Source organism: Equus quagga, chromosome 15 (genome assembly GCF_021613505.1).
Source record: "Equus quagga isolate Etosha38 chromosome 15, UCLA_HA_Equagga_1.0, whole genome shotgun sequence".
Lineage (NCBI taxonomy): Eukaryota > Metazoa > Chordata > Mammalia > Perissodactyla > Equidae > Equus > Equus quagga.
Window position 1 is genome coordinate 52128416 of NC_060281.1, and position 144179 is coordinate 52272594.

A 144179-nucleotide genomic window follows, 5' to 3' on the forward strand; every position below is an offset into this window, starting at 1 on the left:
TAAATGTAAATGGTCTAAATACACCAATTAAAAGGCAGAGATTGACACAGTGGGTTAAAAAAAAAAAAACAGAACCCATCTATGCTGTTTATAAGAAACTCACTTTAATTTCAACAAAATAGGTAGATTGACAGTAAAAGAATTGTAAAATATATACCAAGTAAGCACTGATTTAAAAAATAAGGGATAGCAATATTAATATCAGATAAGGTAGACTTTGAGGAAAAAAAACTTACTAGAGACAGAGAGACATTACACAATGATAAAAAGATTAATCACAGGGCCAGCCCCGTGGCGTAGTGGCTAAGTTCAACGCACTCCACTTCGGTGGCCTAGATTTGGTTCCTGGGCACAGACTTACACCACTCATTTGTGGCCATGCTGTGGCAGTGACCCACATACAAAATAGAGGAAGATTGGTACAGATGTTAGCTCAGGGTGAATCTTCCTCAGCAAGGAAAATAAATGAAGAAGACTAATCACCAGGAAGATGTAGCAATCCTAAAGATGTATGTACCAAACAACAGAGTCTCAAATATATAAAGCAAAAACTGATAAAGTTGAAAGGAGAAATAGGCTAATCCATAATTATTGTTAGGGACTTCAACACTCCCCTTTCAGCAAATGATATAATTACTAGATAGAAAATCAGCAAATCAAAGTGTAGTTTATGTACATGAGTATATATGACTCATACATATTTCTATACAGACTGCTAAAAGAATATAACCAGAGCTTAACTGCTGATCTTGTGGTGAATTTCCTAGGAAAGCAGGGATTCACATGAGGATTTCAAAAGACTGAAACTGGAATGTGCTGATTGATCAACACTGAATGTGTTTCTTAACTTTGCTGATTAATTCAGGATATAAAAGTCTATCTGAAATATCTGAGTTCTCTTATGAGAAAACTTACGCATTTCTGATTAACATGGTGTTAGCAAAACATGTGAAATCTGACACAGAGTCTAAAAAAGGCATTCCTAGGTTGACAGTTTCTTTTTAATAACTTCGTCAGACCTCATATAATCAAGTGACACTCAAACTAATTCAAGCACGAGAAATTCAAATGAAAACTCTAGAACTTGGGTACAAAACAAAGCAATGTAAGAAACAGTGGAAACTCTCTGGCCTTATTGTTAAGAGACTTGTGTTCTGGTCATTGCTCCCTCATTAATAGCTGTGTGATTTTGGGCAAGTCCCTTAACCTCTCTGAGCTTCAATTTTCTCATCCGAAAGATGAAGAAGTTGAACCAACTGACCTCAAAGGGTTCTTTCCTGCTGTCAACTTTTAAAACAATGTGAGTCAATTTCATGCTTGTAAACAGGAAGAGTTCTTTGGCTTCCCAGCTGAAAATGCACCTTCAAAACTACCAACAGAGAACTCTGCTCCTCTGTGTGAGTCTGAGAAGATCAGCACAGCACACTGCATTCCACTGTGAAAGCAAAGCTGAAGATCAAAGGGTAAGACAGATCTGAATCAGATTTCCTGATGCAACAGGTAAAGTGGTGGGCCAGGAAAGTTCTCATAGACTAAAAAATATAGGTTCCAGTGCTTTTAGAGTTGGCTTGGTTTGGTGGCTGAAAATTCACACATGTTCTTACCCAGCAGACTTCAGATGGGGGCCTTCAATGAATGTTCTAGTTTTTAAAAAGCAAGGCAGCACAGTGACCTCTGAGAAAAACAAGTCCTCTTAGATGTGGTATAAATAACCCAATGGGTGAAATGCTTCATTCTAATTCAGTTCCAAGCCACGTGTACAGCAAAGGGATAAGGGCTCCTAGTGATGCAAAGTCCATTGGAAAGAAGATCCTAGTCTCCATGCACCTTGGCTTCGACTGGGTATCACACACACATTAATTATTTGCAGAATCACCAACACTTTATTGGGGAGAGGTTCTTTAGAAGACAGTGAGTGTGATAGCATTCAGAGGCAGCAGGGGTCCTAGGGAGATACAAACAGCACTGGGTGATGAGGATAGTACTAATCAGGAACCCAAGGGTTAGAGACCCCCTAGGTAGATATTAAGAACACCACAATATGGTAATTGGTCCTTGCAAACAAATCTTTATTAGCATCTAGAATTTACCTGCTACCATGAATAGTGTTGAGGGTCCAGATGTGTATCAGACATCTCTGGAGGAGCTCACAGGGTGAATGGCTGCATCATATAGAGTTTCAGCTGGAAAAGACAGCCCAGTCAGCTGGAAGATTAATGAGGGGACTATTTACCGAAGGGTAGACAATGCTAAGAGAGCCTAGAAGGGCTGTGGAGGTATCTATCAACTTTAAAGGCAATAAGCCATCTCAAAACGGCTCTGTGCAGGTTGACAGGGTAAGTGAAATTCAGATAAGTCAACATGTCTTGTCTTGAAGCTTAAAATGATCGGCAACTATTAGTTTGTTTAGCACCGGCAGCTAGAGGGGCCTTTTCTTTGTAAATGAAACTACACTCCCTCAGCCTTTTCACTATAACCTCAAGAATTCCGAGCTCTGCCATCCCTCTTTCCTTCTCACCACGTGCTACCTGCAGCCATCATTGTGGAGGGTCTTCCAACACTTTCCACTATGGTTAGCTCAATGTTACATGTGGGGGTGGGTGTGTATCTGTGTGGGCTCAGGGCTTCCTTTCAGTGTCTTCAGAGGGCAGTGCTGGTCAATTGCTCCTTTAGCCCATCAAATGTCCTGGCTTTAGGAAGCAAGACAGTCACCACTCCAGATTCCCTAGGCCCCATTTCACACTCTAGGGAGCTAACCCTAATGACGCTGATAGCTGACCAGCCCAAGGTCACTCAGTAGACTCAAGCCCAGCTTTGAGTCCCTGTTCTTTGTACTTCATCACTCTGTGACTGGCAAAAGGAATGAGTTATTATCTCTGCCAGGCAAAAGCGTTATCTCTGCTGGTGGCCATGACTACTTTGCTCAGAAAGATTACTTTAATCCTTATCTTCTCCTACATGATGTCTGGAGTTTCCCATGATTTACTCAATGCATTCATTTTTAACTCAATCTTCTGTATATTCAGAATGACAGAATAATGTGCAGGATAATTTAGGCTCCATTAGTATGTTACGCATACCCTATTATAGCACTTATCATATCGTGCTGTAATTTTTTGCTTACATATCTGTCTCTGCCACTGACTGTGGGTTCCTCCAGGGCTTAGGCTATGCCTTACTTATCTTAATATCCTACCTCCTCCCCATAACCCAGCAGCTGAAAAACATGAACATAGTAGGTTTTTAAAGAATGAGCTAGCTTTATAGTAAGGCTCAGTAGACACGTGCCTGGTATGCCCATATTTGTTTATCCAGCATACATTTATTAAGTTCTTACTGTGTGTCCAGCACTATGCCAAGCTCTAGGGACCCAAACACAGCATCTCTGAACCCTGGGAGATAATGGCTCATAAAAAAGATTAATTCCCGAAGTTGGCCCCATGGTGTAGTGGTTAAGTTCACGCACTCTGCTTTGGTTCACTGGTTCAGATCCCAGGCGTGGACCTACGCACTGTTTACTAAGCCATGCTGTGGCAGGCATCCCACATATAAAAGAGAGAGAGATGGGCACGGATGTTAGCTCAGGGCCAATCTTCCTCAAAAAAAAAAAAGATTAATTCCTGATTGCTATAGTCTAAATGTGTTTCACCAAAATTCATGTGTTGTAATCCTAATCCCCAAAGTGACGGTATTATGAGGTTGGGCCTTAGAGAAGTGATTAGATCATGAGGGCGGAGCTGTCATGAATGGGGTTAGTGCCCTTACAAAGGAGGTCTCACAGACACCGAGATCCCTTGCCACTTCCCACATGTGATGACACAGCAAGGAGACAAGTATCTCAGAAATGGGTTCTCACCAGACAGGAGGCTAGTGCCTTGGACTTCCCAGGCCTCGGGACTGTGAGAAATAAGTTTCTGTTGTTTATAAGCTACCCAGTCTATGGTATTTTCGTTATAGCACCCTGAATGGACTAAGACACTAGTCATGAATTTGCAGAGGCACAGGGTATTAAGGAAGACTAGAGGGGGCTATTTAGTATGCTTTGGCTAAGAAGAGGTTCAGGGAGGGGTTTCTAGAGAAGGAAACTGATAAACTGCATTTTAGAGGATGGTCATGAGATAACCAGTCACAGACATTTTGAGAGGAGGCCATCAGGGAGAGGAGACAATAGGAGTAAAGGCCCTGGACACGACATAGCCGAGTGGGGTTGGAAAAGTCTGCCAATTTGGTGTTGTTGGAGGAACATGAAGTATGAGGCTGGAGAGAGTACCAAAGCCATACGGAATGGGCAGTTTATTAAAAGTTATACAAGTTGGTGGCCAGCCGGGTGGCACAGTGGTTAAGTGCGCACATTCCACTTTGGCAGCCTGGGTTCGCCTGTCTTGATCCCTGGGGTGGACCTATGCACCACTCGTCAAGCCACGCTGTGGTAGGTGTCCCACATATAAAGTAGAGGAAGATGGGCACAGATGTTGGCTCAAGGCCAGTCTTCCTCAGAAAAAGGAGGAGGATTGGCAGCACATGTTAGCTCAGGGCTAATCTTCCTCAAAAAAAAAAAGTTCTGGGACTTGGATGTTATCCTATAGGTGATATTGACACAGTAAAGGGACTTAAGCCGGGGAGGGATGTAGTAAGACTGGCATTTTGGATAGAATCACTCCCTGACCTTCTGAAGAACAGAGTTGGGGGATAAGACTAAAATCAGAAAAACCAATTAGAAGGCAGTTGCTTTGGTAGTGGGAAGAGATGAGGACGACTTGAAGTAGGCCAGCTGTAGAAGGGATGGAAAGAAGAGAACTGATTTGAGCTTGATCTGAGAGATGCACTTGGCGAGATTTGGTGATTAATTGGATTTGGGGAGTAAGGGAGAGAGAAGAGACAAGGGGAGACTCCCAGGTGGGTGATAAGGCCATCCTCACAAGACAGAGGACGGAGAAGAAAGGTCAGGCTTCGGGGAAGGTGAGTTCACTTTAGACGTCTTGAGTTCGAGATGCATCTGACTCATCCAGGACATGTCCAAGAAGTTTTTGAAGATACGCTTGAGGCTTGATGGGGATGCAGAGAGGGCCAGGACTAGAGGTATACAATTTATGGTCATAAACTGGAAAGTAGTGCGGAAACCATGCTAGTGGGCAGAATAACTAGAGCGAGGATGTTGTGTGAGATGGGCACTTGCTTGGCCGGCTCCCTGAGACACACCAACACATAAGGAGCTGGCGGATGAAGAGGAGCTTACAAAAGAGACTGAAAGGGACATTCAGAGCACGTTGGAAGTGTTGGGAGGACCAGCCTTCCTCACACGTGGCTTCCTCAGGGCCAGCTTCCTGACCTCCTGACCACCGCAAGTCTTGTACTGTTATCCCCTGTAATAAGTCCTCTGTGCTTATCCTTCACAGAAGCTCCCATAATTATAAATTAACTACTGATTGTGTTATTAGTTAATGTCTGTATCCCCTGCTAGAACATAAGCTCCCCGAGGGCAGGGATTAGATCTCTCTTATTCCCCAGGGAATCCCCAGAGCCTAGCAAGGGCCTGGCAATTAGTAGCTGCTCAATAAGTATTTGTGAAATTAAAGAATGGTGTTCTAAACCCCCAAAGGGTAGAGAGTTTCAAGAAATGTCACTTTTAATAGTCAAATTACCTGTATAATGTCCAGTTCAAAGTGTAAAATATATTTATTTTATATTTTTACTATTTCCTACGTAAAAAATTTAAATTTCTGTCAGTTTTTTATTTTTAGTCAGTGAATAACCCTCTGTCACTTCTTCTGGATATGACATGAGGCCTCCAAATACTTGGAGAATAGAGAAAGACAGGCTAACAGCAGAAGTAGTATGTATAGTTTGCAACATTTTGTAGCTATGTGGTGACATTGTCACTGTTCCCCAAAGCTCTGTGTGATGTCAGAGCTCCTGGGAGACAGATGGCCAAAGTGCTCCATGAAAATTTCCTTGGCTATTCAAACAGGGATACAAATTATGATGTGAATATGATCTACAATGGACAGCTCCTTAAGCAATATTTTTGCAGAAAATTTTGTAAGAAAATATAATGAATTAAGAAATTGCATATTTTCTGTATACAAACCCTCATATACATATATCATGTTATCATTTATTAAAATGCTAACAAATTGGATTGCAATATCAAATGTTGAACCTCTTACAAATAAATTTAAGTAATTGTATCAATATTTATAAAAGGCCTCATCTGTGGGCATTGAGGCTAACACAGGCAAAAATAATCTAGGTATTAAAAGGCCAGTCTTCAGGTTCGGACACACAAACTTCAACGATTTGGGTCTTTGTCTTACTCTCCTTTTCCTTCTTGCCTTAAATCCTTACCCATCTGCAGACTTCTGCTTGAGATGTTTGTATAAAGGGATAAAACCCCTAAATCTACAATGATGTTTACCATGAACATGCCCTGGGAAAGATAGCACAATAACTCATATGTGCACCAACTTCCAAAACGTATCTGATCATTTCCTGAGAGAATTTTCCATGGGAGAGGGAGAGGAATAAAGGGGTTCAAAAGAGAGTGAAGAAATATTGTGAAGGGAGTCTGACAGGTGCAGAGTAAATGCTGTTTCTTTGAGGTCAGGCACACTGGTTAGAGTTCAGACTGCAGCTCTGCCTTTTATTAGTTTTTGAATCCTTCCTTTTAGCAGCCCAGGCTTCGTTTTCCTCATCTGGAAGTGAGGATCATAAGAATACTTACTTCATAGTGGTGTTTAGAGAATTAAGTGAATTAATACGTGTAAAGCACTTGAAACAATGCCTGTCACCTAGTAAGTACTGTGAGAGTATTAGCTGCTGTTTGTTATTTGCAGTTTTAACCTAGGCTGTGGAGTTGCATACAGATTTTTATGTCACCCGTTTCCTAGATCACCCTCTCTTTTGGGAATGGTTACAATGCAGACCCTTTATTGCTGGCTCAGGTTTGCTCTCCTCCCATCTACAGTTCCTAATATTTGGGATCCGCTGACTCTTAGAAGGTGAGTTTGTTTATGTTTCGTTTCCGTGTACAACCTGCAGTCCTTTCTCCCAGTCCTTGTAAGTCCTGGTTAAATCCTCAAATAACACCAACTACAGACTTACATAGCTGCATCAGGAGCATTTTCCTTAGGGAATTGCTCAGAACCCTCTGAGTCAGTTGCCCAGGGAAACAAGCTGGTGATGTCACAAGGTGTCACACTTCCAGTTTTCTCTTGGGTCCCTCTGCTGAGCCTGAGGCCACGCAGAGTTTCACAAACTCTGCCTAGCCTAAGCCTCCTCTCATCCTCCCTGAGGCAATGAAGACATCCTCACTCTGTCCCAGCAGTGTCTAAACTCAGGTATGTCGGGGTTGTGGCCTGTACATACTTCTTCCTATGCTTCTTTGACCAGAGACCTCTTGATATGTTTCTTCCCTCCCAGGGCATAGAAACACCTATGCAAATGGAGTATCTGGGACAGCCCTGGGTAACTTTCAGTTCTCCAGAGTATAGACACAAAACTGGAAAAATAAAACCCTTGGAGCTGCTTCCTGGAGGATCAAAAGTTGTTTCAGGTTTTATAGGGCCTCGGAGACCTTAGGAGCGAGACTACGACATGCTTTCCTTTCCCTTTCTCCTTATCTCCCCCCATGCCCTAAATGTGCCCGCAATCTCTCCCTCCTGGATTACCAACCTGCTTCTCATTCTCTCAAGAGACATTATTTCACTTCCTTGTTCTGCCCAAATGAAAGGAAAGAAAAGAGAGTATAGCCATGGTGGTATTTCGTTAGAGTTTATTGGTATTTTATAGTAAGTCACTTAACCATGCCCCTGCGCCAGAGGAATAGTGCAAAGTGGAGCTCTTGCATTACTCCCTGCTCTCTTCCAAGCCTAAGTAATACAATTATGTGAATCTGTAGATCAGCTGCTGTTACCTGAGGGAGAGCAACTGAAAACAAGCAACATTTTGTCTCCCACGCTTATTAGGAAACGACCTGTGAGAGAAGTAAACTTCAGCCCTGTTGAAACTCCCAATCCCAGAGGGGTGTGTTTTACAGCTCTCTGCCCTGCCAGAGGACTTCAGGCATGACCCGCAGAAGGATTCCAGAGAGACAGACTCTACTGAAGACATTCTGGCTCCCTGGTCAGAGCTAGCCATGGAGAGGACTTCTACGTGCATATACCACTTCCTTGTTTTGAGCTGGTATATTTTCCTCAGTTACTACATCTCACAAACAAGGAATCCACAAATATCCACAATCCTTGCAAATGGCGGACAGTGGAAGTACTTGACATTCCTTAATCTGGTAAGTCTATATGGCCATACCAAAAGCAACCTATTTGTCTATAATCTAGGTGCTTCTACACATATCACCTTTTGATTTTATTAAATACAAAACCCTATTATTTTTCTTCATTCCTTATTGTTTGTGAGTTTTGGCTTTCTCTTTTACATGACAATTTGCTCTGAGGAACCCCTTTTGGGAGTTCTCCTTAGCTACATTTCGTGCTGGCTAATTGTTAAACGCCCTTTTGAAAAGAATCGTATCTTGAATCTCTTCTCAGATGAGCCCATATAGGGGACTAGGTTAATGGTTTCACCATGGCATTGACTACAAATGCAGGAGGGATTCTGAACTTTGCCTGGGGAAGTCTGTGAGGGAACGCAGAGTGGCGTATGTTGTGTAGGAAGTGCGATTTCCAATGAAGGAATAATGCCATTTGACAGCACACACAGACTAACAGATTTAGCTAAGAAAAGCAAATACATTTTGCCATGTTCATATCCCACTTCAATTTGTTGTAGGCTCAGGCTCCATCTTAAAGGACAAATCACTCAACCAAACGGCAAATCCACATTTTCAACTATTTACAAACCAATCATGTGATTTGATCCCTTCTTGCCTTCCTAGCCTGGCTGACCACATTCTGATGAATGAAGTGTGAATGAATGGGAGGAAAACAGATTTTTTTTAAATGTTTTGGGAACGTGTAAAAATATTTTTAGAATTAAAAGTTAAAAATGGCACATCTTTTGGGGATGCTAATTACTGTTTGAGATTTTTAACTAAAATATAGGGTGCCATGTAAACATCTGATTTCAGAAACTGGACAATAACTCCAATCCTTTGGAATCACAATCCAAAGCAGAGGTTATGCATGGTTAGAAAAAGTGACACTCTGAAGTGCTAAGGAGAGGAGATTCAGAAAGTCCAAATCAAAGAGGCCTGGAGGTTCTATTTCCTCCTCTCTGCTCATCTGCTGGCCTTTGACTTGGGTGTGAAAGATTTGAGTCCTGAACACAGCTCTAGTATGCTTGAAAATATCAAGGTGACTGCTTGTTTCAAGCATAGAATTTTATGAAAAAAAAAAAAAACCCAGAAAACAATAACATAAAATGCATTTGTGGAACTAAAATAATACAGTAAAAATCTCAGCTCTGTGTATCTATTGGCTTTATATTAAAAATGGCCAACTAAAAGAGAGGGGTGTCTGTAGCCAGGATTGGTGGCCTAAGCGAATCCAGATTCCAGTATGGACGTCCCACCTCACACTAGGCATGGCTCTGAACAGACTTATCACCTACTCCCGCAGACCAGCTCTCTGATTTCTTAATTCCAGCTTGGTTACAGGCCTCAGAGCCCTCATAATTCCAAGAATGGAAAAAGACACTTAGCTTGTCAAAGAAACTATTATTTCCTGGTGATAATCCCCTTTTTGCTTCCCTGACTAATCAGCCACCAAATCCTACATTTTTCTTTTGCTAGGTTCATTCCTTCTTCCCTAGTCTTACTTCCCCCCTCATATGGGGTCTTATTAGTTTGTATGTGGATGGCTAGATCATCTCTTCATTGTCTCTCATTATCGATCCATCCATCTACCACTCAGATTGCAGATTAATCTTCTCAAAGCACTATTTTTGGTTTGGTTTTGTTTTAAACATCATGAGCCTGCTTGAGAAGTGTAGTCTGCTACTCCAGAAACTACAGCGGCCCTGTCCTACTTTACGGAACCGATTCCAAACTCTTGATCTAAGAACTCACTTGCCTACTCAGCCATCAGGTTCCCCTCTCCCCAGGAAGGCTGGTCTCTTCTCCAGGAAGGCCTGTGTCTTCTCCAGTGTTGGCCGCAAGGCTTCTTGCTGGCACTGCTCTACCCATATTCACATTCTCCTTGAATGAAAGGGCTACCTGCCTCTCCATAATTTTGCTGCTTTTGTAGATCTCCTGAAATCCCATCTTCTCCTTAAAACCTCTGCTGATCAACTCCAACCCAGATTTGTTTTTCCTTTCCTTGAGTTTTCACAGCATCTCTCAGTCTCTGCCTATTCATGGATAGTATTATTTTCTAATTTCCATCCACATGTGAGTCTTAACACTCCAATCAAATTATAAATGACTCCAAAACAGGAATTTTGTCCCCTAGGTCTTTGCCAGCCCTAACATTCTATGATTCTGCATTGTATTTGAGACCATGGCTGGCACAGAGCACTCATAGTGAAAATTGGGTGACTTGGTATGTTGACTGGACTTGACTTCAGGCTTTTCTGCATTTCTGAGCTATATAGCCTCTTCTGACATCTTCTGACCCTTGAAATGAGCAGAGAGGGGCCTACCTGTGGCTATTTCCTTTCTGTGCTCTGTTAGGTGTCATCTTGAAAATGTGACAATGCAGAGTTTTCCAGTTGGCTAAGATGAGTTGAATATGTTTCAGAGGATCAATTTAAAGATAGATTTCAAATATGTTACTTAAGGTGAAGTGTTGGGCCTTAAAATTTCTAGCTCTTGAGGTCTCGTGACCTGATTCATGGTTGTGCTTCCTAATGATTAGTTAATGTTAACTAATGATTAATTAGTTAATGGTTGTGCTTGTAAAGTCATAGAAGTCTCATAACTTGCTATAACACTCAAACTTGTTTTGTATAAGTTTGTTGAAGTCACTAGCCAATCCTGCTTTCCAGGAAATTTATACCTCTCCCCTTTAAACAGCCATAATTTCTACTTGGCTCAATATTAGTTACGCCACCTTTCAAGAGCAAAGTCCACCTTAGTGCAAGTCTGCATTCTGAGCATGCCCCATTGCTTCCTGAAGCTATCTCAGGGGGTTCAAAGGGAAGACACATAGGATTGGTGGTAGGGGGGTGGGGTAGGATGGGGTATAGTGGGGTACCATGAGAATCGGTCATGGTAACCAATCCCTGCCTAGTCCCTGAGGAGAGTAAAGGAAAGAGAGGGGAGATGTGCATTTCTGCCTGATGAGGGAGTAAACTGACCCCAGGGAAGATGCAGCCAATTGTCTGTGGGGAAGGAGAGGCAATATGGCCCTAGTGGTTACAAGCATGAGCTCTAGTGTCATGAGCTCTCTGCGGTGGTATCTCAGTTCCACCAGCTACTGGCTCTGTGACCCTGGGCTAAGTATTTCTTTGTGTCTTCCATTTCCAAATCTGTCAAATAGAAATAAAAATAGTGCATAACAGGGGCTGGCCCCGTGGCCGAGTGGTTAAGTTCGCGCGCTCCGCTGCAGGCGGCCCAGTGTTTCGTTGGTTCGAATCCTGGGCGCGGACATGGCACTGCTCATCAAACCACGCTGAGGCAGCGTCCCACATGCCACAACTAGAAGAACCCACAACGAAGAATATACAACTATGTACCGGGGGGCTTTGGGGAGAAAAAGGAAATAATAAAATCTTTAAAAAAAAAATAGTGCATAACAACAGAATGATCATGAGGGATAAATAACCTGACATGTGGGAAGCACTCAAAATGATATACACGGCGGACAATGGAAAGAGAAGATGAGAGACTCGTGGTGAGCTTCTCGTCATCTCATCTTTGACTAGAGGTGGTGCGGAGGGGAGGGTGATTTCATGGGACATCAGTCCCCTCACTAAGCACCACAGTTGGTGGGTCATGGATCCAGGCAAGAGTCACCCACCCATCTCATTGCTCAAGGATCTCCCTCCACAGACTGCATGCTCCAGCTTCCCAGCCAGAGAAGGGCCACTGTGGAGCTATTGCTTTCCCCACTATAGCTGCCCAGGTGGATGCCATTGGGCAGCCCTGGAGGTAGAGTGTGTGGGCTTAAGCAGAGGGCAGAGAGTCATGCTAAATGGGGAGATCCCCAAAGCTGGGCATTGAGACAAAGCAGTGCTGTGGATAGCTCAGGCTTCCAGTGCCTGGGTCCTCCAGAAATATTGTGTCCTCTCCTCTCCATCCACTCCACTTCCATCCAGGGACTGTCCCTGGCCCCAGGGAATGCAAGCTGGGGTGGGGGGGATGGAGGGGACTTTCAGCTACAATTTAGCTTGCAGAATTTATACGGTTTGCTGGGTTTTCCTGTTTTTAAAAATAAACTTCCTTCTGAAACATTGGTAGAGGTGGTGCCACATAACTGGGATCTCCAGGGGAGATTCTGGGTGGGCCCCTCCCTGTTTCCCCCACGCCACTTCAGCAGCAGAGGCATGACCTTTCCCTTCCCTCTTCACAAAGTTGCCCAAGCTTCAGGCAGCTCTGATCTCATTAGCCTCGAGCTCTTGCAATGACAACAGCAATTTCATTAGATAGGTCCTCAGAGATGGCAAAGCAGGGCAAGGGGAACAGAGATTCTAGAGGACGGTCCATTGGTCCAAACTCCAAGGCAGCCTGTGAACAGTGAGAAGGTAGGGATCCATCTATGTTACAGCACCCACTTCAATACTTGGGGCCAACCTTTCATTTCCATCACCAAATTAATATACTGATTTGTGGAACTCAAGCTCAACAGAGTCAGGAATACACTTGTCTATTCTACAAAAATGCCTAAGGAACTGTTTTTAGCTTTCAGATAGCTGACAGGATGAGGGTTCATAGAAGGGAATAGTCACCACCAGTGCCCCAAATAAAATAGCTGTAATTTATTGAGCAACCATAACAGCATTTTGGTAGGTTCTTTATACACAGTATAGAGATTAGTGATGGAAGGCCTAGCTTCTGGACCTAGCTTCTGCCTGAGTGTGAGTGCTGGCTCTGTTACTCACTCACTGTGTGATCTTGAGTGAGTTACTTAACTTCTCTATGCCTCAGTTTCCTCATATGTGGTGGATTCTGTGGTGTGGCACCCAGATACCCTCGCCTCCCCAGCATCGAGGTACTCCTTCCCCACCTCCTGGGAGAAGGAGTGTTGGTTGCTGATGACCCACAGCTGAGCTCCTGCCCCAGAACTGCCCTCAGCAGAAGAGAGCTGCCTAGACAAAGAGTTAGGTCCCTCCCTGGGGTTGCTGCAGCCAGTGACTGGTTGATTTGAGGTGCAAAGGCTGGGCTCCAGAACAACTCTGAAGGGCCAGCCCAGCTCCAGAGCTCCTTCAGGGATCAGCTGATTCCACGTAACTGTGTTGCCTTTCAGCTCTTCCTGCTCCCTGCCGCCTTCCCTCCCTCCCCCTCACAGGGGTTCCTCAATGAACACTCAGCAGGCAGAGCTCAGAGTCTCAGATTCTGTTTCCCAAGGAGCCTGACCTACATAATGTAAACTAGTAAATGTACAGAAAGGATTCCTCCTCCTCTTCCTTCTTCCTAATAAAGACATATTAACATAGCGCCTGCCCTGGCCTGTATTATGTCTAATACAATTTCTGGCACCTAACAGGCACGCTGTGAATAGGGAACCCCATCCTCCCTGCAAGACAGTCTACCCCACAGCCATCCTCCTGCTACACTGAAGCCGGCTGTCATCAGCTACACAACATTGGCCAAGCATTCTTATACATCTTCTTTCCAACCCGTCCCTCAGTGTTCTTGGCTTCTTCTCTTTTATTCTCATCATTCCAGCTGGTGTTCTTTCTGTCATTTCTTCTCCTGTGTCCTTTATCTCATTCTTTTATCTCAGTTTCTTGCTTAAGCGAAATGCACATGAATGATGGTAGAAATAGTATATTGCATATGAATACAGATATATTTGGCAATGGCTGCCTCTGCTTGCCACCGCCCTCGCCACCACGGTTATATAAAATACTCATCACAATTAGTCCCCACTTGCTGTTTTATTCTGGAATAGTCTCCCACTGTAAGTATTGCATCATTTTGGAGGCAAGACCTAAGAAAGTCCCAGGCTGTGTGAGTCAGGCCCTGAGCGATGAGCTGGGCACTGACTCATCAAATAAGAGTTGTAAGGTCTTGCTCAGGAAACTTGCGGAATCTCCCTCTTTGGAATTATTTCTTAAATAGAAGAAATTCTCATTTCCTGGGATAATTTAAGAGGGCTCTGGCTCGAACGCAAAGAAATACACTTGATGACTTAGAAAGGCTAAGTTTCCGTGCTTCCAGCATTTTTGTGAATTTTATGAAGACACACGAATGTAAAAGCTAAATGTCCTTTAACGATGGTTTCTTAAATTGCTCTAGTTATTAAAAAATGTAAATTCCACTCTCCCAGGTGGTAAGTTTGCCAGCTAGCAACAAAAATCGAAGATAGCTCACAAACTTAGATCAGCAGCATTTCAGAAAAAGGCGCAAAAGAACGAACAGAACTAAGGAAGAACTGGGAGAAAAGATAAACCAGAGAGTGGCAGCTCTGAAGTAAACCCTGACCAAGAAGATCTCATTAGCTCTGCTTTTCTGGGCTGCTAAAATAGTTGAGAAATGTAAACGACAGTAATTTTATTTTAAGTCTCTTAAAAGAAGGCCGGTTGTTGCTGTCTTATTTTAAGGCCACTGTATTGGTCTGCCATGGCTGCCATAACAAAGTGCCAAACACTGAGTGGCTTAAACAGCAGAATTTATTTCCTCACGGTTCTGGAGGCTAACAGCCTGAGATCAAGGTGTCGGCAGGGCTGGTTTCTCCTGAGGCCTCTCTCCTTGGCTTGTAGATGGCCATCTCCTCCCTGCGTCCTCACATGGTCTTCCCTCTGTGTGGGTCTATGTCCTGCTCTCCTCTTCTTGTAAGGACCCCAGTCTTATTGCCTTAGGGCCCAGCGTACCCTCTGACCTCATTTTAACTTAATTACTTCTTTAAAGACCCTCTCTCCAAATTAAGTCCCATTCTGCGGTCCTGAGGGTTATAACTTCAGCATATGAATTTGGGGGGGACACAATTCTGTCCATAGCAGCTACCATTGTCTCCCTTGACTGTTCTTTCTGCGTATGTTTTATAAACACTTCATTGTATTGTCTCTAGAGAACGAGCAGACTGTGGTGGGGTTTGGGGAGCTGACCCGAACCTGTCCGAGAGGCTCTCCAGGAAGTCTCCCCCTTGAGTGAGCTTGTGGCGCCTCCCTCTCCTTGCCCTCCAGCTCCGCTGCGTGCCTCCTCTATGCCCTAGTTCTTGCCTATTAATTTCTCTTGGCAACACCCTAGCGCCTCCCCCTTGAGCTCCTATGTGGACTCCATAAATATTCTTTGTTAATACAGAGGATAGCATGTCAATGTGGATTAAGATCTATGGAGACAAGGCTTCCTCGTGCCCACAGTGGGCACGTTTACAATGTGAAATATGTCTGTGAGATAACATGTGAGCTGAGTGCGGAGTGGGGAAGGCGATTGGTAAGTTTGTTGGGTGGAGCAAATTTTTATTGATGAAGGTGAAGCCACGGAGGCTCTGAGTAATGTGTTCTTTTCCCCAATCCAATTTCCACATTCTGTGACTGGGAAAGGCAAGAGAAAGTCAGGATGAGCTTGACTCATGATGACTCTAAGAAGCTCTCACTAAGGAAAGTGGTCACATGGACTTCACAGGCTGGGTGGAGGGGGCCTCTCCCCAAAGAGGGAAAACCTGGCAGACACTCACTTCTCAGTATGTGATTAATTGCTGTGTTGACAGAACAGTGTAGGCCTCCTCACCCAGGGCCCAGGCCCTGTGCCTGCCCTTCCTAGCAAAAGCAGCTGCCTGCTATGGGCTGAGCAGCTGGAAGTGAAACCAGGGGTGAGATGAGAGCTGCTGTGGGGGAGGGCGAAAGGGGGAGGAGGTTACTTCTTCTAACGTCATGTGCAAAAAGACGGCACTCCGAATGCTACAGCCCTTGGGGCTGAATGTCGAAAGCAGACGCCAAGCATTGGGGTGGCAACCTCTTCATGACATTTAAAACTGTTTCCCACGCCTCCCTGGAACCCCACTTCTGGCTCAAATCTTCCTCCTCCCTTCACGGACCAGGGGGTTCTTGCACATTCCCGGTTTTCTACCATCTGGTCAATCTTTGCTACTTTGCTGTCCCCTTTCCCCCTCCCATCTCTCCCCTCTCTCCTCTCTCTCTCTCCAGCATCTCCTCCCACAGGAAGGTTGGCTCCCTGGATCTCCACAGCCCCTCCTCTCTCTTGAGAAGCCCAGGTCTGATTTCCAAAAGGAACTTCCTCTAGGCAAGTGTTCTCAACCTTAGCTGCCCTGATTAGAATCAAGTGCGAGAGTGTTTAAAATCCTGAAACCTAGGCAGCACCCCCAGACCCATTAAATTGCAATCTCTGGGGGAGTGGAAATGACGCAGCAGTATTTTTGAAGTCATTTTTAATTCTCCCACCTGGAGATAATTGTCTCCCTTCTGACCTCCCATGGTGCTTTATCCGAACTATTCTTAGAAACTTGATGCTTTTTTTAAAAGTCTGGCTCAAGAACAAGACTCTGGGCTTCAAATCCTGGCCTAGATGTTTACTGACCATGAGACTTTTGGCGAGTTTGTTCATCATTCTGTGCCTCAGTTTATTCATCTGTAAAATGGGTTGGGAGTGAACACAATAATAGGCTGTACCTCCTAAGGTTGTTGTGAGAAATTAAAAGCCTAGATCAGTGCCTGGCATGTAACAAGAGATCAATAAAAGTCAGCTGTTATAGCTTTGAGTAGTCGGTAAGATTTTAAAGTGATAAATTTATGTCTAATCCATTGGTTCTAGAATTTTAGCATATATAAAGATCACCTGGAGAGTTTGTTAAAAAACAAGTTCCTGGACCCCATTCCCAGAGATTCTATTCCATAGTCTAATTCCATAGGAGTGGGGCCAAGGTCCTACATTTCTAGCAGGTTTTCTAAGGATGCTATGCTGCTGGTCTGGGGACCCAACTGGGAGTATTGCTGGCCTAACCCACATCTGTGTCCTCTCCCACCCACTCCTTCAGCCCAAATAATAGCATGGGGACGACTCTGCTAGGGCTTTCCTAGAGTTCAGACACCAGAGATATTCCCCAACACCAGACTTGATCATCATTAGTCCAGCACCCCAGGTTCCAGAACTTGCCTGACTCATTCTCTCAGAGCAGAGTCCAGACTGCCCCTTTTGTACCAATCCAGAACTTTCAAGGAATAGGATGGATTCTGATGCAAGCATAACTCAAAACCAACCCTAACTCTGTATTGTTGTGATCCACTAGGCCTTAAATTAGAAGCCACAGGTTTGTTCAAAACAGTGAAAATGGGCAAAGTCTGCTTTTGTTTGCTCTTACTTCCTTGAATAAGGCCCTGCTTCTCTTTGCCTGGCCTCGGGGACCTCATGGTACTTAGTGACACACTAGAACCCCTGACTTGCACTATCCCTGTGGATTTAAATCACTCCCTCAGCCAGATTTTCTTTGGCACTCCCTTTTAACGAGGGAAGAACACTGGCTTCTCCCTCAGATGAGCAAGACGCCATTTTGTGCATCTCGGGAGCACAGAGGTCCTTTCTTGGTGCTCTTGACCCCTATTCTGGCTTCTCTAATGAGATTTCAATTCTACGCATTTTTAAAATTTTTCTTCCTAGGAAGAGGCCGGAATACGTCCACCATTGTGTCTGGCTCTTTGCCTTTGTGCTGTTTATTTGGTTTTACCCACCTCTGTGCAGCCAGAGTATCTGTCTCATTACGTTCTCTTTTTAAGCTGACTCTTTATTTTGTTTCCATTTTAGCTCAAGTCCATTACACTAAATACTGTACACATTATTATCCCTTAAACGACTTTACTCAATCGGTTTTAGCGAGCAAGGTCAGGGCCCAGTGAGCTGGAAGACCAGCCCTTGAATTGGCTCTCAACCAAAACAGCCACCAGCCCCTCCTTTTCAAATCACTATTGCTCCAGAGGGATGGAGCTTTAAGTCAGTGAAGAATGTATTAATTAAAGCAAATGAAAATGCCCTCTTTTGTTGTAATGAATTTAGGTCTTGCAGCCCATTTTCTACGGGGTCGCCTTCCTGGAAGATGTGCTGAAAAGAATTAAAGAGAAAAAAGACGTTAAGTTCATAACTGCCTTCAAGTACCTGCTTTTCACCACACTGGCTTTTCCGGTATCCGCAGTAAGTTACAAAGATGTGTGTGTAATAGAATATATGTGTACATATGGACGAATACTTCTTCTGGGTAGCAAGGCTGTTTGGGAGCCATTATTGTAATCCAGAGCAACTGCAACTGCATAAATGTCCTGTCTGAGGACTGCACCACATGGCCAGGGGCTTCGGGAAATAGGGAGCATTCTGACCAGAATTATCACTAACTTTTGCATCTTTGTGAGTGTTTGATACAAGATCCTTATTGCTGTCAAATGGGCAAGTTTTAAAGGACCCTTTTTAATCAAAATACAACTTAGAAACCTTGGTTCCATCAGAGTGATGGGATTGGAGGGTGCTGGAGTGGGAGACGACTAATTTTCCTTTTTATACATCTTGTTTCACTTGCTACAATAAGCATATGTTACTTCTACAAGTGGGAACCATTAAAAAAAAAGGTATGAGAACCTTCAAAGTTAGCACATGGAAAAGACAATTGAGGAGAGAGAGACAGTCTGTCTAAAATACCTGTGTGGGGCACACAGTGAGCACCTCATCCATTACAGAGAATGAATGGACATTGGGAAGAAGTGAGACATGCAAGCAACAGTAAGCTTGTTTGCTGACAAGGTCTGCATTTCTATGACATTGTGCATGTTTTCATTCAGTAGTTAGAATGGAAGCAAACTGAGATCAAGCACACAGGCCACCCAGCAGGGCCTATAATTAGAAATGACTACCTCCTTCTACCTGTCATTGTCCTGCTTCCTTTAGTATTGAGACTTCAAACTGAAGTGCAAAATGAAACTCTGCAAACACTGATGAGTTCTCAGATAACAGAGCAAGTAGTGGCATTTCAGTTTTACTTTTCAGGACACCTCCTCATCCACCTCCATAGATCTAAGGGCCAAGATTTTTTTTAATAACAATGGAGTTTATTCTTTTTTTTTTAAGGCTTAGAAAAGGAACCTTTGGAATTTAAGATGAGAGGAAGATTGGAAGATTAATAGTTTTTTTTCCCATCTCAACATTGACTTTGTAAGGTAGAAGACAGACACTGAAAAGATAGCCAAGGGTATAAGAGGAGGAGGACCAACCCAAAGCTCTGAGCAATGGAGAGATCCAACTCTCAGTTAAGTAGCTTGTGGACTAACTCTCCTGGGAGCTTATCACTTCTCTTCCCCAGCGTTCCTGCTCCCATTGTCATGCTTAATTAGAGGGTGGGCAAGGAAAGTGTCAGACTCAAGCTACTCCTTGGGGCTGCTCTGGCGCACTCCTGGTGAAAGCTTAGAGAGAAGTCACTGGTTAGAACGAAATGACTTACTGGTCTATGAATCCCGTTTATCTATGTCCTCTCTGCCCACCACAATGACAAATAATTGATCTCTATCTCTCGAGAATCCCTAGAGAGAGTGGATATAGCAATTCAACAATAAGAAACTTTTTTCTTTATGTTAAATTTCTATAATGTATATGAAGATATCATTAAATTTGGTATCTGTTTTTATTTTGCTATGTTTCCTTGGTTATCTTAGAAAGCTCTGATTGAAAACAAACTTAAAAATGTTATTTTTGTGTTTTATTTTCCAGTTTGTATTTTTGTTGTTCTGGATCCTCTTTCTCTATAATCGAGAACTCATTTACCCTAAGTTCCTGGATGTTATCTTTCCAGCGTGGCTGAATCATGCGATGGTGAGTGAGGGGAAAATTCAGTAGATATAGAAAGGCAATAGCCTCTGTCCTGAGAACTCCAAGATGCCTCATTAGTGTTTCCAAACTTCTCAACCTCCAACATCCCGATCAGTCCCCCCTCTCCATCTTGTCACTATTTATTTAAAGAGCACAATGTGGATACGAAATGAACGAAAACTGGTATGGTAGTTGGAGTCACTGAGAGCAGAGGGGATGTCCAGGCAAGACTCTTTGCCAAGTTGTTTATGAAGTCATTGAAAAGACACGTAGCCATAAGGGCAGGCAACTTCTTGGTGGCTGCGGTCCTGAAAGAGAAGCAACTTCAGCAAATAACATGTAATAAAATTCTGATCTAGAGACGGGATCAAGCAAGCTTTAAAAAAATCCACACCAACATCCAAACAGCATCTTACAACTCAGCAGCAGTTTCTTAGCTAACACTTGGTAAGTACTATTCACCACAAACGCAATTGTTACTTATGTATTTCTATGAATACATTCCCCTTTGGTTTTTTTATTCATGCACTTCTTTTTGAGGGGCTGAACAGCAAACAGAACCTATTCTGAGATATTTAGGTCACTGGTATCTGAGTGCCAGTAACAGTGACCTGGACAAGTGGAGCTGGAGCAAGTCGTCCAGGTCTTGGATGGAGGAGGGGTTCTGAGTCATTGGCTCTGCACGCACAAAGTAATTGTTCAAAGTTCAGCTCAGTTTCTCAATACTTACAACTGCATTTCCGCATCACTCAGGAGTTCAGAAGGAGGTATCAGATTCTGTGAAGCAAATGGCATTAAAAAAAAACAGGGGGAAACTGGTTACCAGGGAAGGAGTAGCATATCAAGGCTCCCCAAGTTCACAGACTTTCTTCAGCTCCTAATCCTAACATTGTCTTAAAACTCACATGATTACCAATTTGGAAAAGCAACCCAGTCCATCAACTCTCGCCTTCACATGTTCCTCTCACCCCCCAAAAAAATGTACTTTCACTTTAAATATGTGCTCAGTGAGATACTGATCATGAACTGACTAGGATACACAAGTTCTGATCTAACTTAGAGTTCAGGACCAAAACTATGTATTAAATAAGTCTGCCTCTCAGGGACTCCTTCTACCACCTTCTTTTTTGTCAGAACACCTCCTCGTCTTCCCAATTTCCATTAACAGTAATTTGAGACACCCAAGTAGAGAACATTCCTGACATTTTATGGCACTTTACACTGTACTAAGGCTGTTCCTCAAATAAAATATGAACTCATTTAATTCACACAACTTTTTTTAGATAACAACTATAAACCTGATTTTTACAAGTTAAAAAAAGAAAACACTCAGAGAGGTTAAGTGATTTGCCCAGGGCCAACGAGCTCATAAGTGGGACAGCTGGATTCAAATACAAGGCTAATTCACTTTTGTTGATGTTTACTACAGTAGGTGCAGAACTTATGGTTTGATCTGATTTCTAGTTCACCAGGCAATGAAAAGGATGTCACTTTGCTTGATTAACATAGCAAAGTGAGAATTCTCACTTAAAAAAATAAAATCCAGAATCCCCATCTGGATGCTAAGAAGCCAAAACTCAACTTAAGAAAGTGAAGTGATTTGGGACAGCTCACTGAGCTAGACGTTACTAAAATAAAAAGGCAGAGTATTGAAAGTGTCTTTTATTTGGAGCCAAACACGTTATATCAAACACCTTTTCAAGGCTTTGTGAGCTCATCTAGTAGTTTTCCTATAATTATTACAAACTTCCTACCTCTTTGGGATTCCATTTTCCACATAGAAGTAAATTGAGTTTCTTCCAAATAGTTGTGCTGGTGATGCCAGCATTTGTGACCTTGCTAAACAGCCATATGGATTTTGGTTAATTTTGGAAGCAGATAGCTGGATAATGTACATCACATCCATGATCTAGTTAGTAAGGCAGATACTATCCAACAGAGATCCTAAATATTTTTGTGCCTTCACACTCTAGGGTTTCTGTTGATCCTGTTTCTTGTGCTTTGGTCAATCAAGCAACCTGAATCCCTTAGAGAGAAGGGGCTAGGATCAAAGAAGGTGGGACAATGATGACAAAGAGAGAAGAGAAGGATTTAACCTGCCTTGGGTCAGACACAGACTCTTCTGTGGTGCTATCAGCTTAATTGGAGGAACTCCCAACAGAGCCATTTCTAGGGAAAATGTTGGCATCCACAAAGCCAGCATTGGGTGTCCCTAATGTGATTACTCCCAAAACTCCCATGCTTCCTTTTGGTGTTTGCTCCAAATCCAGTGTCCTCATGACTACCTCTCATCCCTCTCTTCCAGACTGTGTCCCTCACTCTGGACATTTTCTGTCCTCGCTATTAAATCCTCCTGGTCGATTGCCTCAAGGAATGCTCCCTGATAACTTCTTAAATACTGGTGTAAATGAATATGGAAATAGCTGCTACCAGGTCAATTTGTTAACACTCACCATGTTTTAACAGTGTCCTTCCAGGACAACCCAAAAAAGTGAATATACCCCAAAACCATCACTTTGGCCTCCTGAGTGATGATGGACAGTCCTCACTAGTTGGCTCCCTGTGGGGCTGGCTCTAAAAGGAAGTCACTCCCTGTTCTGCTCCTTTTTCTTTTCCACAATATGAGAATTCTTGCTGTAACTAGCCAGTGTCATGCATTCCTGAAAGGTTCTTTCATTTCACAACAGTCCTTCTGTTTGCTATTCTAGTCTTAGCTTTGGAATATTTTCCCTGTGGTCATTTGTGAAGGTGCCCCGGGTTTTATGAGCAGTATTTGTCGAGTTAAGAAATATCACTCTCCCCTTTGACACAGTGTGGTTCTAAGACTTCATGATTCATCCAGCCTTTGGAATTCTCTCAGCCCAACCCTTCTAGCTCATTGTCATTGCCATAGGAACACTCAAAGCTGACTATCATCTCTAATAGATGTTTTTCTACCCTTGTTTTGTATCCAAACCGACTAGTAACGTCAATGAGATATTTACATCGACCATGGACAGGCTGTCGTTTGCTAGTGCCCTAGGAACTCCCATTTGAGCCAGGCTGCCTTATTTAAAGTAGATCAGCCCAACTGTTTTATTACTAAGCAGTTCTCCAGTCTTCATGAAAGAAGGGAAAAAAACAGCAAAGTATTCCTCCAGGTTTTGCAAGAAAAACATCAACTCCTCAGGTCTTATCTAAGTGATTACTAAAGATAGAACCAGAGCAGACAGGTTTAAATAGCAGGAAGAGGATTCAGTAACTGAGGAAACTATCACATCCTAACCTGTAGGGAGCTGGGGAAGTTATTTCTCTGGAAATCAACCTAAATCGTTTAGGTTACCCCAAAAGAGAGGTGAAATAGATCAGAGAACTCCCTCAGAGCCCCTCTACATTTGAAAACAGTACATGATTATCTAGAGAGTGCGTGTAAGCACTTTATAAACTATCAAGGACTGCATAAATATGCTATTATCATGTAAAACTCTAATGCGTGATCACAGGGTTTTAGAACTGAAAAGTCTTCGTTGATATTTATGGAGATTTTAGAACAATCTGCTCATAAGAGAGAGGCCTTATCTTGGCTCTTTACATTGGAGCAAACACCAAATACAGCTACTTAGTTACTTATTGTGTTGTCATTCATTCACTTGGAAAAATAATTATAAAGTACCATGAAGTACCTGCTACATGTGTAACACCATGATCGATATTTGAGAAGGGTTTTGACTTCTAGTGCTCTTAAATCCAATTTAGCCTAGTATATACACCCACATAGTTGAAATAATAAAATAACAGTTAATACTAATACAAGACATTGACATAGGTGGTGTCATGAAGTGGCGTGTGTCATTACTGCCAAATGAGCGACATGGATAAGAGGGCTTCTATGTCCTCTGTGTCCTGCTTTGGCTGTGACTGACATGTGGGTCATGACTGAACAACCTAGAAGGCCTTTGAGCCCTCTATGGTGCGCCGGGGAGTCAAAATGTCAAAGAAGTACAACTCTAAACCTTCCAGTTTCTTCCTCACTCATAGCATGCAAGATATTGGCTATCACTAAATTCAGACCCAAGCTCAGATTATTCTCTCCCACCCATAAGCTTGGTGTGAAATTGTTGGGCCGCTAAGTAGAGGTAGGTAAGTCCTGATGAGGAAGGAAGGCCAGCTGTGGGCACATCAGCACCAGATGGCTGCCCTTTGTCCTCAAACATTACACATCCCTCCCCCATGCCTTCCTGGTTCCTCACCCCACCCTTCCTCTGAGCAGAGGAGACCCACAATCTAGATAGCTCTGAATAGCTTAGTGGTTTTCAACCTTTAGGAAACAGGGCACTTTGTGAATCTGAGGAAACCTATGGATCTTTGCCCAAGGAGAACACAAATACCCACAAATTTTGTGTACAATGTTAGAAGGTTTATGGACCCTCAAAATTCCACTTATGGGCCTCAGGTTAAGATCTCCTGATATAACTGAGCATATACTTGAAAACAGGGCCCCAGGTGATTTTTCATGCTGACTTCAAATCAAAAGACAAAATCAAGCATTATTCATTTTTAAAAAGTTATTATTATGTGCTTAATGCTGTTTTATTCTCTATGGCATGACAAGAGAAATATGAGATATGGTTCCTAACATCAAGAAGCATAAATTATAGATACTATATATCTAATCTTTTATATATACAAAAAGATATATAGATCATATATGTATATCGTCATACATCGCTTAACGACAGGGATATGTTCTGAGGAGTGCGTCATTAGGCAATTTTGTCATTGTGTGAACATCATAGCCTGCACTTACACAAACCTAGAAGGTATAGCCTACTACACACCTAGGCTGTGTGACATTAATCTTATGGGACCACTGTTGTATATGCAGTTCACTGTTGACCAAAACATCACTATGTGGCACATAACTGCGTCTGTGTACATATATTTATATTGGTGTGTGTATGCATATACATACATCAGCCTTTTAACTTGCTAAAAGCAGAGGCTGTGTTCGGCAGCATCTTTGGGAGAACGTTTGTGACAGTTAAAAAACAAAAATAAAACCGCCTAATATTTTTCCCCAGAAAGTCTGTATCTGAAAAGAAAGAGGGACCTGGTCAGGGTTCCCATGGGGGCTCCGCCTCCCATCCACTTCTGCTTCCCCAGGATATAAGACATAAGCCAGAGTATGTTCTGCTGATCTAGTGCCCCAGCCCACACCTATAGGCTGGTAAGTGACAGCCTTTGGAGGGTACCCAAAGCACGGTCCACAGTTAACAGAAACCATGTAGCTCTGGGGCAGTGAGATGGCTAGAGAGCAATCCCCTCCAAAATGTCTCTGTAACCCACATGCTATTGACACCATTTTTGTAAACTATTGTCTCAGCATAGGGAGTCTGCTTTTTATTATATATATTTTTTCTATGCTATATAATCTTACATAATGTATAATATAGTCCAGCTAGTATATATAATAATAAGCAAGACATTTGGCTTTAACATAAGGAAGGGCTAAGAAGCATTGACAGAGTGCCTGCTATGTCCCAGGCCCTCTTCTAGGAGCTGAAGATGCAGAAGTAAACAAGACCACCAAAAAGATCTGTCCTTGTGGAGAACACATATATCTTGGTGGGGGAGACAAGAATAAATGTATACATGATAAATGAATAATACACTGCCAGGTAGTGAAAGTGCTAAAACTAAAAATAAAGTGGAGTAACGGGACAGAGTGAGGAGTGTGTCTGTGTTTGGGGTGTGTGCGAGTAGAGGTTGTAGGTTTAATAGGTGATAGGGCAGTCCGGGTGGGCAGGGACGCTCTACGATGAGCCAATATTTTAACGGAAATTTGGATAAAGTGAGACAGGCAGCCACAGGAAGTTTTGGCAGAATACGGGCTCCGGCAGACAGAGCAGCAAGTACAAAGCCCCTGAGAGGAAATGCTGGCATCTTTAGGAAGCAGCAAGAAGGCCAGTGTGGTTGGCTCAGAGTGAATGAAGAGGAGAATGACAGGACTGTGGCCAGGGTTTGGATTATGCCTCACACGATTTATAAGGAGTTAGGATTATATTCTGAGTATGATGGGCAAGGGCATCTTTTCAGGGAGGCCTTACCTGCTGGGGGAGCACTTTTAATGTTTAAACTATATAAATGATATAAAGGCTGAGGGACAGGCCTTACCTGTCCCTTCTCAACATACTACATGTTTTATATATACATATAAAATAGTCCTTAAGGATATATATATATGTATATCACTCTTTCTTCCTTAGCACTTATCTCTCTATCTCTATCACCTATATATCTAAGTTTCTATGTGTCTACATCTATCTATCATCTACCTATCTACATTGCATTTTACTTATCTTGCTCACATTTCAAGATGTGATGCACAGAAAATGAACTCTAAGGGTGGGCACAGTGGAGGTGTGATGGGAGAGCGGAGGCGTGCAGACCAGTTAGAAAGTGTTTGCCGAGTACAGCAGGAGATGATGGAGGCTGGGATGAGGCACGTGGCAGTGGAGTTGATGTGCGTGTCTTCAGTATAGATCATGAATGTAGAGCCATCAGGATTCACTGAATTATAGCAAAGAAGAAGAGAGAAGATTTCCAGCCTAAGACACCGGGAAGGGTATGGATAGAGCTGCTATGGAAGGTGCAAGGATTGCAGAGGAGGAAATTAATTGTTCTGTTTAGATATGTTAGAGATGCCTTTTAGACAGCAAAATTTAGACGCCAAGAGAGGCAGTTGGACAGATAAGCTGAGGGGAGATTTCTGGGTAGGTGACATAAATTTGGTTGTCTTCATTAAAGATCATTTTTAAAGTTAAATAAGAAAATCTAGGGAGTAAGTATGGTTGGGGAACTATCCCAGGACTAAGCCTTAGAACATTCCAACTTTCAATGCTTGGGAGGAAAAGCAGAAGAATTGAAGAAAGGAGGTTGAGAAGGAGGTGCCAGTGAGTTAGGAGGGAAGCCAATGCTGTTTAGTCTCCTGGAAGACAAGTATAAAAATGTTACAAGAAAGAGGAAGTATTTTGTGTCAAAAGCTGGTGGGAGGTCAAGTGAGATGACATGTAAGATGATGAGTTAGAATTTTCCATTGAATTTGGCAATATTGAATTCTCTGGTGACTTGTAGGAGAGCAGTTCGATGGGTGGTGGGGGGAGGTAGAGCCTTGGTAAGGCCGTATGTATCCATTTCCTGTTGCTTCTGTAACAAACTAGTACAAACTTAATGGCTTAAAGCAACACAAATTTATTATCTGATAGTTCTGAAGGTCAGAAGTTCAAAATGGGTATAATGGGATAAAATCAAGGTATCAGCAGAGCTGCATTCCTTCTGCAGGCTCTAGAGGAAAATCTGTTCCCTTGCCTTTTCCATCTACAACCTGCCTCCATTCCTTAGTTCATGGCCTCTTCCTCTTTCTTCAAATCTGTTGTACCGTTAAATTCTAAAATCTTCTCTGGAAATTTTCTACTCTAGATCTGGTGTCCACATTAGAAATAGAAAACATGACTTCCAACTATGACCGGAAAATGGTATTGAACAATAACTCATCCTGTGATTCTAGGAAAGGTAGAGATACACTAGTTAAGCCAATGAATAGATGTTACAATGGCGTACAGAGGGAAAGATCCTTTTTCAGAGCATTGTTCTAGAGCTCATGAGCAGGAATGAAAATGGAATCGTTTACCACACCCTGATATTTACTAGGATATTTTTTCAGGCTTAATCACTGCAGTGCTATTTGTGGATTGTCCTCTTGTTTTAAAATACTTTCTATCCATCCTTTTATTCATTCCATTCACTTCCCAGTCTAAGGTAGGGTAGACTCTCCAGTGGCATTCACCTGGGAAACACTGAGAAGTTAAACGAGTGCTTAAAGCTTGGCAGTGAAATCAGAAGCTAAACTGGGATTAGGAAGCAGAATTAGCTGAGTAAGGACAATAAAGCCATCTTGCCCCTCAGGAAGTCTTAAGGTAAACAGAGGAGATTCTGATAATGAACTGGCAAAGGATTACCAATCCCCTTAAGGTTTTATATAACCAAAACCAAGCAACCGTGGTGCCTGCTTTCTTCATCTCTTGCGAGCAGGAAGCAGATTGGCAAAAGTGTATCTTCTTTTATTTAAAATCCCAATTCTGGGAATTTCCAATGTGTTCTAAAGAGTAGCTTGCTTTCACAATTCCATTATCCAGTGATTTTCCATCAACAGGCTGCCTTTTGAATAGAAGAATACCAGTAGAAAATAGACCCCAATTTCAAAATCAAGGTCAAAGGTTTTTATTGACCAAAAAAATATACATGTTCTCTAATAAATTGCTAGGAATTTGAGTAATTGAAATCATTCTGTGCCCTTGAGGGTTTGCTAGTAGGTCTCCCCTCCTGTGTGCTGTAACCAATCCTCACTTCCATGGGAACCATGTGTAATTCTACCAACGGGAAGAGTGACTTTGTGCTGGAGAAAAACTAGAATGGAGAAACTCATAAGAGAAGATCCTAAACCCCTCTGAAATACCAAGAGAAAGAAATAAAATCTCAGTGAGTAGGAAAGAGCTAAAGTCCCATGATCTCAGAATAGAAGTGGAAATGCCTAAGAGCCTGGTGGGTGGGTGAGAGCCTTCTCTGTCAGATTCAAAAGGACACCCCTTCCTGATTAATGATCCTGCGCAGAAAAGGCCTTATCATGCTTCTAGTTGCTTCGTAACTCCACAGGCAGACACTCTGACAGCTGCTGAGTCCCATCCTTGCCTTGAACAGGTCGCTGCTGAAGGGCTTTCAGCCCCCATGTCTCTTTCCCTCGTCTCTTCCTCTTCTCTGCCTACAGAGCAGTCGCTGTACATGATTGGGAATTCAGGTTGGTCCAAGTCCTCTATCTCTGTCTCACCTCCAGGTCCTTGGTTTACCAGGCAGTAGAATATTTCTGCAGGCCGTTATCTAGTCTTCTTGATGGTGACTCCACTTGCCCACATATTACACACCCATCGTATGGCTTCCTAGCTCTCAGATGCTTTATGTCTTGAGTTTTAAACTCTCAGCCCTGCCCTTCATTCCTCTTTCCCAACCCAATGGGCACCTTCATTTACATGTAGGTACTTGCTTTGCCAACTCCTTCCTAAATCTCACCGATTCTTCCAATCTACCACCAGCCTTACTTACCAGCTTCATCTTCTTTCTGTCACCTTCACGTATTCACTAGATTCACCCATTTTCTCTAAAATTTTACACTAGAGCAAAGCTAAAGAGGACTGAGGACAGGGGGACAAGAGTGAGCTCTTTTTCTAGGGAGCTTGTGCATTAAGCTGTGTGAAATGGGGTGACTGCCAACTCTGGGAGTGTGAGTAGAAGATTTGCTCAACGTGGGGATCCTGTCTTTATGCTCAGTGGTTCTACAGGGGGCCGGGTACGTACTTGCAGTCTTGTAGCAGTGCTCTGATAACTGAAAGTGCCTGGATGCCATTAGAAAGCACCTCCATTAACACGAAGATCTACAGGCATGTTGGCACACTCTCTATCTAACCACTCAAAGAGTCAGCTATCTAATTGTGAATGTTTAAAAACAGAATGAAAACCTGATGCTAGATAACAGGCCTGCTGAGCAGGGGCAAGAGAGCGTGGCCATTGCTTGAAAATACTGTTTTTGCCATTTTCTTAGTGTATACGACTGTAATAGACAATAATATGGTGATTTCTCTCTTTTATTATCCATCTCATGCTTGACAATAAATATTCTTTTGTAGCAATGATTGGCATAGATACTAAAATACTTAATATATCAAGTAGTATTTAATAAAAGTCTTTTGTCTCCGATCGCGAGAGTTTAGTTTAATGCTTCTATGTGGGAACATTTTAATTAATATGCATACTTTTACTGACATATTTTTAAATACTTTGCTAACCTAATAATGTCAGAGTCAGTTGCATTAAAATATCATCATGATCACAGAAATTGTAAGCCTGGCAAAAAAGGTGCTTAAAAAATATTTGTCGAATGATATTTAACAACTGGAATATTGAGTTACACGTCCTCTGGGAGTGACACTTAATCTTAGTGGCTTTTGTTGAAGTGGTGACTTTGAGACATGGTACAGTTAATCCAAGACATCTCCAGGTACAGGTCATCAGGAAATCGACCATCTGGTAAATCATATTCTATCTTCACAAATGTCCTTTCACCTCTGAGTGTTTACTCGGGTTAAAAAGTTGAAAGGGATAAATTATTAGGAAGAAGGGTGCTTGTGCTTGATCCTTAAAAGTCAGATTGGGGTGAGAGGAAGCAAAATTTCTTAGCTCTGTGTCTAAATTGCAAAAAAGATTGACTTCGGATATTTTCTACAAGTTTATTTTTGATTTCATGAAAAGAATTGACTTTAGTACCAGAAAACTTTCATTCTGGCGCCATTTCTGCCATGTTCTTGCTGTGCAATTTTGGGAAAGTTAATAGACCTCTCTGGATATTGGGTTCCTTAAAATAGGCAAAGCATGTTTACTGTTCTTAATTCTCAGTGATGTTGTTAGAAACAAACAAAATAATATGTGTATAACATAAAGTGCTATAGATGATACATAACCTATGCCAAAGTGTTGTCAACTTGGAATCACCATCACCCCTTCTCCATTCTCCTCTGTGTAGCAGGGGATAAGCCTGGAACCACACACAGTTCCCAGAATCCCCTTCTCTGTGTGTTTCCGGGTGAGAGTCAGCCAGTGAGAGTCATTCTCATGAGATGTGGAAGAGATTCTCCAGTGGCCCTTGAGAACAGATGTGTGGGAAGACTGCAGAACTAGGTTAGCAGCAGCTCCTGGACGAGCACCTAGGAATCTCACACTTTATCCCACAAGCAGCTGAAATCAATGGTGGCCGCTCCCGGGGACTTTTTAGATTTACCACAGCTTCTTGGCCAGCTCCTTTGATCACCCGCATCCAGCAGAAGGATCCCTGACTTTCACTGCCTTACCCTTTCCAACAGCTGCCTAAACCTCTAAAACCTTTCTCCTGGAGTCTGTGGCTCTTGGCTTCTGTGCTCCTGATGGGACCCAATACATGACCATAAAATTTCCGCTTCCTTCCAAATCATGCCTTCAACCACCAAAGGTTATCCATCCAAAGGAAACAGGGTCCTGAGTGACTTCCCTTTCTGGATGTAGAATGGAACAGTAGCTTGAAACAAACAAACAAACATTATAAGACACCTTTAAAATGTTGAAAAAAATATTTTAAAAAATAGTTTTAAATGTTTGACTTATCGACAAAAAAGTGATGGAAATTTACCAAAGCCAAAAAAAGCAGAAGAGGAGCTAAGAAAGAGAGTGAGCACAGGCAATATTTGAAGAGAGAATCACTTATTATTTCCCAGAATTTACGAAAAATTAATACTCAGTTTCAGGAAGTGCCCAAAAATGCCACTTAGGACAGAGAGGAGACATCTAGCCAGTTGTATGACACCACAGACACCTTAGACAAGAAGATCCCAGAAGCAGCCAAAATAGTAGGATGGATTTCCCAAAAAAAGAAACTGCTGTTAGTCGGATAGCTGATTTCTCAAAAGCAACAAAAAAGCCAGGATATAGCAGAGTAATAGCATCCCAGTGTCAAATTTAAAAATTGTCAACCTATTTACTCACTGAAAGTATCTTCTAAAACAAGGGCAAAATAAAGACATTTTCAGACACACTAAAACAGACTTTATCTCCCAGAGACCCTCAGTAAAGGAAATGCTGAAGGATGTACTTCAGGAAAGGAGAATGAGCTCAGAAGGAAGGTTCAAGATACAAGAAGCAATGGCAAGCGATTTGTTCAACTTATGGTGATTTCAAAAAAGAGTGAACTGGGGCCAGCCCGGTGGCACAGCGGTTAAGTTCCCATGTTCTGCTCTGGCCACCCGGGGTTCGCCAGTTCGGATCCCGAGTGTGGACATGGCACCGCTTGGCATGCCATGCTGTGGTAGGCGTTCCACATAGAAAGTAGAGGAAGATGGGCACGGATGTTAGCTCAGGGCCAATCTTCCTCAGCAAAAAGAGAAGGATTGGTGGCAGATGTTAGCTCAGGGCTAATCTTCCTCAAAAAAAAAGAAAAAAACAGTGAACTAAAATACTGGAGGAAAATAGTGTATAATTTGGGAGAAGGATGATTGGAATTAAGGCCTTCTAAGGCCTCCTTGGATTGCTGATGAGGTCGGGGGACAGATGATGACTTCTATTGGCTGTTACCAAGTTAAACAAGCATGGTATAATGTCTAAAATAACCACCAAAATAAGAGAAATGGAGTGTATGACCTCCACATCCACAGAAGAGGAAAAACAAAATAGGAAAAAAATGAACTGATGAGAATTTGAATCCATGGTCAGAGGCTGTTCTAAGGTGTAGAAAAAAGCACAGAAACAGCACCTGCAGTGGGGTGCATTCAAACCCGTGAGGATGAGAAGTGGCGTCTGGTGGAAAGGCCTTTTGTGCAGACTTAGGTTACCTCCCGCTGGAAGCATTTCTACTATTCTTGAAGGCACAAATCTCTAAATTATGCAACTAACCCCTAACTGAGCTATTTCAGTTAATACTGGAGTCGGATATGGGGGGGTGGCGTATGGGAATGTCAGGGTACATTGGAGAGAGGAACATGCCAAGTTTCTAAAGTACTCATTTTAAAATGATAGATATAAGCAGAGAAAGAGAACCAATGATTAGTCCATTTTGTTCATACCTTTATTAGGGACAAGAGCCCTTTCCCTAAGGCTTATTCCGCAGGCTGCTCTTTAATAACACTAAATTGCGATTATAGATGAATTTGGTGGAGTGTTCTCCTTTCTAATCCTGGCAGCCGTCCCTGGAGGGGAGGCCCTTAGAGTTTTCTGGCAATTAAGAAAAGCCTCTTGATCATAAAGTGATCTCTCGAGGTGATCAAATTGCCTGCCTTCCATGCTAGGCAACGCAACAATTAAGCCCAAGTTTGTATTTCTTTCTATTCTGGTGCATGCTGCTTATTTAGTCTGTATATAATTAAAGTTTCAGGGTTGGGTTTTAACGTCCTCAGGATTGCTTGATTTACTTTCCTGTTGATGCCAGCATGGAGGCTCTGTACACAAACCTACAGAACAACTTAGGCCTACTCACCAGAGGGGAGGTGAACTGCAAGTCCTATGTGTTAACTGGGACTTACCCCATTGAGAGATGTAACCAGAAACCAAACTCTCAGCCCTCCTCCAAGCTGCCTAGTGCCCCAAGCTGGAGACTTTGCCAACACAGGTGCTGCCTCCCCGCCCCCACACCCATTTCCCAATCCTTTGTATTCTTGTAAATTAGGTTGGGCCATCTTGTCCCTTTAGCTTAAGGCCTCACCAGAAGCAGAATGGCAGCCTGCTGCTTGATCCTTTTCCTGAGACCCATTCTCTGGCGTCTAGTCTTTCCAACTGACCACTCTATAAAAAGATGAAAGGAAAGACATGGAAAAGAACATCCCTTCTTTCCGCCACCTGAAGCAGAGGTGAGTCTCAAGTTATAATTTCCTTGTCCTGAGCCCTGCCCTGATTCTCACTAGGATTTTGGGGAGTGGTTGTGGGCTAGGCTAATTAGGAGTTTCCTTTAGGGCAGACATTGCCCTTCAAGCCACTCGTATGCCTCTCTCAATGGAACAGAGCCCAAGAGCATTGCCCCAGACTCATACATACTATCTATATTTATGATGCTTATTCTCCTTATTCTGGGCACCAACTGTCTCCACATTGCCAAATCCAGGACTCGGATTTTTGCACCTATCTTACTCACCTCTAATCAGCATTGGGCATAGTAAACGTCTCTCTCCCTGAAACTCTTGCTTTTTTGGCTGTGTTTATACCATGCTAACTAGTTTTCCTTCTACCTCGGTCTCTGCTTGTGTCCTCTGAATGATGGTGTTCTTCCAGGCTCGCCCTGGGCCATCTTCTTTGCCAATACTCTTTGCCCTGTAACCCACCTCCATCTCCATGGCTTTAGTTCGGTCCACGTGTTGAGTCTCCTGCTCTGAGTTCCAGATTTGCATCGTTAACTGCCTACTTGACATCACTGTTATAGGCACAACCACAGGCATGTCGCAGACATCTCTGAGTCAATATGTCCAGAAGCGGACTTGTTATACTCACTGCCAAACCTCTCCTGGGCTCCTCCATCTCAAGAAATGGATCTACTATCCTCCCAATTGCTCGAGACAAAAAACCAGCATTGACTTTGCCGCCTCCCTGCATCCCACCATCCATAATAACTTATCTGTTGTCTAATCTTGTTCATTCTACCTCCAGAATACGTAACAAATCTCTTCACTTTCTAGCTCCACTGCCAATACCCTGGTGGGCATCTCCTCTAAGCCACCCACACAACACCTCCAAACTGGTTTTCCTGCTTCCGTTCTCAACCTTCTCCATACAGCAGCAGACTAGATTGGAAAATAATTTCCCCCTTCCTAATACTCTTCAGTGACTTTCCATTATACTTAGTGTAAAGCCCGTGCTCCTTCCTGTTGCCCACCAGGCCTGATGAACCTCCCCTGCTAATGCTCCTGAGTTAGGTTGAGCTTCTCCCCCCAACTAGTACGCTATGTGATAGTTGTTCTGGCCTCTGCTCTGTTCCTGTAACCCTTGGAGCTCTTTCTCACACCAGGACCTTTGCACATGCTGTCCTCCTTGCCTGGAATGTTCCCATCTGCTCTCCCATGGTTCTTTCTTATCCTTTAGGACCCAACTTAAACATAACCTCCTCAGAATGCGCTTCCTGACTACCTTACTTAAAGAACATCCCTCCATTTTTCCCCTGATGTGTAGATTCATGTTTGTTTCCTTCATAGCACAAATCATGATTGGTATTTATGTGATTTTCTACTTGTTTATAGAAAATCTTGTTGATTAATTAAACTGTAAGGTCTACAAGGGCAGGGACCATGTTTGTTTACCATTTAATCCCCAGCATCTCACACAGCCCTTGACATGGGGTAGGCACTTAATGAAGATTGCTGCATGAAAGAATGAATGACATCTTCACCTCTTACTCTGGTAGCTTCTCTGTGACCTTGACCAATCCCAGAATTCCTCCTTAGGGGCAGAGTGAGTGTACTGAGGCCAAGGGACATTGGAAGCATAAGAGGAAGCCTTTAGCAGCCATGACTTTAGAGTCTTTGGCTGACATTATATGCTTTGAAACTTTGAGGTGTTCTTTGGTATAGAAACTTGTAAGTGAGGAAAATTCTAGAGAGATTATTGGTACCTTGAAATATCTATGGGGCTTTTGGGTGTTATATCTGAGACCTATGATGTATTAGTGACTGATTTATGTTCAAAGAGATACACAGAGTCATGGTAATTACATATATTTTGTTAAAGGAGAGATGGCATTTCTTCTGACTTGGACTGTGGCTCAGAGATGGATACTTTCTGGCAGGACCATTTCCAGGCTTACACACTTTCTTCTGTTGCCACCATTCTTGGATGTTAATTAGGTAACTGAGTATTCATGTAGCCAGAGAGTTCAAAAAAGCCATTGAATCAAGGAGACGGGTAGGAGAGGAGAGGCTGAAATCAAGAGGAGGAATGAAGACATGACCACAGAGTTAACCAGATGAAAGAAAGATGGTCCAAGGAAAAAGGAGGAGAATCAGTTGAAAGAACAGCCTCTTTCTATCTCTGTAAAAGTGTATGGAAGACTAATTTCCCCCATCCTCTTTATTGCTGGGCTATCACTGGCCCTGAGAGTGATACATGATAATATTCAACCAAGGGTTCCTATTGATGGGCAAAGAGGCTAGCAATATGGGGTGCATTAGTCTGTCTATGTGAAAAGTGAATCCACGAATGTGGAACTCCACCAACAGAAAGAGAATAAGTTCTTTGGTGGCTGCCATGGAATGTAATAGTTTACCAATTCAATTGTAATCAAGAGTCTTCTTATTTTGAGGGCAGAATAAAAAAATAAGCCTCATAAAGGCAAGGGAGATTTCAGCATTTCACTTCCCTTCATAGAAACAGATTTTGCCAGAAAAATTCAGATTTGAAAGCTTAAAAAAAAAACCAAACCAAAATAAAACAAAAACCTTTGTGCCTTTCCCCCCTGAGTTTGGAAACCAAAACATACACCATCAGTTCAGAGGGATATTCTGAAGAGCTCTGCTAGTACGAACCAGCTGCGAATAAAAGCTAGTGTGTTTTTAGCATCTCTCTCCAAACTCATCCAGGAACTCATCAAAGCCACATTTTACTGTTCTGTGGTGAGAAGGAATTTTGTGACCTTTTGAGAAATTTTGTTTTGTTCTTCCTAAGAAGACCATGATAAGGAAGTGAGCCAAATTTCTTGGCAATGGGAATACTGTCTCTGTGCCCCAGGCTTGCACTCCCAGGAGTACAGAGGGCTCTGAGCAGGCAGACTTGTCATCAACCTGTCCTGCATATAGGTTGCCAAATTTTACACTTACAAACTTGTCCAGATTTCCACCCACCCTCAGGGTTTATGGAACAGATAGCAGTGGCAGCCATGGAGATAGTTCCATGCTAACCTTCTCCCAGCACCCGGGGATGCCAAAGTCCATGGGAATACTATGAACAAGAGGTTGAAACCCAGAGGTGCAGGAAACTGGACAAGGAACATGGAGGCAGCCTGCAAGGAAGAATGAGAAATTTGGGACACAAGGAGCAAGATCCTGAATGCTTATTACAGCCTTCTTGTTTCTAAAACCAGGGTCATCGATGCTCGTATCTGAATAGCTTTCCTTGACATTTGACCGTGTCTTTCTCCAAATCTTCTCTTTCCTTCTTTACCTTACCTCCAGACTTTCTGACCACTCCTTGTCAACTACCTTTGCAACATACTCTGCTTTTGCCTATCATGAAAATCAGGGATTCTCTACTGGGGTTGATTTGGCTCTCCAGGGGACACTTGGCGATATCCGGGAAAAATTTCAGTTGTCACAACTTGGGGTGGGTGGGTGCTCCTGGCGTCTAGACAGGAGAAGCCAAGGATGCTGCTAAACATCCTTCAATGCACAGGCAGCTCTCCACGACAAAGAATGATCTATTCTACAACATCAGAACTGCAACAGTTGAGAAACTCTGGCTTAACTATTGCTGTCGCACAATGTCTACTCCGAGATCCTTTATTCTTCTCAATCTTACACTGTCTTTGGGTCATCTCATTGACTGCCACTAAAAAAAATTATATTTATACTCTGATGGCTTCCAAATATCTATCTCCAGCTAAATTTCTCTTCTGAGCACCACACTCATGTATCTGCCATCCTACTGAACATCTTCAGTTTGACATCCTATAGTCACCTCTTTTGTTTTTTGATTCTCAACAAGAAACAAAAGTTCCTAATTGAAAAATTAGTCTGTGATATATAGTTATGTTTTTAATAAAAGGGAATTAAAATTAACTTTTATTTTGAAAGAACAAAACGCAACTTAGTGATACTCTCTAATATAATAAGACACAGTGTGAGATGCCAAAAAAGCTGTTGAAGAGAAACCTCTGTGTCTTTTAGGTCAGTAGGTCTTTGCATTCAACAAGGACTTGTTTTCTTTCATTGTGGACTCCAAGGGCTCGACCCAGTGCTGCCTTCTGTGGTCTGACATTTTCAGAGCCGCCTCTACATAATGCTTTAGAACTAGCCTAGTCCTAGCATGATACTGTCGAATTACAATCAGCATAAGTTGAAATTTATTAATACTTTTTTAAGTTCTAAGACCATATCTTATATACCTTTTAATTGCCTAGAGTGTAGAAACATAACTACTTCTCATGAGATATTTGCTGGATGTCCAGTGAGGGTATTTCCCAAGCAAACTTCTCTTTTTCTTTTACCTCTAGGCCCCACTCCCAGCCATCTCCTCTCCTACTGGTAAGACCCCCTGGGGAGCTCATGTGCCCCACCCCCACCATACAGTCTAACCGTAAATTAGGCAATACTTGAATTTGGGAAAATCACCAGAGAGCAACTGCCACTCTTGCGGAACTGCTGGTGATTCCCTTTAGGAATCCCCTGATGGGTCGGCAAGGGAATGCCAGAGGCAGGAAGGAGAAAGTGTGGAAAGTGATCTATCATAGGATCAGTCACGTGGGGAGTTTGGAACTTTGCCCCAGAGCTTGTGCTTACAGGGTGCTTTCCTGAATCACTGTTATCTCCCAGGGAAACCAGCTGCCTACACATTCTGAATCCTGGACTGACGTCATGATGAGATGTCTCAGAGAAAGGGATGATGCCCTGAGAGACGGTGCATCTAAAGCAAGAGCAGATCCCCATGCTTCTTAAACTTTCTCTTTCTTGAAAAGAACAGTCTCCTTCCTCCAACTTGAAGCAGCTTTCTAGAGAGCTGCCCATCTGTCTGTGTCTTACAAACAAGTCCTCATGTGTGCCACGTGGAGCCAGGCACAGAGCGTGGAGGAGGGTAGATTACACATTGATGTGGAAGAAGGGATAGAAAGAAGATATTGAGTAAATCCTGGGAGTTTCTCCCTGGCCCACTGAGTATGGAGGGCTACAAGCCAGTGGGTCCCAGGTGAACGACGAGCAGCCTCTGCTGGCTATGTGTCTTCCAACTTCCCGCAGGGCTGCCAACTCCTGGATGGTGACACCCCTCTATTGAGTCCACAGTTTAGTTGCCAGGATGTGGGCAAGCAGAGGTGGTTTCTATGAGTCACATTTTCTCACAGATTTCCTGTGACCCACAGCACCCACTTTCAGGACTTGGGGTGCCATCTATAGCCACGACAAAGGGTAAAGGTGACCAACTTGAAAGGGATTGACTCTGTGACCCTGCTACCAAGCACACAGCCTGATATGGGGCTGCTGATATCAATTGAATCTGGCCTGCCACTCCTGTCTTCTCACTCCAGAGCACTGGAGTGCCTTGCCAGGCTGTGCAGAAAACCTCCTCTTACTCTCCTGCCCCACTCTATCGTTTCATTGATTCATTCATTCATGCCACAGATATTAAATGGCCGGGTTAAGCACCATGCTAGGCACTGGAGATGAAATGGTGACAGCCCTGCACCTCAAATTGTTTCCATCTCTGGATGGTTTGGCAAGTATCAGGCGAATGCAATCACATAGAATCCCCTTCTATAGTTTTATTGTTTTGCTTTCAGATTCTGAGGCTGTGATAGAGATGAGCACAGCGGGGTCCAGCCTGCCTAGGAAGGGCACCTCCTGAAGGTTTCAGGATGCTGCCCTGGAGGCAGCGATATCTACGAAGAAGATGGAGGGGGCTGAGAGAGTGGGAGCAAAGTTCAGTGGTGAGAGGGGAACTGTGGGTAGAATGCAGAGTAATTGGGTAAGAGTAGGGTGAAGGCTGTAGGTGAGGGGAGCAGGGCATGGAAGTAAGACGGGACAGGTAACCAGATCAAGAGGGGCTCTGGCAATATTAAGGACTTAGTTCGGCTTTGCTACATGTGGGTTCAAATGAAGGAAATAAGTTAAAAACCATATATTAAGCAGAAAGTGGAGGGGAGTCCTGAAAAAATAGGGGATGAGAGCTTTGCCTTGAAATTGTTTATAATCTAATGGAGACTAGGAGAAAAACTCCATGAAATTGGCAGTATAAAAACCAAATCTGAGTATAATTAAGCCTTGAAGAGTCTCGTGCAGACCAGAGGAGCTGTGAGAAGGACGGGGTAGTGAGTATCTCACACAGAGGCAGGACGTGACAGGGGCATGACATGACAGGGATGTGATCCAGGCCCAGGAGGTGCGGAGAGGGCCAGCGCTCAGCTCCGAGAGGTGGGATGGTTTCTTTACTATGGCTTCTTATTTGCAATAAAAGGATGTCAACGCCACCACTGAGCCTCTGAATTTCCCTGATATTTAGATGTCTTGTGTCATCAACAGCGTATAACACCTACACTCCAGGCTCGAAAAAGAGAATAAAATACTAGCTGTTCTCTAACTCACGAATGGAATGAAAACAAACCAAAACACCCGTAGGGGAAGTGGTATTTCTGGAGTCCATCTACTGCTCTGATCATCCGAAGGCTACATAATTATACAATATTATCTCTTTACGGGCAGAATCCCCTTCTATAGTTGTATTGTTTTGCTTTCAGATTCTATCAGCCTATGGAACCTGGATCTCTGAACTGTTTTGCTCTGGGCACACTGTTGAGAGCACTGCCTACTGTTGCTTAGTGCTCCCTAAATGAGATGCGATGGTAGAAATTTCTTTGAGGCCTAATTACTCACGGGAAAACAATTTCCCCTTAAAAAAAAAAAAGAAAGGAACCGTGTACATTCCATCTCTCTCTTTTCACTTTGGCTGTCTGGAAAGGTATTGCTAAATTTGAATTTCACTCACAGCAGCCCAGCAAGCCTCTGGTTGGCGTATTCACGTTTCGGTGTTCTTCTGGGTCCTGATTTTCTTTTATATCTTCTCATGTTAGTCTGTGTGCTTTTGGTTGTAAGGCCTCTCAAAAGTGTGTGGAGCTGGTTGGGAGGGAAGAATTAAGGAAAAGAATTAAGTAAATGAACAAAAGGAGGAATTCTCAGGAAGGGAACTGAATGAAACACGAAGCTAATGAGGAGACAGATTTGAGTTGAAGGGAGGGAGCCTATTGAGATACTGTGGGTAATGAGAGACATGAGATTAGGGAACGAGTTTAGACAGTGGGCCAAGGCAACAGGGAGCCTCAGAAGGCTTCCGAGCAGAAAGTATCAACATGAAGCTTGTTTTGGGAAGGTTGGTCTAATTGCAATGTTGAGTATGTACCAAAATAGAGGAAAGCTGGGGAGGTGATGCTGGGGAAGATAAAAGAATAGGCAGCTATGGGAAGCATTTGAGGGGGAAAGTGAATCAAGTTTGGATATGAGAAGGAAAGGAGTGAATCAGTGATGACAGCAGATGTCTAGGGTGTTATTATTGCCAGAGGGAGTTAAATTAGAGGAGGGGATTGGGGTGCTTTGGAGGGGTGCAGAGAGAGGGGAGGGGAGCAGGAAGAGGCAGATCTATTCTTGATTGTAGGGTCCTAAGATACCAGATCTTTCTTTTGTCTTTCCCTTAATTGGATAGAATCTAAATGGCCACTTCTTCACCAGGCTAGATGTTGTCAAAGCCAACTAGCTTCGTAGTAGAAGAATGCTGCTTTGAAACTTTGGCAAACTATATATAAATCCAAAGGACAACAGTGTAATAAGTAAGAAATCACTTAGAAACTCTCCTTAGAAGATTCAGAAAGTTATCATTTAACCACCTGTTCCATTCACATCTGAGTTCATACATAATGGCATGCTTTTCTTCCTCGGCCCGATGGAGCGTTCGTTTCTCTTTCCAGGTCAGTAAAGACGATTCACATTTCTCCCAACATTTTGTTATGAAAATTTTCAAACATAAAGCACAGTTGAGAGAGCTTGCAGTGAACACCTGTATCACCCCCTACTTAAATCTATTATTAACAGCTTACTGTATTTGCTTTATCACAAATCTATGCATCTATCCTTCCATCAACTCATCTTGTTTTTGGTGCATTTTAGAGTAAATTGCAAACATTACTACTCTTGCACAGTAAATAAGACTATTGGTTTTTCACTTCTGTTTTCTGAATTTTTACCAGGCTGGGCTGTGTGAGCCCACCTAGGTAGAGAGTGGAGATCAAAGAGAAGCCTGTGGCTCTTTCTGGAGGTGGTTTATCTTTCCAATTCCTCCTCCCCAGGCATTTGAACGTTGACTCTTTAATTACAGTGGTGACTAGCATGTGCGCTTGAGTTCCTAGAAAGTGGAAAAGGGAATTTTTACAAATCCAATTATCTCCTAAACTCTAGTATTTAAGACTGAAAAGATTCCTGCAGGTAGTGTAGGTGGAAGCATTTAAAAAAAAAAATTTTTGTCGCCTAGAGATATGAGCAATATAGCCTCTGTCTACATTTCTGGATTTCCATATATCAGATTGACTTAATGCAAAATTGCACTTTTAACAACTTAGGGGCCACAGACAAAACAGATGGTCTCTGCTTTTGGATACAAAATATTCCCAGAAAGACCATCACCATGGTCCTAACCTGTAGGAGTTAGAGACAGAAATGGCAGTGGGGGAAGGTGGGGAAGAGCGAGGGAAAAGCTGATAGCTGGCAAATGGATGGTATTATCAAAACCAGAGATTGCTTTACTAGGATTTACAAAACAACTATTACTGCGTGTTTTTACTGCATGTAGTTTTTAATCTTAAGGAACATGATCCAGCAGTGTAATAACAAGCCTGGGTATAATGGCACTCTATTAGGGTTGTTTTGCCTCTATTTTCACATCTGTTGTATTTATGTTTAAGTTTTAATTGATGTTTTGACCGTGTGTTTGCCCATGAGGAGATTTTGTGAAGGCTTCCATTTCTTAAAATAATTTAAAAAGTAATATATATGATATATAGTAAACAAAAATATCCTCCTTAATGTACCCAGAAATGAGATCTTGTCAGTGCAATAAAACTTCATTTAAAATATCTATCCATTAGCACCACGAACAGACCAAAGACATTATCTAGAGACTTGGGGGAAAAGACCTCAGTTTGGGAAAAGCCAATGTAAGGAATTAATTCTTAGATCCAAGTGTTGCCTGAGCAGAAGAAGAGAGGAGAAGACTGAGGCAAACACGAAGTGGGGAGTATTATGTGAGCTCGTTAATTAGTAGCAACATATGCAGGAGAATGTCTCTCAAAGACCAGTCAGAGAAGGTAGAAGCTGGCTTGTTTATCTTGGTCAATCCAACTCCACACAAGAGCTAGTCCAACAAGGAAATGAAATAAAAGAAAGAGGCAAAGATCACATTTTAAAATGTTATTATCTGATTTTTAAAATGTGGAGGCTCCCTGAACTTCTTTCACTGGAAGAAATGCAGTGCCCTTAGCCCCCCAAGAATCTTGGAAGTAAGAGCATGACCATCCTAGCTTTATGGATTCAGTCTTTGGCTCTCCCATGACAATGATGAAGAACTGTCAGCTCCATATTACCTCAGGGATGAAGGCTTGCCTCTTTTGCAAGAGTCAGGCAAATGTGTTCCTTGTGAGTTTAACCTCATACACAGGGAAGCTGTTGATAACAGCTACTCATCTACTAGCATGAGGTGAGTAAAAATAAGTTCTCATTATCTCCCGTGTTGCCACTCATGTAACCTTGTAAGAATGCTCCACGGGCTGGTAAATTTTAGTACTTATCTACAAGCCTATTTTGCAACCAGGGAATCTCAAGTGCAATTATTCTGCTAATACTTAAATCAATATCTCATGCTTATAATTCTGTCTCCAAAATTTTCAGATGGAAATAGGCGTCACACCAAGGACGGGAAGAAAAGATGTAATTTAGCAGAAAAGGATGGGAAAAGAACAGCACTATCCTTTTAACCAATGCTTTTGGACTGACATATTTGAAGGAAAATCTACCAAAATGATGGCTTCATTGACAAGGAAAGATAGCTTGATTGCATCCCCTCTCTTTACAGCTACTATTGTTTCGGCCCACGATGTTTTGTTTACTAAGGAAGCAAATATTTTACCCCCTCTGACATAATTAATTTTTGTCAGCTTCCCTGTTTATAAGGGAAACTGAGAAACTGTTAATTGAAATACAGAATGAGTCACTGTTTTCAGTAATTTTTGGCAGCATTCTAATTTGTGTCAATCCCAGCCTAATTATTAGATTTTTTGGAAGCAGAAAACATATTTGATTTTACTCGTACTGATTTTTTTTTCCTTTTTTTTAAAGAAAAAAATATGCACTGCCTGACAAAGGTTATGTAACTTATACCAACATGAGGTGAAATCTCAGTTCGTTTGAAATACCAGGAGGTTTACTGCGCCACGCTTGGCTCTTCACAGTAGCTCAGTATTTAGAAAGCTCACAGAATGTGGTCTTCCTCCTTTCCTCATTCCTACCCCCAGCCCTCACCAAAAAATGTGATTCTTTTGAAGACCTTTTAGCTTGTATTAAGCCACAGTACGTGGCCTGTCACTAATGACATCACTGAAGTAAACTTCCCAGAAGCCATCAGGGAGAATTCATTTGGAAATCCAATGAATGTCACTTGCAAAGGGCAGACTCCTAGAAGAGGTGACCAGTCATGCATTCCTGAGTTAGTTGTTGTAAAAGCATTAATCACTGTGAACTCATTTGCTCCTAATGCAAACACACTACATTATTCCACAGGAATTCTGTTCCAAGTGATCATTAATGTAGAGAACAGAAGCTGCTGACTGTGAGCAGGGTTAATAAAATCTGTCAGATCAATGGCCAGTATAATGGGACTGTTAATGGTTCCTAATAGAAGTTGGATCTTCCTGGCTATGGCAGAGTGAAGGCAAGTGGAGAGGCAGGCGGCTTTGCTGGGTAGACAGCCCCATCTCTGGCCTCCTGAGGTGGTCTCTGGGTGAAAAGAGAGTCAACGTCAGTCACGGAGCTTTGCCAGGGCCCTGAGGCAGCCATTGCTGAGAGCATAGGCACCAGCTGTGGGCTGGGGAGGGAGCCACGGGTGGCCACGGGGACAGCTCTGCTGCCACACTCCAGCTGCTTGCATGCCACAGCCTCCTACAGGCCACAGGTCAGGGTGCATCTGAGCACTTGGTGCTGCGGACATCCCAGAATTTCGCCTCATACCTCTTCACATCGGGCCACCAGTGAGATGAAGGACGGCAATCACAGTGATAATAGTGACAGTCACAGCTAATGCTCACTGGACACTCTCATGGGTCAAGGACTGAGCCCTTTACGTGTACTTATCCCAGTCCTCAGAGCAGCACCTCCATGACTTGTGTGCTATTTGTTGTCCCATTTCATGACTCAAGAAACTGAAGTCCAGGGTCAGATTTGAAAGTGTGTGCCCTTAAGCACCATGCTCTTTTATTGCAGGGAGAGACGCTGAAACTGTAGCCAGTGTCATACCAAAGAAAGAGGAGGGCATGAAAGTAGGCCTAGAAATTTCTGCATTTGCATATCCAACCAGTCACTATGTTCAGGACCAACCTTGGACAAAGTGTATAAAAGCTATGGTTTGTCCAGAATGCTGTTCTTCTAGGCATTGCTACTAAAATGTGGGTACCTGGGGCCTTTAAGAGGTCTAATTGCTCCGTGCCACCCACCTGCAGCCTAGACAGGGCCCCAGGAGGCCCTTTCTGCCCCGTAATGCCCTAAACTTAAGACTTGTTCCTTCTCCTCCTACCCCTGCCCCCCCAAAGTTTGTCACGTTTCTTGTCATCTGAGGTCTTAATCGCCTGACTGTACCCAGCTAGCTCAGGTAGGATGGGAGGAAGCTACCGCCTCCTGGGGATGCCTCTGAGCACAAGACTGACATGACTGACTGCAAAGGCCACCCAGAACCAGCACCCAGGCTCCAGCAGCATAGCTGGGCACGGGAGCATGGCGACCCGGGCACTGGGACATTCCTGAGCCCAATGACTACTGTAGTTGCGGAGCTGACACAGCTGCCTTGGGTCTCAGGAATGAGATGGGATGGAGCTCACAGGTGGGGGCTATGGGTGCAAGAGGCTGCCAGGAGCCAAGGAAATTGGGGAGCAGGGATGAAAGAGAAGTGATAGCCGTAAATGTAGAAAATATAAAACATGGACCCTATTAGAAGTTACCGATAAGCGCAGAATATGGCAGAGGGGCTTAATAAACGTACTTAATAAATGAGAGAACATTGTACACAGACTCAAGTCACCTTTCCCAGGTCAGTTCCCATAACCAAGAGAGGTGTAGACCTCAGTACCCCTGCACCTGAAAACACCACTATTCTGAAAGGCATATATTCTTGATTATGTCACTTAAAATAATCTGGTGTTAAGGGTTTGAAAGATGTGAGAAGACAGATGGTTCTGAAGGAAGGGTGAACCAGGGAAGGAAAGGGGGGTCCTGGAGGGTTTCAAGAGGAGGCTCACACATACCCCACAGCACCTACCACCCGCTCACAGGACAGTTACGCGGTGCCAAGTGCAATGGGGAATGCAGAGACAGGCTATGATGGGTTGTCTGGCTCCCCTGAGCTTAGGAACACACATCGTAAGTGCTAGACTACATGGCACAGAAGATAAATGCAGTAGAATTGAGTGAGAGAAATTAGCAAGAGGAAAATTCAGAGACAGAATCATGGAAGATTGTGTTGGCTATGAAGACCATGGACGACATGAATAGAGGGAGAGAAGACACATGCCGCATAGAGAGTTGAGGCATGAACAAAAGCATGAGGGTGGGAGCAAGCACACTGAGCACAAAGGAGAATGAAGGAAACAGTCTTGTTCTAGTGGAGTAGTGTGTGTCTGAGTGAGGGTGTGTACAGTGTGCATGTGTGTGTATGTGTGTGTGTGTTAGGGGAGGGGAGCACTGGGCAATAAGCAGGACCAGAGAGGATGGCAGCACATTGCAAGAGCCTTGGCAGTCAGACAAAGAAGTTTGGACCAGTATGTTCGGCAATAGGGAGCCACTGCAGCTCCTTGTGCAACTAAGGAGCATGATCTAAGCCAAGTTTTGGAAAGTTTCATCTGGAAGTTGTATAAGAAGGTGGATTGGAGGGGGAGAGAGAATTAGGGGCACCGTAGGCAGCCAGGGCACCCTGACGTTATGATTTGTCACTTTTTCTCCTACAGCATACATCCATATTGCCCATCTCATTGGCCGAAGTCATCCTCAGGCCACATCGCTATCCATCAAAGAAGACAGGACTCACCGTGTTGACTGTTGCCAGCTTTGCATACATGGGCAGGTAAGAATTGAGTAGAGAAAATCAACTTAGACCTGTCATTCAAGACTCTAAAGGATATTACAGAAGATGTGTTCTGTTCTGTTAGAGTGTCTTTATCTTGGGTTATTGGGGATTTAACCATCTTTAAATTTCCAGATAAGAATTCTTTTATTGTTTGATTTTGATACTCATGGAAACATCATACACACAAGAATACACAGGTATGTATGCTGGTCACGAGTTCCTCTCCATCTCATGAAGACTTAGTCATTGCAAAGCTACACATGTTATTTTCCCCAGGAAAATGTTGATCTTTGGTTCCATTTGCAATTAAAATGTTTGAATGGCTGAATGACCCGAAGCATCTAAATATATTTCATCCAAAAAGGCATTTGACAGATTGAGCATACTAGGTTTGGTCCATTCCTGTTGCCTGTATCATTATGGCCTTATTTGCATCAACATCTGGCACTAGAGCTCCTGGCGGGCATTTGGGCAATTGCCTAGGGGCCTGCAGAACAGCCGAGCTGGAGGCATGGGAGATAATTTAAGTAGCTGGCCTAGATTTCATCATTCAACCACCTGGCAACACTAATTCTCAGAAATGCTGCCCAGTGGTCTGTAATCAAGAGAAAGTGCTTAGCCTATCACCCAGTGACTGGAAAACCCCCTTTGCATTCTATAGCCTTCTCATCTACACCCCTGCTTTTGCGTTACTGAAAGGGGCATGCCAAACATCAATCCTGAAGATTGGAAGCTAATCATGATGTTTCTTCTCTAGTTTAGACTCACGTAAACTGTTCCTACCTGACATCTGGGTAAGCTCCCTTTGGGGGAGTTTAATTCAGCATAGTGCTCTGTCAGAGACGGAAGCCAGCAAGAGAACACATCCCACAGGGATACCTAGCAGCCTTTGTCTAAGATTGAGTAACCTTTGTGTCCAGAACTCAGACGATGGTTCCTCCCTCACCTTTCCTTCCCTTTTGTAGAGTCTGCTCCTCCCACCCTTCTGCATCCCTCCTTTCCTGAGGGTCCAAAGTCTTTTTTGCTTCTCCTGTCTTGAAGAAAGCACTTGCTTGATAAATCTACCCCAAGCTGCAGTGATCTATCCTCTTCAGCCTAAGGTCTTTGCAGTTTAACAAAGGACCCTTTAGAGAATAAGGCTTAAGTCGGGGACCTATTGGTAGTTGATGTCTGGAGCACTGTGTTGAGAAGGATCCTGGCACAAAAAGAGCTGTGTTATCATTTAGCAATATCTGCCAATAGCATGAGAATGGGGAGCGGCAGGATATATCCCATGTATTTACCATTTCTGGCTCAACCCAAAGAAACAAATCCCTAAAGATAGGATACCTGGGACCTGGGATGGGTAAGAGTATGTATCCATAAAGATATTTCTTTCTGGTGTATGTGTTGAGGACAGGCAGGGTGGTATTTGGGTGATTACGCACATGAATTTCCATACTCTGTTTTTTTGGTGGACTTTAATCTGATTTACCTTTTCTTGCCAAGAGTAACTTTTGGAGTTCATATATAAGATAGGGCTCTTGACATATTAACCTTTTCTGCCTGAGGACTTGGAAGTTGATCATCAATCCTCGTATCTGACCCTCACTCTTTTCCTCCTCTGAGACCTAGAGGGTAAAATAGCACCTAAGGCCACTGGCATTTTGGGGGGAAATTGTAGTTGCTGTAAAGACGAGAAGGAGTCGTCAAGAGGGCTTGGCTTGTCAGTGCCGGGGCATGTGTTCCAACAATGCAGGGACTGGGGGCTGGGGAAAAGGAGGTGTGACAAGATGCGGGTCAAGTGTGGTGCATCATATCTTCGTTCAATTATTCCTCAGTGCCAGGCACTGTGCAAAGATACAGTGATATACGAGTCATCATGCTGCCTTTAGGGACTGTCTAGGAGAGGGGAAAGTTACAAAACAAGGGAAGACAGGGTGATGTGACTATGAGCATAGGGTGCTCTGGGTTCCTGGGAGGGATGTTGAAGGCTGGCTTCTTAAGGGAAGTGATGTCTAAGCTGAGACCCAAAGAATGAGTAGGAATAACTCGAAAGAGACATGGAAAAGACCTTTGGGCAGAGGGAACAGCATCTGCGAAGAGCTGGAGGAGCTGAGAGTGTGACTGAATTGAAGGACAGGGAAAAGCTAGATCATGGATTCACATCAGTGAGTTTTGACTTTTAAACTGAGGGCTTTTCGGCGGAAAAGTTTTAAGCAGAGAAGTGAATGATATGGCTTACGTAAGAAAGGTGATTAGACAGCTGATTCTGGCTGAAGTGTGGAAATTAAAGAGGAATGAGACAGGGAGATGAAGTTGGTGGCATTTGTGGTAATTCAGGAGAACTGATGTTAACCAACTGATGACAGTATCAATCAGAATGCAGACAGAATCAGAGGGGCAGGTGGTGGAAGGCGACTTGGAGATCATCCAGCATTGGAGCCCTGAAGGCTCAGTGAGTTAAATGACGTGCCCAAGGTCATATGGCTGGGAAAATCAAAGCTGGCACTAAAACCCAGGTTTCCTATTTCCAAATCTTATTTTCTTTCCATCTTATTCATATGGCTGGTATTAGTTCAACTCCCTGTATGTGCAAAATACTTTTTGCTAAATGCTGGAGGGCTGGGCATGCGAAAAAGCTTAACCCAGTCTCTACAATCTAAAAGCTTTCAAGATGTTGTTGCTCCAAGTTCTGTAATGGAGCAAGTGGAGGGAAGGGAAGGGGATCTGCCCCCAGCCAGAATGTGACTGTGCAGACCCCCATGGCGAGCTGAAGTGGTTTGGGATTTGAACCGCCTTATCATTAATGAATGACTAAATCAGCATGGGGTCCATCAGGCCTCATTTTTGCTAGAATGAAGCAAATACACCTGTATGAGGGCATTTTATGCTGTTTCACCGACCGGAACTCCCCTACCTCTGTTGGTGTCCTGGTTAGGGAGCCAAGACTCTTTGCTGCCTGCTGTCTCCACCCTTACACAATGATCTGGGGGCCATGGGCCTGCATGGCCACAGATGGCCATCAACTAGTTCCACAGACTGTGGATACGGCCACAGATGGCCATCAACAAGTTCTACAAACTGTGGCTATCCATGGAGACATTTGAGGGAAGTGGCTATGGGTTAGCTCTTAGGTGTGCCAGTTTGGATGGTCAAATAGGAAAATGACAGAGCAGTAAAGAACATGGGCCCGGGCCAAAGAGAGCATGAGAAACAAACTTGAGTCGGAAAAACAGCCATAACTGAGCTGGAGAAGAATTTCACAGCTGAAACCACATTACAATGACCTAAAAATAGCCATCAAGACCGTGGGGACTGCCTCACATGTGGCACTGGCCTTTCATTATTTTTCAGATTGCAAAATTGGAGGGCTGGCCCCTAAGTGGGAAAATAAAGATTTGCAAAGTAGTAACAACTGCAAATCTTTCATTTCCTTTGGAAAGCATTAGTCACCTATAAATATGGTAGCTCGCTTACTCTTCGCCTCTCTCTCACCCCAAAACACCTCACCTGGCTCTCTCTGAGGCAGTGGTGAGGAGCAGGAAAATAGAAAGTTCCTTCTGCTGGCTTTTATTCATTCTTTCATTGAACAAATATTTCCCCTAACCCAGGGCTGGGACTGCTGGGAAAAGCAAAGTTATATAAAGCCAAGCCCCAGCCTGTAGGGGGTTTGCACTTAATAAGTGGAGATGAGCCATGCATACAAATTATAAGAGCACAAGATGGGAAATGATAAAATGTCACAAAGAACATAAGGAGCTACAGGAATGCAGAGGAGGAAGCGATTATGTCTAACTGGGCAGTGTGGGAAAGGCTTCATGAAAGGTGTGTGTTAGATGTGCGCCCTGAAGGACTGGCTGGATTGGAGAAGTAAAAAATGCAAGAAAGTGAACAACAGAGCACAGTCCCAAGGCCAAGGGAGCCCAGAACACATTAGAGCAACAGTCAGCAATTTGCTTACCTGGACCTATTAAGGAAGGAGACTAATGGGAAGTCACCTGGACTACCCTCTCACAGAGGCTTGTGGATGGAAGGCTGAGGAGGCTAGACAGAGTATAGACAGTGAGATTTGGTTGTTGCTATTGTTTGTTTCTATGACGTGGAGCCAGGAATTGAGAAGTATTAGTAACTTGGCTAGAGAATTGTGCTTTACGTAGCCTGTCTTTATAACTGTGCTTAAAATGGATTGGAATGGCAAGACATGGGAAGCAAAACATAATAAAACAATATACAAATAAAAATTAGCCAGGATATTCTTAAGTCATCTAGTTTAATCACAATGTCTTATTCTTCTTCCATGGTTATTTCATAGTTCCAGCGTCATCCCACATCCGGGTGCTTGGAGCACCCCTCTACCTGGCTGCAGGGGGTCCAGTCCTCCAAGACCTCCATCTCTAAGGAGTTCTAATGATCCAGTGAGCGCTCACACTTGCCCATGTTGTACACTGTCCTGAGCATTGCTCACCCACACAGATTGTAAAGCCACCATACCCAGCCTCCTGGGCCTAACACCTCCACCTGGCTTCTTAAAGGTTAGGATGCCACCCCCACTGCTGACAATGCCAACACTGCCAATGTTCTACCCTATGTGGGTAGAAGTAGAACGGTGTCACTGGCTACTGCAACAGCCCCAGCTGGCCTGGAGTGCACCACTACCCTGCTCTTGGTAGACTAGAAATCTGCTGACACCATAGGTGTCTCTGCTAATGTATAAGATATTGCATGCCAAGTGCAAGCATCGCACACACATGCAGCTATAATCCAGCCTTGGAGGAGATATTTGATAAAGTCACTTCTCAATAACAGTTCCTATGAGGCAAGAGAGATGATCCCTTTCTTCTATACTGTGCTCAGGTGAGGTCCCACAGCAAAACTGCCTGGGTCTCCAGGTGTAACCATCCTTGAAATTCGTGCACCCATTTACACATATACACTGAGACACATGGATATCTTACTCCAGAATACATTAATAACTGCCAGTGGGCTGGACTAAGCTGAGTTCCAGGACCAGCCACCTTGCCAAACCCAGCATCAGCAATCCCCTCCTACTCCCACTTGTGCATTGGGATGAATTCCTTCCCAGAGCCTGTGTTACTTTTTCCTGAAATAGGATCTTTATCTGGGACCCTCTAGATGCACCATAGTTTTCTAAGCTTGAATCTTAGCAGGGATCAGAATCCCAACGCCATATTCCACAGAAGGACTCTTTAGTCCTCATGTAAATTTATATGCAAAAATAAATATAAAGATGCTACCCAACTCCACCTTTTGGGTCTAGGCCAGCCAGGGTGCAAAGTGAAGAGGGGTGGAGGTGGTGGACCAGGAGAGGATATGTGACCTATACTTCCCCTCCTTCCTGTCCGACCTCAGCTCCTATTCAACCAATACGCCTGTTAGAGAAATTAGGAATAAGAGAGTGAAGAAGGATACAGCTGGACAATCAGGAATGACGGGCATGCCTGAGACACGTTGTTGAGGTAACAGAACAGGTCTTTTGGATTAATTGGCACCTAGAGGACAAATGAAAGGGAAAAAATCAAGGGTAATTCTAAGAATTTTCAGCTGGTAGACTGGGAAGACAGTGATTCCAATAATAGATGTAGAGAAGTTAGAAAAGAAATAGTTTGGGATATAAGTAAAAAAGTCCGTTTAAATCCCATCTGGGTCCCATTCCAAAAGATTCGGGTTTAATTGGTTTAGGATGTGCCCTGGGCATTGCATTTTTACAGACCCCCCTAGGCAGTTCTAATTTTCAGCCAAGGTGGAGAACCTCTGCTTAGAGGAACTTTCCTTTGGAAGTCAGACTGGGCCTTCTCAAGAGAAGAGGGGCTGTGGAGATCCAGGGAGCGAACCCTCCGGGCGGGAGGAGACGCTGGAGAGAGAGAATGGGGAGAGGGGAGAAGTCGAGGGTGAATGCTGGGGAAACGCCCTCATCTAAGGGACAGGAGGGGGAAGGGGACAGCAAAGTAGCGAAGAATGATCAGATGGCAGAAAACCAGGAATGTACAAGAACACCCTGGTCCTTGAAGGGAGGAGGAAGCTTCGAGCCAGGAGTGGGGGTTCCAGGGAGGTGTGGGCAACAGTTTTTAATCCATGAAGAGCTTGCCACCCCAACAATTCTCATTATTGCCAATATTTTCAACATCCACGTAAACTATTTGTCTAACGCTCTAGTGTCACAGATTTTTTTCACTCCTTTTATTTGAGTTATTCTGATGGGTCAGAAAGGTCAGACACAAGGGTTAACACTAATAATTATATGCCTAGAGCCCACAAAACCCCCAGTTATCTACTAATCTCTAACCCACAGACTTCCTACTGATAAGACGTAGAAAACACGAATTTCATGATAGTCATTTGACGCTGCAAGATTTAGGATGAGGAGACTATAAAAGATTACTTTTTGGTATCAATTTGTGCCTGCCCAGCCTGACTCACATACATTCATACAGCAGACAGCTCCAGAAGGACATAGAATATTGATCTCTGAACTGAAGGTCAGAATCATCAGCTTCCTCCAGTACTAATAAAGTGAGCATCAGAGTAAGCAAAATTGGGAAAGCTGCTGGGTCCATTTCCCAGTGTTCAGAGGCTGTGGTGCTCTCGGTGGGTAAGGCAGCTGAGCACTGTCCACAGCAACTGCCGTGAGCAGCAGTTAAGGGGAACCATGGGGCTGGTAGAGCCACCCCAAACAGCCATTAATTTAAAAATAGGAACAACTTGCTGTGTACTGGCACTTGGAAAATGGATGTGCATGACAGGTACAGTCCCCGGTCCTATTGAGCTTCCAGGCTAGTTAGAAAGACAATCAAATAAGTAACAGGGGTGTTAGTTCCTGGTAGGGGAAGCGCAGGGCATAAGAACCTTACTGAATGGGGGTTGAAGGATGTTCAGAAAAATCTTTTCTAGAGAAATTGACTTTGAAGCTGAAACTCGAGCATGAGCAAAATTGACCCAGGCCCAGAGCAAGTATATCCTAGGAAGCAAAAAGGTCAGAGTTTCCAAGCAGAGACAAGAGCATGGATGAAGGCCCGGAAGCTACTGAGCTTGGTTCATTGAAGAAACAGAAAGGGGTCCAGTATGGACAGATGGCAGATCGGAGGGTGGATGGGTGGATGGTTGGACGGGTGGGCAGGGCAAGGCCAGGTAGGCTGGTGAAGGAGCTTGGCTATTTTCCTAAAGCAACAGGGGTCCACTGGAAGCACAGGAACACCATGGACAAATTTCTCTTTTAGAAAGGTTATCGGATTACTGGTGGCCTGTGGTATGAAAAGTGGATTGAAGGGAGCAAGAAAGCCCAGTGAGTAGACAATTACAGAAACCCAGATGAGGTGAAGGAGCCCGGCCTGAGATCATGAAATGAGGCAGTGGAGAAGCATTGAGATATGATTTCATGGGGGCCAGGGTGAGTGAAGAGCTGACATTGACTGAGATACAGGAGAGAAACAAATTCAGTTTCCAACATGCTGACTTCCTTCCTCCCCCCTTCCCTCCCTCTCCTCCTCCTCCTTTTCTCTCTGTCTTTCCCGTTAACACATATTCAGGCAAGCCACAAAGAAGTGATACCAGCTGAGTGTGACTATCTCCTCACTCAGGCCTCTCTGCTGACCGCCCTTCATTAAATGACTACAATCTTGCCAAACACTCCATTTGTATTTTCATTACTTTTCCCATTGTCCGTTCAACACACCTATAACTTCCTTTGCACTTTCTCTGTGAAAGTACAGACTTCATTAGCTTACCTCTGGAACTTTCCTTTACAAACCTTATGCTGAAGGAAACAAAAATGAAGTAAATAAACCGAAACTTTCCAGGCCTCTAGGAGCATGTCCTTATTTGTAGACTATCTTATATAAATGTGCATGGGAACTAGGAAGCCCTAATTTCGAGTATATAAGGTAAACAAATTGAACTAACTAATGCAACCCACCTGAAGTATATCCAGATCTCCTCTCTGACCCCAAACTCCTAGCCCTAGCTCCTTGGGGATATTTACCTTCTGTCCCTTACACCTTCTCTGTCCTGTCATGAGAAGCAGCCACGCAGGAAAGAAGTGCTGTGGGTGTCTTTCTAAAATGCATCCATGGGATGCACATCCACGTAATTCCAATATTAGTAATAATGATAATTCTTATTTGTTTCAATCTAGTAAAATTTGATTACATAAAAGGTGCATCTAGACAAGTTTGGGAGAGCAGAGTGATACTGGTGTGGTCAGGACTAGAGACCAAGTGCAAACTCCATACTTGCAAAGCTAAGAGTGGTGCCTCCATTTTTAAATATATAGTTCATCGGCATTAAGTACATTCACATTGTTGTGCAGCCATCACCACTATTCATCTCCAGAACTGTTTTCTTCTCAAACTGTAATTCTGTCCCCCTTAAACGGTAACTTCCCATTCTCCCCTCCCCTAACCCCTGGCAACCACAAATCTACTTTGTGTCTTTATGAATTTGGTGACTCTAGGTACCCCATATAAGTGGAATCATATAATATTTGTCCTTTTGTGACTGGCTTCTTTCACTTAGCATAATATCCTCAAGGTTCATTCATGTTATAACGTGTCAGAATTTCCTTCCTTTTTAAGACTGAATAATATTCTGTTGCATGTATATACCACATTTTATTTATCCCCTCATCTGTAAAGGGACACTCTAGTTGCTTCCATGTTTTAGCTCTTGTGAATAATGCTACTATAAACATGGTGTACAAATATCTCCTTGAGTCTTTATTTTCAATTTCTTTGGGTGTATATCCAGAAGTGAAATTGCTGGATCATATAGTAATTCTATGTTTAATTTTTCAAAGAACTGCCATATTATTTTCCATATCAGTTATACCATTTTACTTTCCCACCACCAGTGCACAAGTGTTTCAATTTCTCCACATCCTCTCCAACACTCAATATTTTCTGGGGTCTTTTGATAGTAGCCATCCTATTGGGTATGAAGTGGTATCTCACTGTAGTTTTGATTTGCATTTCCTGAATGATTAGTAACATTGAGTATCTTTTCATGTGTTTCTTGGCCATTTGTATATCTTCTTTGTGGAAATGTCTATTCAAGTCTTTTGTCTGTTTTTAATTGAGTTGTTTGGTTTTTTGTTGTTGACTTCTAGGAGTTTTTATATATTCTGGATAATAATCCCTTATCAGATATATGATTTGCAAATATTTTTCTCATTCCGTAAGTTGCCTTTTCACTCTATTGATTGTATCCTTTGATGCACAGAGATGGCCCCTTAAATTTTATGCTGTAGGTGACTCCTTTGCCTCACCTTAGTCCTGGCCCTGATATTAGCCCTTGTCTCTTCCACAAAGTATTTGACAAACTTGAAATAAAATATTTGAAACAACCAAGATCACACTTGGGTTTCTGAAAGTTTAGTTAAGCACAGAATTTTATTCTTCCGTCTGAACTCTTTTGACTGCCTGCAGTATCCAAATTTGAACGTTGTTTCTAAAGCACAACTTAGCCTATCCTAGGTTGTTACAAAGATGAGCAGTGAGAAGACTCCCACTGTGCCATCCCTCAGAAGAGAGAAGCTTTTAAACCCATTAAATGATTATGATGTGCCAGACACTGCTCTATGTAATGTACACGTGTTAACTCCCTTCATCTTTACAATAGCCTTATAAGGTGCATACTGTTTGCACATCCACTTTGTCCATGAGGGCAAGGGGACAGAAAAGTTGAATAAATCGTTGAAGGCAACATAGCTAATAGGCGGCAGAACTAGGATTTGAATCACAGAAGCCTGGTTCCACATTCTGCACTCTTAACCAGTTATAAACTGTAGCTGATACATCATCCTCCCCGTATTTAATTTGAAAAGTTATTTCAGACTTTGGCATCTTCCAGTGCAGTTGGTTTCCAGCAAACTGCATTTTTAGGCTTCACTTAGACATCGTGGCTCCTCTCTTAGCATTTCTTTTCCTTTTCTTGGCTTATAGAAATGACATATTCTATCCTCACATGAGCAAGATCTGAGCCTCCTGTAAATCCATCCATTCCACTCTCTCCATGGCTATATCCATGAACTAAACTCAGGCCAACAATTAAACCCAGGCGCACTGTATTGCAGCAATAATGCTTGATCTCTGCCCCCCATACCCCAGCTAATGGAAAGCTACACCTGACTCTTAGCTCGGAAAAGCTAACCTCGCTTGTCTGGCTGAGAGCTAGCAAATGGACACCTTATCAGCAGGTTCAGTGTCTCAGCAGGTCATATCTCTGAGGGAAAGGAATAATTCATGTTCTTACACACTTTCTTTGGCTAATGACGTATTCGATGTTCTTCCAGATTCTTTCACTAACATTGAATTTTAACGGATTGGGTAAAACAGCCAAGCCCAGCCCATGAAACAGGATGTCTCTTTGAATCAAGCCTGTTTATCTACAAAAGACTCACTTCTGTAGGTTTGTGGAACACCTCAGCTGTTGACAAACGTCCCCCATGGCTTCTTTTTATCTGCCTGGGCTTCAGAACCCCATTGATCTTGAGTTGGAAATAGCTTTTATTCCCTTGCTCTCCTAATCATTGTGACTTGTCATTGTCTGCAGGGTTCTATGGATCTACTCTGAGATGGGTACGTGGGTGTATCCTGTGTTTGCCAAACTCAGCCCAGTGGGTCTAGCAGCTTTCTTCTCTCTCAGCTACATCCTTTTCATCGGCATCTACTTACTTGGAGAGAAGCTCAACCACTGGAAATGGGGTCAGTTTATTTCTCTTTTATTTACAGAGACACTTCCTCCTTACCCTCTCTCCATTCCTCCTGGAAACAGAAGGAGAAACTAGTCCAAAGCAGAAGGCAGGGAGGCTTGATGCCTTTGTCCAAAGGACTCATATGGGTCCTACCAAAGTAGGCAAAGGAAAAACGTAGAGGAAGTTTGCACTTTCCCAAAGGACCCCATCAAATTATCACCCCTCCTCCCCAAAACTATACCTCCTCTAACTTTAAGGCTAAAAATCATCTTGTTCAGAGAGCTCAGGACCCAGAGAGCAAGGTGTCACCACCCCCAGCGTGAAAAAATGGACTCAGGATCTCCGTCCCTAAAACTGAGGGCTTGAGGGACACAAGCTGCCAAAATGTCAAGGTTTCCTTTTTGAACGATGTGGGTCCAGCTGACCTTCTTAGCTCTTCTAACCTCGGCAGTGCTTTCGGTTGATTTCCCATTCCTCTCCTGTTAGGTTGCTTCTCAACCTTTAGTAAAACATTTATCAGGTAAAAATCACATCCTGTACTTGAGGCCAGAATTCTCATTTAAACAGGGTCTTGGGCAATATGAGTTATGTCAGTAAGCTAAGCTTTCTAATCATAGGTGAGTAGAACCATGTTGCTTCTTTATGAGAAAAAAATCCTTTTAACTTAATCGATTTAAAAATGGAAGATTTTATTCTCCTCCTGCTTCCTCCACCCCTAGAATATTATTTTGTTGGAAAATTAACAAAGGTCAGGTTGCAACAGGCCCATGATATTTTTCCCTCTCCAAGGAGAAGTACGGGAACTCTACCCTGATTTTGTATATAAGGAAGGAAAGAGTCACATACAGTCCCCCACATCACACGCCCACATGCCATTCTGTTCTATCAAAATAGAAATGGCAGAAGTGACATCTTCCACCCAATTTATGAACTGGTGTGAAAACATAAGCCTGTGTATGCAAAAACCTGACAGTTTCAGAAGGTTCAGTACAAGAGTGTGTATTTCTGAGACGAGACTGAGACCCTGGAAAAATAAGCATGCAAGTTGGCTTTTTCACATGTTTTCTACTCTTGGAGAATTTAATGGGTTAAGAAAATCTCAAAGGCAATATCCTTCTTGAAAGCAAACACTTGAAAAATGGAATACTAAAAATTGCTCCCCAAATCAGTGTTCTAAATCACAGGAAATTATCCAGAAAAAAATATGTGTTGACATTTCAGATGTGTTGACAACTAATTCTAACTAGTTTTGGCTCCTTGAAGTTCTGGGTAAAGAGTTTTGATGCCTTCCCCAAATCTATATAAAAAAGAAAGAAAGAAAGAAACTAATCCACTTGAAATTTGGCAGATATAAGGAATGGAGAGAAAAACTTGATTACTCAGATCTTAGAGAACAATAACTTTTTAAATCAATTGCGTTGAGTTCAATAATGATTCATTTTTAAATTGTTATTCTACAGCAACTTTTAAACATCCATTGAACTAAAAATCAAATTTTTCACTATATTTAATATGATTGAGGTCACTGTTTTCAACACAAAGCTCTTTCTAATAAGCTTCATTGTCTGAGTATTATATCCGACTTTTCACTACAGTTAGGTCCCAATGAGCAAACAGGCTGGCACCAACATGTGGATCCTCATTACATCATGCATCTATGAATGTCCATGTGAGTGATGGAGACTATTGTAAGTGGCTATATGTCTCTGTCCTCTCCCTAGATTTTTAGCTCCTTAAGAATAGAATGGGTAAAAAGTCCTATATAGAATCAGAATAGGATCATAAATGTGCTATATTCTGAACAGATCATTATTACAAATGGTTGAATAAGAATTAAAAGAGATGGGGGCCAACCCGGTGGTGCAGCAGTTAAGTTTTCACGTTCCACTTTGGTGGCCTGGGGTTCACCGGTTCGGATCCTGGGTGCAGACCTACACACTGCTTGTCAAGCCATGTTGTGGTAGGCGTCCCACATATGAAGTAGAGGAAGATGGGCACAGAGGTTAGCTCAGGGCCAGTCTTCCTCAACAAAAAGAGGAGGATTGGTGGCAAATGTTAGCTCAGGGCTAATCTTCCTCAAAAAAAAAAAAAAAAAGAATTAAAAGAGAAATTAGGTCACTTAAAATTCCAGTGGCAGTGAACACTTTTAAATTGGGTAAAATTAAGCAGCACTATGTATGTGAACACATTTCCCTGTGTCCTGTTCTGCTTAAAACACTTCAACTCTCCCCTCAGCTTACAGAGGAAAATCCAAGACCTTGGAATGACACACAGGGTCTGTGAGCCAGTCTCTGGCTTGGCTCTGGCTCACCTTCTTCTAAATGTACGCCCCAGTAGCACCAAACTGCTTATTTTCCCTACACATTAAAGTTTCTCACCTCCATGGGCTTCTGTCTCTCATATCTCCTGGTCTTTGGCTGTCTTACACTCACTCATTTATTTCAACTCACCTCTTCCAGGAAGCCTTCCCTCGGCCCAGAGATTTGTTTTTACACTAGATCCTGAGTTTTTTAAGGGTTAGGTGTGTGTCTTATCCATCTTTGAATCCCCCATTTCCATTAGCTTACCCAATGGATCAATCACTCCAGACAGGATATCCAAGGTCTCTTCTCTCCAGGTATTAAATGGGACTTTGTGCAAAGGGGTTCTGGAGACAGCGGTCAAGGAGTGACTCTGATGGTTGGAGATTAAACTATTGGACAGGGAGTTTGAGGAGCGTAGGAGGGTGACGCTGTGGTACGCTTATTGGAGAGCTGTTGAAAAAGAGATGTATGTTAGGGCAGGCAAGACAAAACAGGGGGAAGAGGTTAGAATAGGAATCAAGAAAACTAGGGTATGTCCCTTACCAGGCCACAAACCAAGCATGTAACCTGTGTCAATCCACTTCAACTCCTCAGTGACAGGATGACCTTTAAGTACGGAGACCACACATCTCAGTTTGCTAGGAACAGTCCTGGTCAATGCCTGCTGTGCCAGGTGTATATAGTTTAGAATTGTCTGGGCTGGGACTATCTATTGTGTGTTTCCTCTGAGTTCCTCTCCAAACCTTCTGTTCTGGACCTATGGAAACACGTAAGTAGCTGTCTACTCTGTCCAAATCCAGGGCGAATCCTCCTTTCTCACCTGCTTACACAGCCTGAGCTTCCTTGGATGAGAGAAGAAATTCAAAAGAGTGTTTTGGTGATGCGGCGAGAGGCAGTGGTTAGAAAAGGTCTGTGCAGGCTGCCTGGTTCCTACCCTGGTCTTACCACTGGTAGACCTGTGACACTGGGCAAGGCACTCAATGTCTTTGTGTTCCAGTTTTCCCTTGTGGATCATGGAGATGATATTAGTACCCCCCGCCTAGGATCCTTGAGGACCATAAATGACTTGAGAAGTGTCAAGTGCCAAGCATTGGGCCTAGCACATAGGGTCAGTCACTATTGCTCTTAATCTCATTCCATCCCAGCAAAAATCAGTAACCTTTTTTCCTACATGGATATTCCAATCCTCTCCTACAATTTTACACATAAATTACCAGTTTCTCCAGCTGAAGGCGATTAAAAGTAACAACCAGCTAACTAAATGCAAGGTGACAGATATGGTACAGTTCCTGAAGAATTTAGCAGAGTGAAATAGGAGGTCAGGCTACTTGAGGCTAGAATTAATTAGAATCTCTGCTTCTGAAATCCTGAGAGACAGTGTGGCCTAGTTGAGAGTCACCAGGCAAGTACTGAATGGTCAAGACTTATCAGTCAAGACCCATCTAATATGCAGATATCTCTCTAACGGTAGTTCTCAACCTTGACTGCATATTATAAGGGGGTTTTAAAAATACTAATTCCTGGGTCCACCCCAGACCAATTACATCCATCTCTGGAGATGGGAACTCAGCATGGATATTTTTTAAAGTTTCCCAGTTATTTTAATTTGCAGTCGGGGTCAAGAGCGGCTGTCACAGAGCAGCGCTTCTTAAACGGGTATGTGCCTGCAGATCTTGTTAAAGTGAGGAGCTTGTTAAAATGTAGATTCTCATTCAGCAGATCTGGAGTACATCTTGGAATTTGGCCCTTCTAACCTGTGCCCCAGAGAGACTGATGCTGCCGATCTGAGGACAAGGCCCCGGATACCATAGGACCCCGGGCTCCTCCCAGTTTGGATAATTATGTCTACAGGCATCCTTATCCAATGTGGTGTTCTCCTAAGTCAGCTGCTGGGCTAAGACAGATGTTGGTAGTGATGGCCACTGATTGCTGACTGTCTACCCACTTTCTGCCTCCTCATGTGTCACGTCAGTGAGTAAAAATGAAGAGGTGAGTGAGAAGGACAGTAATAAGGAGTGATACCAGGAATCAAATGTAAACTTGGAAAGTGTGTGACATTTTCCGGGGCACATAGATGCAGGGAGCTGGCCCTGTGTACTAAGGAGACCGCTGCTGACAGGCTTTCAGGAAGGTCCTGCTGGCCTTCATGAAGATGCTGTGGCTCCAAAGCTCTGCAGAGATTCGGAGGGCCACCCCACCTGACTTGTCACTGTCTCACTCCCCATCCTGTGCTAGCTTTTGTGTGTCATGGGACAGGTTGTTGGACAAGCAGTGAGTCAGTTCTTTGCACCAGATACCCACCAAGAAAGATTCCATTTCTATTTTGTGGGCAGAATTAGTGGAACATTGATTTCAAACAATGATGGAAGCAGATGGGGGAGGCAGGCTCTGGCAGATCATTGAAAGCTAGGCTTACCATGTCTGAGCATCTAGGGATACCCCAGATTCTTTCCACCCTGATAGGAAGAATGGGGCTGTCAGGGGGTTCCAATATAGGCTCCTTTCTCTGCCACTTAAGTACTTAATATTTCCTTTTTTTCATAAGACACAGGATGCTGACACCAGGACACAAGTCCACCAGGGAGAGAAACCCAACCCACAAGATAGATCAGAAACAGAAAAAGGCTCAGTGCTTCCAGGCCAAAATGGAGGGCCTCTTATGTGTAGGTGTGGCCAGAGAGGTAGTCAGCTTACCTGTGGCCCATGACCCCTGTCCTTACATTCCTGAAGGATGCATATTGGGGTTCAGGCTACCTTTTGTCAGGGCCTGAGACCATAAATCCTTTTCCTCCTAAGGATAGTTTATAAGCTGAAAATTCCAGTCTGGCCAAGTGACCTTGTGATGGTACCTTAGACAGAATGACATCAAAACCTTCCTTTAATACTCTATGCTGTGGACCAGATTTTTTTTAAGGATATTTTATTGTTGAAAGCTGCTTAGCCTACCTCCTTGGTTTTATCCACAAAGAAATTTGTTATAATTTATAACATGTAAATCATATACAACCTAGTATATAACATATATAAGGTCTGTCTGTCTTGCATGTTGTCCCTGATCATTTTGTAACAAAAGAATATCATGAGATGACTCCACATGTATTTCTAAAGCCTGGTCCCACTGGGGCAGCATTTAGTCAATAACAAAAATATATCTTCCTTTTGTCTTTCTTGTCCTAGCTTCATCTCCCTAAGCTCGGAGAGAGTCCTCTCTGGATTATTACTTCTCCCTCTCGCTCAGCCTCTTTCCCCACAAGAGCTTCTCCAGCCAGCCCTCAGCTCCATCTCCCTCCTGCTACGTCTGCGCTGCGACTTGTGCTCATCAATGCTCACATCTCATTCCTCTAACACCTCATATTCCCCCCAACCATCTGCCTTCTCACCCATTTCCAAGCCAGCCTGCTAAAACTAGGCACATGTTCTTCAAATTTTCAATTCAAAGTCTAGCAATCGCTTTTGTGGTTGTAGATATATAGGTGTAAATCTTCGTGAAAAGTATGTTTTTACTTATCCTGTGTTCTGACTCCCGGAATAACAAGGTATAGAATTGCATATGGTATCCATAGTGATGTTGATTAAAAGAATGATTCCTTTCCCATGCCAGTAGAAAACATTTGGATGATGCACAAGGCGAATATTAAATGTTTGACCTAAATATCTCTACTCCTTGGTACTACCTAATAGAGGATAAAGAAAGAACTAAGATAAGTCAGGGGAGGACCATTTCCTAACTACCAACTTGGAAGTGTTCCACTGGGAAAAACTTCCTTCAGTGAAGAAAAGAGTAATAACACACAACATCATTTCCCATTCAGAGTTTAAAATCTGTTTTGTAACTTTTGCTTGGGTCAGATAATATGATCTATTACGAAGTCAACAGTTCTCTATCTCCAGCCGCGCACTATGGAAACATGGTCAGAGATAAATTCTGCAGACTCAGAGAAGCCTAGAGACTGCTCAGCCCCATGAGAATTCAGGATTTAGGACCTACCTTCACCTGCTAGAAACAGAAAGAAAAATATGATTTCTGTGATATTGACACCATGTAAGTCTCTACATTATGAAATGACTATTGGAGCTCCACACAGAGACACATCTGGGGAGGGTGCCTTCTCTAGCATATCTGCAGGTATGTGGGAATTTCTTAATACTCCATCTAGCTGCTTATGATTCGATGTGACAGACTGTGATCCAGTGGAAGGAGCCACCTGCTCTCTTCTGCTAAAAGAAGTTCCCACCACCGCTTCTGCTTCTGCTTCCACTGCTTCTCTTCTTGAATGGAGGAGTCTCCAATCTTTGGCACCCGGGGTTGAAGGAGTGAGGTCATGACTACAGTTAGACTGGACGTTCTCAGGGTTGGTAAAGAGGATGGATAAAGAAGTTTTAGGAGCCCTCAGAGTGACTACAGGGGAAGCAAATTTGAAAAGTTTGTAGTAACCAAGCTCTTGGACGTCAGGGAATTAAAGTATTATTTAGCTGAAAAATGATTCATTAAAGACCCAAAATGTATACTTCAGAAAAGAGAAGGTACTGTGTAGATTTAGTGTAGAGAAGACCCAACTTGGGAGGAAAGAATTCACATCAAAGTGAAAAATAAGTAGAAGCATAAATGAAAATAACGTGAAGCCTCTAAAGCTGGATAAATTGTAAGGCTTCACTGGAGTGTCTGGGGGTAGTCTGGATTGACGAGGAGCAGAAGAAGAAGGGAGGGGACTGTCCTTAAAAATAGTGAGACATGAATACAAGGATGGCCATGAGGGCTGTGTGATTAGGAGCTGGCTGTCCCAGAAAATCAGTGTCATGATGGGGCCACAAGTAGGACTTCAAGTCCTCAGTCACTAAAGCCTCTGAGAATGGGAGTTCCGGCAAAATAAAATTAATAGAAGATATTTAATCTTTACTGTCAAGGATATAATTGATGGAGAGGGCAGGTTTGAAGGGTAAAGCATGGAATTAGGAGCATGAGATTGCTGTGGTGATACTGAGTCAGAACTAACTGGGCTCTAACTTCCAGAATGGACAAGAAGAGGCTGAGTTGAAAACAAATTTTCAAAATAGGATTGATAGCATTTGGCAACAGACAGGAAGGATAATGAGTTAGTGAAGTTTTAGAAAGTTCAAAGCTTACGCAAAAATTTATGATCGTTACATATGGAGGTACAAACTTGGCTGAATGGAAGTCATTCTAGAAATTGAATGCTATAATTTCAGTAGAATAGAGCCCCTTTACTGAGCTTGCTAAAAAACTAGTCAATATGCCCATACTTTTCCACCCAGGCAGGTCAGTTAATTTGGTGAAGGTTACCAATTGACCCCTGATTCGGTGAATATCCACTCTTCTATTTCCTCTCTAATTTGATGTGGTCACTTCATCTCCATCTGCAGAGCCTCAAAATTTGTCAACAGATTGTGTGCAGCCTGCAAACGCGTGACCAAAAGCAACAGCAATCAGAGGCTTATATTAGATATGCAGAGCCACATGAAGGCAAACAGCACTGTTGGCCAATGGGCTAGCTGTGAGCCGAACACCAAGGAAGACAGCAGAGTTGCTTCTTGCCCTTGTGGTAGTAGTGGTGGGTTTTCGGAACTCCTTAAAGTACATCTTCTTGCCTTGGAAAAGTATCCTCGCCTTTCTACTGCTCCAAGTCAAGATTTATGTCTACCCACACAAGAATACCCATTAGGGAACCCCTGGCATCTGAGCTCTCTCTCTGTTCTTGATTTTACAGGTGACATGATGCTGCCTAGGAAGAAGATGAAGTAATTACATGCCGTTTTCCAAGAACTAAGGAGGAGAAAACAGAGTTTTTTTCTTTTTTTTTTTTCCTGGTAGAGGGAGGTGGTGGAGCAACATAGGAAAGTAAGGACCAGGGATGATATTTAAATTTAATAAGAGGGTTATGAAGGTAGCTTAATTTGAGGACTCTTGGTGTTTTGAAGGGTTTACTGGACACGCCAAAAACAACTCCTGCTGTCTCAGAATTTGTAACCTTTGTCTGACCTCTTTGGAGGACGATCTGTGGTCAAAATCTGGCCAAAGGCCAAAGAAACTCATGAACTGGGTGTTAGAGAATGTTTAGAGAGAGAGGGTGACTCAGGATTGTCCAAACTCTTCCCTTTACTGATGAGGACGCTGAGGACCTGGGTGAGAAGTCACCCACATGAGGCCAAAGAGTTAGTCAGAACCGAGACCATAGCTTTTATCTCCCAGAGCTTCTAACTCCCAGTCCTGTGCCATTTTTTAATAATCCCAACTTTCCTAAAAACAATCATTTTTGTAGACTAGTTATTTTCATGGATTGCTCATCTCTTCTTTTTTCCTTGATCTAGATAGAAATGTAGGGAGATGGCTGCTACTAAGTTTCCTGTCTACCTGGTATGATAGCAAATTATTTGGGGCAATGAGAAAATGAATTATAAAAAATATTGGGGGGCCACCCCATGGCCGAGTGGTTAGATTCATACGCTCCGCTTTGGCGGCCCAGGGTTTCTCTGGTTCAGTTCCTGGGCACAGACATGGCACCGCTCGTCAGGCCACTCTGAGGCAGCGTCCCACATAGCACAACCAGAGGCACTCACAACTAGAATATACAACTATGTACTGGGGAACTTTGGGGAGAAGAAGAAGAAGAAAAAAAGAAAAAGATTGGTAACAGATGTTAGCGCAGGTGCAAATCTTTAAAAAAAAAAGATTGGGACATCTGTCCTTCTTGTGAGCAAGCATTTGGGGCAGGTATAAAATTGAACACAGTGCCATTGTCAAAATCTTTTCTATTAAATATTGATTGATTCGTGAAATAAATATTATACATTTTTCTTGGGGAATCATCTGGATGGGAAGTGATGTGGTTGCGAGGACTGCTGCGATTGCCTTGGTACGAAGCACTTTGCTGAGCCAGTTTCTGGCTTAGCAAAGCTGACTGTCAGGTGATTAGTAAGCACATTCGTGAACCCTGCTTTGATTTTTCTAGTGGACTTTTCCAGGTCTTTATTTACAGGCACATTTTGTAAAGAACACGAATGACAAATGTCTAGTGGTGGGTAAACATGTTCAAGTCTATGGATGTGTCACCAGGCCCGTGTGGGCTGGGATGTGGGCACTGGAGTACATTGTACTTGGGCTTCCCAACCTAGCTTTATACAGGGGAAATTTTGGTAAAATGGACATCAAGAACAATCTCAAAGTATTAGAGAGGAGGGCAGAATATCCCAACAGGACAGGTGGTCCAAGGGAGGACTAGGACAAACACCAAGAAACTTGCTCCTTCTCTGCCCCTTTTGTGCTGTTATATAAATATGAGCCTAAGTCTTTGTGGGTTGAGCTGGGAACACCACTTCTGTCCTATACCTGCTGCTGCTTGACTGCTCTGAGCACCTGGTCTTAGAGGGAGCCCAGGAGCAGGTGTCACAGTGGAAATTCCCCAAATATGAAGCCCACAGGGGGTCACCCAAATTTTCCACACCCCAAAGATGACTTGGGCTGCATACTTCTCAGGGTCATAGTAAGCTCTTGGCTGGGATGAGCCTGCAGATTTCTATTTGTGGCTTCACTGTCCCTGGGACCAAATTAAACCTTGATGCTGCATGACTGGCCACGGTGCGATACCTATTCCAACACCAGAAATCCCTCAGAACCACTTCTCATTGCGCACACACACACTTCCTTGGTGTGGCTGAAGCTTAAGAAAGGAGAAGCAGCAAAACACCTGTAATAAACACTGATAAACATTCATTAAAAGGTATATGGTACTTGTGTCTACATAAGGCTGGGTTAGGCCCTTAATAGTTATAAAACAACACAAACCAAGTGATGAGAAAACCAGCGATAATATTTGTATAGCGTCATGTAATTTACAACCACACTCACCTCCATGATCTCACTTTATCCTCACAAAAATCTTGGAAGTAGAAAATGTATTATGTCCTCATTTGAAAAATGAGCAAACCGAGTTTCTGCTATTGACGTGCTGGTAAATGTTTTAAAACCAACTCTCTGGAAAAAAAGACAATATTAAGGCCCTGATTTACAGCGTTTGCCCATTTCCATGGTGTAAACGCTCTAACATGGCTTTCTTCAAGCGACCAACATGCTGATGAATGCAGGGTTGGGCAGAGCTCTGCTCAACCACTTGGTCCCTGCGAGCCTGTACCAGCTGGTTCCAGCACACTGCTGGGGTCAAAGGAGGGAAATGACTGGTCCAAGGTCACGCGGGTGGTCGATTTACAAGCCCACCTTCCTTCCTCTTTATTATAGAGCAAAGCAGTAATTGACTACCTGCAAGCCTTTATTTTTAAAAAAAGCAAAAATCTATGTACATCTGTGAGGCTGGACAGAAGAAGGTGGTCAGGGGACCCCAACTTGGCAGAAACTCTCCCCATACAGGCAGGGAGAGGAGTGACACCACTGCCTCACGGACTGGTCCATAGCCGTGCTCATGTTCTAGAGGTGCTAGCGCACATGTAACACCAACTTAGAATTTGGGGAGAAGACTTAACTTGTTTGCCTGAACAATACATCAGCCCCATCCTCTCCCCCCAAAGAGTCATACATTTCTCAAGCTATTTTCAGCTCCTCTGCACCTACTCACTTGCAATACTTGTCATAACAGGAAGTCCGTTTCATATACTGTAATCCCCAAACACGTTGTGCCTGCACGTGGGGAGCGTGAGGGGGCTGAGGGGGGAGTGAGGAAGCCAAGCCCCCCAGAAGGCCACCTTGCTGAGCACTGAACCCATCCCAATCTGGGCATCCCTCCTCCCAGGCCCAGGTGTCAGAAGCCAGGGCCCACATCCAGACATTGTTTTCCTTCCTCATGCAGTTGGTGGTTCCTTTTTTTTTTTTAAATAAAGCATTTGAGTAGGCGGCAAAGCCAGTCAGAACTGTTTATTTATAGCTGTGGATTTTCAATGCTGTATAAATTAGAAATCATTGCTGAATGAGGCCCGCGCCCACTCACACACGCAGGGCCGCTATCTGTGAGTCCTTTTACACAGTTTGACTGTACACAGTCTAAAATGGGAGAAAATGACATGCTCTGAGTCAAATGACGGAGTCACAGCTAAACTGCAAAGCAGAAAACCAGCAATTATTTTTCCTCAGCACAATATGGGGAGGACGACAGGTGCAATTATCCAATATTATTTAACAGCACCGGTTTGTGGTATAGGGAGAAAATAAAGGTTTCTGTGTCTTGGAGAGGAGAAAAAGAGAAAGAACCTGCCTCCCACCTCCTGTTTCTGTGGATTAAGCTGTGTTATGTAAATTGAAACTGGCCAGGATTCCAAAAAGGGAAGGGAGAACCACCTGGCTCCCTCGCTCTTCCTCCCTGGAAGCTGGCAACCTGCGTCATCAGGGACTTCTGAGAAAAGGGCCCTCGCCTTGGGACCTTGAACATCCTCCTCTGAGGCAGCGGCTTCAGGTAAGACTGTGGGGAAGGCCGGGTTTGCTGACCTCCTGTCCCTTAGAGGGACACCCTCTCCTGTGTTGGCTCTCCCTCCCTCAGCTGAAGCAACATGAGGTAAAAGAGAAGGTGGCCCACAAGCAATAATTTTCACTCCCTTAATCAAGTCTCCCCCTTTTGTGCTCCGGCACTTTTTTATTCCTATTCCCAAGCCTTTCCTTAAGCTGGTCACTCTACCTAGAAAGACCTCTCTTGTTCCAGCTACTATCGAATAAATAAGTTGTCCTCCATGGCGTCAGACCTTACTGGAGTGCCACTTCCCAGATCTCCCAAATAGTTTCCTCTTACCCCTCCAGGGCACTGGGCTTGTTCCCATTTCTACACTCCCATAGCCTGCCATGTCAGACCCACCCAGCATTCCACCGCTCTCTTCTGCGTCTATTTTCTTGCCTTCTGTTTCCGTAACAGTCTGGAATGCTGGAAAGAACATAAGCTTCAGAGCAAGACCAGATCTGAATTCAGATTCTGACTCCACTACTCACTACTTACATTGAACCCTGGGAAAATTGCTTACTTTTCTGAGCCTTGGTTCCTTAAAGTCCTATGATAGTACCTACCATGATTAAATAACATTATTTAAAGCGGTGGATGCAAGTGCTTGGCATCTAAGGTACCCCATCCCATCCTGCTTGATTACAAACTCCCTGAGGCCAGAGGCCATGTCTATCGTTTGTATCCCCATGAAAGCCCAATTCCAACCATTAGCAAGTACTGAGAATACTTACAGACTGACTTGAGGATTACTTACAGCTTCTTAATCGTATAGGCTTCATCACCAAATAGCTTATTGTTTCATTTAAGATACACTCTTCATGTCAAATCTCAGAATCCTGTCAACAATAATGATCAAATGATAGTTTCATGTGACCTGGCAGTGGAAAGCACATCGATAGAATGGTTCACGAAAAGGAAAAGGAGGGGCCGGTCCCGTGGCCAAGTGGTTAAGTTCTTACTCTCTGCTTCGGTGGCCCAGGGCGTTGCCGGTTCAGATCGTGGGCGCAGACCTAGCACCACTCATCAGGCCATGATGAGGCGGCGGCCCACATAGCAGAACTAGAAGCACCTACAACTAGAACATACAACCACGTACTGGGGGGCTTTGGGAAGAAGAAAACAAAAGTTTGGCAACAGATGTTAGCTCAGGGCCAATCTTTAAAAATAATTGGGTGGCCCTGGTTACCCCAAGGAGGGCTTATGAGGTGCTAGGCTCCAAATCAGGGAGATCTGATCTTTCGAAGAGAAGTGGGAGAGGTGAGAGCACTGACGACAAATATTGTTTACGTCAGAATTTATTTTCCTTTAGGGGCTGCTTACCCCTTCCTTACAGATATTATATGCTATAATTAAGGCCTGATCTAGTCTGACTCTGACTTCATCATAACCAAGACTTCTTCAGCCACTCCCGTGGTGGGATTCGTCAGTGACCTTGGAAAGGGTCTCTGCTCTTATGGACACCCCAAATATCTTGCTGGTGTTCAAAAACATCCTTCAGCTGGGATAAAGCCTTCCATTTTACATAGAGAGACAAATTTAACGTGTAAATACTTATGAGGTGACCTGTTACACTGATTCGTGTTCACTTATCAGTGAAGGACAGTTGATGATTTGAAGGCAAGTTTTAATATGGGAGGAGGCATGCTTGGCAGAGTGAAGATGAGGATATTATGAGAAAAGGAACAGATAGAGAAAGAGTCAGCTGGAGACTTTGAGGACAAACCTTGCCTAGTTCACAATGTTTTACCATGTGAATTGCTAAGAGATGGCTGGGTATGTGTCTTGGCTCTCCACCCATCCCTGAGAGAGCTAATGTATGGTTAGCATACCCCCAAAAAGAGCTAGGCAGTGATCTTGGCTGCTGATTCTTGGCTGACAAGTTTCTGCACGTCTTTGGAAGAGTGGAGAGAGGAGGCATAGCTGTGACATGACACTCTTTATGATTCCAATCTTGATTGTCTGGCTGGCACTACAGGAATTTAAACTTGCTTTACGGCTACGGAGAGAAGCTAGTTTGGGGTTGTCACCATTCTTAAAAAGGGACGAGACAAAGCAAAGAAAAAAATTTGGATTCCATTGGTTGCTGAAGAGTTTCAGCGAGGGTTGAACTTCCCCATGATTCCTTCTTACCCACATCAACCAGTCCCAGGGATCCTAAAGTGCTGAAGAGAGACTGACACTTATTAAGGGCATACTGTGTGCTTCCTTTGAGAGCAAGGAATATTTGTTATTCACCACTGTATCTTCCACACACAGCCCAGTACATAATATACAATTGACTGTAAATACGTATTTGACTCAGACAAATTTAAGTAACCTGCTCAGTGTCTATGGTGGTATTGGAAATCAAACCTAGATCTATTCAACCCAAATGCCCCAATAGTTTCCACTCCACCAATGGCTTTTAATATTTCCTGATAGACACCTGCAGAAACACATTTTACATCATGACCCGGTAGAAACACACACACACACACACATACACTTTTAATATATGTGATAGATCACTTTATTTTATATCCTATTATTTTCCATTCTATATTTGAAATATATTGTGACCATTAAATTGATTTATTCTTTTTGTTTTGTTTTGCTTAAGGAAGATTCCCTTCCTTAACCCTGAGCTAACATCCCCTGCCAACCCTCCTCTTTTTTTGCTTGGAGAAGATTAGACCTGAACTAACATCTGTGTCAATCCTCCTCTATTTTTTCGTATGTGGGACACCTCACAGCATGGCTGGTGAGTGGAGTAAGTCCACGCCTGGGATCTGAACCCGTGAACCAAGCTGCCGAAGCTGAACCCACAGAACTTTAATCACTTGGCCATAGAGCCCGGCCCTAAATTGATTTCTTAATCCAACAATAGGATTGCAACCAATAAGTTGAAAAACACTGCACTCCACTGTACTTTAGGATTCATTGGTTCATTGAGCAAGTAATTATAGGGGGCCTACTGTGTGTATGGTCCTGGCATGTGCAGGCCGTGGCCTGAGGGCATGGACTCGGCGGTCATTGCCTGGGCCATCTGCACTAGGGTTAGGGCTTTGGATCCTTTCGTCCTGCAGCACCTTTGGGAACACAGAACCAAGCCTTGTTTTTCCAGCCCGCTTTCTTAGCAGCTGCTCTGCTAGACTCTGCTCCTCTGAGATGCTGACAGGAAGAAGAGAAAAAATGCTTCCACTACGAGAGCTTACAAAACCTTCCGCTGAGGCTTAAGTCTGGCCGGAGCAGATATATTTGGTTACACTTCAGGGATTTGTTTTCACTCAACACTTAATTTTATTAAGATCCGAATTATGAAGTTAAATGACGTAGCGTTAGGAAAACAAATACTGTATGAATTTTACCTTGCCAGGAATCTGGTACGCGATTCTGAAAACTCTCAATCTAGGCATGTTTTATTCCACTTGAAAATTTTTCTAACTACATTCTACAAGGCACTCACGTTGTCATTTTATGTACATGCATTAACTCAACTTGGCCAATTCTAAAGTCATGTGGTTAAATGAAATTCTTTTCGTTATAAAATAGATTGCCAGTGTCTTCCTCTGCTAGGCTCTTCCTGCCATCGTGACCTGTTAGCGCCCTCACATATCGCCAAAGGAGGAGGAGGAGGCCAAGAGACCTGCCAGCAGCCAATTCAGTGCTAGTCCTGATCCTGCTTAGCAATGTGGATTTCTGTGTAAACCTCAAAACAAGGGAAAGAAAAGGCCAGTTGTAGAACGTCCTTCTAACTCACAGATGAACTTCTCTTGGGCTCCTCTGGGAGCCGTCTTAGACCCTGGACATGTAATACGGGGATTACTTGCATGACTGTATTACCAATGATAAAGGGAAACTTTCCTGTGCATTCTAGTGAGTTCAACCAAAATGCCACATGCACATTAATCTTGGTTCTGTGGTTGCTTATCAGGGAAGAGAATGAAATTACAACTCTGAGAGAGTCTCCAAGAATAAGAGCCAGCAAAGCTCCAAGCGATTTGGGCATGAGTGTGTTTATGTGTGTTCCAAGGGATCATGCTTGTGTTCCTGAGGTCACAGAGAAGCCAGCCTTTTTCCCTGATTGGTGGGTGGAGGTGCCCAGGGCAGACAGCTCTTTGATTTGACTAATCGCCTCACTACCTCTCACCTTGCCCCCTCCTACCCTCAACACTTGTCAGTTCGCTTCATCCTTCACGCAGTCACCCTTAAAAGACCCTCCAAGTGCCAGTGGCCTTGGCTCCTCACACAGAATATCATCAGACTAAGCTGTTTACCCAGTATCTAAATATCCCAATTAGCATTTAGCTTAAAACTTTACCATTACCGGGCCAGCCCCGTGGCCAAGTGGTTGGGTTCGCGCTCTGCTTCAGCACCCAGGGGTTTCACCAGTTTGAGTCCTGGGCGCGGACACGGCGCCGCTCATCAGGCCATGCTGGGGCGGCATCCCACATGCCACAATTGGAAGGACCCACAACTAAAATATACAACTATGTACCAGAGGGCTTTGGGGAGAAAAAGGAAAAATAAAAATCTTAAAAAAAAAAAACAACTTTACCATTACTGAATTTAACTATATTTATAATATAAAGTCATTTATAGTTGCAACAACATATAAGTAGTATAGCTATTGTTACCTTTCTTGGTTTCCTAGAGCTACCATAACAAAGGACACAAATTAGACGTCTTAAAAACCGCAGAAGTTTCTCCTCTCACAGTGCTGGAGGCTAGCAGTCTGCAATCAAGGTGTCAGCAGCACCATGCTCTCTCCGAAGGTACTAGGGAAAATCCTTCATTCGGATGGCTCCTCATGATCCTTGGCTCATGGCAGGATCACTCCAATCTCTGCTTCCATCCTCATATGGCATTCTACTGCATGTCTCTCTTACCTTAGAGGGAATCTGGAATCTGTGTCCACGTTTTTCGCTCATTTCTCTTGGTTTTAGGGCCCACCCTAAGTCCAGGATGATTTCATTTCAAAATCCTTAATCCCTTCTGCAAAGACCCTATTTCCAAATAAGGTCACATTCTGAGGTTCCAGGTGGATATTAGTATTGGAGAGATGCTATTCAACCCAGCACATCATCCCTATTTTACAAATGAGGGGACTGAGCGTCAAAGATCATTGTATATCAAATTTTAGCTTTTAATTCTTCTCACTTGTCTGTCTTAATTCAAGCAGTCACCAATAAAAATTTGTACCATCTATTGAGCGCCTGCTATGGAATGGCTGTTTGCTATTCATTATCTCTAGTCCTCCCCATAGCTCTAAAAAGGAAACATTACTATCCCAATGCTAAGGATAAAGAAACTGAGGCTCAAGACATCAAAATGGCCAACAGACACATGAAAAGGTGCTCAACATCACTAATCATCATGGAAATCAAAATCAAAATCACAGTGGATATCACCTCACATTTGTTAGAATGGCTATTATCGAGAAGACGAGACATAACAAATTTTGATGAATCTGTGGACATGGGCACACTTCTACGTTGTTGGTAGGACTAAATTGGTCTAAACGCTATAGAAAACAATTTGAAGCTTCCTCAAAAAATTAAAATAGATTTACCATATGATCCAGCAATTCCAGGTCTGGGTATATACCCAAAGGAAATGAAAATAGAATTTTGACAAGATATGTGCACTCCGTGTTTGTTACAGCATTATTCACAACAGCCAGGATATGGAAATGACACAAATGCCCATCAATGGATGAATGGATAAAAAAAGATGTGGTACTTATACACAATGGAATATTACTCAGTCACAAGAAAGGAGAATAGCCTCCCATTTGCAACAACATGGATGGGCCTTGAGCAAATTATACTAAGTGAGATTAGTCAGATGGAGAAAGACAAGTGCCGTATGACATCACATATGTGGAATCTAAAAAAGTTAAACTTGTGAAAAACAGAGAGTAAAATGATGGTTACTAGGAGGATTAGGGGTGTGATAAGAATGATGATGTTTAAGGGTGGTAAACAACCCATAGAGATCTAATGCATGGTATAATGAATATAACAATAATATTGTACTATAATTATGTCATGTGATAAATATTGCTGCATTGGCAATTATATCACAACGTATAAATATATCAAAGCAACATGCTGTACACCTTAAACTTACACAATGTTAGGTGTCAAATTTATTGAATAAAAAAAAAAGAAACTGAGGCTCAGTGATGTTGATTGATTTTCCAAATGAGGAATTATCCAAGAAGGATGGAGCCCAAGCCCAGTCTGGTCAGCCTGGATGCCTGTCCTCTTTCCTTTATGCCACGTGATTTCTACCAAATCCTGCTTCTGTTTCCTTTATGACATCTATAAGATTAATCTTTCCTTCTATCTCCTCAAGGTCAAAACATTCAACATTTTCATTTTAAACCTTCCAAGTCAGTGAAGGAATGGTGCCGGCCGCAAGGAAACTACGTTATTGTGGAAAATCCTCTTCCCAGAGCCCTAGCAGCTCGACTGGCCATGAAAATGAGTTAAATGGACATTGAGGGGAGCCTCATGGTGAGGAGGTGGGGAAGGAATTACAAAGCGCGGCTGGAGGGGACACAGCAGAGCTGTTCAGCCTTCCCTGCGTATTTGGAGTCACCTGGGCAGTTTAGAAAAATACCTGTGCCCAGATCTTTCCTCCAGAAATTCTGAATTGGTCTGGGCTATGGATTAGACATTGGGGGTCTTAGAAGCACTTCTAGATCATTCTAATGTGCAGCCAAAGTTGGAAGCACTGATATGTGGGAGTTCTCCTTGAATTTTTCTTGGACATGGCAGTAACTGAGGTCTGATGGAATATAATTAGTTTCAGCTTGCTTTAAACATCACCTGAGAGAGCCACCGCCTTCTTCCCTGGCTGCCTTCTGGAGCCCGCCATCCCAGTGCTCTGCACTCTAGTGGCGTGATTGACCATCTGATTCCTTTGGATGCAGCATCAGAGGTGACTGAGGCAAAGTGCAGGCCCGGCTCTGGGAACAGTCCAGGGGCCTCAGCAGAGCTTTCTGGTTGGGCTTTCTCACGTCTACCTACAGAGCTCAATGCACTTCCCTGGCAGTGACAGAGCCCAGGCTGCCAGAAGGGAGGGCAGGCTCCTTGTAGGAATTCTGCCAGTGGTAAGCCTTTGGACTTGAACTGCAGCAGTGACCCTCCTGGGTCTCCAGTCTGCTGGCTGACCCTGCAGACCTTGCACTTGCCAGCCTCCATAATAGCATGAGCCAGTTCCTTAAAATCTCTCTCTCTATATATACACATACACACATATATATTTACACACACACACACACACACACACACCCCCTGTTGGTTCTGTTTCTCTGGAGAACCCTGACTAATACACTCCTCTACCTTTCCTCTTCCCTGGCCCTGCTTCCTTTCCGCCCTCTGGATCTGCCCTCTCCGTGCCTGCCCACACTCTCTCGCCTGTCCCCAGATCATTTGCCTGCAGTCTCCGTGACTCATAGGCCTATAATAAGTCCTCAGCGTCCGTTTGCCAAACTCTCTCTCTTCCCTTCATTCAAGAGTCTCCCGAAATCCCACATCATCCAATCAAGGAAACAACAGTCTGTCCTCCCTCAGATGAGCCCATTCAGTGGTACAGATTTCAGAAAGAAAACCCTGTATGAGAAAATATATGAGTGTTGCTTCGAAAATTAACTTCTGAGACTATTCCACATGTGACTGTAAAGGGACTTGGTGTTTTAAAATGCTCTGCCTTGGAGGCCGGGCCGCAAGGGGCGAGGTCTGGACCGCACCAATTCGTGTTTGGCACATCTTCACACATGTTCATGATGCTCACAAGGCCACAGTCTTGGGTGTGGCTTCCTGATTGAGGTGCTAAAGGCCACTGCCCCCTGCGGGTACAGACTGTACAACCAACCTCACGCTACCATCTTGTTTATAGAACACAGCTTACCAGGTGAATTGGGTAAGAAGGTAAGAAGGAGCCAGGGCAAATCTGTAAGCCTATGTCCTCTTGACCGTGGGCCACTCTGCCATCCCCCTGGGAGCAAGGCCTGTTATTATACGAAGTCAACACAAACGATCAGTATGTAATGTCCACAGCAAGGAGCACAATCATTGATCTGGTGGCCCATTAACCCCACCTGGGTTTACCTACAGGCTGTCCTGCAGGAATAACAAGAGTAGCCACAGCCAAACCATGGCAATTCCTGCAAAAGACCTTCAGGGGTCTCACCACGGCCCCCGCACTGTGGTGGATGCAGAGGTGGGGGACACTACCCTCCCCTTCCTACCGTACCTGGGGAGAGGCCTTGCAGTATTGCTGCAACCATCATTAAATCACACTCCCAGTCAAAATTGTGGGGTCCTAGAAGACACTGCCTTAAAGGTCTGCCAATGAGCTACAGTCCCAAAGACCCCTGAATGGCTTAGGGAGGGGGCAATAGCAAGAGGATAAAGAAAACCCAAAGTGTAAGCTCACGTTATAGGGGCTACTACAACGTCACAAAGAGCATGAACTCTACAGGCAGGCAAAACTCAGTCAGTTCCACAGCATTTAGCATCTTGGGGGACTCATTCAACCTCTCAGAGCTGGATTTCCTCATATATACATCTGGGGTGCAATACCTACTTTGTGTTAGAGTAACTGTGATGTATGGATGAAATGTAATAATGGACCTAGAACACAGCTCGGTGTCTGGAACTCAATAAACATCCATTTCCTCCTCTGCTGTCTTAACTCAAAGGCTCTGTTAATCCAATGAGGGATATTTATAGGTTTTCATTTGTGAACTTGGTAGATTTAGTGTTAAATCACAGAGGACAAAGCAGCTGATGGCGGCACCAGGCATTACAATTTTTTTGAGGACGATTAGTCCTGAGCTAACATCTGCCACCAAGCCTACACTTTTTGCTCAGGAAGGCTGGCCCTGAGCTAACATGCATGCCCATCTTCCTCTACTTTATATGTGGGATGCCTGCCACAGCATGGCTTGACAAGCAGTGCATAGGTCCACACCTGGGATCCGAACTGGCGAACCCTGGGCCACCAAAGCAGAATGTGTGAAGTTAACCGCTGTGCCACTGGACCAGCCCTGAGAATATTTTAATAGGAGGGACACTAACTTATTGTCTAGACGACTTCACAAAATCAACAGGAGTGTCGAATCATTCCCTGCCTTGAAGTACAAATAAGAGACTAGTACGTATGACCCAACAGAATAAAAATGCAAGAAGGCAGTGAAAAGTTGTAAATACCATAGACTCTAGTAACTCTAGTTTTAAGAACCCTCTGAGTCTTCATAAAGCACAAAAATTTCAACAAACATCACCACTTCAGGTAGGCTTACATTAAGAGAAGCAACCCACTGCAACATCCTCCTCCTTCTCACCCAACATATGGGAATACCTCTCAAGCAATCCTTGCATTATCAGGGCACTGGAGATAAATTCATGTTTCAACTAACAAAAGATAAGGAGGCCACCCTTGACATTTGAAAGTGGAGTATTTAAAGCACATTTGCTGAGTTTCAATTCTCTCATCTTGTAATAAGATGACTTGGCAGGAGGTCCTTACAATGATAGCATAAATTTAATGGAGTAGGGGAGAATATGTATTCTCTTCTGGTCTTCAACTGCATTTTTCTTTATCTCATGAATAATTCTAGGCCTATAATTAAATGGAATGATGAGAGCCCTCTGGTGGCTAAATTGACTTTTCCCTTTTCTTAGAAATATTAAAGCAAATCATCCTGTGTTTTGAAAGTCCTATGCCTTGTTCCAATTAGCAACTTGCTGCATGAACTTCATCTTTTCCCCACCTGCACCTTCACCCTCGGGGAAAGAGAGGATGAGCGCTTTGATTTTCAATCTCTTTGAGGCTCACATTTTTGCAAATATCTGGGCAAATGTTTAATTCACCTTCTACAAAGATAAAACGTGTTTTTAGGAATTTAATTTTCAGACATTTATCTAATAAATTGGGCCTCTGTAACAAGTCAAACACCATACCAGGTACTGTGAGAGATACAAGGAAATTTAAAATATCCTCTCTAATTGCAAGAAGCTCATGATACAGTACAGCAAAGAATAGCCTTGATTTTTTTAAATGTGGTTTTTCCATAAAATTTAATCATTTTATCAGACACATAAATTTTCTCCTAAGAGATGTGTTCTTAGTTTCTCTATGTGTAGCAGGAATCTGAGCATCATTCTGGACTCTTCCTTCTCCCAATCACCAATCCAGTTATTCACGGTGTCCTGTCCATTCTACTTCTCTGTTTCTATTGACACAAGCTTAGCTTAAGGCCTGATCATTTTAGGTGATTACAATACACTTTTTTTTTTTTTTTTTTTCTTTTTTTTTTTTAAAGATTTTATTTTTTCCTTTTTCTCCCCAAAGCCCTCCGGTACATAGTTGTGTATTCTTCGTTGTGGGTTCCTCTAGTTGTAGCATGTGGGACGCTGCCTCAGCGTGGTCTGACGAGCAGTGCCATGTCCGCGCCCAGGATTCGAACCGACGAAACACTGGGCCGCCTGCAGCGGAGCGCGCGAACTTAACCACTCGGCCACGGGGCCAGCCCCTACAATACACTTTTTAAAAAATATATTTTAAAAATTATTTCTGAGTTCTTAATGCATGCACACACTATAAAATTCAATATGTATAATAGTGAACCCATAAAAAGTAAGTCTCTCTCATGCCTTTATCCCCTCGCCGCCTAGTTCTCCTTTACAAAAGCAACCGTAGTTCTGATCTCTCGCACATGCCTCCAGAGATATTGTATTCATGCACAAGCATAGAGATTTATATTTTTTCACAAACGATGGCATGCTGTTCTGCACCTTGCTTTCACATCTTCCAGTACATGTTGGAGAAAATTCTAAATCAACGTAAAGAAGCGTGCCTCATTCTTTTTTAAGAGATGCATAGAATTCAATTATATGTATATTACCATAATTTATGCAATCAGTTCTCTATTGATGGAAATTCACATGGTTTTCAATCTTTTGCTATTATAAGTTGATGCAGCAGTAAAGATCTTCGTACTGACATCATTTTGCACGTGTGCCAGAATATACTTGGGACAAACTCCTAGAAGTAGAATTGTTGGATCGAAGGAAATGTGTATTTTTACTTTTGATATTTTTGTATTTTTACTTATTGCCAAGTTACAAAACACTTTTACAATATTTACAAAAAATGTTTACAAAATATTTTTGATACTTTTTTTTACTTATTGCCAAATTACTGTTTGTAGAGGTTATACCAATGTCTACCCTCACTGAAAAAAGTGAGACCCTGTTTCTCCAAATCCTCAACAATACAGTAGGTTATACAATCATTTGGATAGAATAGTATCTCAATATAGCTTTAATTTACATTATTCTTATTTTGAGCGAGGTTGAACTTCTTTTTGTGTTTAACATGTGTATCTTAATATGTATTATTTAGATGCATTTTCTATGAACAGACTTTTGTATCTTTTGTCCATTTTTCTGTTTTGAGTTTTCTTGTTTCTTATTGAACTGGAGGAGCTTGTAGCAGACAGCCTCTAAGATATTCCAGGTGACCCTCACCTCCTGGTATTTACATCCTTTCATAGTCCACTCCCACATTGTTCCACAGTTGGGCTGAGTGACCAATAGGAAATGGCAGAAGTGATGGTATATCATTTTTAAGATTAGCTTGTAAAAGACATCTGGCTTCTCTCTTGGTGACTCTCTCTCTCCAATTGGGTGCTTTGGGGGAAACCAGCTGCCATGTTAGCCAGCTGCAGACGGAGAAGGCCAGGTGGTGAGGAACTGAAGCCTCCAGCAAGTGGCCAGTGAGGAGTTGAGGTTTCCTGGTGAGAGTCACATGAATGACCTCTGAAGTGGGTCCTCCAGCCCCATTTGAGCCTTCAGATGAGACAGCAGCCCCAGCTGACATCTGACTGCAATCTCACAAGAGACTCTCAGCCAGAACCACCCAGTTAAGCTGCTCCCAATGCCTGACTCTAAGAAACTGAGGGATAACAAATGTTTGTTGTTCTAAGCTGCCAAATTTGAGGGTAATTTGTTATGCATCGATCAATAATAATAAAGAGCTCTAAATGTATTAAGAAACTAAGTCCTTTTTCCAGAGTTTGAACTTCTTTACGAGAGTTTCAAATACTTCTCCCTATTTGTTGAATGTCTATTGGTCTTCTTTATTATTTCTTTCTTTTTCTTTTCTTTCTTTCTTGCCTTGCCATGCAGAATTTTCAGTTTTCACATAGTGAAACTTACCAATTTAGGGGATTACTTTTATACTTAGAAATGATGAAAAAGAGACTTTTAGACAACATTCCAAATTTTATCTTCCTCTGTTTCCAATAAAAAGGGGCTAGGCCATTTGAACTAACTCTCCTGCTAAAATCAACTAAAAATAATGAACAAAATAATTTTCTAATCTCCTTAAACTTATCAAAGAAACGACAATAAGGAATTACCAGACCAAGATCTAAGAGACTCCAAGAACCCATAAAGGCAAGAAAAGTAACCAAAGCTTTCTGCTTTGAGGACATATGCTGGGGGACATGTGTTACTGTTTTAAAGACCTCACAGAGTAAGAGGGGCAGAAGTCAGAGCTCAGGGTCCACCAGGATGAAAGGTTACTATTAGACACTTCCTCCTATGTTGACCTAGAATCCCAAAAAGAGAACCTTCAGGGTAAAGATTAACCAGAAGTGAAACTACCTGTCCCTGTACCCTCAAAAAACAAGATAGCCCCAATAGATAGCACCTATTGAATGCTGAATAGAGCAAAGGAGAGAAAAAAACACAGATCATCTGTCCCTGAGTAGTTCCATCCAGAGCCCAGCCCTCTGAGAAATGATAGCCTAAATCCTACACTCAGGAGTAGTTCAGAAAACTTCAAGCCATGACTCTAATTTGAACTAATTACAGAGAGGAAGTTCCTCTAAATGTCTGGCTCAGGTAAATGCAAAAATGTTTCGAGAAGGGCTTCTTCACCCAGGTCACGGGAATCACCAAAAATCACATCTCACGGACCATGAGCAGTGCAAAATCAGTGGTAGCCAAACCACAAGAAAATAAGTTATAATGAGGAAGAAACAACACCAGAAAAACACTGTATAAACAGCCCCTGAAAGACTTCAGGTCCTGAGATAATCAGAGGCAAATTATAAAATAGTGATGTTTAAAGAAATAAGATTAAAAATATCTGTTGTAAACAGGAACTTGGGAAAAAAGTGATTTGAAAAAGAACCAAATAGAACATCTAGAAATAAGAAATACAAAAATGTAAATTAAAAACTTAATAGATGGGTTTGAGAGCAGAGGTTTGAGAATGAAGCTAGAGAGAGCTAGAAGACAGATCAAAAGAAATTATCCCGACTGTAGCATGGAGAGACAAAAATAAGGGGGTAGTTAGGAGAAATGGAAGACTGAAGGAGGTCTATCGTGTATAGAACCCAAAGAGTTCTATAAAAAACCAACTACCAGAACTAATTAGTGAATTTATCAATGTTAGCAGATACAAGGTCAATATACAAAAACATATTATCTTGCTATATATTAACAGCAAACATTTGACAAATGAGATTTTCTAAACTACTATTTACAATAGCATAAAAGCATAAAATATTTAATGTTTTTTTATTAAGGTAGAATTTATATACAGTGAAATGCACACATATTATGTGTTCAGTTTGATGAGTTCTGACAAATGCATACACGTGTGTATCCTATTCCATATCTCCTTTCCCCACTGAGATAGAAAACATTTTCATCACTCCAGAAGGCTCCCTCATGCCCCTTGCCTGTCAATACCTACCTGTTCCACCTCCAAACCCTAGGTGATCACTTTTGTATTCCTTTCGCCATAGATTAGCTTTGCCTATTGTAGAATTTCATATGAATTCTATCATATAGGATGTACTCTTTTGTGTCTGGCTTCTTTCCCTCAGCCTGGGCATGATGTTTTTGAGGTTCTCCATGTCTTTGCATCCATGTTTCATCATTTTTATTGCTTTAGTATGTATGGATAGATCACAATCTGTTTATTCATTTTCCTACTGTTAGACATTTGGGTCAATTTCAGTTTGAGCCATTATAAATAAAGTGCCACGAATAGTCCTAGACAAGTACTTTTGTGGACATAGTAGAACCCATTCCTCTTTTCTCTTGGGGAAATACTTAGAAGTGGAACTGCTGGGTCAAAATGCACACACCACACTGCACTGGAATTATCCACATAAATGGCTCCCCCATTGGACTGTAAGTTCTTTGAAAGTGGGACCAGGTTTGGTTCATTGGCTCTTCTTGGATGCCTTGTACAGTAAAGGGCACACAGGAGGCATTCACCATGTATTTCTTAAGCCAATATATTGAGGAGAAAACATAAAAAACACAAAATATATAATCAGACAATATATCTTCGACCCAGCTTGTCTTGGTTACACCACGGTACTGTTTCAAGGATATGAACACCTTATTAAAAAATCTTTTTGACAATTTTATAAAATAAATCCCATGAAAAAGGAGCAAGGAGTTTTGAGCCTCTAGTGATAACTATTTTTAAGTGGCTAATATTTATCGAAACTTAACAACACCAAACAGTTTACAATGACTATCACATATCTATTCCTTGTGCTCCAAAAAGTCAGTGAAAGGAGCGAAGGTTTGTAGAACTTAAACGTGCATTAGAATAAATACAGAACTTTAACACGTACCACATTGATGCTTAATGTCATACAACTAAAAATTGATGGACCTGCAATGAATATGAAGGAGGAATTCAATTTATTATTTTAATAAGTGTTACTTTTAATTACTTTTAAAAAAGCAGTTTCAGTCCAAGTTTTTCTATACAAAAAAATGAAAAGATAATAAAACCTGCATCACCTTGTACTATAGGGATCAAATGAGATAATTTATTTAATAATAATTCATTCTACAAGCAGAAAAGCACGATAAAAGGGTAAGATCTCACCCTCACTGTCATCATGATCATCATCATTATTTGGCCACTTGCTAATTGTGTGTCCTTAGGTATATTATTGTTAACATGTAGAAAGGGGATAGTGATACCTACCATCTTGTTGTGACAATTAGAAGATAGAATGTACATGAAGCCCAGTGGAGTAGCTGGTAGGAATAAATGTTCAGTACAGAGATGTTGCTGCTGCTGCCGTCTTTGGCTTGTTCACACCATGGTTCTTTTCATTCCTGGCCAGCCTATCCGTCACACCCTGGAAAGTGGCAGAGCTCCGAATCAGTCTTTATGATTCTCCCTTTCTCAGCCATACTAAAGCTTTGGCCAAACCAACCAACCAGAATGTCCATTAGAGAAGTGCCTGGTGTCGGTCACATCAGGTTCCAGCAGTAAGTCAAAGTTTTTGCAAACATCAGTTTCCCTCGTTCTCTCACAGAACCTTTCAAGGCTGTAGTTTAAACATTGCATCTCCGACTTTTCGCTCATGTGAATAAAGTGAATCGCATTATGAATTGGCAATCAATTTTTCTAAACATGAAGTGCCTCACTTATAGCTATATTCACTTTTATGTCAACCAGAGATATAATTTAAATGTTTTTTTTTTAAAGATTGGCACCTGAACTAACTGTTGCCAATCTTTCTTTTTTTTTTTTTAATTGCTTTTTCTCCCCAAATCCCCCCAGTACACAGTTGTATATTTTAGTTGTGGGTCCTTCTAGCTGTGGCAAGTGAAATGCTGCCTCATCATGGCCTGACGAGCGGGTGCCATGTCCACACCCAAGATCCGAATCGGTGAAAGCCTGGGCTGATCAAGTGGAGCAGGAGAACTGAACCACTCGGCCACAGGGTCGGCCCCCTAATTTAAACTTTTTTAAAGCTTTCTTTTGTTATCTTTTGAGTCTTGAAACACTGGAATGATATTATCCTTAACTGAAAACATCATTTTCATAGGAAATTTGAAGTTACAAGGCCTCACTAAATCACAGGCCGTGTTCATAAGTGCAAACAGAAGGGACAGAGGCACAGCTCTTCTGGCCTCCTATCAACCCAAAATGGTGGATTGCAGGTTGATTCTGCTGCACACGACCTTCATTCCCAGCCAAGCCTATGCCTGTGAAGGAAAGTGACTACATAGATGCCCTGGTATGCCAAACACCGCAAGCCTCTGGCCTCTGCCTTCTCCTATGCTGAGGGATGTACCACTAATGTCAAGTCAACTTAAGGAAGCACAGGGCAATAGGATCTTCCAGAACAGATATGGCCCTCCCCATAGCCAGGCCTGGGGCAGCCTGATCCTCTGTAGGTGGCACCCACCCCACTCTAGATGCCAGCTTTCTGTCCTTGTTCTGCTTCGCCTACAGCAGTAGCTTTTACCACCAATGCGCTCAGCCTTTCCCATCATCACTTGGCCACCGGCTTTCTGTTGTGCTCTCCTTTTCTGTTCTAAGTGTTACGGGTAAACTGCTACCTGAGGTTGCTATATTTATTCACTTTTACAGCTTTCTCTATTGAGGTCATGTTGGCAGCTTTTTCTCTATTTAGGAACTTAAATGAAGTCTTCAGTTTGTTATGCTGGGGAAGCTAATCAGCAACGCACCACGACAGCCCGACTCCCCTTCCTCCTACCACCTTCTCTGCGCTGTAAAGAGATCACTTATTCTCTGACTGCTTCCAGGCCCCTGTTGGCCTTCTGCTTCACCAGAGTTCTCTTGCCAGGGATCAGAGGCAGAAACCTCATTTCCCCTTGCTGAAGTCTGGATGCAAATGTGGTAAATAGAGAAACTCATAGTTATCATCTTTTCCTTTAAAATGCAAAGGCCTTTCTGCATAAAAGGTCCCCAGAGTCTCACTGGCCATATGTAAATTGACCCAATGCCCTGGGTTTAGATAGTCAAAACAGATGGATCTGCTCTCAGATGCTCTCAAACTTTTTATAGCCTCAAAACCCCAACATGTAAATCTAAGAGCATAGTTGCAAGGACTGAGTGTGGTTAGCTGCCCAAACTCCACCCCTTTTTTTTTTTTTTTTTTTTAAAGATTTTATTTTTTCCTTTTTCTCCCCAAAGCCCCCCGGTACATAGTTGTGTATTCTTCGTTGTGGGTTCTTCTAGTTGTGGCATGTGGGACGCTGCCTCAGCGTGGTCTGATGAGCAGTGCCATGTCCGCGCCCAGGATTCGAACCAACGAAACACTGGGCCGCCTGCAGCGGAGCGCGCGAACTTAACCACTCGGCCACGGGGCCAGCCCCCAAACTCCACCCCTTTTTCCCACCTAAACCCCAAGGCCCCTGAGATTGCTCAGATGAATGCAGTGGTTTTTGTGTCGTTGTTGTTTTTTTTAAAAAGACCTGTTCTTTGCAATCATTTATTTTCAAAGAAGATCCTCTCATTTCATTTATTTCCTGTTGTCTCAGTGGCAGGAATGCAGAGAGTCGTTGAAGATGTGCACAGACTTCTGGTTCATTGCAGGTGAAGATTTGAATCCTAGATGTGACTTTGAACCAACCAGAAGACATGTTCCCGAGACTCAAACCCATTCTGAAGAACAGTCAAGGAAATATTTTCTCTGGATGCCCTCACAGCAGCAGACACTGGTTTTCTAAATGGTTTAAGACTGGCAGAGATTGCTCCATAGGACCTTTGAGTTCAACTGAAGGCAAGCCCTTTAAACTTAAACAAGCCCTTCCAGCTCCCAGGAAATGACCACTTTCTCGGTCCCTAAGTGTTCCCACTCAGTTTTTTAATAATGGTCTCTTCATTTTCACGCAGACTTACATATTATTTCCATTTACTTGTTGGCATAAACATACACTTATTTATTGAAATATTAGCTTGCAGAATGACACCAAGAATTATAAGAGCTCATAGAGGGCCTAAGGTCATACATAGGAGCCTGAAGAACAGTGAAAGCAGAGAAACAATTAAAATGCTATGTTACATTTGTAGTATTTGTCACAGTTTACAAGGCATTTTTACACGTATGATCTATAATAATCCAAGTTCTTGGTGGCAAATAACAGAAGCTATTTCTGGCTAATTGCAGCAGAAATAAATCTATTGAAAGGACAATGGGTAGTTCACAGAATTTACATGAACACCAAAGCAGGGAGAACAATCAGGACCTAAGAAGACTTGCTTCCTTGTGACACAACCAAAGTCATGCCACAGTCACATATGGTCTGAAAGCTGTGCCAGGCTCTGCCATCACTGGGCATCTGCCACCACTGCCGCTGTTCTCTGGGATTGCCCTCTCATAGTCCCTAAGTCTTTGTGTCCCTCCCTCCAGATTCAAAGTTCCAGGTGGGCACATCTGTTTGGCCACACCTGTGCTCTAGCTGTTGGTGAGGTGAATGAGAGGAGAGAATAGCCACTCCCCTCACCCCTCACCTCTTCATGCACAGAACTGAGTCACTGCATTAGTTTCTCTTACTAGGTAATAAATTACCACAGACTCAGCAGTTTAAAATGACACAAATTTATTATCTCACAGTTTCTGTGGGCCTGAATCCCAGCACAGCCTTGATTACAAAGCTGTCATCAAGTTGTTGGCTGGGCTGTATTCTCATCTAGAGGCTCAACTGGGGAAGAATCTCTTTTCAAGCTCCCTCACATGGTGGCAGAATTTTTCCTTTGCAGCCACGTGTCTGAGACCCCTGCTTTTTTGGTAGCTATCAGCTTAGAACAATTCTCAGCTCCTGGAAGCCACATGCAAGTGCTTGCCATGTCCACGGGCTCACCTCTCCATAGGCAGTTTACAGCATGACTATTGGCTTCTTCAGAGCCAGCAGGAGTATCTCTACAGCTTCATATCTTCCCTTAGGAAGGCTCCAGTTCCTCGTTTAAGGGTTCACCTGATTAGGTCAGACCCACCCAGGATAATCTCCCTTTTGACTAACTCATAGTCAACTGACTAATAACTTATTCTTAGGAGTGAAATCCTATCATATTCACAAGGGTCTCACCCACGCTCAAAGGGAGGAAATTAAATGGAGTATGTATACCAAGGGATGGGGATCTTGGGGCCCATCTTACCAGTGAATGACAAGCACCTCCCACTTTATCTCATTGGTGTAGCAGATCAGATATACATTTTCCAGCTTTACAGAGCTAAAAATAAGACTCCGAGAAGTCAAGCGATTTGGTTGTAGCCACAGAGTTAAGAAGAGGCTGAGTTGGAACCCAACATCAGAATTTTTGACAGTGCTCTTTCCAATGGTAAATGGAAATAAATGGTAGTAAATATAAACATTCATTATGATGTTTACTGATGCTACAGGTTCTGACGGCAATAAGAAAAGAAGAGTAAAGATGGGAAGTTATGACTAATGATCCCAGGGCCTGCTACTGGAGTCTGTCTTGAGCTACAGGAAACAATGCCAACAAAGAACGTGAGCTGGCTGTTTGATGGTAGAGAGAATGACATGCATCTGTGACATGATTGCTATTTATAAAAGAAGCAACTCAGAGAGTGTTTTAAAGATGAATACGCAAGGGAGCAGAGGTCTCCCAAAGAGACCAAACAGGAGCTAGAGAGATGGCCACCAAGGCCCTGCAGTTTTCTCTAGCTCTCTGCACTCCTGTGTGTCGCTTGCTTCCTGTTCTCCCCTTCACAGTTCAGAGACCATCCTGCCTTCCAAGGAACCTTCCCTTCGGCAGGGTTATGAAGAGAACTTGAACTTATGCCAAGCTAACCATATTATTTTCTTCATCATCATCCTGGAAGGTTCCCAAAGAAGCTTTTGAAAGGCAGGATATAGGAAGATAAAAGGGCTGAGGGTCTCAGCGTTATGGCTTGACAGTCTACAAGCAACAAACTTTTGTTGTCTAAGAATATATAAGTAAAAGCTAAACAGGCCTCTGAACCCATGTCTGTGCATGAAAAACATAAGGGTATAGTAGAGAGAGCAGCATTTTAAAAAATATATTCAAATGTGTCTGAAGCCATAATGGTGTGTTTAACCTCTTCTATTCACATGTATGGCACCTGTAAGAAGTAACAATAAAGTTACTGGAAAAATTTTGTGCCAGTCCTGCCCCTGCCACTGTCTAGCCATGTGGCCTGGGAGACATAATTTAGCCTGTCCAGGCCTCAATTTTCTCATCTGTAAAAATAAGAAGTTAGAAAACTTGATTTTTAAATGGTCTTCCAACTTTAAAATTTAGTAATTCTTCAATAGGCTAGATAATGTGCAATAGTCAATATTAAGGCAAGACCAGCCTCCTCTCTCATCTTTAGATGGAAGGAGGGTTAGTTCATATTAATCACAGGCAACCATGAACTTGATTGTACTTTGCATTATATTCAACTAAAAGCATTATCTAGTTCTTTTGCCGCCTGTGGGACTACTTACCCTAGCTGTATCTCTGTCCTTGTTAGTGCCTTCAAGTCGATTCTGACTCTAGTGACCCTGTGTACGGCAGAGCAGGGCCCTCCTCAGTCTCTTTACACCATCCTCTCACCTTCCAGTGCTGTATCAGCCAATGCTTTGCTGCTATTCATCGGGTTTTCATGGCCAATTTTTTCAGAAATTGCCAGGTTCTTCTTCCCAGTCTGGAAGCTCCACTGAAACCTGTCCACCCTGCTGGTACATAGCTTTCAGCAACACAGCAACACTCAGCCACCACAGTGTGACAACTGACAGACAGGTGGTGTGGTTCCCCGGCCAGGAAACAAACCAGGGCCACGGTGGTGAGAGGGCTGAGTCTTAACCTCTAGACCACCAGGGCTGGCTAGCCATATATCTAGCTATCTAGAATCATGCACACACACACACACATCAGAAATACAAAGACAGTACAGCGACCAGGTTAACAGAGAGGAGTAGCTGAGTTAGCAGAGGCCTATGGAAGAACAGAAGAATAGAAGAAATACTAGACCCATGCAAGCTTTCGAAAATCGACATTATCCACATGCATCACAATTAATTATAACAATCATCTCCTTGTACAACAAACACACTGCTTGACCCTATGCTCATGTTTTATTCATTTATTTTTTAGCATGTCTTTTCTACTTTATTTTCTCCCTTAGCCTGTTAATTAACTGCAGTGAAAGATAAGAGAGGTCCTCATCACATGGTCTTTTTGGCCTGTCCTTGCTACCTACTATTTTAAAGCACTCTCAACACTTCAAAAACAGCAGTACGTTTTGGCATGACCTACAAGATAACCAGTTCTCCTCTTTTAACCCCTTGCTTTCAATTTTTATTGCAGAAGAGAAAGGCACAGGCGTGCTAGACCAGAGCCAGCCCTGTCTGAAACACAAGTGGAATATCTGGGACAAATGCCCACTTTAGTTTTCTAATCTATGTAGGAAGAATGCATATTCTTGCTATGACCTTCTTGAAAGCCAACTGTATTCTCTTCCCCAGAGATATGGAATTGCATTTTTTGAGGAAAAGGTAAAAAGACTGCATTTTGTTGCCATTTCTGCTCCACATATTCCTGTAGCCAACACAGACTGAACATTCCTATAAAGCCTTTATCATCAAGGTAACTTCCTCGTTTAACACATGCTACCTCAACTTTGTCATCCACAATTCAACTTCAGTGACTCCCTACTTGTCCACTACCTTAACTATTCTCCTACAGTCAGAAATTACCTACAAATTGCCTTACTCGGTGGGCATGGTGCTTTCACTACTCAACCCATCTGAGGTCAAGTTATTGTTAAGTGCTCCCTCTTTTGTGAAAATCTCTCCTCCTTTGGCTTTTGTGCCTTCTCTCCTTATTCCCTCTTACCAGTGTGATCACCCCTTTTCTGTCTTCTTTGGGACTTTCCTCCTCTCCCTGCCCCTAAATGTCAGTGTTCTTCAGAGCTCTGTCCCAGAACCCTTTGCTCTTCTCATTCTACACACTGTTCGGGATGATTTCATCCAAATTCGTAGCTTCACTCACCACTCCCTTAATGACTACTTCTAAATCTTCCTCCAGCAAAGATCTCCCTTCTGGAGTCCAGATTTATGTATTCAAATCCCTACTAGAAATCACCATGAAGATGTTCCCCAGACACCTCACACTCAACTGGGCTGTCTTAGCGTGCTCAGGCTGCCATAACAAAATAGCACAGACTGGGTGCTTAAACAACAGAAATTTATTTCTCCCAGTTCTGGAGGCTTGGAAGTCCAAGATCGAGGCTCCAGCCAATTCGGTTCCTAGTGAGGGCCCTCTTCCTGGCTGGCAGACAGCACCTTCTCGCTGTGTGCTTATATGGCCTTTACTCAGTGTGTGCACATGGAGAGAGAAAGATTTCTTTGTCTTCCTGTTCTTTTAAGAGCACTGTCTTCATCATAGAGTACCACCCTCATGACCTCATCTAACCCTAATCACCTCCCAAAGACCCCATCTCTGAACACCATCACTTTAGGGCTTAGGGCTTCAACATATAAATTTGGGGGAGGGGCACAAATATTCAGTTCATAACCTGGGCCCAAACCAAATGCCTATCTTTCCCTCCCAAATCTGCTCCACCTCGTCTCAGTGGAGGACAGTACCACCCACACAGTTGCCTAACTAGTAACTGGGAGGTCACCTTCTAGGTCCTCTGTATCTGTTTTCTCATCTGTAAAATAAGAATATTGATAGTATCTACTTCACAAAAATTGAGATCAAATGAGTCAATACATACAAAACGCTAATAAAATGCAGGACACAAAGTAAGTTATTGTACTATTGCCTATTAAATTTTTTCTTAAATTTCTTCTTTTTACTAACCCCACAAAAATGCTCTAGATCCTACCTACCATAATATCCTTGGATCTGCCTCCTTTCCCCACCCTGCCCTACTCTACTGCCTTGGCTTTGGGCAGTTCACTTCACACATAAAATACTGGAATTGCCCCCTAGCTAGTGTTTCTGCATTCTCTCAGCTATCTGTCTAATCCTTGCCACGCATAGCGAAGAGAGTAATCTTTTCAAACTGTAGTTATCATCGCATTTCTCTGGTCTAAAGTTTTTATTGACTCCTTGTGCTTTCAGACAAGTTCCAATTCCTCAGCATTACCTAAAATGCTCATCATGGGATAGCCCCTGCTTAACTCTCCACTTAAGCAGCCCCTTGCTATAACTCTCCTGTTATAGAGCCTGTTGGGAGAAGCAGTCCGCCACGGGTGCTGAGTGTCCCTGCATATTCTTGCTGAGTATGCCAGACTGCAAGACTCATCCATCTTCTGACAATGAGCCGTTCCTGTAACTAGTCACATAGGCATCTAAGTAGGTCAAAGTGACCACAGCATGGTTACTGTGCAACGGCTTGCTCTCTTGAAGAGGGAGACTAGAGAGCTTGCTTAAAAGGTGCTGTGCCCTTGGCTCTGGATTTCTCAGCTGCAAAACAAGCTCACTGAATGTATATCCATCTGAGCCCTTCATATCATCCATGTGGGATTTGGGGAAAAGGGCCATGGATGCAAATATGCTGATACTCATGCTGCTTGCTATACCATTAATATTAAAGCACTTTGTCTCTGGTCCGGGAGGTTTGTATCATCTGCTAGCATCCACGAAACTGTGCTAAGCTAACTTGTTAGTTTGCAAGTAGGAGAAGATACCATACCTGTCATGGTCTTTGACAGCCCCATCTCCTCCTTTCTCTTGTTCTCTCTCTCATCCTATGCTCCAGTTGTACTGAACTGTTTCCTGCCCCTGTGCCTTAAAAGATACTGATCCCTCTTCTCTAAATCTTATTCCCTCTGTTTTCAACCAGCTAAAAGTACTGTCTCCTCCAGGAAGCTTTCCAAACTTTTAGTATGATTTTGATGCCCTTCGTCTCCTCTCCCATAGCACCCTCTGTACATCTCAGTCAGAGCTCTTGCCACAGTGACTGTGGCTTATTTCACTCACACCGCTTCTCCACTGGACAGAAGGCATCTTGAAGGTAGGGGGTTTGTTTTATTTGTCTTTGTAGGCCTTGTGTCTAGAGGCTTCATCCAGCAACACTTGGTACATATGTGTTCAATAAATGTGACACGATTAAATGAATGACTAGACCCTAATAGGTTTGACTCATTCTGAAGGATGAGCTTGGAAATAAATTATCCTTTATCTCTCCCTTTGCCTTCCACACTTTTTTTCTCTCTTTTTACCTTCCCAACTCCTTTTTTGTTTTTTCCTATTCTAAGCTACAGCCTACTCTGTGTGTTTAGCTAGATGCAAATAGAGTGAAGTGAGGCAGAAGTGTGACCGCAGAGCAGTGAGGTGGATCCATGCACCATATGGGAAAATTGATCTCACCTTATATAATCAGGGCCTAAAGAGAAAGATCCAACTTCCTTCCTTCTCCTGAATTTCCTGAGAAATTGCAAACATGGATTAAGTAGCAGGGATGAGGTGGTGTTTGTATTTGTTGATATTTTAAAATTTCTCTCTCTCTCTCTCTCTCTAACAGAGCCCTCCTGGAGAAAAACAATAGGCCACGGTAAAAGAAAATTGCCTAGGACCCTGACGGACTTCAGACAAATTTGCTACTGCCACAGTGGAACACTCAGCTGTCAATGAACCCTCTTTTCCACCTACAGAATCCCTAGGCAGCAAACACCATAAATACAGAAGCTACATCCTGACACGTGTTAAATAAAGGCAGACGCTCATAAACAATGTTCACAGTATAATGAGTAACCCCAGGCAAGCTACTTTAAAAATAAACATTTTCATGGGGAAACTAATAAAATCTTCTTTCCTAAGGAAAGTCTATGTCCTCTCCTACTTCCTTAATTACTGTCCTGATGTTGACCACATCTTATCAGTGTACTAAGAGATAAAGTGGCTAAGACCTCATCCTAGTGCACCTTAAAAGTAAGCCAGTTACTAAGCTATTCTCTCTCAGCGTCAAACTCATCTTTCCATACTCAGCATTGTGATTCTGGCACTGACTCTGCAAACTCCATTTCTGCTTTGCCAGCTCCCTCCATGCTTGTCTCTTCCAATAGGGTTGATGGAGGAAGAAGGGACTTGTTCTTCTTGCTTGTTTACCATTATTGTCAGTGTCACCCAGCCTCACTTCTTCATAATTTTAAAGAACCTCACTCGTCTCCCATAAATGGCAAAGAGCCCATCCCCGCGGGGCAGCATTTTCATGGAGTGTGTTTCTGCTCGCTTTCCTGCTCACTTCCACTTGCTAACAGCACTCAGGGCAGACTCTGCTTTCCTTCCTGTCATGTCCTCATGCTTACCTCTTCCCTTTCTTCTCTGTCTTTCACAGCACCCAGGGAGATCACAGCACTGTCCATTTATAGGACAATTGCTAAAATAGCAACCAAGGTGAGACCCAAAACTAGCAGCCAAGAAATAAATATTTGTGCTTATGTGCTTAAAAATAACCAATCTGGAATGACATAATAGGAAAAATCCAGATGAAACCACATTTGCCCTGGTATGAAGTCACCAATGGCTTTGCTGCTGGATGCACTTTTTCCCTTTAGTACCACAAATGTTTGAAAGCAAAAATAATCTCCTGCAATTCTTAATCTTTCTTCGCTCCAAAACACACTAAGGAATTAAAATTTTTCATTTATTGTCCAGCATTGCTTTTTCCATTTGAAAGGAATAAATTGAGGTGCCAGCAGTTTTAGTGATCTCATAATTTTCAGCTCAACTCAAAACTTAAAGCTTCATTAATTTCTTGAAGAGATTAAGCAGCTTTTTTTTTTTTGGTGGGGGGAGGGATGGGAAGAAGGTGAAAGAGGCAGGAAAAGGAAAAGAAGCAGCAGACTGCCATCGCTGTCCCCCTCCACCTCTGCAGCCAGATTTGCTCATCACATAGATCAGCACCTTGCTATGCGCTCCCCAACCCTTCTCTGCCCTTCTGTGTTCTAGAAGTAGGTAGGAAACTGGATGAACATCTTCAGAATGCTCATCGGCAGCCTGGTTGCTGCCCCCAGAGTTGTCTGCAAAACTATGCTAGGGCTCTCATCAATTTTTCGGGCATAAACGATTTGAATAAGGATGTCAATAATGTGCTAAACAAACTGTGAATGACTTGTTAGTAGAAATGCTAGGTAAAACTTTCCCTGGGCAAATTAGAGTCCAAAAAAATTTAACAAGCAGACCAACAAGGATATTTAGGTCCAAACTTATGTATCAGATAAGGGAAGGTTGGCACATGTGATAAAGATGAGGCAGTTCATCGACTGAAGATTCCACATAAATCATCCATACGACATGGTTATTTATATGATCACACATGATTGCCTGGTAGGGGCCCCTCCCACATATTCTCGTAGCACTCTTTCTGTATCCTCTTGCAGGGCTCATCACACAGTATTGCAATAGTCTATCTCCTCTACTACATTATAAGCTCCCTGAGGGCAGGGACTATGACTTTTTCTTTCTTTCTTTCTTTTAATCCACAAGTCTAGCATACTATAAGACCCAGTGTGGGAACTTAATGTCAACTGTCATAATGAAGTGGACTATAGCTTTTAACTGTAAAACTTGATACAATTTCTACTATACCAAAATGAAGTTACCTGAAGATTGCAATACTATTTGTACTGTATTATAATGTTGTATAATCATTACATAATGATATACATATAATGGTATGTAATGTATTATATGAGATGGTACAGTGATCAAGGGTGAGCGCTCTGAAGTTAGACTGCCTTGGTGCTGGTCCTCTCTCTACCGCTTACTGGCTGAACAGCCTTGATCAATTTCCTTAGGTTTTTCTATACCTCAGTTTCTCTATCTATAAAATGGGGATATAATCAGCACCTAATTCCTAGGGCTATTGTGAGAATTAAATGAAGTAATGCACATAAGGCATGTAAGCAGGCCTGGCACAAGGTAAGCACTCCATGTATTTTAATTATATTGTTATTAGTAACAGTATTAAAATAATGATGATGATCACAGTGACAACTCTATATTTGAAATTATAAGACAGTGACAGACTGGGAGACAATATTTGCAACATAGAAAACAGACGAAGGAGTAGCAAATAAAAACATCAAAATTAAATTTTAAAAAATGACATGAAAAAATGAGGAAAAGAGGGGCCAGCCCAGTGGCATAGTGGTTAAGTTCACACATTCCACTTCGGTGGCCTGGAGTTCGCCAGTTCGGATCCTGAGCATGGACCTACGCACCGCTCATCAAGCCATGCGCTGGCAGGAGTCCTACATATAAAATAGAGGAAGATGGGCATGGATGTTAGCTCAGGGCCAACATTCCTCAGCAAAAAGAGGAGGATTAGCATTTGGCAGCAGATGTTAGCTTAGGGCTAATCTTCTTAAAACAAAAACAAAAAACACAAGGAAAAGAAATAAAAGGCAATTCACTGCAGTAGAAATTCAAATAGCCATCAACCATATAAGCCCAAACTCATTAATAACTTGGAAAATGTAAAGTAAAATCTGTGAAATGACATTTCTCATCTGCCAAGTAGGCAAAAACTTCAAAGTCAGGTGATAGCAAACGTTGGCAAGTGTCTAGAGTGACGGGAATGCTCATACACAGGTACACAGGTGCTGGAGGTGTACATTGGCACGAAAACCTTGAAGGGCAATTTGGCAGCATGCATTAAAATTGAACACGTGAATGTCCAAGAATCTGACGGTCTTCACACCAGGGCTATGCAAAGGGTCCGCGAGCACGGAGAGTTTTACCAGGCTGACCTAAGAGCCTGCCTGTGCCCTTTCCACATCATCCCATATCTTCCTTCAGAACATTGCTCCTGAGTTCAGAAACCTTGGGTAAACAAACAAAAGCAAAGCCTACTTTAGTGATTACTTAGGGCACCACACACCTTTGGTCTTCCAGTTTTCCCTATATCACACACATTTCTGTTAAGGGTGAAGTTTTGGGTTAAAATGGGACACTCAGGGGGCTGGCCCCGTGGCCCAGTGGTTAAATTCGCGCGTTCCGCTGCAGGCGGCCCAGTGTTTCGTCGGTTTGAATTCTGGGTGCGGACATGGCACTGCTCATCAAGCCACACTGAGGCGGTGTCCCACATACCACAACTAGAAGGACCTACAACTAAGAATATACAACTATGTACCGGGGTGCTTTGGGGAGAAAAAAGAAAAAAATAAAATCTTTAAAATGGGACACTCAGTTGCATGGTAGGGAGGAGAGGAAGTGATAATCAGTTTCATTAACATTTTGCCTCTGTTATTCACAGACTAATGTCAGAAATTACAGCGTTTTTGGTGGTGGTTGGGTGGGGGGAGTTCATGAGAGCAAATCATGAGTAAAATATTTTTAATGCTCTCTGACTTTTTTCCTGTATTTGGGTGTAGGCAATTCTGTGAGGCTATCCTCAATATTTATGCCTAAAACGTATCACTAGCTGGAAAGAAAAATACCTTTGAATAGCCAAAAGAGGACATGTTAGTGACTCTGATATTTTTAAATGTACCTGAAAATGTTTTTCTGGAACTACCAAACTGCTCAAAGTAAATTGGATAAAATCCATAAGTAAGACCTGTGCATAATTTCTTTCTGATTTGGTGTGTGCTCTTCAACAAACCAGCTAAAATGCACATCTATTCCAGTTGAAGTTAATTCTCATCTAACTTTATTTATAAAACACTTAATGCTTTCTACTCCTGTAACAAAAAAATAAATAAAATTATATACTCGCTTCTAGACCGATGCATTTTAGCAGTAGGTAGCTTTCTCTTCCTTTAAATATGAGGAAAAGTTTTAACCTGAGGTCTAGAAATTAATACAGTATGGTATCTATACTTGGTTCTAATTTAATTGTTCCTCATAGCAGAATACATGCACACAAATACATTCACCAAAGAAATACGGTGCTTTTTATCATATGCCTCACTTCAAAAGTAATTTACAATTTTAGCAAAATAGTGTGTTACATTATTATAAATTAAATAACAAGAAACAACACCTCAATTTATTTTCTTATTTGCATAACATTATTAAGTGAATAAATTAATTATATTACATCCACATCGTATAAATCTCTTTACAATATGCATTCTGAAATTTATTTTCAGTAGTTTTAGTAGTAGTTGATATTTACTCAATATTAAATTCAAAGAATACTTAAGATTTTTGAATTCTAATAACATTTATTTGAATTAAAAATGATGTTAAACTGATAGATTTAACAAAGTATATTCATTTTGTCAATATAGGGAGGAGACTTTTTATGAATTAAATGAAATACATCTGCAGCTTCAGGTTTTGATGAAAATATATTTTAAAATATGATAAGATAAATATTTTTATCAGTAAATTAACAATGTTTCTATATTTCACCTACTACAGATATTTTTGATGTCCCGCTGTATATCCTAAGGGCCCACCTCTGAGTTCACTGCACCTTCTAGTGGTAAGGGCCCAAGTCTTTCTGCTTCTCTGCCCAAGGAGGGCTGTCTCTGGTATTCAGCCAGGTACAAGGGCAGGGACTGAAAGTGCATAAATTCCCAACGTCCTTGTTCTTTAGTGCGACAGTTCTGAGGTGCATTCTACGGGATACTCAGAAGGTCCCCATTAGGATGTTCTTTCTGGGATCAACTCTCAGATAAATTTCTTGAACTCAAGACCTCATCTTAGAGTTTGTTTTGGGAGGACCCCAAGCTAAGACACCAACCTGTTCTAAACAAGGTGCTTTAGTGAAAGAGCAACACAGGGAACTAAGAGCTGTTTGGTAAGTCAGGTGTGCCTCCCAGAACTTGAGGCTCTGAGTCACTCTCATAACTGGGTAACAGGTCTTTTGTGTGTTGGGTGGTTTTCAACTTTCACTAAAAGAAGAATTTAATAGAATTTTTAGCAGAGAGAGTACTAAAAATAATTTTTATAATAAATTTCCAGGTGATATTTGGCATAGAATTTGGGTAGAACTCAAAGAATTGGATGAAATTGCTATAATAAACACCTTTCATTCCCATTTATTTATTACTATGAATAAGTTTTCTCAGCAGTTACTTCTATAAAGGGGTGAGGGCAGGGATAAACTTCACACAGAATCTGCACGGTTCTAACATTAAGTCATTCGTCAATGGATACGTGAGTTAATTGGAGGGAGGGACATCATTTGTATCATTGCAAGAGAAACATTTTCAATAAAATCTTATTTTTTCTGTTTAATAAATTACAAAATAATAATTTTATAAAGTAGTTTCATTGTCTTGATCATCATTTAACAATAACAATGGCAACAACTCAACCTAGAAGGAAGTTTAAATAACACTTACAACCTTATGATCCCAAGAAATAAAACATATTTCAAAATTTCAATTTCCATGCACAGTTTTGTCAAAGAGAAGCATAATGGGGTGGTCAAAAAAGAGACTTTCTGGTATTAAAATATGTTACATGAAGGTAAAATTCTGTGGGAGAATTGGAATGGAAAGCAAAAAAAGGAAAGATATAAAATTTCCATTGGAAATTACGCAGGCATTTTTAAATAGATTATAATTATTGAATCAAATTGTTATGGTATTTAGATTCCTTTGGACACCCTTAAAAGAGTAACCGTTTTATTTTGACGCCAAATTTTGACATCAATATTTACACGACAAAAATTTTATCCTTTGGAACTGTTTAAATCTATGATTTAAATTGTTAAGTGTCAATATTAAACTGTGTGAAGGGTACACAGTTTTTCCAAATTCTTTTTCGGGTTATGCAAGAAATAAATTTGAAGACTACGGGTTGTATTTTGTCTGCTCCAACATTCACGCATTGAAGTCTCAACCCCAGTACCTCAGAATGTGACTGAATTTGGAGATAGGCCCTTTCTGGATGTAATCAAGTTAAAATAAGGTCATTAGGGTGGGCCCTAATCCAATACATTTGGTGTTCTTATAAAAAGGGAAATTTGGACACAGAGACAGAGGAAAGACAATGTAGAGACACAATGAGAAGACAGCTATCTACAAGCCAAGGGAAGCCTGGAACAGACTCTCCCTCACAATCCTCAGAAGGAACCATCCCTGCCAACACCTTGATCTCAAAATTCTAGCCTCCAGAACTGGGAGAAATAAATTCGAGTTGTTTCAGCCATCCGGCCTGGGGTACTTTCTTACAGGAGCCCTAGAGAACTAGCACAAAGACCACTCTCTTGGAGAAGCTCACACTCACAGACAAAGAGAAATGTTAAGGGACATTTGTTGCCTCATTCTTTGCATTAGGGGAATAGACGATTAAAATGTGGTATCGCAGCATTCCCTGTTCTGTGCTTGGGAGACGTTCCTGGAAATGGGCACACAGTTCCAGGTTCTTCTGATACTATCCTTTTGGAGACATGCTCCTGGCATCCAAAACTGGCAGACGCTCTTCCATTCTCTTCAGATCCCTGAAATCGTGCATTCCTTGGGCCATAGTTCCTTTACCTTTAGCTTCTTTCCGTGCAATTGTTTGGCAATCTTTGGGAATGCAGTGATCTTTTTGACACACTTCATAATGTCAAAGGACTTCCTCTAGTTCCTAAGTTGCTAGCTAATTTTTTTACCCTCCATTATTTTCTTAAATGTGCCCCTTCCCCACACATCTATAAGACTTGAATTTTAAAATCCAGCATGATTCTCTTTCTTTGTTTCTTTGCAGCAAATCTGGTTTTATTTCCTCTTATGTTATGGGGCAAAATTGTCAGAATCTAAAATATCTGGCAGAAATACACACACCTAAAAGATGGATTGATGCGACAAATGGCTGAATGAAAAGACAGGTCTGTGATAAAGTAAATGCAGTAAAAGATCAATTGTAGAATCTATGCTGGGGATGTATGTAAAATATTATCATAAAAACATAAAACTTCAACTTCGCTGTACGTTTACAAATTCTCATAATAAAATATTGAAAAAACAATGAAAAAATAAATGACAAGGCTGGCCTGGTGGCACAGTGGTTAAGTTCGCGTGGTCCGCTGCAGCAGCCCAGCATTCGCCAATTCGGATCCTGGGTGCAGACCTACACACCACTTGTCAAGCTATGCTGTGGCACATCTCACATATAAAGTAGAGGAAGATGGTCATGCATGTTAGCTCAGGGCCAGTCTTCTTCAGCAAAAAGAGGATTGGTGGCAGATGTTAACTCTAGGCTGAACTTCCTGAAAAAAATTTAAAAATTAAAAAAAATAAATGACAAAGTGTCTACAGCACAGAGTAAACAACACATTACAGAACACATCTAACTCAGGTGACCAAGGATAAGATGACCTGTGATAGGTCATGTTGATAGCATGTGTCCTTGATGTGTTGTGATGAGAATGACCCTCTACCTCTGTGATTTTCCTCCCATGAACAGATAAGCCCAGTCTAACCATGAGGAAGACATCATGCAAATCCAAAATGAAGGACCGTCTACAAAATATCTGACTAATAAACCTTAAAACAGTGAAGGTCATCAAAACCAAGGAAAGTCTACGAAACAGTGACAACTAAGAGGAGCCTAAGGAGATATGGTGACAAAACGTAATGTAGAATCCTGGATGGGATCTCAGAACAGGAAGAGACATTAGGCAAAAACTAAGGGAATATGAATAGAGTACGGGTTTTAGTTAATAACAGTATATCAATTTTGGTTATAAATTTTAACAAGTGCACCATATTAATGTAAGATGTTAACAATAGGAGAAACTCAGTGTAGAATATACGGGAACTCTGTTTTATCTCCACAATGTTTCTGTAATTCTAAAGCTATTCTAAAATAAAAAGTTTATTTAAAAAACACATAGCAAATAACTAGCTGAAATAATTAACGTTACTTTGTAATTATATTACAGATGCTGTTGGATATATAAGCCTCTAAAATGCAGTTGTGAGGTCCTTCTCTGTGTCCCTATAGAGTAAATGTTTTGACTTCCAATGTTGACCATTGTAATATGGACTAAAAAGCAAGGCCAAGTCACAGGAATTGTGTGTGGAATTAAAGTTTCTAGTCAGTTCAGTTGGTATCATCAAACTGTGTGTGTGTTTATTTTTGAGGATGAGGATGTAAGACGATGCCATAGGATATTGTAGAACAAACAATTAAACCACAATGGAAGTGGTAGCATTTTCCCAGATTTGGGTTTGGTAATATCTGTTATACAGATGCAAACACATTAATATAAAAATATTTTATGACAGAGGGACCAAGATGGCAGAGTGAGTAGTTGTCTTTGTCTCTCCCCCTTCAAATCTACAACCAATTGGACATTCACCGGTTAACAAAGGATATCCAGATAGCATGTCAATACGCCTGAGAGACCCGTGCTGCTATACATCGGAAGGCTGATGAACTTCCCCCCAGGAGGAGGTGGAGATAGGTGAAAACTCTCCGACCCCCAACCCCCAAACAGCCTAGTACTTGCAACAGGCTCTCTTCCAGTGGACTCCCCCATAGCATCGCCATGCACCAAGGGCAGGAGAGTGCACTCACCAGCAGAGCGACGGTGGAAACAGGTGACTACAGCCCTACCTAAGCCCCCAGCGATTACACCTAAGCCCAGGGGGAAACTCCAGGGTCCTGCACCCACCGGCAGGGAAAGCCTCTGCTCGCCATTAGCAGAGAGGCCCCGCCCAGAATTCAGAACACCAGGAAGCTCCCAAAGAGCAGAATCCCTGGCAGGGAACCAGTCCGCCAGCTGCTGCTGGGCCCACGGTCTCTGGCTGTGCCTGGAATGGTGCAAGAGGCACCCAGAGTTCCCGTGGGCGTGCTTGGGAGCTGGGTGGAGCTCCAGTGCTCAGCTCCATGGCCCACGGAGAAAGTCCAGGGTCCCACACCGCCGGCAAGGAAAGCCTCTGCTCGCCATTAGCAGAGAGGTCCCACCCAGCATTCAGAAAGCCAGGAAGCTCCCAAAGAGCAGAATTCCCCGCAAGGCAGCAGCCCACCAGCAACCGCCGGGCCCACGGACTCTGGCCGTGACCCAGACGTGGCAAGGGGCTCCCAGAGATTCTGTGGGAGTGGTTTGGGGCAGGGTGGAGCTCCAGTGGAATGGCTACATGGCCCAGGGGGAAACTCCAGGTTCCCACAGCAGCCTCAGCAAAAGCCTCTGCACAGCACTAGTGGAGAGGTTCCAACCAGCAACCACAAGGCTGGAAGGCCCTGGGGCAAAAGTAGCACAGCTAGGTATGCTGACCACAGACTGCAGAAGGTACCCATAGCTCTGCTGGGACCTATAGTGGACAAGTGTGATCTTGTGGGCTCTGACAGTGACAGAGCTATGATTATAGGTGATCCTACTCCCAGCTGCTGGGAAAGCCCATAACACTGCTGCAGACCCCAAGGAGGGAGCGCATCTAGGTGGTCTGCAACAGTAGGCACCAGTAGCCTGAGGCCCCCTTGTGATTGCCCCCACAACTGATGAGGGACCCCACAGGACCACTGTGACTACGAGGAGGGCCCAGGTCCAGTCAGTAACAGCTGACAGGGTTCCTGGTAGGTGCAGTCTAAACAGCTGCTCTCCCCCCACACCAGTTGCAACAAGTGGAAGCAGTAACTAAACTCTATCTCTATGTGGAGGCACAAATACACGCCATCAAGCAGTATGAAAAAATATATTAAATCTCCAGAACAGAAGGAAAATGATAAGTACCTAGAAAACAATCCCAAAGACAATGAAATCTATAACCTAAATGACGATGATTTCAAAACAGCCATTATTAAAAAACTCAACGAGTTAAAAGAGAATTCAGATAGACAACTCAATGAGTTCAGGAGCTATGTCACAAAGGAGCTTGATACTATAAAGAAGAACCAATTAGAAATACTGGAGATGAAGAACACAATGGAGGAGATTAAAAAAAATCTGGACTCTCTGAACAGTAGGGTCAATAATATGGAGGACAGAATTAGCAATTTGGAGGATAGGAATATAGAAATGCTGCAGACAGAGGAGGAGAGAGAGCTAAGACTAAAAAGAAATGAAGAAACTCTCCGAGAATTATCTGACTCAATTAGGAGATGCAACATAAGGATTATAGGTAAACCAGAGAGAGAAGAGAAGGAGAAGGGGGCAGAAGGTCTGTTCAAAGAAATAATGGCTGAGAACTTTCCAAACTTGGGGAGAGAGATGGAACCTCATGTGACAGAAGCCAATAGATCTCCAAACTTTATCAGTGTAAGAAGACCAACCCCAAGGCATATAGTAGTGAAGCTAGCAAAAGTCAACGACAAAGAGAAAATACGAAGGGCAGCCAGGCAGAAGAAAATAACCTACAAAGGAACCCCCATAAGGCTATCAGCAAATTTCTCAGGAGACACCTTACAGGCTAGAAAAGACTGGAATGAAATATTCAAAATTCTAAAGGACAAAAGCCTGAAGCCAAGAATACTCTACCCAGCAAAAATATCCTTCAAATACGATGGAGAAATAAAAACTTTCCCAGATAAACAAAAGTTAAGGGAGTTCATTGCCACAAGACCTCCTCTTCAAGAAATGCTCAGGAAGAACCTCATACCTGAAAAATCAAAAAAAGGAAAGGGGTTACAAAATCCAGAGCAAAGGAGATAAGCAGAAGGACAATAATAGAAAGTAGCAGCTGTCCATCAGAACGGGTTAGCAAGTTACATAAAACATTAAAGATAAACGGAACGGAAACACCAAGAATAAATATAACCTAGTCATTTTAACCACAAACTCACAACACAAAAAGGAAGAGGGAAAAAAACAATCTGAGAATAGCAACCTAGAAGGGGAAGAGAAAAGGGATGGAATGTTTTAATTTAAGGAAATAAGAGGCTATCAGAAAAAGGACTATCTCATCTACGAGATGTGTTATACAAACCACCTGGTAACCACTAAACAAATAACAAGAATAAAGACACTAATTACAAATAAGAAGAAAGCCAATACAGAAATTTACCTACTTGAATTAGGAATCCAAAAATCATGGGACAAGAAACAAAGGAAATGCAAAAGAACTGGAAAACAAGTGATAAAATTGCAGCAGTAGGCCCCCACGTTTCAATAATCACTCTAAATGTAAATTGATTGAACTCTCCAATCAAAAGACACAGAGTGGCAGGATGGATCAAAGAACAAGATCCAACAATATGCTGCCTCCAGGAAACACACCTCAGCCCCAAAGACAAACAAAGACTCAGAGTGACGGGACGGAAGGCAATACTCCAAGCTAATAATGAACAAAAGAAAGCAGGTGTTGCCATACTTATATCAGATAAAGTAGACTTCAAAGCAAAACAGATGAAGAAAGACAAAGAGGGGCAGTATATAATGATAAAAGGGACACTCCACCAAGATGACATAACACTTATAAATATATACACACCCAACACAGGAGCACCAAAATTTGTAAAGAAACTATTAACAAAACTAAAATGAAACATCAACAATAATACAATTATAGTAGGGGACCTCAACGCCCCATTAACACCAATGGATAGATCATCCAGACAGAAAAATCAACAAGGAAATTATAGAATTAAATGAAAAATTAGACTAGATGGACTTAATAGATATATATATAGAACACTTCATCCAAAAACAGCAGGTTACACATTCTTCTCAAGCGTGCATGGAACATTCTCAAGGATAGACCATATCTTGGGAAACAAAGCAAGCATTAATAAATCCAAGAGGGTTGAAATAATATCAAGCATCTTTTTGGATCATAATGCTATGAAACTAGAAATCAACTACAAGAATAAAGCTGGGAAAGGGGCAAAAATGTGGAGACTAAACAATATGCTACTGAACAAAAAATGGATTATTGAAGAAATTGAAGAAGAAATCAAATACTATCTGGAGAAAAAAGAAAATGAAAGGACTCCATACCAACTTATTTGGGACGCAGCAAAGGCAGTCCTAAGAGAGAAATTCATTGCAATACATGCTAACCTCAATAAGGAAGAAAAATCTTACATAAACAACCTCAAACGACACCTAACAGACTTAGAAAAAGAAGAACAAACAAAGCCCAAAGTCAGTAGAAGGAGGGAAATAATAAAAATCAGAGCAGAAATAAACAATATTGAAACAAAAAAGACAGTAGAAAGGATCAACGAAACAAAGAGTTGGTTCTTCAAAAAAATTAACAAAATCGATAAACCCTTAGCCAGACTCAGTAAGAAAGAAAGAGAGAAGTCTCAAATAAATAAAATTAGAAATGAGAGAGGAGAAATCACAACAGATACCGAAGAAACACTAAGGATCATAAAAGAATACTATGAAAAACTATATGTCAACAAACTGAACAACCTAGAAGAAATGGATAAATTCCTAGACTCAAACTGAATCAGGAAGAAATAGAGAATCTGAATAGACCAATCACAAGTAAAGAAATCGAAATGGTAATCCAAAACCTCCCCAAAAATAAGAGTCCAGGACCAGACAGCTTCTCTGGAGAATTCTACCAAACATTCAAAGAAGATTTAATACCTATCCTTCTCAAACTATTCAAGAAAATTGAGGAAGATGGAGCACTCCTAACACATTCTATGAAGCCAACATCACCCTGATCCCCAAACCTGACAAGGACAACACAAAGAAGGAAAACTACAGGCCAATATCACTGATGAACATAGATGCAAAAATCCTCAACAAAATTTTGGCAAACGGAATACAGCAATACATCAAAAAGATTATAAACCACAATCAAGTGGGATTTATACCAGGGACATAGGGATGGTTCAACATCTGCAAGTTAATCAACGTGATACACTACATTAGCAAAATGAGAAACACAAACCACATGATCATCTCAACAGATACAGAGAAAGCATTCGACCAGATCCAACATCCATTTATGATAAAAACCCTCAATAAAATAGGTATAGAAGGAAAGTACCTCAACATAAGAAAGGCCATATATGACAAACCCACAGCCAACATCATACTCAACGGACAAAAGCTGAAACCCATCCCACTGAGAACAGGAACAAGACAAGGGTGCCCACTTTCACCACTTTTATTCAATATAGTACTGGAGACGTTGGCCAGAGCAATTCGGCAGGAAAAAGAAATAAAAGGAATCCAAATAGGCAACAAAGAAGTAAAACTCTCGCTGTTTGCAGATGACATGATCTTATACATAGAAAACCCCAAAGAATCCATAGGAAAACTATTAGAAACTATCAACAGCTACAGCAAAGTTGCAAGGTATAAAATCAACATACATAAATCAGTAGCATTTCTATACACTAACAATGAACTAACAGAAAAAGATCTCAAGAACTCAATCCCATTCACGATCGCAACAAAAAGAATAAAATACCTTGGGATAAATTTAAGCAAGGAAGTGAAAGATCTATACAACGAAAATTACAAGACTTTCCTGAAAGAAATTGATGACGACATAAAGAGATGGAAAGACATTCCATGCACATGGACTGGAAGAATAAACATAGTTAAAATGGCCATACTACCTAAAGCAATCTACAGATTCAACGCTGTCCCAATCAGAATCCCAATGACATTCTTTACAGAAATTGAACAAAGAATCCTAAAATTCATATGGGGCAACAAAAGACCGCGAATTGCTAAAGCAATCCTGAGAAAGAAGAACAAAGCTGGAGGCATCACAATCCCAGATTTCAAAGCATACTACAAAGCTACAGTAATCAAAACAGCATGGTACTGGTACAAAAACAGGTGCACAGATCAATGGAACAAAATTGAAAGCCCAGAAATAAAACCACACATCTATGGACAGCTAATCTTCGACAAAGGAGCTGAGGGCCTACAACGGAGAAAAGAAAGTCTCTTCAACAAATGGTGCTGGGAAAACTGGACAGCCACATGTAAAAGAATGAAAATTGACCTTCTTTTTCACCACTCACAAAAATAAACTCAAAATGGATCAAAGACCTAAGGATTAGGCCTGAAACAATGAATCTTCTGGAAGAGAATATAGGCAGTACATTGTTTGACATCAGTTTCAAAACAATCTTTTCGGACACCATAACCCCTCAGACGAGGGAAACAATAGAAAGAATAAATAAATGGGACTTCATCAGACTAAAGAGCTTCTTGAAGGCAAGGGAAAACAGGATTGAAACAAAAAAACAGCCCACTAATTGGGAAAAAATATTTACAAGTTATCCAACAAAGGGTTAATCTCCCTACTATATAAAGAACTCACACAGCTCAACAACAAAAAATCAAACAACCCAATCAAAAAATGGGCAGGGGACATGAAGAGACATTTCTCCAAAGAAGATATACGGATAGCCAATAGACACATGAAAAGATGCTCATCATCAGGGAAATGCAAATCAAAACTACACTAAGATATCACCTTAGACCTGTTAGAATAGCAAAAATATACAAAACCAAGAGTGACAAACGTTGGAGAGGCTGTGGAGAAAAATAGGAACCCTCATACACTGTTGGTGGGAATGCAAACTGGTGCAGCCACTATGGAAAACAGTATGGAGATTTCTCAAAAAGTTAAAGATAGAAATACCTTATGACCCAGCCATCCCACTACTGGGTATCTATCCTAAGAACCTGAAATCAGCAATTCCAAAAGTCCCATGCACCCCTATGTTCATCGCAGCATTATTCACAATAGCCAAGTCATGGAACCAACCTAAGTGCCCAGCAACTGATGATTGGATAAAGAAGATATGGTATATATATACAATGGAATACTACTCAGCCATAAAAAAGGACAAAGTTGTCCCATTCACAACAACATGGATAGACCTTGAGGGTATTATGTTGAGTGAAATAAGCCAGACAGAGAAAGACGAACTCTGTATGACTCCACTCATAGGTGGAAGTTAACATATGGACAAAGAGAACTGATCGGTGGTTACCAGGGGAACAGGGGGGTGGGGGGAGGGCACTAAGGGTGAAGTGGTGTACCCACAACATGACTAACAATAATGTACAACTGTAATTTCACAAGGTTGTTAACTATCATAATCTTAATAAAAACCAAAAACAAAAACAAAAAACAAAAAAAGTATTTTATGACAACTGTAAGAGTGTTCTTATTCAACTTTTTTGTAATAGGCATGTACAAAATTTCAAAGTGAATAAGTGTATCAACTGTATGCTTTTGCTAAGACACCCATCTTTATTGTGTTTTAAAACTACAGAAAGCGCTGTAGGAAGAGTGTCCTTCAGGGAGTCCCTCTCCTCGTCCAGTCCCTCTTTTGGGCCCTCTGCTGGTTGCTCCACAGCTTAGTCTCCAGGCCTTTGTCTCGTGGATCTCCTGCTGCCTGTTCACTGGGCCTTCTCCCTGTTTAACTCCTGTTTTTTCCTCCAAGGGTTTATTTGGCTAAAAAAAGGTTCAGTTCCCAAGTTTTATAGGTTTTAAAAATAGCATTTTACATTTACACTGAAAATTGCAAAGTATTTCCACATATATGACCTCATTTGATTCTCACAGAAATCTTGAGAAATATTCCTTTCTTAGCTAAGGAAACTGGGGTCTCAGGGATAAGCACAAGGCCATCCCTGTCTCCTGATGTTGGTTCTTCTCCTTGGCTACCCAACGCCTGATAGCATCTGCTTGGCCACCAGCATTAGGCTGCAGCATCTGGAGAATCTTCCATCTTAGGGGCAGGCGTATACCTTCGCGGCCTCTGTTTCAGCTAAGATGCAGACACCTGGCCCAGGACCCACCTATGAGACAGCCTCGGCCCCAGACTTTGAATCAGAAGTTAGAGGAAAGAAGAAAAAGGATCCACTCTGGAGGTGAAAATGGGCAGCTGCATCTAGTTTCAGGAAGCAGCAGTGACAGTACCTTGAGTGGAAGCATCTCTAGTGAAACTCCTACCCTGGTGTTAGTGGTACGAGACCCAACGTCTGGTGCCCAGCGATAGACTGCTTGCCAGACACTTTTGCAAGATAATTTGGAGCACCGTTCCTTACAGTGCAGCCCTCAGACGTAGTTTGCTCACCCTCTGGGAGATTATCTGAGTTGCCAATAAGCCTCGTTTCTAAAAATAAATTTATTAAAGTATAACTGACATACTATGAACTGCACATATTTAAAGTATATAACTTGATATTTTGACTTCTGTCTACACCTGCAAAACCATCGCCACCATCACAATAGTGATCATATCTGTCACTGCCAAGTGTTTTTTATGCTCCTTTGTAATCCTTCTTTCTCACTCATTCCCACCTCCTCCCCTCCCAGGAAACCACTGATCTGTTTTCTGTCACTGTAGGTTAGTTTGCGTTTTTCAGAAATTTTATGTAAATAGAACCAGACAGAGTACACTTTTTGTCTGGCTTTTCTCACCCAGCATAATTATTTTGAGATTCAGCTTGTTGCAAGTATCAGTAGTTAATTCCTTTTTATTGCTAAGTAGTATTCCTTTGTATAGTATACCACAGTTTATTCGTCTGTTGATGGGCGTTTGGGTTGTTTCCACGTTTTGGCTGTCACAAGTAAAACTGCTATGAAGATTCTTGTGTAAGTCTTTGTACAGACATATGCTTCCATTTTTTCTGAGTAAATACATAGAGTGGGATGGCCGGATAATATGTAGATAATCTTTAACTTAAGAAACTGCCGAGAATTGTCCAAAGTGATTGTACTATTTTACGTTCCCACTAATAATATGAGTTTCCGTTCCTTCACATTCTCTGCAACATTTGGTATGTTAAATCTTCTTCAATTTTAGCTTTTCTAATAGGTATAAAGTGACACCTCCTTGTGGTTTAATTTGTATTTCTCAGATGACTGATGATGCTGAGTATCTTTTCATGTGCTTATTTGCCACCCATATACATTCCTTGCTAAAGCATCTGTTCAAATCTTTTGTCCATTTTTCTATTGGGTTGTTTGTTTTCTTACTGAGTTTTGACGTCTCTTTACATGTTCAGGTTACAAATATTTCTACATTTTCTCCCATTCTATTTTATTCTCTTAAGACTGTCTTTTAAAATATAGAAGTTTTTAATTTTGATGAAGTGCACTTTACCCTTTTTTCTGTTATGAACTGCTTTTAGTATCATATCCAAGACATCTTTGCTTAACTCAAGATCTCAAAGATTTTTTTCCTTCATTTTCTTCTAAAAGTTTTACAATCTTAGGTTTTACATTTAGCTCTATGATCCATTTTGAGTTAATTTTTGTATATGGTTTGAGAAATGGAATGAAGTTCTTGTGTGTGTGTGTGTGTGTGTGTGTGTGTACATGTCTGGCTATTTGATTGTTCTAGTACCACTCATTGCAATACTATCCTTTCTGCTTTATATCTTTATTGAAAATCAGATATCTAAATATGTATGGTTCTACTTCTGGACTCTCCATTCTGTTCCATTGACATATTTATCATTTGTATGCCAATTTTTATTGCACTAGATTTAAAGTAAGTAACAACCTTTCATCTGTACTTACATAGGCATTTAGTAGTATAAATTTCCCTTCAAGTACTACTTTAGTGGCATCCTACAAATTTTGATATATTGTGTTTTCATTTTCATCCAATTTAATATGCTTTCTAATTTCCCTTTTGATTTTTTCTTTGGATCATGGATTACTTAGAAGTATTATTTTATTTCCAAATATTTGGGCACTTTTCAGATATCTTTCTCTTGTTGATTTTTAATTTAATTCTATGGTGGTCGAATAATATACTTTACATAACTTGAGTCCTTTGAAATTTATTGGCACTTGTTTTATGGCAGAATATGGTCTATCTTGGTAGGTATTCCACATCCATTTGGAAAGAATGTCTAATTCTGCCATTGTTGTGTAATATATTCTATCAATGTTAATTATGTCAAGTAGGTTGATAGTGGTTTTCCAACTTTCTATATCCTGACTGATTTTCTGTCTTCTTGTTCTATCAAATATTGAGAGATGAGTATTGAAATCTACAACTAAAACAGTGGATTTGTCTATTTCTCCTTGCTTGTATATTTTGAAAGTTTGTTATTAGGTGCATAAAAGTTTAGTATCACTATGTCTTCTTGATAAATTGACACCTTTTCACTGTAAAATGATTTTCATCCCTTGTAATATTCTTTGCTTTGAAATCTACTTTATCTGATATTAATATTATCACTCTGGCTTTCCTTTAATTAGAGTTAGCATAGGATATCTTTTCCATGCTTTTATTTTTAGTCTATTTGTATCAATATATTTAATGTGGTATCTTGTAGGCAGTATATTATTGGACAATTTCTGTTTTTAAATTGAGATATTTAGACAGTTAATGTGATAACTGATATGGTTAGGTTTAAAGACACCATCTTGTTATTTGTTTTCTATCTGTTCTTTGTTAGGTAGTTCCTCTTTTCCTGTGCCCTTCTGCATTAATTGAATGTTTTTATGTCTCCGCTTTATCTCCTTTGCTGGCTTCTTAGCTAGATCTCTGTGTTTCGTCAATTCGGCATTGCTTTGGCATTTATAGTAGATAGTATGCATCTCTAACTTATCACAATCTACTTCCCAGTAATTTAGTCTAGGGCTAATTGTTTCCCCTTCTTAGCAATCTAGTCAATGACTCATTTTGCAATCAGGCCAAGCACAGGCACTATTTATGGCGTTGTGTAAGCTCAGATGCTGTTACCTCTAACCACCCTCTAACCTCTCAGGTATTCATTCTCTGGCCTCAGGCGGCTTCCTTATCTGCAACTGCTGCTCAGTACTCATCTGAACACACAAGGGAACCCCTATGCATATCTCCAGAGTTATCTGTCCTTGTATCTCTCTCCTCTCTGCTACTGCATCCTGAAAACTCTGGCTACCTTGAACTCCCTGGAGGCGCCACCTCCTTAACTCAGGGTGTCTAGCAGGCTCCTCCTGGGTTCACCCTCCTGCACCGCAGCCTAGAAATTCTCTCAAGACAGCAAGCTGGGAAATTTGTAAGGCGTCTCCTCTTTTCTTCTTATCATCTCTTAGGGATAACTGTCCTTCATTGCTTAATGTCCAGTGTCTTGAAATCTGTTGCTTCATATATTTGGTCCACTTTTTTAGTTGTTTCAGGCAGGAGAGGAAATCTGGTCCCGACTACTTCATTTTGGCTGGAAGTAGAACTTCTGTCTGCCAATTTCCTTCTTATCAATTCCTTTCAACTTAAACAAGATGGAGTCCATATCTATTGCCTACAAATGAGAGGTCTGACAGATACATGGCCACCTCTGCCTTACCTTACATACTCAATTTATCTCATGCTTTTGGCCATTTTATCACTTAAATATCTCCTTATAGTAATAATGTAAGTTTATATATATGTGTATGTATATACATTTATATGTGTTTGTGTTTATATATATATGTGTGTGTAGCATGTGTGATTATTATGTACCAAGTACTTTTCTAAGCAGTTTACTTCTATTAACTTAGTTTAATCCTCTCAAAAACTGTATGATGTAGGAACCACAGTTATAACCCATTTTACAGAAGAGGAAACTGAGGCACAAAGAGGTAAAGTAAGTTTTCAAGGTCATAGGGCTAAGTAGTTGAAAACTGGCAGTCTGCACCAGATCCCACAGAAGCACTCTCTTCACATCCATCCATTTCCTTATGTTTCCACACCACCACCCTAGATCCAGCTAGTACTATCTGGTGTCTGAACTACCTTGTAGCTGGTTTGTCTACTTCCAAACTATTCTCTTCATTGTAGTTAGAGTGACCTTTCAAAACCCAAAGCTGATTATATTATTGCAGCGCTTAACACCTATCAGTGGCTCTCCCCTGCCATTAGGATGAGACAAGGCTCCTTAAAACGCCTGCAGTTCTCCCCCAACCCCCGCAAGGTCTCACCCTTCCCCGCACCCCAGTGTCAACTTCTATTCTGCTTGCCCTAATTTTCCTGCCATCTAGCTACAGTGGTCTTTTTTCAGAACTCTTGCTCTCTTCTGATGAAAAGGTCTTGTTCACAATGTCCACCCCACCTAGAACACTATTCCTTACTCCTTTTGGTCAATCAATTTCTTATCTATTACTCAACATAAGATGTGCAGCGCCTAGCACAGAGTTGAGCACATAGAAGACACTCCATAGTTCTCAAAAATGAATGAATAGATGAATGAATGAATGCAGAGAGGTTAAGTTCCTTGAGCAAGGCAATACAGTAAAAAGTTGGGAAACTGGAATTGGGCTTCTGATTCCTGGCCCAGTTACAGTTTTCATGTGGCACTTGAATTAAAAGCTTGAAAGAATTTCTTGACTGCTGTCAGCTTCCCATGTCCATTTTGGGGATGTCAGTGATGGTACCCAGCCTCTCAATCTCTTGGAGAGTCAGGCCCTCCATGTCCCATGATTGGTTGCTGGTGCATTTGGCTTAGGGAGCTGTTTTGCTATGAGTTTATTTATGGGTGACTCCAGCCTTTAAGAATTCAGTTGATCCAGTAATTGGTCTAAGCATTAGTTTTTAATGATTTAGCTGTGTTCTCTGTGAATTAGTGACGACCAACGATAGGGATTTAGAAAGGACACCCCCAGGTACTCTTAAACAGCACATTAAACAATATAACACTTAAAGTTCATGTGCCTTAAAAAATATTTCATGAAAACCCACGAGGTGAACCATCAGCGTTATGCTATTTGCAGTAAGGACTAATGTTATAGCTCCAGAGGTGGAGCCAGAAGCAGATTCTTTTTCCTCTAAATGAATGTGCCTTTCACTAAAAACACGGGCTCGGGACGAATGAGTAGCATATGAATTCCAGCTCCAAGACTTCCAAGACATAGTGCTTAAAAAGGAAAAGTATGCAAATCTGAATTTAACCATGAGGAAACATCAGATAGACTCAAATTGAGAGAGGTCTCCAAAGTGTGAATGTCATGAAAGACAAAAAGAGGCTGAGGAACCATCACAGACTGGAGCCATGACAAGTAAATGCAATTGTGGGATGCTGGCTTGGATCATAGAAGGTACATTAGTGTGACAACTCGTGACATCTGAATAAGGTCTGTCAATTAATTAATGGTTGTGTGCCTTGTTTTCACTTTCCTGCTTTTTATGATTTTACTGTGCTTACATTTGTGGAAGCTAGGAAAAGAGTATAAGAAAACTTTTGACACTATTTTTACAACTTGGTTATAAGACTGAAATTATTTCATAATAAAATGTTTAAAACATCCCTAAAATAAGTTAATAAATGAACAAAAAACCCAGACAGATAAATACATAGGAAGAGAGGGAGACAATTTCTATGCAAAGAATGTTGTAAAGATTTGAAATTTCAGTCAGGATTCAAAGAACAAAAAAGAGATGAAGAGAAAAGCAGAACTGATCGTATTGAGCCTATGGTTCCTTAAGAAAACTGAGTTCTTCTTTCTATAAGAGAAGAACAGAGACACCACCACAGGTCGCAGCAGATGCAACAGCAATAACACAGAACAGGCGCCTGACCTGCGAGCTCAGGCTGCTCTGCAGGTAAGGCCCAGAGGCCCTACTTCTTATGGGACCCATCGGGTGTAGGCCTAGGTCTTAGCAAAGGGGCCAGGGATTAGGGCTGCTCTGCCCAAATACAAGTGAGTCACCGATCCTTTTTAAATAGACACCTAAAAACAAGTCACAGGCTTGTTTTTCCAATACAGCATTGGTGCCAGACTCAAACCACTCTTCTTCATCAAGTTGTTTGACCAGTTTTACCTGTAAGGCCTATAAGCTTCAAACAGAGAAGTTAGTGACCAGAGAAATAAAATCTTTTTTCAAGGTAGTATCAACAAAAAAAACGATTGTCCCAAACCCGCTCCCCTGCCCCCCCACTGCTTAAAAACAATTATGGTCCGTGTTGTACATGAAGGAACTTGGGCTCAGAGAAGCTTACTAACCTGCTGATGATGAAGGGACCTCAGTGATTTAAGCTGAAGTCCAACACACCACTGGGAGGAGTGACTCCTCTGGTCCTCTCAGGCCTCAGTTTTCTAATTTGTAAAAGTAGGCAGCTGAGCTAGGTAATTTCAAATGTCTCTTCTACCTTTAATAACTTATAATTTAATGAAAAAAAATATTTATTCAAAAGAAGAATACAGACCAAAATCAATTGCCACAATTACCATTACAACCAAAAGCTTGGCATTGCTAAACAAGAGGCATTTCTCTCCCTTTTCGGGAAAAATACCTCTCCACCTGTGTGCTCTGGAACCTATGGCCTCTTAGCTTCTCGGGTAGTGTGTCATACCCTTTTACTTGGGTATGTTCATTCCTCCTGCACTGGCATTTACACATCTTTACATCTCTTCTCTTCTAGCTCAAAGCAAACAAACTACAATCAAATGAAAACCTCCCTTCACAGCTCTCTCCATCTCTTCACAGCCAAACTCCAGGAAAAGTTATACACATTTTGCTATATCCATTGTCTTCCCTTCCACCGGCAGCTTTGTCTACTCCACCATGCTAAGGGAGGGGAGAGACACTCAATAAGGCCACCAATAACCTCTACGCCAAGCAACCCAAGGATCATTTTCACTTCTTATCTAACTGGACATCCCAGACCATTGAGTACTGTGAGTCGCTCTCGTCTTGAAATACTTTCTGTCCTCAGCTTCCCTGAAACTATCCTCTTCCAGCTTTTCTCCTATTTCTCTGGCAACTCCTCCTCAATATACTTTGTCTACTTCTCTTTCTCTACCCAGCCTATTAAATGTTGGAATTTCTTAAGACTAGGCTCTAGGACCTCAATTCCTCTACTTGTTACTCTTTCCCCAAGCAATCTCATCCAATGGCTTTCAATATCATTTATATGTTCTGGGCTTCCATATACTTAACTCTGAGTTCTTGACCGTCAGCTCAACAGCTCTACTTGGCTATCTCGGAAGCACCCAAAATTCAACGTGTCTGAAACTAATTCACTCTCCACACCCAAATCCCTACACACCTCTCCTGTCCTTCTCCCCATTTCACTGAGTGGCACCACCATCTTTGTAGCTGTACCATCCAGAAACTGGGAATTATTGCTCACGATTTTCTCTCCTTCATCACATATCTCTAACCAAGGAAATACTTTCCACCTTACTACCTAAAAACCACTCATATCCATTCACTTTTCTCCATGTCTACCACTACTAGCCTGGTCAGAGACAATGACTTCAATTTCTTGAATGACTGCAGGAAACTTCCTAATTGTTCTCTCATAGCTTCTACTGCACCCACACCCTTCTACCATTGCTTCTCTTCCATCTTTTCTCCATATCACATCCAAGGTGGTCTCTTTTTTTAACTTTTTCTTTTGAAATAATTATAAATTCACAGGAAGTTACAAAGAGAATACAGAGAGGACTCATGTAGTCTGCACCCAATTTCTTCGATGGTTACATTTCACATAATTAAAGTATAATATCAAAACCGGGAATTTGACTTTGGTACAATGTGTGTGTACAGCTCTGTGTCGTTTTATCACTTGTAGACTGATGTTACCACCACTACAACAATCAAGATACGGAACTATTCCACCGTCACAGAGATCTCGCTCATACCACCTCTTTATAGTTATACCTACCTCTCTCCACTGCCTGCCCCCACCCTCTCTTATCTCCTGCAAACTCTAATTTGTTTTCCTACTCTATAATTTTGCGTTTTCAAGAATGCTATATACACAAAAATCACAGAGTATGTGACTTTTTAAGATTGGCTTTTTACATTCAACATAATGCCCTTGAGATTCATTAAGTTGTTGCATATATCAATGGCTTGTCCCTTTTTTTACTGAGTAGTATTCATGTTATGGATGAATGAACTTATATGAATTCATTTTGGTTGTTTCCAGTTTCTAGCTGTTATAAATAAAGTGCAATGAACAATTGTGTGCAGGTGTTAAAGTGGACATAAGTCTTCATTTCTCTGAATAGTTCAGGAGTACAACTGCTGGGTCGTATGGTACCAGTATATTTGGTTTTATAAGAAACTACAAAACGTTTTCCAGAGTGGCTGTACCATTTTACACTCCTATAAGCAATGTATGATTTACTTTTCCCACATCCTTGCCAGCATCTAGTATCATCAATTTTTTTTTTTTTAATTTTGGCTGTTCTACTCTGAGTGTGTAGTGACATCTCTTCTTGGTCTTCATTTGCATTTCCCTAATGGCTAGTGCTGGTGAACATTGTTAATGTGCTTATTTGCCATTCATGTATCTTCTTTGGTGCAGTGTCTCTTTAGATCTTTTGCCCATTTTCTAGTTGGATTGTTTGTTGTTGTTGTTTCTGAAGTTGTTCTTTGAGAGTTCTTTATATATTCTGGATATGAGTCCCTTGCCAGATACGTGGTTTGCAAATATTTTCTCCCAAACTGTATGTTCTCTTTTCATCCGCCTGGAGGAGCTTTTTGCAGAGCAAAAATTAAATTTTGATAAAGTCCAATTTAATGATTTTTTTCTTTTGTGGAGCATGGTTTTGGTGTCATATCTAAGAATTGTCACCGGGCTCTAGGTCTCAAAGATTTTCTCCTTATCCTCTAAAAGTTTATAGTTTATGTCTTACCTTTAAATTTATGATCCATTTTAAGTTAATTGTTACATAAGGTGTGAAGTTTAGGTCAAGGTTCATTCTTTTGACTGTAGATATCCAATTGCTCCAACATTTGTTAAAATACACACACACACACACACACACACACAAAATCCTATCCTTATTCTACTAAATTGTTTTTGTAGCTTTGTCAAATGACAGTTGGTGCACTTGAGGATATTTCTGGGTTCTCTAATCTGTTCCACTCATCTGTGTGTCTGTTCCTCCACTAATATGACTAGTCTTGATAATCATAATTACAAAAGTCTTGAAGTGGTTCCCCCCACTTTATTCTCTCTTTCTAGAATTGTTTTAGCTATTCTAGTTCCTTCGCCTTTCAATAAATATTTTAGAACAATATTGTCCATAAAAATCTTGCTAGGATTTTGATAAAAATTATGTTAAATCTGTTGGCATTGTTACTATTTTGAGTCTTTCAATTCACAAACATGGAATATCTCTCTCTTTATGTAGATCTTTTCTGATTTCTTTCAGCACTGTCTAGCAGTTTTCAGCTCATAAATCCTGTACATGTTTTGTTAGACTTATCTTTAAGTATTTCATTTTTTTAGTGAATATAAGTGGTATTGCATTTCAGTTTCTACATGTTAATTACTAGTATACATAAATACAATTGATTTTTTATATTGATCTTCTATCCATACTGAACTTGCTTTATAGTTGTGGGGATTATTTTGTAAATTCCTTGAGATTTCTATGTGAAACATCATGTAATCTGCAAAACGGGACAGTTTTGTTTCTTCCTTTCCAAACTATACTCCTTTTAGTTCCTTTTTTCCTTATTGCACTGGCAGGGACTTCCAGTTCTATATGAATAGCAATTGTGAGAGTGGATATCCTTGCCTTGTTCCCAATCTGAGGGGGAAAAAATCTAGTTTTTCATCATTAAGTTTGATGTAAACTATAGGTTTTTTATAAACATTCTTTACTAGTTTGAGGAAGGTCCTCTCTATTCCTATTTTGTTGGCAGGTTTTACCACGAAAGGATGTTGGATTTTTGTCAAATGCTTTTCCTGCATTAATATGATTATGCGATTTTTCTCCTTTAACTTGTTAACATGGTGTGTTACATCAACTGATTTTCAAATGTTGAGCCAGGCTTGCATCCCTATGATGAAACCCAGTTGGTCATGGTGTATAATTCCTTTTAATTTTATTTACTGTTGTTATATAAAAATAATTTTTTGTTCATGCGTATTGCCCCAGAATGTTCTTTTAAAAGATTCCCCTGCTTGCATCCTTCAGTTGCTTTCAATTACCTGAGGCAAAAGATAAAAGCTTACTCTGGCCTGGGTTATGGCACTATCTGGCCCCTGTCATCCTCACTATCTCACCTTGTGCAGCTCTCTCCTTGTTTTCTGTGCCCCAGGCTTCCTTCCCGCCTTCACACTGTTCTCTCTGCTCCAATGCTTCCCCCACCTTTGACCACATTCACTCCTGCACACCCTTTAGATCTCAGCTTAGGGATATTTATTCTCACCCCCAATTTGGGTCCAGCCCTTTTTATTCAATCTCTATGGTTTTAAGTCAATTTCCTTTGCACACTGCTTTTCGTTAGATGATTACATATGTTATTATTTAATGTCTTCCTCTCCCACAAGATGTCAAGCTTCACGTGGGCAGGGACCATGGCCATCTTAGTTACCTGGTAAACAGAAGGCATCTAGACACTTGCTGAATGAATGCATCAAAGAAAGTCTAAGTGGAGGGGGTAAGTCAAGGTGCACAGGTGGGGAGAATAAGTAGGCTCAGGCTGGTCATCTGGGAGACCAAGCTCAAACGGCAGGGCTTTGATTTCCAGCTGGAAGAAGGGGTGCTGGGGTTTGCAGACAAAGGAGATCCACTGGCTTCTGGACAGAGAACTCGTTGTTATAAACTTACTTGTTATAAACTCATGTATGCCTTAATATTTAGCCTCTTTTCTTCCATATTTATCTCTGTAAGATGATCTGTAAGTGATAAATATGTTTATTTCTTTTACAAATTGATTTGATCTTCAGGATCAGCTTCCAGAAACAGAAAAAACCTACAAAACGCCTTGATGATCTCAGAAAGTTAAGATCAGAAAGTATATTCCAAAATTTTGCTAATGACTCTGAAAAGCCAAATCTAAGACCTTTTATAAACCTGTTTTGTTCTTTCACTTAGCTGTGTTTGTTTCTGATGAAATCTTTTCCTCATCTTCTATGATTCAATGTTTTCATTGCTAGCATATTTTGTTCTACTTAATCACTTTGATCTTTCCCACCTCCTAATCACAGGCCTCTCCCAGTGTTCTGGCCCGGCCTCTCACTTTTTGTGTGTGAGTGTGTGGGTGTGTGAGGAAGACTGGCCCTGAGCTAGCATCTGTGCCAATCTTCCTCTATTTTATGTGGGATGCTGCCACAGCATGACTTGGTGTGTGGTGTGTAGGCTCGTGCCCAGGATCCGGGCCTGCAAACCCCAGGCACACTGAAGCAGAGCACCAGAACTTAACCACTACATCCAGGCCAGCGCCTGCCTCTCCTCACTTTTCTCCTCCCCACTGAACATCTCTTCACCCAGCATCCCTGAGGGGATAACTCCCTCACTGGATGCTCTTAGTGACAATGACCTTCAGGACCCCTGGTTAGGGGTCATGTTAAGCTACTGCTTCTAGGGCCTCAGGATCTCCCAAGTCCTTTTATTCAGAAACCTCCCACAGTCAGCTCCACAGGATTGGATAAAGAATTCCCCAGGATACGTAATATTTGGATAGTAAGATTTTATTGCTATTGATTCCCCATAAAATCTTGCCTTCCTGAAGGAATGGAGATGAGTCCCAAATGCATTAAGTACCATTTGGTTCTACCTACTGGAATGAACTATTTTCTTCCATCCCAAGACTGAAGGTCCTGAGAAAATGATCCACATTTCCCTAAGAGAATAAAACTCAGTTCAAGCCCAGAAGCATTTAACCACAGGCTTATCATAAGCCTTAAAAAGATTTGATTACCCATATAATACGACATCCATTTCTCCAGTTCCCATTACTCCACTGATTCAAGGGAATGTGCATAATGTAATAATAACTACTCCTGACCTCAACATAACATTTCTCATTACCTCCTTGTTGCAAGATTAGCTAAAATAGTTGGGGAGTGGGGTGGCATATGTATGTATGCCTGAGAAAGTTTTAGAAAGATTCCAAACTTCTCTTGGTTGCTCTCTTAGATCTTACTTTTGTTTTTCCTTCTAGAAAATACATATGTTCCCTTTGCACGTGTCACCAACTCCAAAATTTACATTTTTAGCCCTGACTTCTCTCCAGAACTCTACTGTCAAATTTCTATCTGTTTGACAGACCCTTCCATCTGAAAATTAACTGAATTCCTTGAAAGCAGGGGTTAATATGGGACTTAATTTTATATCCTCCATGCCTAGTACAAGGCCTGGCACAGAGTAGACACTCACAAATATTAAATAAATGAATGGATGTTTTGCGAGATTATGGAATAATATCTGTGGAAAGCAGTTACTAGTCAAGAATATTGGTATGCATTACTATTAGTAAAAAGTACTGTTAATTTAAAAAGTAACAAAATAACAACCAACATTTGTATTCTACTTAAAGATATGCTGAGATTGAAGTTATGTATTAATATTTTAAACTTATTACCATCTTCCACAATGTGGCTGCAACCCAGCTACGAACTAGTAAAATTAGCCTAGTCCATATCTCTGGAACACATTATCTTTATTTCTTTGCTTATGTAATCTTCTTCTTGCTAAAATTGGATTCCTATTTACTCTTTTTTAAATTTTCTTCAAAATCCATCTCAACTCTCACCTCCTGTATAAAGCATTCCCTAAGCCTTCAGGTCAGCATCTATTTCTTTGTCCTCTGAATTCATAAAACTCATGGTCTAACCTCCTAATGGAGAAACAAGACACAACCATATGTCTAAATTCCAGCCCTGTCACATTCTATGTAAACTTTCTCAGTTACTTACCCTTCCTGAACCTTGATTTCCTGATCTATGGAGAAGACATACTAATATTAACCTCTCAAGACTCTTTTAAGGATTAAATGAAATAATGTTTATAAAGAACTTAGCTAGTAGGCCTTAAGTATTCAATTAAGAGTAGCTATGGTGTTATTATATGGCACATCCTATTTGCCATCTATTTTATTGTGAGCTTTTAATGTATATATTGTAACTCTCTAGATTAGAGGTACTTCTTTGTAATTCTTTAATCACCAAGAGTTGTGCCTTACTGAACGGCTTGCTGATTTATTTAATTGTGATTTTGTTATTGCTGTTGTTATCATTATTACATTACCCCAGGGTTGTATAATACTTTACAGTTTACAAAGCCTTTTCACGTACATTATCTTATTTTATCTTCATAACCATCTAGTGAAGTAGGCCAGGCAAAAGTTGTTAGAACCTACAATTTATTGAACAAGAAATAGACTCAGAGGACTTCCACTTCCATCCACATTGAATTATCTAGTCCTAGACTTGTTCTCCCACTATAAACAAATAGAAACCTAGACAAAATATATGAAATAGCTGTTTTCGGTTATTGGAAAATAGGTAGTGCAAAACTGTAATCCTTAAAAGAACAAAGGCAAATAATGGGAACACTATAATTTTGCCAGCTCTCTTCTTGAGGCAATTTCTGGACCTTGGCACAGGAGAGAACCCAAGCAGAGCATGGCAGTCTCACTGAATTGAGAATACAGACTTCAGAATTCAGAGAGGCTAAGGTGGTTAGAATGTATAGAACAGAGTACTGGAGAAGAGGGAGCTACACAGAGAAAATGATTCAGAAATTTGAGTAGAGCTACCCTTGACTTTCTGTTGAATATTAAGTTGCATATGTCTAGGGAGAATTTCCACAAAGCCAGACACAGGACAACTACCATAGATTATAAGCTGAACAATTCCTAGAGCTCATCCTAGTCATAGGAATATTTGCGATCTAACCAGCCAGAGTGAACAGAACACCAGGGCATTAGTACAAATCTCAAGGATCATATCTTAGAAGTCAGGCTAAATTAACCCTAAAGTAATGGCTACTATTGGTCTGTCTTAAGTAAACTTAAAAACAGCTTATAAAGGATCAAACTGATCCACAAATAACTTAAAAACCTGCCAAAGCAAAATTCAAATTGATTAAAGACAAAAAAAAAATTCCAGCTACTAATCAACATAATATTCACATCCTCTATCATTCCATCAATAATCATTAGACATAAACAAAGCAGGAAAACGTGGCACATAATCAACAGGAAAACTAGCAACTCAAAACAGACACAGAAATGACAGAGACAAGGAAATTATCAGAGCAAAAAATGTTAATAAAACTCATAAATATGCTCAAGGACTTTAAAACAGGAATATAATGAGAAAAGAAATTGAAAATATATAAAAGAACCAAATGGAACTTCTAGAGTTGAAATTTTTAAAAATTCTCTTGTTGGGATTAACAGCAAATTAAACAACGCACATGAAAAGGTCAGTGACGTTGAAGACATAGATACGGAAATTATCCAAACTAAGGCACTGAGAGAAAAGATTGAAAAAGAAAATCAATAAAGCCTTAGTGGCTTGTGTGATAATATTAAGCAATCTAACATATGTGTAAATGGAGTCCCAGAAAATAAAAGGGGGAAGAGGAAATAATAAAGCTTTTTGTTGTTATTGCCTTTGAGTGGATTCTGACTCCTAGTGACCCTGTGTACAGCAAAGCAGAACCCTGCCCAGTCTTTTTGCACCATCCTCTCACCTCCCAGTGCTACATCAGACTATGCTTCACTGCTGTTCACAGGGTTTTCCCAGCCAACTATTTTGGAATTGGATAGCCAGGTCTTTCTTCCTAGTCTGTCTCAGTCTGGAAGCTCCACTGAAACCTGTCCACCATGGGTGATCTTGCTGGTATTTGAAATACTGGTGGCATAGCTTTTAGCATCACAGCAACATGTAGCCACCACAGTATGACAACTGACAGACAGGTGGTGTGGTCCCCTAACAGAGAATGTAGGCCATGGTGATGAGAGCACCAAATCTTAAGCACTAGACCACCAGGGCTGGCTGCCTGGCTATTTAAAGTTATACTGGATAAAAATTTCTAAATCTGATGGAAACATTAAATTCACAGATTCAAGAAACTCAACAAACCCCAAGCAGGATAAACACAAAGAAAATAATACCAAGGTTCATCATACTCAAATTGCTCAAAAGCCAGTGAGAAAAAGAATGCCTTAAAAGCAGCCAGAGGGAACAATATGACACATTATACACAGAAAGCAAAAATAAGAATTATCACTGACTTCTCATAAGAAACTATGTGAGCCAGAAGACATTGAAAGAAAACCTTTAAAGTATTGAAATAAAGAAAAAATTGTCACATAGAACTTAAATACAGAAGAAATGTCCTTCAAATATGAAGATAAAATAGAATTTTTATCTGTGAAACAAAAGCTGAGAGAATTTCTCACCAGCAAACCTGCACCACAGGAAATGTTAAAGAAAGTTCTTTAGGCAGGAGCAAAATACTAACAGACAAAAACTCAGCTCTGTACAAGGATATGAAGAATGTCACAAATGGTAAATATGTGAGTAAACGTGGATAAAGTTTGTGTATTATAAGTGAAGTGACCATATTATTTGAACATAGACTGATGATTTTCGGATGCATATTGTAAATCCTAGAATACCTACTCAAAAGGGAAAGTAAAGATATATAGCCAATAAGCCTGTAGAGGACACAAAATGGAAAACTAAAAAGTAAAGAATCCAAAATAAGTCAAGAAAAGAGAAATGGAGCAAAGAACACATTGGACATATAGAAAACAAATACCAAGATTATAGATTTAAACACAACTATATTGATAATTACACTAAATGTATGTAGCCTAGGTGCTCCAACTGAAAGATAGAAATTGTCACAATGTATAACAAAGTGAGACACAATTATTTTCAGTTTACAAAAAATCATTTTACTATAAAAATAAACACAGGTTAAAGTAGGAAGAGAAAAAAGATGTATCATGAAAACACTAATCATAAAAAATGAAGTGGTCATATTAATATCAAAAAGTAGATTTTAAGACAAATAATATTACCAGATATAAACAAGAATATTTCAAAATGATATAAGGGGTCAATTCATCAGGAAGACGTAACAATCCTAAACTTATATTCAACTAATATGAGAGATTTAAAATGTATAAAGCAAAACCTGACAGATTTGAAAAGAAAAAAACATAAATCTATACTTATAGCTCAATGCTTCAACACTTCTTTCTCATTAATCAAACTAGTACACACATACAGGTAAAATTAGTCAGTATTGAAAAAATCAACAATTTTGACTTAATTAACAGTCATAGAACACTAGACCTAACAACAACAGGACGCCCATCTTTTCCTGGTGCATGTTGAACATTCATCAAGTCACACAAGATGCTCAGCCATAATGTACATCTCAGTGAATTTAAAAGGATTGAAATCATACTAAGTATGTTCTCTGTGATGGGATTAAATTAGATATCAATGACAAAAGATATCTGGGAAATACCCAAACTTTTTGTAATCAAGCAATAAGTTACAAAATTATCCACAACTGAAAGGGAAAGCAGAAAATATTTTTAGCTGAATTATAATGAAAACACACAAATATGAAACCACATGAGATGCAGCTAAAGCAGTACTTAAAGTCAAACATATAGGTTTGAATGCTTACATTAGGAAAAACATCTGAAATCAATGATCTACACTTTAACCTAAATAACAGAAAAAGAAGAGCAAATTAAACCCAAAGTAAGTAGAAGGAAAGAATAGCAAAGATAAAATAAGAAATAACAAAAAAGAAAATGGATAAGCAACAGAAAAAAATAAATAAAAAAAAGTTGGTTCTTTCCAAAAATTATTCAAAAGAACTCTTTCAAAATAAAATTGATAACCTCAAGTAAGAGAGAAAGATACAAATTACCAAGATAAACAATGCAAGAGCAGGCGTCACTAAAGATTCCCCAGACATTGATAAGATAATAAGGGAATATTAAAAATGATTTTATGCCAATAAATTTTATAGCAGTGTTGAAATAGACAAATTTCTGGAAAAACACACACTATCAGAGTTCACTCAAGAATAATTAAATTAACCATTATAGCCTTATATCTAATAAAAACAATTGAATTTGTAGTTTAAAAAATCATCCACCTTAAAAAAATTTCAGGAAATAGAGAAAGAGGAAATATTTCCCAACTTACTCTGTGAAGCCAACATTATCCTGATACCAAAATCAGAAAAAGAAAATACAGGAAATGAAAACTAAAGACCAATATCCTTCATAATCAAATAAAATATTCATAATAAAGAGCAGATCAAATCTACCAATATACCAAACAGAAATACATCATGACAGAGTGGGGTTTATTTCATGAATGCAAGGATGGTTAAACACTCAAAATTTATTGAATATAACTTGCCACATTAACAGGACAAAAGAAAACCCATATGATCATTCCAAATAAATGCACAAAAAACATTTGACAAAATTCACTTCCTTTCTCTATAAAAACTACCAATGACCTAGAAAACTATCAATGATTTCCTCAATCTGCTAAAAGGCATCTATCAAAAATCTACACCTAACATCATCATATGTAATGGTGGAAGATGAAACAGTTCCTTCCCACGCTCAGCAACAAGGCAGGAATAATCTCTTACCACTTCTGCTCAGTGTTGGACTGGAAGCTGTAGCTAATACAAAAAGGCAAGACAAGTAAATGAAAGGCATGCATAAAGGAAAGGATGAAGGAAAACTGTCTTCACTCATGGCTGACATGATGACACATGGAGAAAACCTTGTGGAATCTATTAAAAAAAGCTGCTCAAACAAATAACTGAATTTAGCAAGGTCACAGAATACAAAAATACATGTACAAAAATCAATTGTATATATACTAGCAATAAATAATTAAAATTAAAATTTAAAAATTCATACCATTTATGGTAATATTCAAAAACACGTAATATTTAGGGATAAATATAACAAAATATATGTGGGACCTTTACACTGAAGACTACAAGAGTACTGAGAGAAATGAAAGAAAACCTAAAAAAAATGGAGAAACATTCTTGTTTGGATTGGAAGACTCAATATGGTTAAGATATCAAATATCCCAAATTTATATGTAACCTCAACACAATTCTAATCAAAATCCCAGTAGGACTTTTTTAATAAATTGACAAACTGATTTTAAAATTTATATGGAAATGCAAAGGTTATATAATAGCCAAATCAACTTTGAAAAAGAACAAAGTTGGAGGACTTACATTATTTGATTTTAAGACAACATAAAGCTAAAGTAATTAAGATACTGGGGTGTTGGTGTAAGAAAACACAAACATAAATTAAACAAAACAGAGAGTTCAAAATTATACCCAGATATGTATGGTGAATTGATTTTCAACAAAGGCAATAACATAATTCAATGGGGAAAAGATAGCCTTTTCAACAAATAGAAGTGGAATTGGATATTCACATGGAAAAAAACTAACCTCAACCATACCTCATATCATACAAAAAATTTACTTGAAATGCACAATAGACCTAAATGTAAAAACTTAAATCTTTAAAACTTTTGGAAGAAAACATAGGAGAAAATCATCACGACTTTGGGGCAGGCAAAGTTTCCTAGACAAAACACAAAAAGCACTAAGTATAAAAGAATAAAGTTGATAAATTGGATTTTATCACAATTTAAATCTTCAACTACTTAAAAATACATCAGGCTGGACAAAATGTTTGCATTTTATATATTGGGCAAAAAGACTTATGTCCAGAATATATAAAGAACTCTTACAGTTAAATGATGAGAAAACAACCCAGTTTTTAAATGGTCTAAATATACGAATAGATAGTTCAAAAAAGAAAATATGTGAATGGTCAACAGCACATAGATATTATTAGTCATTGGGAATAGTAAAATTAAAATCACAATGAACCTCACATGCACTGGAATGACTAAAATTTAAACTATTGACAATAACCAGTGTTGGCCAGGATATGAAACAACCAGAACGTGCATATAAAGTGGTACAGTTGGGAAAGTTTGGTACTTTCTTATAAGTTTAATTATACACTTACCATAAGACCCAGCAATTCCTCTCCCAGGTTTTTGCCCAAGAGAGATGAGCACGTGCAATAAAAAGACTGTTAACATGAATGTTCATATGTATTTATGAGAGACAAACACCAAATGCCCCTCAATAGGTGCGTGGATAAACAGAGGCACAGCCACATGATGAATATTATACAGCAATAAAAAGGAATGAGCAAAAGGAAGAACTACTGAAACAGACAACAGCATGAATGAATTTCAAAACCATGCTGAGTGAAATAAGCCAGATACAAAAGAATACATACTGTATGATTCTATTTAGACAATGCTCTAAAATAAACTAAACAAACCTCGAGTGACAGAAAGCAGATCAGTTAGTTGTTGCCAGGGGCTGGGGAAAAGCAGAAAAATTAACTGCAAAGGGGCGAGAGTGAAATTTGGGGGCTAATGGAAAAGTCGATCACCTTGATTATGGCGGATGTATGCATTTATCAGAATTTGTAGACTGTGCACTTAACATGGGTGCATTTTGTCGTATGTAAATTATACCTCAATAAAGTTGATTTAAAAGGAAGGAAGGAACAGAGGGGGAGGGAAGGAGGGAGGGATGGAGGGAGGGAGAAAGGAAGCTCAGAGCTTTTATCTGATTTGCTGAAGACCAGAGCCCCAACCCAGGTCCTCGGATTCCCAATACACTGTCTTCACCACCAGACCACATTGCCTCTGGATTACAATGGGGGAAATTTAATCATTACACTCTGAATATCAAGAAAAAGCAACCACATCTTTTCAGAAATTGCTATTGGTCATCTGTTTCTAATCAAATTTCCAAAATGTTAATTCAGTCTGTATTCGGATCTGCAATCAGGGCTACACACACATAAACCTGGCAAATGACCTTAGGCTGGCCTAGACCTGGTGGCCGCCCATGGGGGTGATATGTGACTAAGTAAGCAGCCTGCTCAGAAGCTCTGCTCCTCCTCTCCTTGTTGTTCTGCGCCACACTCTCCTTCCTTTCAGAGTGGAGCTGGGACTCCGCACGTCCAGTTCATGGCCCAGGGCTTTTGCTGTTATACTAAAAGCAATATCTACTGTGAATTACTGGTGTTCAGTCCCATACTCACAATTTATATGGAAGTACGCTTTAGCTACTGGACTGAACAGAACATTTAATTCACTCCACGGCTTCAAGGCAGAAAGACCTTCTGCTGCTTCATCCTTCTCCCATTAACAAATATATTTACCAGACTAGCAAGCTATCAGCACTCAATCCGGAAAGCCTAGATAGTTCATTCAGCACATTTCATAGTCATCTGACTGTGCATTTCAGAGGGAGCACGGAAAGTTGAAAATAGAGAAGGAAAGAGAGTGAACGTAAGGCCCTGGCAGGGACTTGTCTGCCAGGATGAGGTAGCTCAGGGTCTGAGCAACGCGGGAGACAGTGGGCATCCAAAAGAGGGCACCCAAAATCAGGGCAAGGAAAAATACCTCAAGCATACCATTGTGGACTCTAGTATTTCCCCCAGAGCATGGGACAGTGAGATTGGTGGAAAGTACACGACTTTCAGAGGCAGACAGATCCTTTTTTGAGGGCTGTTTCATTTCTGGGTGAACTTGGGCAAGTGACTTCACCTCTCTGAACTTCCACTTCCTTACCATGCAATGAAAATAAGAAAGTCTTCCCCTTCGTATTATTAGAAGAATTAAAGAGCCATGACACCCAACAAGGCCATAATAAATTTTTTGCTCCTTCCCATCTCCTTCCTTCTTTTCCTCCATCATCTCTTCCTACCTTCCTTGAGATATAGAATGGTAAAAGTAGAAGAGAGCCTCTAGGTTCACAATTGTTCAGAAGTGAACAGCTATCATCTGGGGGCTGCCCTAACCCTAGACCTCCTGCAAGCTTGGAGAGAAGAACTCCCCTCTGCCAGCTACAAGAGGAGAAGAGGGCAGATGCTCCCTCTCTCCACCCCTACAGCTAGAACTGGGTCATGTGACATATGCTGCTCCCATCAGACTGTGTCAGTGATGCTGAGGTTGGAATTGAAGACAGCATCATCAGGGGCAGCAACATAGCATGTATGGCAGTAGTGTCTAGAACTATGTTTCTCAACCTTTTTTTTTTGTTATCATTCACCTAAAAATAGGTTTTAGCCATTTTTTCCTAAATTGCCTTCTCATGAAATTTTAAGACAAGAGATATAGTGTATATCTACTTATGTACTGTATGTATATTCATGCTTTATACATCAGGAGTAGGATTGGTGCATTTTTCCCCCTTAGGGGGTGATATCATCCCTGCGGAGGAAGCGTGGTCTAGAGGATGTGATGTCCACCAGGGGCATCCCAACCAGGTGATCCTGTGAATTAATACTGGCAGTATATCTTATTCCCTAATACCTATTGTCCCCTACCCATTTTCACAGCCTGGATCTTCATCCATCTGTGAATTACCTGGGGTTTTTCCAATAAGGTCCTATCTTAGTTTGGATTTGCCTAGAAGTAAGTGGTTTATCTGGGAAGTGATCCCAGTGAACAACCAGCAGGAGAGTGGGGTAGCTAAACGGAGGAGAAGAAAGCCAAACAATGGGGTGCATTACCAAGCCAGTTACCACCATGGGCAACTGGAGCTCACAGCCCATAGAGGTGCTCTAGGTAAGTGAGTAAGACACACAACAGAATCATCCCACCCAAGACACAAGGCAGCCAGAGAGCTTGTACACCAATTCCCAGCAGTCATTGGTTGAGTGCTGTTGCCAATGGTGCTACTTCCTTGCCCTCCTAGTCTGTTGTGCATGACCAGAGCAGCTCTGGAAGCCAGAGGAAGTCTTCAGGTAAAGAGATGTAAACGCCAACAGCTAAAAGTCTGGAGCATGTGCCCAGAAGTGGAAACGGTCAAAGGGATGTGATTGGGGCACAGACTTTGAAAAACAGATGAAAAGCATAAGTCATGGGACCTTAACCAAGGGTTTTGATGACTAAACCAAAAGGATGGGGCTAAGGTAGCTGGAAACCAAAGGCAAAATTTGATCTGGGGTTACCAAGTTGCATAATCAGCTGAACTCCTATCTTCAAGTTTCCTTTGTGTGTGTAAGGACATTGATCAGAAGAGAGCTCCAGTTTTCCCTGCCCTCAACCCACTCTTAGCACCTCCAGGCCTCCCTCAGCATCCTCTTCTTTCTTGTCTGATTAGGCTCTTCATGTCTGGCCTGAGGACACTGCTACCTTCTCCCAGAGGCCACTGGTTACCTTGGAAGAGAGAGCAGATTCTCTTCATGCATTATCCTCCACCACCAGCCATACACACCAATCCTTGATATCCCTAGACCTATAACTAAAAGTCAGAGCCCACCATTTCCTAGGGGAGGAGGAAGATTTACAAAGTCAAACCTAGTAGGAGATTTACCCACCAAAAGACTTACAGGACTTTACTCAATTATACTGGCAAAGACCTGGGAATGTGTGAGGAAATGGATCCTTAGGACTATTGATCAAGGAGGCACGAACATCATTTTGATGAGGATAAATATGAGTACACTCACCAACGATTCTGGAACTAGTGATGCTGGCTTGAGCAGCTGAGAGTGACTCCGATAGTTCTCTTGCTGGCTAAAGAAGACTTAGGCTCAATTGGAAGTACAGTGTAGGGAAAGTTGAGATGCCAGAAATGGTGAGGTTCAATAAAAGGAAAGAATTCAAAGATGTCAAGAGATTGGAATGTGGCTGAAGATTTAGCCCTAGAGATGATCTCATCATCAAGCCTTGAGATACATACTAGTGAGGAAAATACCAGCATTTTTGAAAAGCAGCATGTGGGGGCTGGCCCAGGGGCATAGTGGTTAAGTTTACATGCTCTGCCTCAGTGGATTCGGTTCCCAGGCACACACCTATACACTGCTCATCAAGCCATGCTGTGGTGGCATCCCACATACAAAATAGAGGAAGACTGGCAACAGATGTTAGCTCAGGGCCAATCTTCTTCACCAAAAAAAAAAAAAAGAAAAGAAAAAAACAGAAAAGCAGTGTAGTGGCTATTCTCTGTGGGCTGGGGATACTGGTGGAAGATGCTGCCATTGACAAGGGCTCCTTGATTATGATGAATACGGGACAGTTCCAAGGTGGCAAAGGGACACTGGCTTCAAGCCAACCATACTATAAAAAGAGAGGACGAGTAGAGATCAGGTGTTAATAGAATCTTTGGAGTGTGTGTGTTGACCTTTTTTGTTGGCAGAGGGGAAATACAATAAACATGGAGAAGAGTGAAAAATCATGATGAGTTTTCATTCATGTAACAGCACCTCTTTTCCCCTTCCATCTCTGAGTTCTTCCCCACCTGTGCCTCAAATTCTCCATTCTCCCTCTCATCCCAGGGTCTTTGAACTTGCTAGTCCCTGGTCTGAACATTCTTCCCACCCCTTTGCCTGATTAATTCCTTCTTGTCCTTCAAATCTCAACTCCAGGCAGGGAAGACCTCCTTAGGGAGCCTTGTCTGCTCCCATCTCCCCTTGAATCTAGGAATCTAGATCAACGAACTTGATTCAACAACAACCTGGGACAGTGTTCCTTGCCTTCAAAGCACGTTCCTCAGTTTGTTGCTATATGTTCATGGGGTGACTGCTTAGTCTCTGGTTCTTCCACCAGAAATAAGCACCCCAAAGAGCTGAACCGCATGTTTTTCCTTATCACTCTATCCCTGTATACAATGCCTGTCATGGTGGACACTCAATAAATATTTGTCCAATGGATGGATAAATGAATGTACATGTCTTTCATTTTTAAAAAGTCTCATAAGAATTAAAATTTGGCATAATTCAGCCAATATTTTTCAAGATCTTTAGGATGGCAGCACTTTCTTCTGGTAACGGCGAGCAGAGGCGGAAAGAGATCACCCCCCTCACCACACTTCAGATAAGGCACAAGTGTGCCCCTCCAAACAGGGCCGCGATCAACAAGGTTGCATTATGATACCCTCTTTCCTAAACAGAACAAAATTTTAACCAGCCCATAACAGCTGGCTTGGCATCTGAAAACAATAAAATTGTGCAGCAAGTGCTAAAAAGGGAAAATCGAAGCATCCACCACCTCACCGTCCTTTGTTTCAGGGTCCTGTGCACTCCTGGGCCTACAGTTGGTGAGGGAAGGAGTCCTGCACTGAGACTGGATTTTAATTGGTGTGCAAAACTGTAATAAAGCTTTATTTCAAGCCTTTAATTTCACCTTACTTCCCTTTTAACAAACTTCAAGGAAATAACTCATCCTAAACTGCAACAGCGTTCTGCCAAAGAGCTCCCAAATAAGAAAGGCACATGTTTCCTGAATTTGGGTGAATGAACCGGCAACACTCACTTAAAGGGCTTTTTACTAGCGGAGAAGATGGAAATGAGGTTTTCCTTCAGCAACGTGATTTTTCTAATGAGAACATTTGGTGCCACCTACTGGCAAAATTCACATTGACTTCTTAGCATTCACACGGTATAAAAGTGTCCCAGACGGAGTAGGAAAAATCCTGATACAACTACTTTGGCAAATTTCTAAGAACACAGAGAATTTAAGTTCCCTATTTTCTTATTGAAAAAAATTCCCATCTGAAATACTCTCCCACATGGGGCGATCATGTTCCTGCACAGGTGTCTTTCTTCAAGTGAAAATTTCTTTCAGGTAATAGATTTTATGCATAGTTCATTTCTGAGCTAAAAGAAGGACAAGTGAGAGAAGGAGAAGGAGTTGTCCAGAAATCCTTTAGATCCCTTCCTCTCTAACATTCTAGGATTCCGAGAAGATTCGAGAATGTTCCTGATACTAGTATTTGGCCCAGGCAAACTAAGTCAGTTGCTCAGCTTTCACTTCGAGAAAAGTCTCACAATCCACATCCTTGGGTAAAACATAAATTGACCCCACTTAGTCCTCTGATGTTCTGTGAACTGGAATCATACTTCTTAACCTACCGTTCATTCCTGAGGGTAAGAGAAACAAGAAGAGTGACATTGAATGTCTTAACAAGCACATGGTAGGATACTGATTTTAACTAGCTCACATGACACATTGTGTTTCAGAGAAATCCACCGCCTTATAAATCAACGATGTTTAAAAATCTCTCCATGCACAAGATTGTGTATAAATAGGAAGGAGAAAAAGTAATTTTCCTGGACATGTGTAGGTCGATTAGTGGAGACAAGCCCTGTCTGCTCATACTCCAGAGGGACAGTCAAAGTAAGGCGTTCCTTAGTGTGCTCGCCCCCTCTTTGCTGATCTTTTGCTGGAAATTTGGTCCTAAGTATCAGCCGGTACAGAGAAACATCTATAAGACTTAGCCAAGTGCTGGTGTTCATGCGCTGGCTGACTCATCCCCAAAGTTCAAGTCAGTTCCTCAGAGAGAAGAGAGAGCCCCCAGATCAGACCAGCAAGAGCCTAGGGGCTTCTAAAGCACTTTTAGTTCAAGCCCCTCTCTTTATAGACAAATAAACGGAGTCCTGAGAATTTAGGTGAATTTTCCATGGGCCCTTACCAAGATAAAGTAGAACCAAAGACAGAGGGTGAGGTCTCCTGATTCCACGCCTTCTTCTTCTCCTTCACAATCTCGCTTGTTCTAACCAACGTCCTCCTGCAGGGTGATGCCAAATACAAAGGCGATGAGAGGGCTGGCAAAAGTCCCCCATGAGTATGTATAACATACATCATTTAGACTGAATATCCTTCTCCATTAAAAAGATAAATAGGAGCTGGCCTGGTGGTATAGAGGTTAAGTTCATGTGCTCCACTTCAGAGACCCAGGATTCACGGGTTCAGATCCTGGGTGCAGACCTGCACACCTCTCATCAAACCATGCTGTGGCAGGTGCCCCACATACAAAATAGAGGAAGATGGGCACAGACGTTAGCTCAGGGCCAATCTTCCTCACCACACACATACACAAAAAGCTAAAAAGAAAAGGAAAGAAGGAAAGAGAAAGGAAAGAAGGAAGAAAAAAAGAAAAAGGAAGAAAAGAAAGCCCTTGATGTAAAATTAAGGGGGAAGGGAGAAAACGATAGCTCAGCTAAGCAGAGGACTTGCAGCAAAGCGAATACAGATGCCCACACTGTTGAGTATCCGTTACGTGCCCAGGTACTTTGCACACATTATCTTCAGGTCACATCAACACTTTTCAATACAGCGTGATTGTGTCCATTTCACAGGTGAGCAGACTAATGCTCAGATGGGTAAATTACCCACCGTCATACGGTAATAAATGGCAGAACCCACAGGTGAAACCAGGACTCCCTGACTCCAAACCTTATCATCTGTTCCCTTCACCAGATTGCCTCCTCTTAGCACCCACAACCGCGCCATTCTTATGAGACCTGGATAGGAAAAAGGGCAGAAGCGCTAAGGTCCACTTATGTATGTTCTGCTTCAAGAACCTAAGGAGGTGCTGTTTCTAATAAGCCAAATTAATACACAGAGCTGCCCCAGGCAATGGAACCTTTGTAGCTTTTGAGCTCAACATTTGCCTTTAAGATGAGAATTATTGACTCAGGGTGAAGACTTCAGTTCAAGCATGAGTCATGCAGCCTAGCAGACCTGGTTTGTTTTCAGCCAAATGTGGGGTGTGTGTGTTCACCAGCAAAGCATGTCACAGAGGATGTAGACACGCACACACACACATCTCCTTATTACAGCTGCAGACAGAGTAGGGTCTGTTTCCGACCCCCACACATCCTTAAGGAATGTGATCTTCACAGATCATGGACAGGAAATGACCTTGCGGAAAGTCACTTGATGTCATTCCTTGAATGTTCTGTTGTCAGCTCCCAAGACTTGTCAGGAATGAGGTCATGAGTGTCTCCTTCAGCTGCACAAACAGAGGCCACCAAAAGATTCCAGAAGAAAAAAAAAGCTGGTAATCACAGTAATTCATGTTTGGACCAAATATGGCAGCACCAGTAGGAGGCTGCTTAGTATGGTGATTCACACAAACCCCAAGCTCAAAACCTACAGCTGCCGTTTTCCAGGGGGAAAACATGGACTAGCATATTTAACATCTGTTTTTCCATCTGCTTGGTGGGCCTCAGAGCATGACACAAGTAGTCAGTCCCTGATAAACGCTGCTTCCCATTTTTTATCTCTCCAGCTTCCACGATGTGGTTAGAAATTGCTGGTGCCCACCCGAACCAAGAACTGTGGCCCACACCAAGGGCTTACCAGCCCAGCTTCTCTGCCATCAAGGTCACAGTGACACTAAAGTGGAGCAGATCACCAAGGATGACATTTAATACAAAGCTGCTTGCATCAGATTCTCAAAGGGGTTCATTTCCCCCTAAACGTCTAAGAATGGCTATTATAAATTCTTCCTCACAGCTCCCAGAAGCTCCCTTTTCTCCTTGATGGTTGTCACCACTTCTGCTCAAGACTTCATTGCCTGTCTCCAAATACTCCAGCATGTGCTCACTGTCTCCCTGCCTCCCCTCTTCCCCTGCCATCCCAGGCTCCACACCACTGCCTGAGTGAGCGCTCTGACATGTCAATCAAAGGCGGTGGACATCATTGGTTGTCTCCCGGTATCATTCCCCTGTCTCCTTTCAAACAGAGTCTGAATCTTATTCAGGTATCCATAACTCCCTCCTCTACTTCATGCCTCCAGGAAAGCTGTCTCTACTCCCATCTCCTCGGGTGGGCCTGAATGGCCTCAGAGTCAGCCCATCTCCCTTGCCGGTGACTGGTTTAGCGTTGGTCCGCATCTCATTTCTGGGCAATCCTATGTGAGGAAGGTTTGTGGCTATTTCTGGGAATGTTCTTATCACTCTTACCTGTAGGCCATGAAACATGCTTAACTCTGCCCTGACACTATCATGCTGCCTTATTCATTCAAACGTTTTGGTGTCTCCTGAGACTGTAAGTTCATAGAGTAGACCTTTTCCTATGCTACTTTTCGTCCCACTCCTAATACCATAGCCGGCATATACTAGGCCCTCAAATAACATTTGTTGAATGAATAAATGAAAGAATGAGCAAATCATGTTATAAGCCATCCAAAGTGGTGAATTTTCTTGTTGTGTTCCTAATAGACAGAGACAAAGATCCTAGTTCACAATAAAAGTATATCCATTCGGTGATTTTATTTGGCTACAAACGCTCATCTGTTGTAGCTGTTTTCCAGAACACGATGCCAGGCTGGATTTCAACCTTCTTTCCTAATTAGGAAATGGTTCCTAAGTGATATACACAAGGAGACCTCCCTACAGGATGTAGTGATCACAACAAATCAAGGTTTGAGGACACCAAACACAAAGAGACTTTCAACACCCTGTCTTCTCAGGAGAGACAATGCCACACACTGGCCTGAGTCATCAAGCTCAACAAGACAGGTGGTCCAGAAGGGATCCTGCAGGTGGATGAAGTGGATATAAGGTACAAGGTCTACTCCCCTAACCAGCAAAATCATTAAATTAAAAATCCAGCCTGTCCCTGCAAAGTCCAGAGGACAAATTAGCAGCTTTGTGTGCAGACTGCTATGGAATCATTTGCAATTAAGAGCAGTAATTTAGCTTCTGTTCCTGTAATTACAACTTCTCCTGTGTGGACAGACAGATCCCTCATTGTGTCTGGAACAATTGCAGCATTCCAAACACAAAGCAAGCCAAAGTAGCATACCCCAGGGCCCGCTCTGTCAACAATCCATCGCTCAACAGCTCCATGCAGCAGCCAGCTCGAGGACCCAGTTTCCTGCCATTGTTAGCACGTTGAGCCCGGAATTCCATCCAAATGGATTTGACCCCTTTACTAAACAGCAGTGCATATTTCCCTGATTAGTATATTCCTGTGTTTAGATGGGAAGTGGCAGGGTTGGGGGAGGCGAAGGGAAAAAGACAAGAAAAATAACAAGGAAAAAAACAACTTCATTCTCTTCATGCTATGATGATAACAACCTGGAACTCTGGCTTCATCCGCAAGTGTAATAAAAATGCTCACCCATACATGCATACACATACATCCATCAAAAATCCTGTGTTATATGTGTGCAATAAAGTAACTGGGCTGGGAATGAACAAGCACACCTGGCTTCATTAGTAAACAGTTATTGCTATGGGGCTCTGTTTATTCTAAACAGGAGAACACAGAAAACTACAAACTGTAATCTCTTGTGATTGTCCTTATCCACACGAATTCTGTTCCTTAAGGATATTATTTCTTCTCATGGTGACCCTGAATAATATTAGGTAACTGGGATGATTCCTAGATATGCAAGATGACAAGGGCCCTTCTCGGCACAATGCCATCTAGCACCACACCCTACATTTTTGCTGTTTCTTCTAATGTTACAGCTTCTATCCAATTTTATTGCCCTCTATATCAAGCTGAAACTACCTCATATAGATCAATTTGCTGTATGTTCTACAGCAAATATTTAATTACCACAGGTATATTAAGTTGTATTTGTAAGTGACCCAAAGGCAGAGACAAAATAATTCACTATTCGGAAACCTATGAAGTTATCAAAATTTAAAACTTATGTGCTTTAAAAGACACCATCCAGGGGCTCAGCCCGGTGGCTTAGTGGTTAAGTTTACACGCTCTGCTTCAGAGGCCCAGGGTTCGCAGGTTTGGATCCCAGGCATGGACCTAGCACTGCTGGTCAAGCCACGCTGTGGTGGCATCCCACATAAAATAGAAGGAGATTGGCACAGATGTTAGCTCAGTAATATCTTCCTCAAGCAAAATGAGGAAGAGAAAGATTGACAACAGATGTTAGCTCAGGGCTAATCTTCCCCCTCCAACACACACAAAAGACACCAGCAAGAAAGGGAAAAGACAACCACAGAATGGGTTTTGCACATCATATATCTGAAAAGGAGCTTGTATCTAGAATAAATAGGGGACTATTACAAATCAAGACAAATAACCCAGTTAAAAGTGGGCAAGAATCTGAATAGATACTTCTCCAAATAAGGTATATAATTGGCCAAAAAGCACAGAAAAAGATACTCAACATCATTAGCCATCAGAGAAATGCAAATCAAAACTACAATGAGATACCACTTCACACCCACGAGGATGGCTAGAATAAAAAAGACAGATAGTAACAAGCATTGGTGAGAATCTGGAGAACTTAGAACCCTCATACACTGCTAACAGGAGTGCAAAATGATGCCGACACTTCAGAAAACATTCTGTCACTTCCTTAAACAGCTAAACACAGAGTTACCATATGATCCGGCCATTCCACTCCTAAGTACATACCTAAGAGAAATGAAAACATATACCCACACAAAAGCTTGTACACAAATGTGTGTAGCAGCGTTATTCATAACAGCTAAAAAGTGGAAGCAACCCAATGCCTAGCAGTTGAGGAATGGGTCAATAAGAAGGGATATATCCATACAACAGAATATTATTCAGAAAAAAAAGAGGTGAAGTACTGATACACACTACAATGTGGATGTGAACATACTATGGGAAAGAGTCAATCACAAAAGATCACGTGTTCTATGACTTCATTTTATGAAATGCCGAGAATTGGCAAACTGGAGAGACAGCAAGCAGATTAGCGGTTGTCTAGGGCTGAAGGGACAAAGCATCTGAACAGAGTTTTCTCCAAGGACACAAAAATGGCCAAATGGTTGTATTTGGGGCTGACTGCTAAGGGATGTGAGGTTTCTTTTTAGGGTAATGAAAACGTTCTAAAATTGATTGTAGTGATGGATGAATGCTCTGTGTGTATATTAAAGGCCATCGATTTGTACACTTTAAATGAATGAATTGTATGTCATGTGAATTATATCTCAAAAAATTTTTTAAAAACCTATGAGGTTAATTAAATACAATCTGCCGGCAAATTTCAGAGAAAGAACATGGGGCTTAACCCCAGGATCTTTGCAGTCCTGGTCTAACGTTGCCCCTACTTTGAATAGTTAAGTAACCAGGGCAAGTCTCATTGGTCTCTGACCTCTTTGTCTTCACCTGCAGAACGAGGAGGTGGACAGACACTCTCTGAGGACTTGCTCCCCCCTTAATTCTTTCAAAAAATAGTGACTTCCCAAACAATTGTGCTGATAAAGTGGTCTGACTGTTCTTTGAACTCCCTGAAATTTATCTTATTCTTTTCCTTGGTTTTTAAAATTCCACGATGGATCCCACCGAGTAGTTAAAATAATAAGTTAATTGTGTTTGATTTCAATCAAAGCAAAGCGTTTTAAATTAGCGTGATTTGTTTATGAGCTGATAACCTTTTCCTGTTGGGAGGTGGACTAGCTAAATCTACTCACTTAGAACCAGGTTCTGGGGGACCCCGCTGAGGGCCTGGGAAGTTCTTTCTACCTGGTCTTAGTGGGACTCGTCAGTCCTCCTTGCCCCACCCATGCTAATTCTCACTTCTCAGTGACCTTCCTGTATGGTTTTTGAGCCCATTAGGTCCCTAGTCCAGCACCATATAGACTTACAGACTAATCTTGGCCTGTGGGTGAATCAGATCATGGCCTTACATTTTTTGGACATGAGTTTTGTTGTTGTTTTGACTTTTTTTGACTTAATAGTGGTGGGCCCAGAGTGCCCTCTCTGCCAAGCTGCCACATAAATCATTGGTCAGATGCCCGCTTGACACAATGTAATTCAGCCAAAACTGGCCGTAGAGAGTGGGAAAGAGGGCCCCTGGTTTCCCAAGCCCTCAGGTTGAAGGGTGACATGTCTGCATTGACACAGAAACTGTTTATTTTCCCTCTTTCCCATGCCCAGTCCCTTGGCTTGGTTCCAAAGATTCTCTTTTCTCCATCAAAACAAATATTTATGCTTTTAAACTACAGCCTCAGCTCACATCCTATCTTCTCCTTAAAGCCTTCTTGTCTACATACACTGATATCCTCTTTATCTAAATTCCATTATAATAGTGATCATGACCATAAAATGCACAGATTGGGTCACCAGTTACCTAATGCCTGTGAAATCAGCATCTTCAACCGGTTGGTGAGGTCAGAACGGAGTCTAGTGTTTCTCTGCTGCCCGCCTGGGTGCCTAGCACGGTCACAGCAGACATGAAATAAACATTCCTTAGTTGACTTTGCTGAAAATGGAACTCAGGGAACACCTACAAAGATGTCGCCCACATCAACATCGTGAGACAAGTAAAACGCTGATGGCTCTCAAACAGATTTCTGAAAATGGAAGCAGAAAATTTCCAGAAATATTAGGTTATGCCGTATTTTAATCCAGTCAGAATTTTTCTCAAGCTACATTCAAGGATTTCTGTAAATAAAGAAGTCATCACTTTCTTTCTCTGACTTTTCTAGGGGGCTGGGGGAGGGGGGAGGCAGAGGGGCGGTGCCTCTGTCCGGAGATGAGGTCTCCGTCTGTCTGATTCTCCCTCCCCAGGGCTTTAGAGCAGATCTCCATCTATTCTCTGAAGACCGCCCCTAAGAGCTCTTCTTATGTCTGCTTTTTCATTCCTTCTTCCTCATCTCACTATATCCTCTTTTACAGAAGTCTTTTTTTTTCCTTACGCTATTTTTGGAGTAATAAAAATGTTCAGAATCCACGTAGGTAAATTGTCTATTACATAGACAATTAGCAACCCTCTGAAAAAGAGGATTATTGCAAATTGCTTAGTTGAGTTTGGTCACAGGCAGCTCTGGGAGTTTGGTTTGGTTTGCTTTGGTTTGGCAGATTACAGCAGCCTTCAAAACCACTTCAGTAGGCAATAATTAGCTTTCCTCTGCAACCTTGTTAGCAACGAAAGCAAGGCTCAGGCTAAATTCTCATACCCATAGAGACATCTATTTGATAAACATTCATTAACAAAGCAGGCTCAGAACAGTTCATCAACTGGTTCTCTAAACTTGATCAAGGCTGGTTCTCTGTTCCTTTAGGTACTCCAAATGTGTCCTATAAAACATTTGCTCACAGCAGACACAACAAGACTCCTGGGCAAGATTCAAAACATTGAAATCAACATTATCTCATCTCTTAAACCAATAACTGAACATAGGACCAAGTGGGGCTCAAGCTGAAAAATATCCGCAAGGGGAACAAATCCATGGTTGAGTGGATTCTTAGGTCCTGTTCTTTCAAGGAAAGGCAGCACCTCTAAGCTCTCATCCACATGTCTTGAATTCCTTTAGTCTCACCAATGAGAACTAATTAACAAGACAGTAGTTTCATCAATAAAAACCCATTGTTGACACCTAACGTAAGAATTAGCAGAGCAATGGTAGTTGAACACGGAGGTTTTGTAAAAGACGTAACCGGCCTTTCTGCTATAATCCTGGCCGGCCTCCTAACTAGGCATTCTTGATTAGCACCTGGAGTTGACCTAAGCTAAAGTAACACACACAGAGCATCATGCTATTTATACTCAAGTATTTTTAAGTAACTTACAGGCATCATGACAAGCTGGTAAGTTAACATTTTTAACTTGAACATCTTGGAAAAAATGCTTTGCATCATTCTATAAAGAACTGCCCCAATCACCATATTTACCTTTTAAATAATTTTTTTTTTTAATCTGGTTTTTGTAAAGTTAGGCTCACATGTGACAAAATGATGATTCTGTACCAGGCTCACTGAACCTGTGAGCATTTGGAGGGTCTTCTGAACAACTAATGAAGATGGAAGGGGAGTGTCCACCCAGTCACACTGCCTGCCACCCGAGGAAGGGTCCCTGACACAATGTTGGGAGTGGAGGGACTGCGACTTCCCGCCTGGACTCCTCACTTCATTTGTGGAACCCAATCTCTTCCGAAAAAGATTATACTTGGCAAATTTTTTTTCCATACCACTCCAGATATACACTGAAAAGTCTGGATGTCAAACTTTCGGGGTTCAAGGACCACTTTGAGTATATACTGAAAATCTCTTCAATAAAAATGCACATATGCACATGGGAGAAATAAATTTTTTTTGTTTTTGTTTTTTTTGTGGGGAAGATTGGCCCTGAGCTAACATCTGTGCCAATCTTCCTCTATTTTACATGGGATGCCACCACAGAGTGGCTTGATGGGCAGTGCTAGGTCTGTACCCAGGATCCAAACCCACGAACCCTGGGCTGCCAAAGCAGAGCACGTGAACTTAATCACTGTGCCACCAGGCCAGTCCTAAATTTTAAATACCACTTCAGAGAGTTTACACACCCCCTCACTACAACCACCACCACCCACAGCAGTTTTATCCATCAATCTCCCAGGAATCCAGAGATGGTCCATAGACCACCTCTGACAATAGGACTTCGGGAAAACCAGCTAACCTCCCTGAGCCACTGAGTTTCATCTTCCGTAAAATCCGCTGTCCCATTACTCCACCCTACCTCACCACAGAACTCTGAGGAGGAAGTGAAACATCCATTATGTAAGCACGCTGGAATTGTGGATTACTTTGTAAATGCACAGTGATTCTGTCAATGAAATTACAACCTGCAGTGAGCACAGGCTTGCATTCTCTATGCCTTTCCCTGGACACACAAGATGTTACCTGGCACGGAGCCTGCTCACCCTCTTCTGTATTTTATCAGGCCCAGACAAGCAACAGCGTTTCCCTGGACTGCCCTCTGCAATGATGGGAAATGAGCAAACCTTGCCTTGGGTGACTGCTCCCCTCTCAAAATGTCGCCCCTTGCCTTTAACCCCTCAGTTTTCCTTCCCCACCCATCCTCACCGAGAGCTGTCACAGCACCCTGAGTCCCTGAACTGCTGAATTAATTCACACTGAAGCCGTAGTGACTTAATGGTGTTTATCCCCAGCAGTATTTTGCATTTTAAAAGCAAGCTGCACTGTTAGGGCTACAGTCTATGCTAAAAAGTGAATCTCTGGTACTGGAATTCCAATACCTATTAGACCTGTCGGGGAAAAGCTATTCTTTTAGGTAGATCTTCAAGTCAATCATGCAGGCGACTGCAAATTCCTCATAAGACAAAAGACTAAATTTGCCACTTGCTTAAAA

The 144179-nt window shown here is 41.8% G+C and overlaps 1 protein-coding gene and 1 long non-coding RNA gene across 6 annotated transcripts; one reads left to right on the top strand and one right to left on the bottom strand.

Annotated features, from left to right (window-relative positions):
• The first annotated feature begins 8029 nt into the window (after positions 1–8029).
• ADTRP (androgen dependent TFPI regulating protein) lies at positions 8030–65364 on the top strand. 2 transcript variants are annotated; one of them, XM_046641368.1, is made up of 6 exons: positions 8031–8284; positions 18065–18199; positions 19760–19861; positions 46398–46513; positions 57062–57213; positions 65233–65364. In XM_046641368.1, exons 1-6 carry the CDS (start codon positions 8135–8137, stop codon positions 65265–65267), a joined length of 690 nt encoding a protein of 229 aa, XP_046497324.1. In that variant the 5' UTR covers positions 8031–8134; the 3' UTR covers positions 65268–65364. The 2 variants fall into 2 exon arrangements, with proteins under 2 accessions (XP_046497325.1, XP_046497324.1); XM_046641369.1 differs by lacking the exon at positions 19760–19861 and having other exon boundaries at positions 8030–8284.
• Positions 19878–89446, bottom strand: LOC124227390 (uncharacterized). 4 transcript variants are annotated; one of them, XR_006885469.1, is made up of 8 exons: positions 89235–89446; positions 83983–84139; positions 69690–69794; positions 67371–67496; positions 59771–59956; positions 40133–40260; positions 20589–20635; positions 19878–20166 (listed from the first exon to the last, which is right to left on the bottom strand). It is a non-coding gene; the product is annotated as an uncharacterized LOC124227390 (long non-coding RNA). The 4 variants fall into 4 exon arrangements; XR_006885470.1 differs by lacking the exon at positions 59771–59956; XR_006885472.1 differs by lacking the exon at positions 40133–40260.
• Between the last annotated feature and the right edge of the window lie 54733 nt (positions 89447–144179).

Coding starts and splice junctions, on each gene's coding strand:
- ADTRP (XM_046641368.1), top strand. CDS start 8,135: ATGGAGAGGACTTCTACGTGCATATACCACTTCCTTGTTTTGAGCTGG. Junction 18,200..19,759: donor TGGCTTTTCCGGTATCCGCA/GTAAGTTACAAA, acceptor TTTATTTTCCAG/TTTGTATTTTTGTTGTTCTG. Junction 46,514..57,061: donor AGCTTTGCATACATGGGCAG/GTAAGAATTGAG, acceptor CATTGTCTGCAG/GGTTCTATGGATCTACTCTG.